General features: G+C 41.0%; 7 protein-coding genes across 14 annotated transcripts; 3 read left to right on the top strand and 4 right to left on the bottom strand.

Annotated features, from left to right (window-relative positions):
* Positions 1-14,047: 14,047 nt before the first annotated feature.
* On the bottom strand, positions 14,048-31,387 carry rab15 (RAB15, member RAS oncogene family). 2 transcript variants are annotated; one of them, XM_075459207.1, is made up of 7 exons: positions 31,304-31,387; positions 18,721-18,781; positions 17,751-17,811; positions 17,204-17,281; positions 16,521-16,610; positions 15,884-15,949; positions 14,048-15,762 (listed from the first exon to the last, which is right to left on the bottom strand). In XM_075459207.1, exons 2-7 carry the CDS (start codon positions 18,765-18,767, stop codon positions 15,601-15,603), a joined length of 504 nt encoding a protein of 167 aa, XP_075315322.1. In that variant the 5' UTR covers positions 18,768-18,781; positions 31,304-31,387; the 3' UTR covers positions 14,048-15,600. The 2 variants fall into 2 exon arrangements, with proteins under 2 accessions (XP_075315322.1, XP_075315321.1); XM_075459206.1 differs by lacking the exon at positions 31,304-31,387 and adding an exon at positions 27,160-27,515.
* Positions 28,609-42,622, top strand: fntb (farnesyltransferase, CAAX box, subunit beta). The gene is made up of 12 exons (XM_075459205.1): positions 28,609-28,835; positions 29,994-30,058; positions 32,607-32,679; positions 33,274-33,365; positions 34,701-34,847; positions 35,714-35,797; positions 37,051-37,137; positions 37,261-37,390; positions 39,955-40,087; positions 40,587-40,698; positions 40,854-40,968; positions 42,147-42,622. Exons 1-12 carry the CDS (start codon positions 28,737-28,739, stop codon positions 42,306-42,308), a joined length of 1,299 nt encoding a protein of 432 aa, XP_075315320.1. The 5' UTR covers positions 28,609-28,736; the 3' UTR covers positions 42,309-42,622.
* Positions 42,623-44,180: 1,558 nt separating this feature from the next.
* max (myc associated factor X) lies at positions 44,181-56,921 on the bottom strand. Of its 7 annotated transcripts, none has more exons than XM_075458441.1 (5): positions 56,750-56,921; positions 56,445-56,471; positions 50,432-50,557; positions 46,583-46,721; positions 44,181-45,794 (listed from the first exon to the last, which is right to left on the bottom strand). In XM_075458441.1, the coding sequence occupies exons 1-5, from the start codon at positions 56,783-56,785 to the stop codon at positions 45,607-45,609; spliced, it is 516 nt and encodes a 171-aa protein (XP_075314556.1). In that variant the 5' UTR covers positions 56,786-56,921; the 3' UTR covers positions 44,181-45,606. The 7 variants fall into 7 exon arrangements, with proteins under 7 accessions (XP_075314556.1, XP_075314557.1, XP_075314558.1 ...); XM_075458442.1 differs by having other exon boundaries at positions 46,583-46,706; XM_075458443.1 differs by having other exon boundaries at positions 50,450-50,557.
* Positions 56,922-60,196: 3,275 nt separating this feature from the next.
* On the top strand, positions 60,197-72,838 carry slc10a1 (solute carrier family 10 member 1). The gene is made up of 10 exons (XM_075459793.1): positions 60,197-60,275; positions 60,590-60,714; positions 60,937-61,131; positions 65,697-65,936; positions 66,033-66,119; positions 67,113-67,225; positions 69,644-69,848; positions 70,136-70,314; positions 70,401-70,600; positions 72,466-72,838. The coding sequence occupies exons 1-10, from the start codon at positions 60,197-60,199 to the stop codon at positions 72,525-72,527; spliced, it is 1,485 nt and encodes a 494-aa protein (XP_075315908.1). The 3' UTR covers positions 72,528-72,838.
* On the bottom strand, positions 72,758-78,698 carry srsf5b (serine and arginine rich splicing factor 5b). Its single transcript, XM_075458790.1, has 8 exons — positions 78,589-78,698; positions 78,267-78,403; positions 77,371-77,441; positions 76,491-76,622; positions 76,186-76,258; positions 74,753-74,826; positions 74,543-74,650; positions 72,758-74,197 (listed from the first exon to the last, which is right to left on the bottom strand). The coding sequence occupies exons 2-8, from the start codon at positions 78,390-78,392 to the stop codon at positions 73,852-73,854; spliced, it is 930 nt and encodes a 309-aa protein (XP_075314905.1). The 5' UTR covers positions 78,393-78,403; positions 78,589-78,698; the 3' UTR covers positions 72,758-73,851.
* Positions 78,699-79,636: 938 nt separating this feature from the next.
* susd6 (sushi domain containing 6) lies at positions 79,637-107,176 on the bottom strand. Its single transcript, XM_075458440.1, has 7 exons — positions 106,928-107,176; positions 99,834-100,010; positions 84,629-84,823; positions 84,049-84,243; positions 83,782-83,920; positions 82,534-83,015; positions 79,637-82,051 (listed from the first exon to the last, which is right to left on the bottom strand). Exons 2-7 carry the CDS (start codon positions 99,967-99,969, stop codon positions 82,026-82,028), a joined length of 1,173 nt encoding a protein of 390 aa, XP_075314555.1. The 5' UTR covers positions 99,970-100,010; positions 106,928-107,176; the 3' UTR covers positions 79,637-82,025.
* Positions 107,177-114,215: 7,039 nt separating this feature from the next.
* On the top strand, positions 114,216-115,871 carry LOC142375532 (acyl-coenzyme A thioesterase 1-like). Its single transcript, XM_075459588.1, has 3 exons — positions 114,216-114,672; positions 114,758-114,960; positions 115,299-115,871. Exons 1-3 carry the CDS (start codon positions 114,216-114,218, stop codon positions 115,869-115,871), a joined length of 1,233 nt encoding a protein of 410 aa, XP_075315703.1.
* Positions 115,872-117,918: the final 2,047 nt, after the last annotated feature.

Raw genomic sequence — 117,918 nt, 5'->3', positions numbered from 1 at the left:
CTGTTGCATCATCTACTGCAGTTTACGTATAGAAAAACAACTTCGCAAGCATCAGATCATTATGGAAAAAATGATTACCCTAACTGGTACATGGCTTCATGATATATTTTTATTACCTTATACCTCCCCTGAAATAGTTTGAATCGGTACAGGAAGTCCAGCAAATTCTCCTTTGGAATTGTTTTGGATTTAAATAAGTTGCTTGGACTATTTGCAGCCATCTGATGATAACCGTGTAGCTTATAGTGGATGTATCTGAGCTTTTTTTTCCCACAGAAAAGTCAGTTAGGGACCTTAAACCTAAATAGCCTCATCGCTGCTTGTGGATTCTGCGTTAGTCTAGTCGCCTGAACAAAATGTTGGTACCATAAGTATCTGTAAACCACAGATAATATATCCAACTTGCCACCTCCTGATGCTTAGGAGCTTGCATTCCTATAGGATACTATGATCCTTTTCTACCCCTAACTGAGAAAGAGGCTAAAAAACACAAGAGATTTGAATAGAGACTTGAATTTGCTCAGCATTATATCATTTTTATACCCAATCAAGTTTAGTTTAAACATCATTTTAAAAAGTAGATGCAGCCACTAAAACAAGCCAATTAAACTTCTTCCCATTGCCTGTCACATTTTTACCTTAAATTCTTTAAGGGCAGCCATATACTCACAAAATGGAATTGCATCCAACTAACTTTCACCACATACTGGCTGACAAGCCTCTAAGCTACTGCAACATAAAGGGATGGCATTACACTGTATCGTCTTGGCAGTGTTGGATAACAATTTCTGAACGTCACAACTTTCTGAGATAATTACAGTACACTACATAATTACATTTTGACCCGACCTCAGAGCTCAGACCCACACAGCAGGATATATCCTTGACTTCTGCACAGCCATGTGACGCAGTCCTGAATGCCAGTCAAACACTTTTACGTTAAGCTCAAAATCCACATCTAGCTGACTGATACACGTGTTTGTTTGACCAGAGTATATTGTCTCTTTTTATATGCACAGCTTTGTTGTCTCCCATGTACCAGTTGTTTTCCAATGACAGTTGGTGTCAAAATTATGTGGCCCAGCCTCCTAAACTTAGAGCCCCTGCATCTCTGAGATACTCTGGTGATTTCTGTTGGCAGCGGCTCCTGACACATTGGTCGCAGTAATATCACATATGTCATTTCCTGGCTCAGCCAGGGAAAGAGTAAATCACATGAAACCAGATGGTGTACGTAAGAGATAAAGTAATTTATTGTTTAGTCACAAAACATGTAAGTATACAATTACTAAGTAAAACTGCAACTGAAACCAGAGCCTGTGGATGTTAACAAATCATAGAAACCAGCAAAACAGAATGGATACAAACTAGTCTAAATCGATTAGACTTAAAACACATTAGTTAATAGAAAACTGCACTTCCTACTTTAATATAAGTACATTAGTTACCATCCCATGTTGCTCACAACAGTTTTTCAACTAAGCCTGGCTCTATTTCAAGCTAATTCCAATGCCTCATATGAATAATACTTATTGAGCAAATATTATGCTCCTAATAAGGTTGTACCAGAAAACAAATATTACTTTCGTGACTTCCAGCCTTACAAGGGTAAGCAGGACAGCTGCAACCAATACACAAAATTTACATCATGGCCATACTAAAAAGTGGTGCCTACCAAAAGTAAGCAATATAGTTACAACACTAAACTTTAATAGCTGAGGTGCCTAAGGGACTGATGGATCAGGTCAAAGAACAGACCAATCAGCGGTAACAGATATGAAGTAAAAGGGATCAGGACTATTTAACCAATCCTGGACAACAAACAGCACTTAGCAAGCCAACCAGCACTCTGCAATTACATCCACAATTTGCATACCAAAACTGACCTGGAGCTGTTTACATACATACATAGAAACATACATACCTACATAGTAACATACTGTACATGCATACATGTATGCATACATACATACATTCATAGAAAAATACACACTTACATGCATAGATATACATACATTAGCCAAACCTTGCCAGGGAACAGCACACTTTAGACAGCAAATCAGCACTCTGCAGTCACCCTCACAATTTCCATATCAAAACAGGCCTGGGGCTGTAACAATATTCCAGCAACAAGCGTCCCACGTTTTTCTGAAGGGATTATGTATCAAAAAGCAACATATTTCTCTTCAGACAGATGGAGGTGTTGGAAGAAAGTTACAGAGCTCATGAAAATGAGAATTGATCTTGAGACCTACTTGAAATGTGTTTTAACATTTTTTTTATTACTATTAATAGTATTATTATTATTATTATTATTATTATTATCATCATTATTAATTTAATGCTTATATTGGCTTTTGGGAATCACCACTGTCTGGTTAAGTTCAGGATGCTGTAATATTTTTTCCCACAACTCTGGGCTCCAGGTTCAAAAAGCAACCACCATAGTTTATTGTGACTTCAGGAATAGTGAAGTGGTTGCAGTCTGTGTTTTTGCTGCTAGATGTCGCTACATTGTACAGTCTCTCCATTGGCACCAGAATGTGGTTTTATAAAGATTTGGTTTTAAGTGACGCGTGATAAATCTAAACTGATTGGAGCTCCACAGTTTATGATTATTTGGTGCCATTAATATTCTTTTTCACTTGGCAGAAGCGGAATTTGCATGATACAATTGGTATTACGCATGTGGATCCTGAGGGCAAAGTTGTTTTACTTAAACCAACAACGACAAAAAAAAGGGTCATTTGCATTTGAAATTTTGAAAGGCTCTCTGTCTCTTAATGCTCTATGAGTTCTATTATTACACCATCTCCACTCACAAAACCATAGAACACAGAAAGGATGTTGAATTTGTATTCAAACTGAATGCTTTTGAAGGGCAAAAGCAAACATCACTTACCGAAAAAAAGTGGTTCAGTGCAATTTATCTTCACTGTTGCCTGGCTGTTCTTTTCATTCAGCTTGTGACAGGACCTATTACTAGCAAGATGTACCTAATAAAGTGGGTGCCAAGTGTATAAACATATGTATATGTATATATACCTATATCTAATTTTATGCTGTCCATCGAATACGTGCACCACACACAAATAACCTGTATTGTAGGTCTCCCAAGCATTAAATTACCCACAATACAGAATTGTTCAAAACTTCCCTCTAATATTCTAGATAAGTAATAATAATTATACTTCAGTACAGCATCTGTATAGATATATAATTCACTCCAGGGCTGATGATCATATTAATATATAATGGTATCATGACAAGATTACTCTTGTAATACGACCACTGTAACATGTCAGCAGATGACATCCTCCCAGGTGTTGAAAGCCTCATCAGACATTATCAGAAACATTATTGGAACTAGAAAAAGCTGTTCCTGCAAAACAGCAGTGAGAATGCTGATAAGTTGAATGGGGATAGCTGACCATGCTAAAAAACTTTCAATTTTAGGAGAAAACCAGTTGCTGAAGTCTTGGTTGAAGGAATTTGAAGTTGAAATGACAATATTGGAATGATTTCCAGCTATTGGAAGAACTACAGAATTGATTAAAGTGCTGACAAAATGCAGAGGTGGCAGCAAAAAAAAAGGTGAAGGGTTAAAAACAACAGAAGGAGAAGAAGATGCAAAAAAAAAAACGCAAACCAAAAAGGGAAAATTTTGCAGAAAATTAGTTGCTGAAGTTTCAAAAGGCCTGAAAGGTATTTTTGAAAGGAGCTGGAGCTAGATGAAGGCAGAAAACTACAGAAAATAGACAATGGGCTGGAATGAAATGGGCTCACATTTTACTTCAAGGTTGAAGTAATGAAGTTGAAGCTCAAATTCTATAAATGTCAGCTCTTTGGTAACATTGGCTGAAAGAGAACCACTTTTCCCACATTTTAAGGTAGAATTTGTTTCTGTAAGTTAAACTGTATGAAAGTTAGAGGAATTTGTTTGTAAATTTAGTTGAATTTCAGAACAAGCAGAAGATGGTCTCTGCTGGCTCCCCATTGATAAAAACCAAGAAGGCAACATGTTCATGTTTTTGAAGCTGTGATATTTCAAAATTGGCTTAATATTTGAAAAAGCTGAACCATTTGGTAATAGCTGGATGTCTTGTGACCCGTTTAAAGTTTGAATGGTGTCTCTAGCTGAAAGTATGCAGTATTCAGATTGAAAAGAGGAAGAACAGTTTGAAGCATTTCCCATTCATTTGAATGGAATGCTTATTCAGCATTCTCACAAGAAAGCGGTTTGCGATAAACTATAGCAAAGACACGTTTAATTAATGAATGCAAAGGGACTGATCATTGACTCGTCCTACACATTCCCTTTGCTAATTCCACCTGCTTGCTTTCCTCACATACACTAATTATTTCATCATTAATATTTAATTAGATAAGAGAAAGAACATCGCCCTAATTAAAGCAGTTCAGCAGGTACTAATGGGAAGAGTGGATGAATATTATGTGCGTCACAGGAATTCATGTCATTCTCCTACATTGGTCTGTGTATACTTGTCCTCAGAGTCTGCCTCAAAGTTCTTCTTTTATATAACTGATCATTTTGTTTGTACTGACAGTAGTTCATATTTCCTTTATTCAGACTGCTTTCCTTTCATTTCCACTTGCGATTTAGGTGCTCATTATTCAAAAATGTCATCTAGGGTTACATAACAATCTAATGACGACAAAGGAAAAGAGATTACCATCATTAAAATCAGTCCTGTAGCTCTATGAATCTTAATGTTCCCCATTCTGTCATGTGGCAGATATTTGTGTGAGCGGTTTGCATTGTGAACTCCCACCCACCCAGGATTAGCTCAAGTAGTCTAATGGGGTTAACCGCAGAATGTAATTCAGTTTAGATTAAAGAAATGAGGAGACACATCACCAACAACCAGTGACAGTGATTTTACACTCTTTGTTACACCGGTAACTAGTTCAGAGTCACACATTATATATTTCGTAGTATAAAATGATCGTATTTAAGAATTCTTAATTAATCTGGAGATGGAATTCTGAAGTTTATAAAGACGAGACACAAACCAAGTCTTAGTTTAATCTATGAGAACAATGTTCTGTTTTAGAGAATAGTAAAGTATACAACAAAGTGCCTCATCATTGTTCACTGTCAAGACATACCCTAAGATTTGTGTTGAATTTTGCATAATAAAGACAGTTTTGACAATCAACATTTTTTTCTACCACTTTTGAAAATTTCAACTCAATACGTAGTCAATGAACTCAATCTAAAGTCCTGCATAAACTCCATCTATCTCATGTAGTTTGACAATAAGAACTGGGGCGCGTTGCTGGTCAAGCCAGAAACTTGGTATGTCCCAATTACATATTAATGGAATGATGCACTACTCTAATTGAATACAGTAAATGCTACAGTGAAGAATTTCACCGTAAAGTAACAGTAAATCAGACACTGTTTTCCTTCATACCCAATATGAGGCACTATAGTTCCTGTCTTGTCTTGTACAGAGTAATTGGTATTCATCACACTTATGGCCCAGTAGGCCAGAAAAAGGTTTGCACACAGACGTGAATTTATCTTTCAAAGCAAGACATGACGTTTTTACCAACCCTAACTACGTAGTTTTTAATGTCTAAGCATTAAAGGAGAAGCTCAAGTTAACAGAAAGGGGAAATGAGAGTTTGAAAAATGACGCAAACAAACAAACCAGGGGCTTTAGGTCAAATGGGAGACAAATTCAGGTTTCCTTTTTGACAATTATGTCTGTGACTTATCATAAGACTGGCTTGGGCTACAATACCTTCACATGCTTTTGTTATCTGGTTACAGAATGCTGTATGTGTCTATATCAAGTTTGTTTTGTTTAGTCTTATCTTATATGTTAAACATTTTTGTCGCGTTTATTTTTGAGTGTATGCTTAGTTTTTTGTGTTTTGTGATATTTTTTAAATTGTTCTTTGTTTTAGTTGTTGTGTTTTGTCCAGTTTTGCAAATTTTTGTTGTATTGTTTTTGTTTGTGTTTTGTATGATTTTTGTTTTGCTTTTGGTCATGTTTTCGCGTTTTTTCCAGTGTTGTTTTTTTTTTTTACCTCAGGGCCACCGTAGCTCCTTGGAGAAAGAGGAAAGCCTCTTAAAGAAGGCTGTTTTTAGGGCTCAGTCTTTGACTCCTATTGTATTACAGCTCGGCCTTTACATCTCCACCTGATGTTACTGTATTTGATTGGGACTCTGCAGCAGCCAGCCATAACATGTCTGAAACATATTAAGATGCTAAGTCAGGCATGAGGCAACCACCTATTGCATACATGATTCTGGTAACACAGAGAGGGAGCAGGGTGGAATTCCTGGCTCTGTTACCCCTGGAAGCAGAGGAATGAAAAGAATGGGCCCCATTCACAAAGTTACACTCAAACTGCTCCTACACTAATAGAGATTGACATGAGGAAAGACGACAAGTTGTTTTCACACTCACTGGCTCTTTTGTGCTCTTTTCTGAGGGGCGTAATGCAGACAGTGTGCTCTGAAAAAAGGCAGAATTTGATGCACTTGTTTTTCATAAGTGTAGACCACTGTGTCTTGATTGGAGTGTGTGAGAAATTAGGGCTTTGTTGCAAATGTCATTGTGAGTAAACTGGTGGAGTTATTTGCCTCGCTGAGGGACAGATTGTTTGTTCGGTTCAAAAGGAGCAAGTTTTTAGAAAAAATGCAGTTTTTTTTCTCAGCTGTGACATTTTTTCAAATAACACGGGACATCTTTAGAAAAAAAGACCCAAATATTCCTCTTAACATTGAGATAAGTCTGATAAAGACTTTGCAGCTCTGAGTATGTACATTCATCTTTGAAATTACTTTAGAATCACTGGTAATGACAGCATATTATTATGTTCCCACAGCTGAAAACATGCTGATGTTGAGCTGGTAATGATTGTCAACATTTTAAAGTGTCAATGTGCAAGATCTTACTAATTAACACTGTGCACAAGTGAGACTGAGGGGGATTTGATAAGCTTTACAAGTACACCATATGAAAAGTTATTGCCATCCTTCCTAAGGGAGCCAAATCCCAGTATATCCTGGAATTTCAGCAGGAAAGCCTTTGTAATCAATAAACAATCAATGTTTAAATGTTATAACTACATATGTTGTGAGCTTATGGCTCAGACATGCTTGGTGTCCATCATTACTCCTGCAATGAGCTACATTTTCACATAAGTTAAAGTCTTTTTTTTTATGTAGTAGGATGCCTATTGCTAAAACTATCATGCCAGATTTCTCTTTGACAATTGTCCCCTTTCAGTTTACTTCTCATTTTTGGCCTAGCGGCCAAGTAACGTGTGGTATTGGTTTTGTTGTTCACTGAATAATGCATAGATGCACCCATGCAGAGCTAAAAGATGTTAACATCTCAGTTTTCCTTTTTCATCACCTAAAGGGACCTAGAACGTCCTGTCTCATTGGGATTTTAGTTAGTATTCTGTATGCTCCGTGCCAATTCCATTAGCAGTCTGAAAAATGTGCTACTTGTGAAGGAGAAACTTTAATATGCAGCATGTATTGTCTGCATGTTCTAAAGACACATGATTAACATCCAAGCTGCCAGTCAAAAAGCCACACGGCACTGATCTTTGCGGTCCCAGCTTCCCTTTGTAGAGTGCAGGAACTTGCAAAGCTCTTTTAAGATTTGCTTGAGGAAGCAACGGCATAGACAAAATTCAGGCTCAAAATGCCTCCCGCTTGGTACTGTATGCACACATACATCTCTTCACAGAGAGAGCTGGAGTGGGTTGACTCACGCTGGTGTGAAAACACAGAGGATAGGTGGGAGGATGACATCATAAAACCCTGCAGAAGAACAAGGGCCTCGGTGTTGGACCCTTTTCAAGCAGGCACACAAGGGCACGCACACACATACGCGCCTATACATATATAAGGACACACAGTCCTCCTCAGCTGCCTCTCAATCACGCCAGCCGCCCACGCCACACGTGCACGCAAAATACACGCACAGAACATTTCCTTACCAGAAATAACACTGATTGTCCTGAGGAGACGTTTTTGATTTCCAGCTTCCCATGGGGGCGACGTGGGCAGAGGCAGGCTGGTGGTTGGCCAGGATGCGGATACGCTCTGATAGGATTTGGGGGCTCATGTTGGAAAAAATAGATATTAGAAAGGAAAAGATACCATTCATCTTAGATGCTCTGAGGTTCCCCCAATCTCTTGCACCTGCATTCAGTATGGTCCCGTTGCCCTGCATGGGCTACCTCCTGCTTTTATGATGCTAGGACGTGCAGAGAGCAGCTGCTATTAATTATCATTCATGTAAGTTCATTAAAATGCAAGAACGCTCCTATTCTTAGTACATCCAACATGATCAAAAGGAAGAAATCAGGATTGAAGCTTGATCTCTGACAAGTTGCTGATGCAGTGATTCACCAAACAGCACACATTTCTCCACACTTCACACAAGCGCTGCGTCTTCCTTGGCAGTGATTAAGAATAGTTTTCCAGGCTGATGAATTCCCACTTGAATAAGGCAAATATGGCTGCTCGTTGTTCAACTCAGTTTGATAGTTCTTATAGAGCTTTAAGTTGACTGACGTGGTCTTTGTGACCACACAGATATTACTCAGCTTTTAATTGATTGTTGTGTTTCAACAAAATTTTAATTGTCATGAGAACCGTAAATCTGAACTTGAAAAATTGAAGCCTGAAACGGTCATTGCTCCACTCACTTCAACACACCAATTTGAACAAGGAGGCTAATTCAAGGCGTCTAGATTCTGCTAATTTCTCTTTGCTGCATCAATAGCTTCTAAAAGGTAAGGCTAATGTGTTAATAGAGCACAGTTCATCCACAATGTGTCACAATTTGAGCTGAACTCAGGTTAGGACCCAAATGAAAACCCAGACAGAGCAACAAGACGAAAACAATTACCCGGCACAGAACAAAGAAAACCTGGAGGATATATACTGAGAGAGGTGATAACAAACAAAAATCAGGGGTGGCAATCAGAAACTGAAACAAAAGTGGAAATGAATGCGTCACAATGCACAAGGGGATAACTCAACAAAAATAAAACAGAAAATAAGGAAACTGATATACAAGATGAAGATAAATAACTGACAGAAAATAACTAGAATACAAAACATAACAAAGAAACTAATAAACCAAAACATAAAAACACGGAGCATTACACAAAGGAAATTGAAATTGCTTCACATCAAGTGTAGAATACATATACTAAAATAAGGGAAATTACTGAAGAGTCCAATTCCTGATGTTTTTTTTTAATTATTATCAGAAATCGAGCAACAAATTCAAGAAATAAAAGGTATAAAGCTTGAACTGAGAAAGTGATTTGATGTCCCAATGGAGCAGCTGAATTTAATATCAAGACAAACTGAGCCAAAACCAAAAGAAACATTATTTGGTGCCCATAAAATAGTTCATATAGCTCTATCACTTGGTAAAACCCAGCCTTTAAGGACTCAGATTATATCTCTTTCCTTTGGAGAGTTCTTTAAACTAAAGAAAATAGGTTAAAAAGTGGAAGAAAACCTAGAATGAACATGTGTGGTGAGAATTATTTTCACTCATCTCTAATTAGTTGAAGGTGGTTTTATCGTTTCCAGTTGTTTACCATCTCAAAGCACTGACAGCATTCTTTTTGGATATCATCTACATTGCAATGATAAAAACTCAATTCAATTTAAGAGCTGTTTCTCACAGCACCTCGTGTGTCATGGTGGTTCCGTCACATTCATAATTACAGATACTTTGTGTGCCCTGTCTCCCAAGTAGGAATTTTCTGCAATAAGTCGATAAATCCAATATATATTCAAATTTTGACTTAAAAGTAACTCCTGAGAAACATATGAGCATTTCTCAAAACACCAGCTGTCAATAAAATGCAATATCGTCCTTAACTTATTCTTGTTCTAATAAAACACGAGTCAGCATAGGATCTGAGCCGTTAGTCTGTCTGTTTCTTCAGTTGAGTGAACACAAAAGTAGTTTTTTTTTAGAAAAGAAATAAAGCAAACCTGGAGGCAGGAAAGCTTGTTTTTTTTTTTCAGAGATTAAATGTTATACAATTTTGATGTATCACTACCCAACCCTACCCCAATTCACAACAAAAAACTTGTCAAAGCAATACACAGAGAAAGTAAACAAGTTCAACTCCAAGTCCAATTAGATATCGTCTAATTAAATCTTATTAAATCCAATCATGATACAGTTTACTTGATAATCCAATAAACTTAAACATGCTTGTAATCAAGAAAGTCAGAGAGGTTTTCTGTGATATGGATACATTGTGAAAGAGGGTAAATGAAGGAGGTTCTGAGGAAAAACAGGTAGCTTTAAATGGCAGTACGCAGCCCCAGCTGGTGCAATAAAATGGAGGACAAAAGGATTCAGTGTAGGATCAGGCCGTACAAGAAACCTTCCACCTACACTGCTACATCTGAATGTGTGATTTAGAGTCTATTTTCGCCTCAGATTTTCTGGCTCACATGAAGCTACGGCTCTATTTGGAATGGAGGGATTGGCAAGGATGCTGGGACACGCAAAGCTGTGTGTGTGTGTGGGGGGGGGGGGGGGGGGGGGTCTGGGTCTGGCCTGGCAGGATGCTACAGTAGTTAATTAAAGCTTCTGGGCAGGTATTTCAGGATTAGGAGTGGGTGTGTTGAAAGGGCCTCTGGTGGCCTTAGCATGAAGTCGTCATCTCATGAGTAAGGCTGGCTGTGAACACTTGATTGTGTTGAGTGTGTCGCTAAATGTGGTCGCCTCTGTGGTATTTGCTTGATGTGCTTCATTTCTTTGTTATGACTGGCACTTTATGGCGCTGATCATCTTTACCAGTGAGACATCTCATTAACATTGTGTTAAGATGTCATTTGGTGGACAATGAATCAGACGCTTATTCAGCTTGAAATAATGGACAAGTGTGGGGTTCTTTTATATATTTTGTTTTGTAGTGATCACAAATTATGTCCCAGGGAATACATCAGTTACACATCTATCCATCCATCCATTTTCTATGTCCACTTAATCCAACTCAGGGTCGCAAGGGGGGCTGGAGCCTATCCTAGCCGTCATTGGGCAAGAGGCAGGGTACAGCCTGGACAGGTCGCCAGTCCATCACAGGGCCACACAGAGACAAAATTTTAGAGTCACTAACCTGACATGCATGTTTTTGGACGGTGGAAGGAAGCTGGAGTACCCGGAGAGAACATGCAAACTCCACACAGAAAGACTCCAGGAACCCTTTTGCTCTGAGGCGACGGTGCTAACCACCACACCCCTGTGCAGCCCATCAGTTGCTCATTACAACAGAATCATTTCATAATCAAGACACATAAATAACAGTCTTGTGGTCCAACAAATGAACCTAAATGCAGTAGTGATTCTTAATTGAAGCCTAGCCTGTAGTCCAGTAGTGATGGGTGGAGTGACAATGCCAAAACTTTTCGTTTGTCTAGTTTTTATTGTCATTTCTGAGAAACTGAACACTGTGCTCAACGTTCACATGACGGTTTGTCTGGAGCCTGGGCCTGCTGACACACTTATAGCCTCTGTCAGTATGGATTTGTGATGTGGCTCCAAAGATTTTCTTACTTTAGTTTCACCACCTTTATTGAATAGAGTTGAGAGTGCAACCTTCGTATGTATACGTCTTTTTTTTAAATTCTGCATAGTGTGACCTTAAAGATTCAATGAGCATTTTCAGCGATGCTTCGAAAGGCAGTCCCTGGTGGCCATCAGGGGCACAGCACCTAAAGGTTACGCATTGGCTTAACTTTTGAGACATTTTTACTTTTTTTTTCTTGAGTAATCCATCTATTATATTTAGTCTTTGGCTGCACAGGACTGTGGTTTTTGCTGTTTTGTTTTATTGTTTTGCCCATTTAGATATTCAGCAATGTAGTCGATGCTTATTTTCTAACATGCTTATCAATAAATCAATGTGACTTGACTGTAATAAAATAAGTAGAAGGCATAAAACGTTGAGGAAGAAGAAACAGTCCGGCAGAGATGCTGCCACTCTGCATTAAAAGGACCTGAAAGTAGACATGGTTCAGATCTAGTTAAGAATTCCTCCAAGGTGACGTGTGATGAGCATGTATGATGGAGATGCTGGACAGCTCTACTGAGACTATACAGGCTCTGTGATCCAGACCCGGAAAATCAGTAGAAAATGAGTAAATGGAGGGATGGAAAGATTAAAAAAAAAAACTTACAAAGGTTTTTTTCAGTTTTCAGACTGCCAGGCAAAGACTTTGCACTGTAGCATCAAAGGTATTAAGCTCAATTTCTTGTGCGATTGAACTCTGCTCTCTGGATTCACATCAGGGATCTTGTCTGTTTGTCTCCTTCCTTATCAATTTCCCACAGATTCATTTATATAATCACTACCCCCAAAACTTCTCTCATTTCCTCTTACATACTTTGACACACACACATGCACGCACCATATGGCTGAATGTCAGACAGCTGCAAAACGTGAAGGAATGCGATGGAGTAGAGAAAATGAGGATGATGATGATAATGATGATGATCGCTCAAAACAGCAACAAAGAGCTCCCTCCCCATGTACATGTATACGTGTGTGTGTGTGTGTACTGTATGTGTGTGCGTGGGTGCTAAGTGTCAGTATGCAAGGCGACTTGTTATTCTGTACGTGTCTTGTGATAGATACTGAGCTGTCACATCTATCAACCAGACAACCGTTCCTCATGCACATTCTTCATCATGGTAAATTCAGCTAAAATGCTTTCATGAGTTCACAACTTTAACAGCTCAGATGAAGTCATGAACAAAAGCTTTGTAGCTTTTTTTCTGCAATTCTTGCTGAGAAAACCCCTCCAATGACTAGTAATTATGATTGCATTTATTTAGTTCATACATTGTATGCACTGTTCATCACAGTGAACTGAATCTGTCAAGTTTTGAGTCCTTGCATAATGTGGGAAGATGACCACCAAAGGGCAACTACATTTCTATGTGGTATCTTGTTGTGTACATTTATAAATGACTAATGAAATCCCCATGATTTATCATTTTTAGTGCCTGAAATGAAAGCAGGCATTGACAAACTGAGGAGCGGAATAAGCTCGATGTGGGGAATCTGTCACCTAGTGGTTAAATTAAGAGATGACACATAAACTTGTTCTGTCTTAGGATCAGAGCTTTGTTGACCAAGCTTCTGTAGATAATTATTATTTATTTTTTTACAGTACTGTGCAAAAGTTCTTTCTATTTTGCTCTTAAGACCCACACTGTCTTGTAATCTTTTAAAGCGGTCTTAAACAATAGTTTTTCAGGCTTTCTGACGGTTTTTCAAAAGTTTTTCTTTGAAAATTGACTGCTTTTTTATTTTTTTACTCATTTTCAGTTCAGTCCTTGAACCTGACCTTTTTCATAAGAATGTGTTATTTTTTCATTTATTCATTAATGTACTTTTTATTTATCTATACACCACCCTATGAATCATTTAAGTAACATGGCCTTAAAAAACTGTACTTAACTCAAGTTATGAACCTGTCTCGTATTCATACATGTAGACAACTTGGCAACAAACCAATTGCTCAGCCCTAGTCAGGACTGTTGGAGGTAAGTGGAGACAGTTCAAGAAGGTTCTGCATGATCATGCAAAATAATCACAGAAAACAAGGAGGCTAAAACACTGCAACGCATCATGTTCACATCTGAACTTCTGAACACGAATATGTGACTGCAGGAATGCAGTTTCTTCAACAGATAGAGCCATGATGTTAAAACAGATACTCAAACTTTCTGTTTGCTTTGTAGTTGAGATCTATTCCTGTTTCCTGCTATTTTTTTTCTCCTGCTAACAGGTGCCAATCTGGATGGGTTAAAAGCGGAGGACAAATTTCGTGTGTATGCATATATGCATGACAATAAATCTGATCTTAATCTTATTCAGTGATATTCAATGCTTATTACCTGAACACAATGTAATAATATTCACATTTTCATTGTCTTAAATCAAGGAGTACCTGAAACTCATATTCACCAAAAAGACACCCTGGAACGGTCATATATCTGCAAGTATTTACTCATAAACATCTGACACTTTTCTCCAAGAATAACATGTTGCATGTAATATATTTCCACAAATACAGTTAAAGTAGTCTACAAGAGGAAAGAAAAAGTTCCTGAAAAACAACACAGATACATTGCGTATCTAGAGCGTACATCATTCAGTACAACATACCGCCATATCACACACTGCACACATTAACACTTGTTTTGAGTAGCATTTAGTAATATGAAGTTGCAAAGAATGTGGCCAAAATTCTTGATAGTCATTCTGTGTAACCTTCCAAGAGGCAACTCTGGTCAAATGCTGTACTTGTGTCACTGTACGGCAATAATTAACTTCACTGAAGTTGCAGTCAAACAATGCAAAAAAGGCTGAATTGCATGCAAAACTCTCATTTGTACCTTAACAAATCTGCGAGAGGAAAGAAGAAATGGCATCTTCACTTGACTCGGCACAAAACAGTGAAAAAATGACAGAATGATCAAAACATTATCTTCACAAAGTAAGTATTTCAGACTATTTAGAGTTTCCACATGGACTTAATATACAGCCCTCTAATGGTGACACAGTAAAATCAATAGAGTATGGGTGTTGATGACTTTATCAATCTATTATGCTTTGGAAAATCTGGTATGTACAATGTAACAAGCAGTTATCAAACCACTGTTAGTGGAGGATATTTTGTCCTAATTAAACCACACATAAAAAAATACCCTCTGTTTTGCTACAGGGAAACTGAATAATTCTTCTCTCAATACCAAACTTATGTGATACTAAGTGTAAGTGTATTTGACTTGTGAAGTCAATGTTTTTTAATATGAAAACAAAGCAAGAAAATAAAGAAATAGCTGCATATATTTAGGATGATTTCATTCCAGTAAAGGTATCCACTGCAAGTGCAATGACGACCAAAAACATGGGCAGAAGAAGAAGAGAACAAAACAGTCTACCGAGGTCAACTTAACACAGGCCACGTCTCCCGTGTGTCCTGTTTTTCCAATGCCTGTAGCACCCTCTTGTGGTAAACTCTTACACTACATCTAAAGCGGTCAAAAAGAAGAGCAAAATGTCACTGGTTTATTGAAGAAAAAATCAATAAAGGCTAAGGTGAAGACCAGATGTAATCAGTCAGATTGCTGATTCGGAAAATAATGCCAAAAATAATGCTGTTAAATGCTTCAAGTCAGAGATGGACAATTCCAAGGCATCCCCTTCCCTCCACTTCATTGACTTCTGTTGTAAAACTGCAAAGAAAAGATTATCAAATCTTCATTTACATCTCTCCTGAAGGCTTTGTGCCAAACATTCTGTCCAGCTGAGGGAAATCTTTACCAAACACTTGGCACTTTGCGGCAAAATGTTCCAACTTTCATTCTTGAAAACTGCACTCAAACCATCCGGCAGTTCTTCAAAAAAACTGAGTGACACAGCTGGTTTCAGAACTGCAGCTAGGTGGCCCTCTTTATTTCAAGCTAAAACAAAATGGGACACATTTTTCCAAGAGTGCGCAAAGTGTGTGGAGATGACAAATGCTCAGTGAGAATTCATGTTGTTTCTTTAACACCAGCAGCCTTCGTGTTGGTCGCTGGCTGCTCTGTCACAGAGTCCCTCCTCTTCCTCCAGAGCAGTGAGATTAAGCTCGTCGTTGAGGGACATCCGGAGTAGATCCAGATCCTTCTTATTGGCTGCCAGCACCTGTTCAGCGAGTCGCGTAAAAGTCTTGCAGGGAAACAGAGCCACGGGAGAAGAACAAGATGAGAGATTCCGTCATTCCCTCCTATTATATCATAACGACTACTTGATTTTGTTACTTGGTCATGACATTTCTCGATCACCTCACCTCTGTTATATTATGGTTGGTGAAGGCACTTGTTTCAAAGAAGTCCATTCCGTACGCCTTGGCCAGCTGGTGGACAAAAAGCATCATTTATCATTTATTATAATCTTTATTTTTGAGATATATAGCATCAGCAGGGTCCTAATTAGTTTGAGCACACTAACAAAAAACCATGTAGCTGTCCTTGTAGAATATTTCAAGATAAACTCGAGTAAATGAAACTAGCCTGACAGTTTGTCAAATGACTAATAATCAGTACGAGCTTTAGCTGAAAATAGAGGTCTAGAATCCACATAAAAGGGTCAGCACTTTCATAGGTGAAGGTTTAGACTTTTCACGTCTTCTTAAATAGTTTTAGAATTAGATAATAAAATCATTTTAAATCACTCTTAGGATACATGATTAATATCACTCTGAAATATTCAAGCGAAATAGCTGTCGAAGACATTTTGTCAACGACTGTGCATCATTAAATGCACTCAAATGTGCATATTTGACTCCTGAAAGAAATGTAGTCCCCACTACAATTTTTTAAAAAGCCCCAGGGATTTGAGCATCACGGTCCTTGTATTTCACATGTATAGTTCATGGACTTTGGTCTGATAGTAAAGTTACAGAATAATGCCAGTGACTGACCCACCTTGACACCTTGCTCAGTGGCCACCTGCCTCTTGTCCACCTCATCTGACTTGTTGCCAACAAGAATCTTCTGGACCTTGTCTGGAGCGTACTGCAGGCGGAAGCCATGTGGACATAACAGAATATTTACAGATAAGGCAGGAGGAGAGCAAACAAAATTTAAAAGATAGGAGGAGCGATTTCAAATGTCAAGAGAAGGCAGAAGAAAAACACAGGAGAAAACGCAGGAGCGACGGCGTTCCGGAAATGAAACCATGATTAAAAGTAAGTGGGAAGCATACCAGGATCAACAGAGAATGTATTCAGGCAGAGCTATAGAGGAAATTAGGTCCATAATCTCTAAATTAATAGAGCAAAATCATCTGGGAAATGACGGGGGAAAGCAGGGCAGATGAGAACCGTACAAAGACTGAGCTGAGTGGAAAAAAATATGTTCTTTCCAATCATTTACGACTACACTTTTATTAGAGCGACAGATATCGGAAAATAAGATGAAATCTGACACAGCACAGCTGTCAAGTCTGCATTTGGTTCACATCACACCATCTGTTGTTTTTCAACCTGAGCTGTCCACACGCCCAGCTCTCTCATTTTGAGTCTTTCTGCAATGTGGAAAGAACGCTTGCTGATTTTCCAAAACGTCTGACTTCGCGAGCTCTTTAATCCCCCGTCTGCGTGACTCACCTCGTCCACATCGCTGGCCCACTTCATGATGTGCTGGAAAGATCGCTCACTCGTGATATCATACACCAGGAAGATTCCCTGAAATGACATGGTCAAAGGGAAAACAATATGATTCCTGTAAGCAAACACACTTCTTGGAACATTTCTCTTTTTTACATTATAAGCCACAGGCTGAATGAGAAATCCACTGAATTCATTTATCGCTCAAAACAGGAACAAGACACTTTCCTTCCAATTCCATTACCAGTTTCTGGTAAATGAACAATTCACTTTGAGCCACTTTAATCTCTTTAGCAGCCCAAAGCAAAGACAGAATCCATAGAAATAAATGTCAAGGTGCTGCTGTAGCTGTGGAAGGCAAGTGAGGAGAAACAGCTCATTTTCACTGTCAGAGGTGACATCAAATCTTTCTACTATATTTTTCTTAAATGCTACGATTAGGCATAAGCTATTCTTGTAGCTGACTATAATCTGATTAGATTTACACAGTAATAATATAATAACATGTGTTGAATCATACATAGAATCATACAGCTGCTAAAGTCACCTGTGCTCGTCTGTAGTACTGCTTGGTGATGGTCTGGTACCTCTCCTGGCCAGCTGTGTCCCTGCACAGACAACAAATGTGCACACACCGTGTTTTGAGATATTTTGTTACAAACATGCGTACAGTGACACATGCATCGCCGTAGCCAAAACGCTGAGGTCATGTAGTCCCACCAATATGACCTCTTCCAAAACTCTACCAGAAAACTAAATTACATTGAATCAATGTGTGTAAAACGTGATATTCCTGAAATAATTAAAACAGCCTCGTTTTAAGCTATTACGGGTGTTTTTTAGTGATTTATTTTCATATGTATTCATTCATTTGTGTATTCATTTATTGTCTTTGGCTTGTTTGGGCATTTGCTGCCTCTAGATGCTTCATCTTGAGAATTGTTACAGCAGTTAACAGAAGAGATTCTTAATAATTATCCTGCTCTGTAATGAAAATCTTTATATCCTTAGTCGAGACTAATTTTATTACAACAAACGTACACACCCAAGTTTGATTCTTTCCACAGTATCAGCTCATGACAAATGTTGTTTTTGTTCATAAATGTCATTAACAGTAGATCCATGAGGCAAAATAAATTCTTGCTTTTTTTTTTTGGTCATATGAAATTCAAACATGTTTAACATGTTTTAAAATGTTCCCTATTTTTTCCTCATTTTGGACAGATGTTCATTCACTTCCTGTTTATAAATAAGCCATCATAAAAATCGCTAAAGCAGAATATCATTAAGTTATTATTATCATTCTTCTTCTTGTAGAACTTAAGTGCCCCTACATTTCAGGAAACATAAATTGGACAGCATTGCCTTAGCATTCAGGATAAAAGCCACCGCCCTGAAAATGACCAGTTACACAAGCATGTGTAATGAATGGTGAAAAATACAACAGTCTGTAAAACAGAATAACAAGATTTGAAGTACAAAGCTTTAGAACATATTGTCTCACTGCAGTTTCTTACCATATCTGTATCCGTACTTTGACACCATCTATTACTAGTGTCTTCATTTTGAAGTCGACTCCTGTAAGAGAGGAGATACGGTGATAAGATACAATATTACATTCATAGAGGAGTTCGGGATTTATAGGATATTGTTCCAGAGAGAACAGCAAGATGCCTTAAACCTCTGAGACTTCAGAGATTAGAGCTCTTTCCACTCAATAGGTGACAAAAGTCAATTAACAGGGCATGTCTCCAACAGACAGTGGACTTATCATTATCAGCGACCACTCTCTAAACATCACAGACCGGTGAGAGCCACACCATCTCTTTATAATGAGCCTGTTAGAAGACCCAATGATCCAGTGAACTGTTTGGTTCAATTCTTTGTATTGATTGCAAAGGAGGTAAAAAAAAAAAGGAGGAAAATGGTCAAAACGAGAGAAAAAAGCAGAAGAGAATCAGAAAATGGTGCAGGGACTGGACCTATTTCAGATAACTGACCGTGGTTCTTTTGCATTTATATAACAAAAACTAAATCCAAATATTGATCACACAGGAAGTTATTGTACTAAACTCTTCCAATGTATGTTGCTGTGAAGTAGGAGAAGGGTTATAATGAGCTTCTAATACCACTAACAAGTGTAAGAAACAGCACGTACAATATGAATATAGTCTCAATAGAATGCGACCAAAATAGCTAATCACTGTTTCTTTTTTTTTTGTCTCTCTTTCTCTCCATTTATCTTCTCAGATGAATGGATTTAAATCAATAAAAACACATCCTCAGGCATCTGGAGACCACTCTAATCCCCGAGAAATCAATTGGCAGTTCATCCCAATTAGGCTGATAGTCAGCACCCCTGCGTCACAGCTGGCATCACGCTCAGAGAAAGAGCTGCCGAGTCCAATCAATTCGTATGACTGCAACATCTGCTGTTTATGGTTTTTTACGGCTGCATTTCTGCAGGGTTCCGTATATTCCTAGAGAATGACATGAGGGAACAGATGACAGATGTACTACAGCTGGCCTGGCTGAGTTTTATAGATGGTATGCCACTGTATTGGTGTAGAAACAGCTGGAGTCAAGCGAGAGCTCCATGGAAGCTGGGGTGCAGCATGCTGCCACGTTAAAGTCTTAATTCAACCTTTGCTTTTAACCACAGAGCACTAAGACCAAGATAAAGGTCAGCATAACTACCAGTGGCTTGCCTTGCCTGCAGCTTGTGGGGAGACTAGTGAAAGATGATGCCTTCTTACATCATAGTGTAGTTTTACTGGTATTAAGCTGTAGTCACAATTGAGTGAAGGAAACTGGGATGACTGAAGTATAAATTGGAGATGTGGTATGATGGATACTCCAGCTCAGTGGCAAAGTGGAGGATTCTAATTGAAAAAAAAAAAAATCAGTGTAACACGGAACAAATTGTTTCTTTTAATTAGAGGTCTGATATCCTTATAATTTGGGTTTTCTGTACTACAGGAGAAATCTAACTTCTGCAAAACCTCTAAATCTAAAACTCAGTTTTTAGAAAGTTCAGGGTAGATCACTGATTCGAGCATATGTTCAAGAGCTGCTGTTTCCTTAAAGGGATAGTTCACCTCTGTGAGCCGAGTTATGGCCTCGTTTTGGCCTCGTTTTGGCGTTGATGTATTGCAAATGTATTACTCTTTTGAACGCATATTGTTTTGAGAAGCAAAACGCTCTATTTTTGTGGCCCCAGCCAACAAGCCGGACTACCTTCGTCAACGCCAAAACGAGGCTGGAACTCGGCTCACAGGACGCAGCGGGGGGTAAGAAAATGTTCATAAATAATATTGCTAGTATGGGATGTCATACAGCTTCAAAAGAGGCGAACTATCCCTTTAAGGCGAGGCAGCTGCTCATTCTTTGAGTACAGTTGAAAAGTCAAAAAGTACACCTCCTCTCATCTTTTCATAAGCTCTTCTCCGTGACCTCGTAAGAAAATGTCATGGGGTTAAGGAAAGATAGGAGAAATTTGGATGGACAACCACGCTGCAATGAGAATCAAATCCCACTAAATTGTGATGCGGGTCTGCAGCACTAAAACAACTGTTTCATAAACATCATACAAAAAGTGCTTTAGATACTTCATCAAGGCTTTATCATATATATCATTTCAGTATAATAAGGTAGAATCACTGCTACTTAGATACTTCTGAATCATTACACCCAGATAGTAATCTTCCTGAGAGACAAACATTATATCACCAGACCCTTTGTTTGAACTGAGGTGTGCCAAAGTAGCCACCCTACAGGCATTATGCAGATGAGTTTTTAGGATGATGTAGTCCAATGAGGGAAGACAAACCTGGAAAATAAACCAGGCATTTCAGGTTATTAAGGAGTAGTTCCCATGTGGAAGAGAATAACTTTCTTTTGTGTGGGCTTTTAACTTTTTCAAAAAAAAAATCTAATTAACATGCTGAAGGAAAAGGAAAACATAAAAAGCATGACCTCTTTCTCCAAGTCTGCACGGATACAAACAGCAATACCTTTGATTGACTTCCTGGAAGTCAGAGTTGATGCAGTCTATTATCTTGGTCCAATTAAGTAAACATTTTTTGTAATTTCAGAAGTGTAAAATCCTGCAGAGCAGGTTGAAAAAAAAGAGCCGTTCTCGAGCTCCCCTCTTCTCTTCAGAGGTAACTGTAACAATGGAGTGCAATTTGCACAATGTGAGAGACAGCAGTTCATTTAACGTGGCAGCGTGTAAAAAGCCATGTAAAAACTAATGGGTACACACCCAAAATTGACTGGACTAATTGACTGTGTTTGACAATGCAAGACGGATTAGGCGGTAATGCGTGTCAGTCTGCTGTAGGTAATGGTGACAGGCTCACGAATGGATGGATGGACAGATGAATGCTTCGGCTTTGACACTAATTCACCGGGGCATGGATCTGTCATCCATGGCCATAATTACCATCAGAGGACACACAACAGCTGTCAACAGCTGGTTTCTTGGTGGCAAACCTTTCTTTTACAGTCACGAAATGTCACCAATTTGAGCCGAACAGCTGAGCTCACACGTGAAACAACACATGTGGTGACTATTGTCAGCATTTCTATTTAGAACAGAATAACTGAACCGAAAGGTTAACAATCAGTTTGGTAAATGTTAGCATATCACACACAGACATATACATCCCGCTGAAGAGCATATTTATCAGCTGTAAATGTACAGTCCTATACAGATCTTAATAATAATAATAGTAGTAATATATACAAAGATTTAAAGAGTCAAGATCTGTTTGCAGGTCTTGTGGAGGCTGCGCAGAGAGTTGTGAATTCCATGTCCTCGGGTGGAAATCAATGCATGTGCTTAGGAACACTTTTGTAAATCATTGTCAATGAACACGACTGATTACTGCATCCATGCAAGGCGAAAAACTCTACCATGCAAAGAGTGATGTATATAAACATGGTCAAGTCACTTTCAATGAAAATTTAAGATGGACTGAGGCTAAAGCAGGGAACTGAACTGAGGTAAGACACGTCATGATTTGAATTACTGTTTTGGAAAGAGAACTTCTTCCTGAACATAATTGCAATCTAACTTGTTATCACTGCACACCATGAAGTACATGCTAGTTTTTTTTTAGATATACTGCTATTATAATTAACAAACAAAAATGAAAGACTGCATTGTCCATTTCACTAAAAGTCCAGGAAAAAGCAAACTCTATGAAAACAACATGTTTTTTTTATTACATCTTTTACAACAGGACAACCATCTGTGGCAGCAGGGATCCATGCCTGCCCCTTCAGAATAACAAGCAGTGGTGAGCTAAGTGGAAATGACCACGGCACCATGAGGACAGTTCCTTATTGAGATATGATATAGAGCCAGGACAGGCTGATATTTCATAAGGGATTTGACAGCCTGGAGCTCCAAAGGAGTCCAGTGACGAGACCGCCGAGGTAACAGAAGATTAAACTCAGGAGTGTGACTGAACATCAATACTAAATCATCTCAACAGCTGCTCTTTGCCTGAGAAATGTGCACGCTAAAGCCCACAGAACCATGACCTGTGAAAATAAAATGGGCCACTTCAACAAGTGAGGGTGTATGATTCATTCAAGTAAGATCTCAGAACTAATCCTGTAGTCTGTATGTTATTTATTGTTAATATTTTTCCTTTATGGTGTTTTAATTTAGGAAAAAATATTATAAACTAAACTTTGGAGTTTGGTATGGAAGACCACACATCTCCTTCATAGAACATCAACCTCTTTCAACTTCTCTAAGCTGTCAGGCTTTAAACATCAGTGGCCCATCTTACAAATGATCTTCTGGCTGAAATGAAGCAAATCCCTTCAATTGGGCTTCAAAAGCTTGCAGAAAGCACTCCCAGGAAAGTCAGGATTACAGATATTTACAGACGTAAGTGCATCTCTTGGATACTGCTGAAACTATGCAACTCTTTATGGAGTGACCCGTCCGATTTAAACGTCTCACATCAAGGACTTGCTGCTCTCATTACAAGTGAAGTGTGTGGTGTCATGTCTCTGAGATCTAAAGAGGAGTGGATGCCTACAAGTCTGACAAGGATTTAAAAAAGAACTCCCAGTTCATTGAACAAAATAAATGAAATTTCCAATAGCTTCCGATTTATGTATGTGGATGGAGAAATCACAGATAGAGTTGATTGACCACAGTAACAGTAGACATGCTTGTGCCATCCCTAAAACATCAGCCCAACTGCAGACTGCATGACTAAAAAAGAAGTCATTAAGAGCCACAGATTTCATCACAAGATAAAAGTCTGTTCAAAATTCGGATGAGATTGCACATGTTTAAGCTGCATGGGAGGTTTGCCAGGTAAAATCTTCCACTCGCCAAAAATAACGTTAGTGTAAAACTATAGTTTGTCAATGAATAGAATGAGGCATTCTGGGGAAATGAATCAGAGTAGTTTGGTCATGGAACAAAAAAAACAAAAACAAACACAACTCCGAAGCATGGTGCTAGAAATGTTATGGTCTGTGCACGTCGTTTCACAGTCTCAGGGGCTGGAAGGTTTGAGTCAATTTCCACAGGATAATGATCCTCAGCATACTTTGAAGTCAATAAAGAATGAATGAAGTCGAGTCCCAGATTTAAATCACACTGAATGTTGAATGATTGATAAACCTAGTTTTATTTGTGATTGTGTCTGAGTGCACCAGCTGTATCCGTAGGCACTGATTCATCCGTCCAAGTCAAGACCTTGAAATTCAAAGACAGTTAAATGTTTGCTTGTCCAAATATGTCAACAAAATCCACTCTACAGACAGCTCGGTGCCCACAGAATAACAGCAAAGCACAATGTTATCTGGGAGCTGCTGGTGGCTGAATTTGAGTGTTTATCTTCATGACTAAACAAGGGGAGGCATCAATCTTTATGTGCTAAAGAGGACACTCATAATATTTATGGGAGGTATAAATTTGAAGGCAATAGGCAAGACATCCTGACAGATTTAGAGATAATTAAGAGCAAAAAGTGAGTGATTAGACCACCAGGGGAACTAATAAATAATGGAGCTACCCATGAGATGAACATGGGAAAGAATTCATATCCTTCCGTGTCTGTGAAGGTTGAGGGATTATTCCCTGATGGTGGCCGACTTTTTTAATCATTGAGGGTCCGTGAAATGCCTCTCAGCACAACGTCTGGACAGCCCCTGCTGTTTGTAACTTTTCTATCCACAATGAATACCTGGACATGAGAGTCTGACTCCTCCAGCTGTGATGGTGAGCACTGCCGCAACAAAAGCTCAAAAAGATCACAACACTCCTCTTTTTTTTCAATACACACAGACAGGCTGAACTTTTCTTGTAAGGGACAAGAGAAAGGGATGCCGAGTTCAGTGTAAGCATCGCACGACAGGGTGGAAGCTTCCTGTCGAGCACCATAGGTCTTTGACTTAAAATAGAAAACTGCCGTCTGTGCAAACTGAGCACATACATTCCCTGGCCCAAAAAGAAGTCGCCACCTACAGAAAAAAGGTCACACACTCGAATATTTCGTTGGACCACCTTTAGCTTTTGATTGCCCACGCAGTAATTGTCCAATAGGAGGCTCTTACCTATTTGCTTAGTTAAATTCAGGTGGCGACTTTTTCTTTGGCCAGGCAGTGTATCATAACTGGATGGAGCAGGTGTAAACACACAGGGGAGGATTCATGAAAAAAGCAAGTATTTTGGCCCTATCACTGAATCTGTGCACGTCCAACTTCTGATTTGACAGAAAAGTCTGAAATCGTGGATGTCTGTGAAATAGCTAAGCTACCGAAGCATAACCAGTCAAAAGCTTTGCTGCAAGAAGTCAACAGACTGAGACAAGATGGTCCAAACTGAATCGACAACACCTAGGAAAAATAATAGTAAACTAAGAAGGATCCATCAATCATCCTTCTCTCCCCATATATCTATTCAGAACTGCAGCCTGTCCAGAGTGTCAAAGTGTCAAGTGAACAGAAACAAGGCTAAACTGAAGAGGGTAACACAACCAACAGTGAGTAAAATTCACAAGCCTAAGAAGCACGATGCAACAAGACAGATAAAGCAATGGACCCCTCATGGAGCAGATGAATGGGACTGTGCTCGATCACTAACAGTTCAAAGATCATCTTCAAGTAATTCTCCAGCACAGTACATGAGGGTTGTTTGTACGGGCAGCTATCAGTGAGCTGATTGGACCTTTTCTGCTTGAGGACGAACTAAAAAACAACTCACAAACAGACTTTGTGGACTGCAGTGGTTGCAGGAAGAAGTCTGCAGCATTCAGGAGGTGCATGAACCTTTATGCAGGACAGAGCCTCGGTGATCACCAAATAATGACTGAGCTCTCTTCCTCACCTGACGTTAATACCTGAGAACTTTGCCCTCTTTGAGAAGCATAAGGTTGCTGTTTCAGAGTAAGTTAATTGTAAAACCATCAAGAAAAATAACTGCTCCATGTATAAAAGGCTTATGGCAGTTATTGGAGGAAGAGTGGCCTTACTATACATTAAATATTTTCAAAAGAAGAAAAATACAATTCAAATGTCTTTCTTTTTCTGTTACTTATTTGTCACCCTCCTCCCAAAAGCCAGAAAAGATTGTTTTGTAATTCAGTTGCTTTGTAATTCTGCACATATGTATGTCCACTGAGAAAGGAAAACCTGCTTGTTTTGTTAACCAATTAGCTGTAAAGTGTTTATATTGACTAAGAGCATTGCATTTGTTCACAAATATAATAAATCTTCAGAAATACAATTCACCTCATAACGGTAAGTGCAGTACACATCAAAACATTCACATACTCCTAATATAAGGTAAATGAACAGCGTACATATGAATAATACTGTTGCAAATACATGTTTCTTGCCTTTTAAAGTATGTGGTTTGTAAACTCAAAGATTACCAGCAGTTTAATAATGAAAAATTATTTCTGTCTTTTAATTGAATTATCTAAAAAAGATTTTCATACTTTTTACCTTCCATCTGCAGCCATGCATTCATTTTGTCTTTCCCGTATTGTCTCAAATAACTGCAAACGATGTCAGCCAGTAGCTGGTACATTGCCTCACAGAAAGCAGCTTAGAGAGGGGGGGGGGGGGGGGGGGTCACTCTGTTACAGACGCATTCACACAGAAAAGATAAGAGACTCCACAGCAGCATGTGGAAAAAGGAAAAAATAAACTGTGCATACTTAATTTCAACACCTCAAAGTGAAGCATGATAATGCGCCTGTCATGCTCTGGTCTCCAGATCCAAACCATGAAGGCAGATACACTGCGAAGCCCTAATTAACCACTGGAACAGGCGCTGGTTGAATTCTGCTGAGTAAATAATCATTTGAAATGGGGTGGAAATCCACAAGTGTAGAAATAGTTCATTAGAGAAGGAGCTGAACACGCTAATGGGAATGCAAAATACCTCACATGTGCTATAATAATCCATCAGAAACCTCAGGTTTAATCTATGATGCTCTCAGTTTGCTTGCACGAACCAACATATGACACCAACAGTCTCCTTTTATAAGATTTCATATTTACAGTGAGGACATCCCCTTACATATGCTGTTATTTTGTTTGGCATTGTGTTGCACAGTCAGAGCAAAGTGCTTATACTTTGTTAACTCCTCTGAATGGCTGCCAAGTGTAGGCTTTCCCCCCTCAAGGCTGCAACCAATATAATCACGTTCATTCGACAGTTAACACGTTTAATCCCATGCTGTTAAATACTCTTGTAAAACCACAGCCTGATAAATTCTTGTTCCAGTCCAATGAGCAGGATTTCCATTAAAAAAAAAATGGAATGGGCACAAAGAGATATGTGCAAAACCCCATCGTCAGAAAATTCTGAAAAAGCGTTTAAATAAATAGGGATGTCGATCATTTATTTGTGAGGGAGAAAAAACCTTTTTAAGGAGAGTAAATCAGTCATGCTGGCATTGCATGAGTCTTACCGATGGTCGAGATGTGAGACGGGTGAAATTCGTTGTCCGTGAATCTGCATAACAAACATGTTTTCCCAACCCCCGAATCTCCGAGGAGCAGGAGTCGGAAGAGCACATCGTACTGCTTAGCCATAGTGTTGCTGCACCGTACGGAGTGGTGAATTAAAACAGCTGGAGTCAGCTAACTCAGTGTCGAAAGGCCAATCCCTCCCCACCTGCACGCCATGTCTGCTCAGAAGGTCCACATGAGGCTGTGGCCGTGCTTTGTTTTTTTTTTTTGTTCACCGGTGCTGGGTCGGTCGGTAACAAAACAGGGATGCTCCAGCTTCCCAGGCAACCTCCAGCTTCCAGTGGGTGCGGTGGACCACTGTCAGCCTGGAGTCAATGAGGGGGGGAAACACGTCCGGTGGTGCTTTCCACAATAAAACCTGCCTTAGAAATATTGGCGTCCCAGATCACGGTGTATTCGTCACGATATTTAGCTTGAAAATATATTTTTGTATTGACAGATGACAGTGGAAGGAAGGTATGCACAAATAAAAACCCATACTCAAGTTCAAAATTGTACACGTGCTCAGGTGTTTAGCACATCTGGCAGCAGCCTCCAGATGTGCATCTGTCCAAACTCCCCTCCTGTTGACAGTAATCCTGCTGAGCAGGTTTGGAAAATGGATGGATGAAGTTTGTTCATTATTTTCTAATTCTGTATCCATTAACAGGTGCTAAACTAAAAGCAAAAAAAAAAAAATAATAAATGTTGTGATGAAGAATCTGCGCTTATTTGCTTACAGTTATTCAGTATAAAATTACCATGGGATCATAATAAATATTGGCATATTAAAGGCTTTACAAATACAAAAAGATGGGGCAACAAGTGGTGCACCAGTCTCTTTTCATTAATGTGATTATTTCTAAAAATTTGTTTTTTTGTGATTTGACTATTTGCACATTTTTTTTAAAGACGCTTCAGCTGCTACGGAACAATATTAACTAAGGCAACTGGTGTTAAAAATCTAATTTTAGAACATTATAGTATTTCATGTTTTCTTCACATGGCATATTTGGCTATTTGGTTTCCAGGTCTGAGCTTCAAGTGTTGTACTCTACTTCACGGGGACTCAAATTGAGCCTTTATTTTGAACGCTAACCCGCATTATTCCCGGTGGTTTTGTGTTCAAGACGCTGACTGGATTCAGATGAACGGTAGAAATAATACATGCGATTGGCTCTTCATTGCTTCCTTCGACGTCTGTACTGAAACACTTATGTTATGATGTAAATATTAGGGAACACCGTAAAACACACACAGTGGTAAACGTTGTAAAGTTAGTGTTAAACACTTTTCCCAGAGGCAGCACATGTACAGTAGGCCTATCTGTACGTTGCCACACTACACGAATGGAGCGGACTGAAATAAATTTGTTCCTTTGAAGTCGCCGTAGTTGATGGTCACGCAACTTCCGCCAATTCCAATCTGAGCAGGAAGCTATTGGAGTCAAGTGAAAAAACTACCAAAACAAAGTAACATTAGTTAAATTAGCGTCTCACTCCCATCGCCTCTGCAGATAGCGGCCCCGCTTATCACCATGGACGGCATGCCGACATCTCTGCGGTGCTTCAGTGAGCACCACGCGGCGGAAATGTTCGTGGATGACGGTGTGGAAACGGTGACTTCAGTGGAGCAGGTGAGCAGATTAGCTTCGTTAGGTAATGTGGCTAATGCTAACGTTCTGGTGTGAACTCGGGATGGAGGCGCGTCTGGAAAACCGTGTCAGAGTTTCTGTTGTGACACACCACATTTAATTTATTCACCCAGTTGATTCAAAGAGTAAAAACTACTTCGCCTTCGTTTCCTCGTATTTTATCCCTTTTCAGTTAGCAAACTGAAGCCTCTACTTAGCTAGCTTTAATCTATAATGAGATTAAGTTTTTTTTAATGAACTTGACGTCGCTCCTTGCCAAGTAGTAAAGCTCTTTAGGCCATGTGTATACTGTCAAATCTCTGTATCTATCAGAGATCCTACAGTGTGCTCTTATTAGTGAGATTAAGTTGACCCAGGGCCATGGATGGAATTTTAGATTCTGTATTTTATGTTTTTTTTTTTTTTTTGTGAGATTAATCTATTATTGTTCCAAAAAAGTGCTCTCCTTGTAATCTTATGCATAGTCTTCAAATTCTCGTTTGATTAATGGCAGATCATCAAATTAAAATAGCATACAGTTGTTTTTTTTTGTCCTCTATATGTCAAACTTGAAATTACACTAAAGAGGGAGCAGGGGCGGTCATAACTTCAGTTTAGACAACTACAGTGTTTCCAACACGGTGTGACATCAGCTTCACATTCTCCATAATTCTAGCAGTTATGGCAAAAAATCAGAATTGAAGCATTTCATTGCGCTTTAAATTCGCTTTTTATTCGGGTGGACTGATTGAATTTTCAACTCAGTCAAATCTGTAGTTCCAGCCATGTGCAAATTGTTTATAATGTTCAAAAACAGTTGGGTGGAAACAATGTACTGTTGCACCTCAGAATTAGCGCCAAGTGCTGTGTTTATTAATGAATCGTGTAAGTGAAGGGGACCTGTTGATTATTTTTGGACTTCAACTTAAATCAAGATGAACTGAAACTTGTCACAGCTAGTCGGCAACAGAAACAGAACTAAGAAATGTCTACACACGTCTTATTGAAACTCACACAGGGAGTTTCAATGGAGTTCGATAGAGTCTGTTCAGTTCAATTTCTATAAATGCATGTTTTTTTTTTTTTTTGTTGCCAAATAAGCAACCTCCACTCTTCATTAAACTATTTGTGATATTCCACTTTGCTTCTTTTTAAATCTAGAAAAAAGTGGAGAGCAGCATTGAAGAAGTCATCACCGTTTACAAGCAAATTCACAGCTTACGACAGTAAGTACCTGTAGTCCCTGTAGCCTTTTATCGATAAGAAATAGAAAAGAAGAGCATTTCGAGAGTTTTGTCTCAAAGTTTTCATTATCAGTGCTTATCTGACATTATTCCCAGTGAACCCGCTACTCCACCTACTGTCCTGGCGGTGAATTGCCAGGCAGCACACGCAAGCGCCGGCAAAGCTAAATGAAGCATAAACGTCTCGAGCCATTAACACAAGCGCAAGACGCAAGCGCAAGGGCAGTTAAAAGAAGTATAACTCAGCCTTAACTCCTGTTTTATCTGCAGCATATGAAAACATAGCCTGTACAGTATACAGTCAATGTAGAGATGATCAGAAGGGAGACGCAGATGTTTCCTTCAACAGCTCTGTGGATCTGTAAATCATTTGTTTTCTTTTTAAAGTCTCATTAGACAGGTCTTTCACAGCCATTACACATGAGTGCGATGCATGGCTGAATTTATCACATCCGCAGCCTCTTTTTGCCTCAGAAGAGGGTTACACCGCTATAAAAACTATCCTGCCTGTTTTCAGAATGCAGAAAGTGGAGCTGCTGTCCTTTTGATTCAGGCATGAGGTCATGCATTCATAGGGATGTCATAATGTTGAAAAGGTCTGTAGCCATTATGAGGCATTTCCAAGAACGTTCCCGCTCACGGGCTCTTTGCTAATAGAGATGGTTGTACCGTGACGTATGACGGCTGTTATCTGAGCGCCGTGTTGATCAGCCCACGTATTTTGCTTTTGCTATCAGTTGTCATCTCATCTCAGTGAGGTGACTCATCTCATTTCTATGCCAACTGTTGGATGTGTTAGTCCTTCGGCACTGCAGCTGGTGTGGAAATGCATTTGGTACTATTAGAAAATAAATGGTATTAGGAAGAAGAGGGCCTTGCGTTTAGTTGATGCCATGATGGTCTATAGCTTGGTTTCACTTTTCATCAGACAGAAGGCAAAGTTAGTGTTCAACATCTGGATCAACATTAAGGGAGTTTTGATGTACTTTCATTTTAGGAAAGGAAGGCTTCCAGCTCTTTTTTTTTTTTTAAATCTGAAATCTCCTGATGAGTTTATACGTAGCTGATGCTGGTATGTAACAGAACAAAACAAATTTCACTTTGGTCATTTGAAATGAGATCGCATTAAATGCCTCCTGCCAGCATCACATATATGCTAGAATTAACACGCCACGTGGGTCAGCACTTGGAATCAATTTGATGCTGAGATAATTGGTTTCATTTTACCTTGTCTGCCCTTAACTAGAAGGGGCGCGATGAATCCGCGTCTGATGTGGTGGGCAGACTGGCTTTTAGCTGCTGAGCGCTGCTCTTGTGTTTCCCTCTGATTGTTGTTGTGTTGCATATTTGCTTCAATGAAAACTCTGATAATGATCTGTGACTAACCCTGTGTGGGAAGACACTCTGGCAGGGTAAGGGGGAGGTAAGACACTGCATGGAAAGGGCAAGCATAGAACAGGATCGGGTGGGTGCAGATGAGAGCGGGAGTGTCGTTAATGCACACTTGTGTGTGCAACAAGCGAGATGCACATGAAAGTTGCACAGTCCTTCCTGTGGTGCACACATAAAAAAACAATCGCGGGATCAGCTTTTGACTCGGGCTCTTATTTTTTTGTATGATCACGTAGTTTGAATTCTACAAGTTGTATTTAGGTCGTTTGACTTCCAACTACAGGGCACAGTTTTGATTTGTTTTAGTTTTTTCTACAATATCGCTGCAGGCTTGGTGTAGATCATCCCCTCATTCTGTGCCACCATCCTGTACATTGATGGGGAGACGTAGGTCGAAGCAGCAGACGCACGGCAAAAAGATCATCTGAAATTTCTTCCACTTGCTTTCATCTCGGACACTGTTGGACACTTGTCTAGTGTTGTCTTTGATGTTGGTCGTCTGTCACCTGGGATGGCTGAGAACGGCGCAGTGTGTACCAGGCTTTAGTTTAGTTTAGGTCTTGTTCTGCTGCATCATGCAGATACTTGATGGCCTCTGGCTGTTTAACGTGCTCCTCGAGCCTTTTATTTTACTCACTTCGGATGAATCGGATGAATGGGGACAAATGCTTTTTGTCTCGCAAGGCCACTTCAGTCAGGAGCTGTTGTTGCCATTGAGTGGGTGTGTTGAGGCTGCCGCATTGTTTCAGGTCCTGGACCAAGGATTTTTGAGTAGGGCATTTGTGTACATTGGTGCATGTGACATGTCCAGGATTGAAGTATTTGTTTTTAAGGAGTACAGTTTGTTGCACTCTGCACAAAAAGGAGTCACTGATTATACTCATGGGGTTCTACAGTACCTGAAAAAAATAATCAATCATACATTTTAGTGGTTAAAATCATTTTATTAGCTTGGTTCCCTCAGATTTTATGCTACCTTAAGGTTCCAGTGCGTGGACCTTGTTTTTAGCTGATTATTTCAAACGTATTACTCTCTTATCATATTGTGTCTGTGTCATAACTTTAAGTTACTCCTATTTAAACTGGCAAAACAAGTTTTGTTTGTAATGAATCTTTTTCTCTTGTGTTTGTTCTTCAGACCAACGTTGTTGCGGGAACAACACTACCAATATCTCAAGAAGGGCCTACGTCACTTATCAGACGCTTATGAGGTACAGTATCCCTTACAGTTAGTAAAGAACACATGAATTATCCTCTTGTGGATTTATATCATCTTAAAGTACGTGTAGTGTGTTCTCGAGATGGCGTAAATTAGCAGGTGCTTTGATGCAAGCGAAGTTCCTACCTGCATTCATTTCGAGGTTATGTGTGTTGCTGAGTGTAAGTATGAGCCGGTGCTGACAAATTACACCATGCAGAAGGAGTAATGCTTCTTTGCTTTTGGGAAAGTCACCTCAGTTTTTCTGTGTGTGTGCTTTACTGCCACCTGTGAGCACCTGTGACTGTCCTCCCCTCCAGCAAAGTAACTCACGGGTTTGAGTTTAACATTGCAGCCGCGTCACAAACGCTTGTCAGAGCAAAGAAACCGAGCCACGGTTTGATTTTTATAAAGGCGAGACCGAAAGCAACGGTGTTATTTAAAACATTAATATGAAGCACGATCATATATTAACCACACCTGAAGAGAATATAAGTGGTGAGATGTGTTTCTGTGCGTCTCTGCCTCTCACTGACCGATCTCACTGCCATGTTTATGGCTGTAATTGTACATCTGATACCCGTTTTATGATGCTGTGTGTTTGTAGTGTCTGGATGCTAGCAGACCGTGGCTTTGCTTCTGGATTCTTCACAGTCTGGAGTTATTAGAGGAGCCTATTCCTGCTGTTGTCGCCTCAGAGTGAGTCTAACACAAACACACACACACACACACACACAGGCTTACAATCTACAACGAGGAACAAAAGCAGCTTAACAAAGCCTGTGCACTGCCAGGGATTTTTCATAATTGATACAGAAAAGCAAATACAACTGCGGTGCTAGATTATTAATAGACAATTAGTGTAGTTGTACAGTGTGCAGCCAGCCCTGCAGGGCCTTAAGAGATACCAGATTTTTTTTATTATTCCAACTAAAAACATCACTTGATTAAATTACTGCCTTTCCAAAGTAACATTTTGCAAACCACGTAGCAAGTATTGATGCCAGACTGCCAGCCCACGCTCTCATTATTACTGTGAGGTGTGCCAGCACCACCGGCTGGCGTGGCCCCTCATCGTCTCACACACACACACACACACACACACACACACACACACACACACACACACACACACACACACACACACAAACACTAACACACTGGTCCCCTTGAAGGATTTCTAACAATGCCACCCTACAACAGATTGCTTGCTCTGTCCCGTGACTGTTCTCAGGTCAGTACTGGCACCGGGCTGCTTGGCCAAAGTTAATGTAGGCTTTCCTTCCAACTCAGTTGGCTCCAGGCATACTTACAGTTTTGTGATTCCTCTCCACGGCAGAGGATGAAAAGAACATTTGGGAGAGGGGGAGCTTTGTGCACCGAGGCTGGGAAGAAAGGAAACTGGCTGAGATGGTTTGTCCTCTGTGACACGTCAGCTAAACTAAAATAACACGATAGTGCTTGTTTTATACTCTGCTGTGTCTCTGCAGCCCAGAGAAGAGAAATGAGAGCTCATGTATGTGTAAGAAAAGATGTCTGTCCATATTTTTAAATGTAATGAAGCCATTTGTTCTGTAACTGGGGTGTAGTCCGGCTTGAAATGGTATTTGATACATTGAGACTGTAATTTGTCCAGTACAGATGCTAAAACCTTTGTAGGATTAGCGGTTAGTGAGAGAGATGAGATGATTACCTAAAGCATAAACCCCAATTAACCATTTTCTAGAGTTTTCTTTGCATTCAAAAGTAGATGAATTTGTATATGTATATATTTTTTTTTCTCAGTGCTTTGTAGAAACTACCAGAATGAGCAGAATCTGAAACTCATACACATCTGTTAGCCTCGTGTAGTCCAGCATACTTCACTTATATCAAATAAAACCAGGGGGTGTAATTTAATTGTATAGTTTGAAGCCAGCAATTTTTCACATTGTTTGGTATTGTTTTTTTCAGCTTAGGTTTAAAAGCCTTCACCTGTTCATTATGCTGCCTGTTTAAAAAGAAGTTTATGACCTCTAAATCTTTTCTCTGCAGCGTGTGTCAGTTTCTGGCCCACTGTCAAAGCCCGACAGGGGGGTTCTCTGGAGGACCGGGGCAGCACGCCCACCTCGCACCCACCTACGCTGCCGTCAACGCCCTCTGCATCATCGGCACAGAAGAGGCCTTCAATGTTATAAACCGGTATATTCCTCACCACACGGCTACATTGCCTCATGTACTACACTTTTACAGACTTACTGGTTCACTTTGTTAGCTGTAGTTTGTTTAGACTGACACATCTGTGGATGTTTCCTTTCTGAAATCAGCCGTGTAAACAGTAAATTACTTCAATTTCCAAAAAAAAAGCACGAAGCAGTTCAGCACGAAGAGGATCGCCTTAGGATGCAGTTTGTTTCAACACCTTTCTTAAAAAGCCAACATTAATCTTTTCAGAAATCTGTGCTGGCATAGCTTTTCTGTTGGATCGGACAACACTGATAACCCAGCAGTTGTACTTATTAGGTCGTCTATTGGTCCAAATTAACCACAGAATATTGGAAACACCCCAAAGACGAGCCATGTGTTTCCAACACATCCATTACACGTCTTTTTTTTTTTTTTAGAAGATAAGAAATGTGATTCTCCTGTCAGCGGTCTTAATGTGTCGCTTTCACCAATGGCTGTATTGATGATCAGTTGTTTCACATTCATGATTCATTCCTTTAAATCCCTTTTAGTACCATTGATTAGGTCTGCAGTGCTTCGCCATAAAAACTGCAACATTCTTGCAGTCTTAAGCAAACACTTCAGTCATATAGTCTTAATGTTATTCAACTATTTCTAATAAAGAGCACTAAGAGATGGTGATTTTTATTTATTAGTCCACTAACATGCTGAAGATACTCATTTTTATTCCTGTTTCATTAGTTTGAAGCAGATTATTTTTTGACTTTGCTTACTGCATTATTGTATTATTGAACTTGGAGTAGTTAACACTGTTCCACATTCTTTTCCCAACGGTTTGCTTCTCCTCCTCCTGTTTCTCCCCCTGTGCTGATCCTCTCCAGGGAGAAGCTGTTAGATTTCCTATGGTCAGTGAAGCAGCCAGATGGCTCCTTTGTGATGCACGTTGGAGGGGAGGTGGATATCAGGTGAGAGTCCAGAATATAAAGCTACCTCCTCCACCTTCTGTTTTCTTTCCTCTTTTATTTATTTGTTTGATTGTTTGCATTTTCTTTTTCCAGGATTAGAATTAGCTTTATATGGACTGTCCGTGTGTTTGCTTCTCTTTCATCCAGCTTTCTCTGGCACTGTTTTACCAAATAAGTTGTGTTTCAGGCGCCGTTCTCTGTTTCAAAGAACCTCAAGAGTCAAACTGGCGTATTCACTTTCAGAGGAGCCAGTTATCTGATCACCAATAATTGAAATTTCCCTGAGCTTTTATTATGAGTTTGTTAAATTAATAAAAGCTCTGAGTGTACTATCGGTGTCAGTGAAAACCACGCTTCTTAAAAATGTCAGCTTCTAATAAGCCAAGAAAAGCAGCCATAGTCATATCTGAGTTGGTCCTGTGGGTTTTAAAAAGGTTTTATTAGCATCAGAAGTAGCAGGAACTGCTCAGAGCTACCATTAATTCCACTATGAATTTGATCATGCTCACTATTTTTCTTCCTTTCAAAAAATTCTCTTAAAGGACAAAAAAATGACAATTCCTTCATTCATCACGCTGTTTTCTGAAATTAAAACATAACCTAATCATCTGTGCTATCGATCTCCATAGTCCCTAAACACGGCTGCATTAACATGAATTTGGCTTCTGTAGATTTATCTGGAGTCAGTGGTGCAGACTCTTATTTGCTGCTGCCAGTACACGCTGCAGACACAAACTGTGTGTCTGTCCTTAACTGAAAAAAGTCCTCAACGAGTCTACAGACCCCAGCTGTTTTTAAGAAATCACTGAACACAGACTTTGTTGTACTGGATAACTGCTGTTTGTTCCCATTTCCATCAGCAGGGACGTGACAGAGCGCACAGAGTAAGAGAGAAGCAGCATTATTTTAGTTTTAAAGAATCAATGTTTTTTTTTTCTTTTAGCTTATTTTATGAGACGACCACTGAGCATGCTCCTGCAGGTTTTAGACACGTGGGCTCTTTAATTCAACTTTAATTGATCAATTCTTGATAAGTTAATAGTTGTGAAAGCTTCACAGTTCAGGAAAACAAAATGTCCCCCGTGATGACTTTATAGCGCCGGTGAATGCCCAACTAAACGATGTTTTTGTTCGGTCTGCCAGCAGTCTGAAAGCACAATGCTTTGGAAGACGAATGTAATCTGAGCAGGCTTCTGGCATGCCCACATCTTTTGTTGTTGATCTGTATCAGCCCATATTTTGTGCTTTCATAGGAGTGCCTACTGTGCAGCTTCTGTAGCATCGCTCACGAACATCATCACTCCTAAACTGTTTGAGGACACGACCAACTGGATCCTCAGGTACGGCTGAAGGAAGCTGCGGCTCAGTAATAAAGCCTTTTTTTGTTGCAGTTTCTCTATAATCTCTATTATCCAGGATGTGGTTTGATTGCATCTTTTAGTTACTGTTTCTCCTGACTGCAGGTGTCAGAACTGGGAGGGCGGTCTGAGTGGAGTTCCAGGTTTGGAGGCCCACGGTGGTTATTCTTTCTGTGGCACGGCCGCCCTCGTCATCCTGGGTAAAGAACATATGCTGGATCTCAAAGCCTTGCTAGTGAGTGAGCCTCCTCCTTCGCTCTTTCATTCCTCAAACTCAATTCCTTCATTCCCTATCAGTCTCAACAGAGCCTTTGTGTGTGAGCATTATCTTGTTTCTTGAACACAGAAGCAGAGAAGAAGAGATTTCATTCCATAAGATAATTGATAACTTCTTCTCCTCGTATACAGTTCATCTAGCTTTGGCTTAAGCCAATACTTTATTGATTCCTGCATTGAAATTCTGAAGTCATTTTTCTCCTTAAAAAGTACGGAATGAGGACAGTAGCAACAGAGCTTCATCATTGGCAAAGATCTCCAGAGTTATGTGCAGGGATTCTGTTGCAGACGTCTTGTGTGCAGTCAGTATGTCGGGATATCAGAACTGTAGCCTATTCATCTAATCTATTCAAATGTTGTGCAGTTAAAATCCAATTTGCATGTACCTGGTCAAAAATCCACTTGTTAACTGGTTTGTAAAATTGTTCACAGTGACAGGAGAGCAGAGCCTCAGCCGTCTGTCCTTTCCTGAAGAGTCTTTAGAGACGCAGCAAAAGGGGAAAGTCGACACCAGGACGCGAGCAATAAAATGTTGTTTGATATCAGTGTAAGACAATAAAAGTCTTGTGTTCAAAGCAAACATTACATCAGAACTTAACACTTCATTTGAAGGGTTGTTCTGCACCAGAGTCATTCGGCAAGTTTTTACACTTTTAATGCAAATGTTAACATCAACCCGGACTACTTAACTCATCATAAACACGAGCTGCAGGAACAGCCTACTTATCAAAGTCCATGTCACATTAAAATGTCACACTCTGACACTAATATGTGTCATGGCATGTTTTGTTTGAGCTATGATGCAGGTCTATGATAGGTAAGGTAATTAATCATTAGTACACTGTCCATAAAGTTTTATAGAATCCCCCACAAGCCTCAGACTTTTGTCTGAAATGAGAAAGAGTTAAGTATTCAGTCCTGCATCAAATGACTCCAGCCGCTGAAGATATTGATTTAACTCTCAGAGAGTCACGCTTGTCAGAGATCGCTCATTACTGCAGCCTGTAGGGTAATGTGCAACATTATTCCATCCTGTTTTTGTAGCCAGGAGGAAAAAGAAGTTGCCAAACACAACTAGTTCTGTGAGTGCATGTGTAGCCTTCAGCGCTTTTAAGGTCAACACGTTGCTGCTGGCACTTGGAAAGGGTTTGAGTCTGTTTTTTAAAAGGGGCACACCTAGCTATAGCTCATTTTAGTATAAAAAGGGTAAAACAGTGTGTTAAAAACATGTCTTATTTCTTTAAACTTTAAAGTTGAACTCATTATATGAAGTTATTATAACAAAGACATGTTATGCAAGACCAACTTTTCAATGATATGTTCACAAATGTACTTTAAGACTCATTAATGGTCACCACATTTGTCATGTACCATGGCTGTATTATGGTCACATTAAGTGTTTCTGTCTATTATTTCTGCTGATCTGGAAGTAACTTCGGAAGCAATGTCCACTAAACCAAACGGCACACCAAGTCTCAGAGTTCCAGTCCAACTTAGTTTCATTTCTGTTCTGCGGTCGCTGTTCAGGTCGTCCTCTATAAGGTGACGTAGGATAAGTCGCTGCATGAGATAGTCCCGGTTTCATCTTGGAGAGGATGAATTAATCATTAACTTTGAGGAAAGATTTCCATTGCTGGCAGCTCACAGGTCTATGCGACTATTTTAAACCCAGAATTATTAAGTCTCTACTCTCGTGAGGAGCATCGACTGGACTCTGCTTGGAATTTGTACAAAACTCTGAAAAGTGAAGGGAATGAACACTTTGGAGGTCTTTAAAGTGTGTTCAAAACTTAAAAATGGGCACTTTGAAGTGAGAACCATAAATTCCTCTCTTTTAATTTACTGCTGCTCGCTGCTTTATCTGACGATGGTGCTGGGGTCGTAGGAGAACCACGTTGTGTATTACCTGCCAGCTAAAGAGGAAGTGAAATGATTTCACGAGCAGCAGCATGTTTGATTCCTTTGAGATCATGTAAAACGTCATCTGATCCGAGTGTATTTGCATGTCAGCTAACTGATTCTTTCATGTTGAACCTATGTGAAAATGAGAAAAGGGGGATTGAGCTTAAAAACTCTCTAACTGTATATCAGGTGTGTGTATCAGGTGTGTGTATGAAGGAGCACACAGTTCTGTAACTCAGCTGGAGTGGACATCCACCTCCTTGAATTATTCAGTTAAACATCCCTGCTTCCTCTTCCTCAGGCAGACTAGACTGTTATTAAACCTAATATCCCATAATTACTCAATCCCAGCCGAGCAGACTGAATGTGTGTCAATTAGCTGTTTCCGTGGCAACTATACAGCAAGTCCCTTTCCATTTCTGAAATATTAAGACCTCCCTCTGCTTTGACTCGGTCTCCGGTCCTCTGTGGACACTGACGGGGTGCTGGTGACGTGTAATTCCCCTCAGACTGACTCTGAGTTCACATTTGGAGTCCCAGGGGGATTCACATGTGTGTAAACAAGCTTTACGTTCACATTTAAATCGCTTTAAACGTGCGTTTGTCACCTTTTCTCCTCAGCGCTGGGTGGTCAGCAGACAGATGCGATTCGAGGGAGGTTTCCAAGGCCGCTGTAACAAACTGGTGGACGGGTGCTACTCTTTCTGGCAAGCTGGACTTTTGCCTCTACTTCACAGAGCCTTATTCAAAGAAGGTGCGTTCTCATTTTGGCTCGAAAAGGTTGTTCACGAACCGCATGAACAAGTAGCTATTAGTAAACCGTTTGAGTTACATTTTGAACTCCAGGATGGGTAGGATTTGAACTATTTTCAATTGCAATAAATTGACCCTCAGACTGGGTTCATTTTGAGTTCCAAAAGAAGTTAACAGTTGCCAATCACCACTGACACGGCTCTGCTTCGATGGGAAGAGGCCTGTGTGTTACATTCACACCCCCTTAATGATGATGATGGATGGATGGATTTTGGCTTTAACCAGTTTTTCATTGACTGGAGGTTTTGATTATTTCATAAAGCCTCTGTTTTTAATCTATTGTCTCCAGATTTAAAAGTTTTCCCTTTTTTTTCGCCCGTTAAAACCGATACGTTACGTGTTGTTTCTTTTTATCAGTTTCGTTTGTCTTTTGTTTGTTCTGTTGCGTATCCGTGGTAGAGTTCTCACAATTTTGGACTTACTGATCTGCGTTTGCGCAGGAGAGTCGGAGCTGAGTCGGCAGTGGTGGATGTTTGAGCAGCAGGCCTTGCAAGAGTACATCCTGCTGTGCTGTCAAAATCCAGGAGGGGGCCTTCTGGATAAGCCTGGCAAGTCAGTACCGCACCATCTGCTCTCACACACACACACACACACGCGCGCGCGCACGTAAAGGCAGCGCACATTTACACACTGCAATCAAATAGGATTCATGTGCTTATGCTCATGAGTATCATTTGTACTTTGCTGTGATGCTTTTGTGTTTCCAGATCGAGAGACTTTTACCACACGTGTTACTGCCTGAGCGGCCTCTCTATAGCACAACACTTTGGAAACACTGACCTCCATCACGAGATGATCCTCGGCAAGGAGGAGAACAGATTGGTGAGCATGCAGCAGCGACGGGGACGGGCGGTGTGAAGAAACTTATTCAGAAGCTGATTAAATATTGTTTGCAATAGATTTTATGACGTTTTATGAGGAAATACGTGACATTTATTTAGATCCACGTTTGCCTTTGTGTATTACTTCCCATTTAAATCCATGGAAAAGTCCCACTCTGACATCAGGGAAACGGCCAGTATCGTTTTGTCCAAAGGTCTCAAAATCTGCCAACCAGCATCTCATAAGCTCACTTAATAGGCTGAAATCTCTGGTTTATTACACTCTGCTGCATGATTAACAGAACAGCTGAGCAGACAGTGGCATGGACTTAAAGTCTTTTTCTTTTAAACTATAACTACATATATGGACAGATTACTGAATGAGCTTTGGGGCCCAGCAGTCAGAGTGCTCCTGGTCTTATTACAGAAATATAATGTATGTCCCAGACACGGAAAGACGACAACAAAGCCAGAAAAAAAACACATAACATCCTAAACAGCCTCAAATGTACATAGAATAGCCAATGAAAAACAATAAAAAAAGATGCTATTTGAACCCAGGGCTAAACACAATGACCAAATACAACCATTACAAAACGTTAAACTACCTCTAAGACCGTCTGAATGAGACGGAAAATTAGACACAAAGCAAAAAAACTACAAAGGTGGGGGCACGAAACAGAACACCGTGCCTCATAATGATCCGGGGTCTTATTAATGCATAGATAATGTTAGATTAACTAAAAGCCTCATGTCTAATTAACTCAATTACAATTTTGCTTTGGGCATATTTGCACCATTTCATTTTTCCAGCTTGTAGTTTCTTTGTTGTTTTGTTTTTTCTTAGTAAGTCAAAGTGAAACGTCCTATTGTTTTAATGCAGTCAGTTAGCTGAAACTGAAAAGAAAAGCAGTGGAAACAAGACAAATGGCACGTGGTGACACACAAAGATATGAGTGGCACTCAGGTTGTCTTACTGGCACTCACAGTTGGTGACAGTAAGTCTGCCCCCATGCATACTGGTGCATTTCAGCCGGTAGATTAAAACTGCAGACAACGTGACAGCAGGAACATATATGTTTATGTGTAAATGTGTGCACACACTGCTCGAATCGCAGTGAAACTACAGTCACACCTACACCGAATCAAATACGTTATCATTCTGTTTTTAACTTTTAGGCTCCAACTCATCCAGTTTACAACATTTGTCCGGAGAAGGTGGCTCAGGCCCTGCAGCACTTCCTGCGGCTGTCGGTTCCGGACGACAGCAGGCAGCCGGGAGCCTCTGCCAGCACCAGCCCATCGCAACCGGCCGCCGCATCAGCCGAGCCTCTGTCCTAGTTTATCCTCGGCGGAGGCGTCGCTGAGCGTGTGAACCGGCCAAATCTGGGAGATTCGACTCAGCCCAGGGAGCCGCAGCCAGGTCTGATGTGGACTACCCGAGAGAGCCAGCGGGATGATGGACCCTCAGAGGACGAGAGGGCTGGGGTTTAGTAGGGTTCGCCTGCATAAAGGTCTCCAGTTTTGCCTGAACAGCTTCAACTTCAGCTGAATTCTTGCTTGCATTGCCTAAGTTTTTCATTCTCTGAAAAGTGTAACTTTGGAAGGTTTCAGTATGATCTCAAACAATAAAACTTGATACAGCATTTTCATAATGGTGTTGGCGTGTTTGTTTGTGGACTTTGGACACATCTGAGTTTGGAGCCTCATTTCTGGGGGTTTTTTTTTCCCTTGAAAATATCCCTGTTGTGCCTCAAAATGGCTTAAATGTAACTCTGATCCTTGCCTAATTTATTTGACTGTGATAAGCGAATATGCAAAGTGTCCCCGCCTCTCTTCTCTGCCACATGTGAAACAAGTCCACACAGGCAGACACTTTCCTCTTGGCTGCATTTTAACAGATAACAACAACATGCTGCTAAAGTTAAAGCCCTGGAGTTGACGCTCTGCAGGTTGGTTTAAAATCTTTGCTTGTGAACCTGCAGCTGGAGCGTTGCCATTCCAAGATGGAAAACTCATTTGCGATGTTGACAACTTGTTTCACTTATTTAACTTTAAAAACACTATGTGAATATATTAAAAGAGACTAAGACAAACCGAGAAAAAAAAAACCTCTAACCTGTTATTTTACACAAACTCAAAAGTGATGAACATGATTATCGGGATTATTTTTTATACTTGAGTGCTTGAAGTCTGGATCCTTCCTCGACAGGCTTTGTCAGGCCCTCACTGCAGCTGTCCTTAGTCGCTGCTCGGTTGTGAGTCTTTGTTCTTTCAGTGACTCAAAAGATGCTCTGTTAGGTTGAGGTCAGCAGGATGACTTCATTCATTTGGCCTCTTATGTTTTCGCAGTACATCTCAATATTCATTTTTTCCCCCTGTGAAGTGGTTTCCTTTCTGTTTTGCAACATTTTAAGCGAATCTGAGCAAAATGTGAAGCTGGTGTGGTTTCTCGGCCTTTTTCAGACTCATTTGTGCAGTCTTGATCTTTTAGATTAGTTTCATGTGGCCTTTTTGTTCAGGCGTGGAACCCGCGGTTTGTATCTCGAGGTATCCCGACAGTATACCGAGGTGGCTTTCTTCACCAGGCAAAGCATTCAGCTCCACATCAGTTGTCTCCTGTTGGCTTTCAGGCTCGTTAGTTCAGATGATTGTACTCAATCATTGGCCACGTTTCTACTCTTCCTCTGCGATTGGCCCGTTTTACCATTTCAACCTCACGACAGGCCCCTTTCATTTGCATTAGCACCATGTTATAATTAACATTTTATCTCCACTTATAAACAGATGGAAAGCCTTACTTTTGAAGATGTCAACTTGTTTTTTTGGTTTTAAACTATTCATTTTACACCAACCTTTTAACGAGAGATTGTAGATCATAATTTATCCCAAAATTAAAATAAATTCAGAATAAATGATCCTTCCCCAATATTGTAAGTGCAACAATACCACGTTTTCCTATGTTGTGACCATAAAACACAATGAATTTGCGTACATTGATAATCCATGGCCATGCATTAATAAATCTAACTATCATTGTCACAAATAAATGTCAGTGTTTTTGGTTGTAGCGATACCTGTAAAGTTATAGCAAATCCAAATGAGGCCCACGTTGGGAACCACTGCTCGGGCCAACTGGGAGCTGGAGGTGGAAACCCAACCATTAAAATGTGCATATTTCCTTTTTGACAGCTCATCAACCACACAGAGTACTTTAAAGGATAAAATAGTTTATTTTATAGTCTCATAGTAAAGGTAGGCCTCAACTTGCAAGACAATTGTTGGCAGTATGTACAACATACTTGTAATTTCCATGGAATGGAATCAGACAAACAAAGACCCACTACACTAATTATATCCTCCTAACTGGAAATAAAATGGAAACAATATACATACACACACGTTTCCTAGATACGCAAAATGCTTCCTGTTTTTTTTCCTTGGGGGAATTCAGCAACATTGATTATTTTACTGTGTAAAGCACAACACATTGACAGGGACTCATCTGGTCTCCTTGTACTGCAAACGCCAGGAGCTACCTTTTAACATTCAATACCTATTTCATACCTTCAAAGAAAACTATACGTGACAAATTGGCATTTTCTCCACGACTCGTGTGATTACTACAAAATGCATAACATACCTTTGAAACCTTGAAAACATCCAATTAATGCTTTGTATAATTAAAAAAATGAGATGCCTAATGTTTTCAGCCACCTAAAGTCATTCACTACTTAGCTAAAGGACAAAATACGATACAAGTTTAGGAATATTCTCCCTCAAAACATCAGTTCCAACAAAAGGAGTTTTCTTTTTCTTTTCTTTTTAATCTTGTGTTAACAAACGTGTCGGGCAGAAAACATCTGCGAGCCAGTGGGCCTGAGGTGGGTATCACTTTAACATTTGCTCAAAGCATCTTCACATTGTTTAGTGGAAAAAAAGTAGGCTACAAATATTTAGATTTTTTTTATTTTAAAAAGGTAAACTTTTTCAGGACGTTTTATCTAGGTGTGTGTGTGTGTGTAAATCCTAAACAGGTTTTTATCAAGAATAACAAAATAAACAAAAAAATATATAATAAAGCAGTGCTTGGAAGAGTACGCCTGGCTTCCCCTTCTGCCCCAAACATTAACCGGGAGAGGAGGGGGTTGGGAGGGGGAGGGGGGCTTTACTGAGGGTACAAAAAAAGCATCAAGTCCTCAAGTAGCCAAGCTGCCTCTTTTTGAGTTTTGGATTGTTGTTGTTGTTGCCGCTAAGAGGGGGGAGGGGGGGGCAAAATGATGGAGCACCAGAAACAAAACAAAGGGGGATGTGAGGCGAGACACCTGAAGCTCTCTTGATAGACTGAAGCGGCCGTCTTCCACTTGTTTGCTTCCTCTCCCCTGCTGATGGAAATCGGCTGGACAGACGATTTTGGCGGCGTTGTGAGGACATTTCAGGGGACGCGAGTCTCAAGTACGAGCACGACCAGAAATAGAGGAGACAGAACGACGAGAGTGGCGAGGGAAGCGGGGGCTGTTGTTGGCATGAAGGAGAGGAAGGGCTGATGAGCCTCGAGAGCTTTGAAGGCCAACTCTTCTGGCCCCCCCCTGCGCCCCGCCACCCCCTGCGTACGCCAGCTTTTCAGCTGCCCGGCTTTCTAACTTGCTTCCACGCGCAGCTTCTTCCTGTTGGGCGGCTCCTCTGTCTCCGACTCGGAGCTGGAGTCCGAGCCCCCGTCGAATGCCGAAACGGCGCTGCCTTTGGGGTTGGTGTACAGGCTGCTGTCGGACGATGAGTAGCTGGCCTGGAGCTGCGCAGAGCCCTTCACTTTTTCCAGAGCACGAACTGCATAAACACAGACACAAAAACAATCATGGAAGGAGGAGGTGAGGCGAAGACGAACAGCGAAGGAACCGAAGAGGGAAAAAAACTGAAGACGTGTTCAAGAAAAAAAAGACCGTCGCAGATAAAGTCAGAAGAAGATGGCAGGAAGTCCCAACTTTTGGCCTGAAACCTTGAGTGAGAATGTCTTTTCACCAAGCCCCACAATTACAGATAATGGTTTCACACTTCTGGTCATTAGGAGGGAGGAAAAGCTGTCAGTGTGAGTATAAAACAGCCTGTTCCAACAGTAAGGCACAAGTCAATCCGACTTTAGTCACAACTGCGCCGTCCATTAAACTGATGTGTTGCAGGTGTAATATTATGGTGTAAAAGAACTTTAGTGGTCCTGCCTGTGTTCAAACAGTCTTCGGAGCGAGTAAAGAGCAAACATTAAATAAAATATGGCTCAATTTGGCTGATTTACAAAAAGCTGAGTTAATTTCCTGGGAAATGGGATTTAATTCTTAATATCTTCTTATTCAACGCTACTTCCAAGCCTTTAAATGCACATGTGTAAAAAGTTTAAAATCACAATGAGCGATTGGTGAGTAAGAGGTCTGTTACTGGTCTGTTATCTTGAATATGAGCGTTCCAGAGCAGGTTATGCAGCACAAGAACACCGTATTAATAAACCTGAAGCCACCTCGCTGAGCCCCAAAGACTCATACAGGCCTCGGGTTACAACAAAAAGAATCAGACGGTGTTCACATGAACTGGAGATGATGAGTCTGAAATCCAGCTGTGGTTACCTTGCTGTTCCAGCAGTGCGTTCTGCCTCTTCAGGTCGTCGATGTCCTGCTGGTGCGTGTGGTTTTTTCGCCTCATATACTGGATGTATTCTGTGGCTTTGTCTAGGATTTGAGCTCGAGACGCCTGTTTGGTAGACTGCTGTTAGTGACACATGCAAAAAGTGAAGCAGTGAAGCATACATACATACACACATCCTCATCACATTTCTAACTCTGAGTCCTGCCTGTCGTTCTGCTGCACACAGCGACTCGCTGCAGGCTGAAGCCGCTGCAGAGACGACCCTGCTCGCCCTCTCTTAGCCTCTAAAATCTTCTCACACTTCAGCTAGACAGGATAGGTCGCCACCCTGACACTTCTCTGTCAATCAGCGTGTGCTCCCTGAATGCCTGCTAGACAACCGGCTGCCAGTCAGCTCGGAGGAAAAACACATTCACTGATGATCATAAGCATCATAGTGCTTCCACAGAGCCAAAGTGGTGGATGAGCATCTAGACGGCTTCCAGTTGTTCTTTCATCGGTTGTAAACCAAAGGAGTTTGACTGTGGTTTAAATCTGACATTTAGAAAAAAAAAAAAACTAAGTGTCATATGGACTTTTTCCAACGTATCTAAACAAGCAAACTTTCTGTCCCTTATGAAACAGTACTTATTAACTCATTTCAGGCACTGAAACACATGACCTGTCATTATTAAACCCACCGGTCTCATGGAAACCGGGAGCAGACCTGCATCGCACCTTTGGAAGCTTTTTAAGAGCAGAGCTGGCTTTGTTTAAATCTCTGATACTGAGGACTTGCTGCTCTCTTTGCTGTTTAATGTGAGGTGTCATCGTGCTAAGAAATAAAGAGCTCACAAAGGCCTTGATGGGAAAGAGAATGTTGTGTGCCAATGATTTTAGTAAGGGATTAAAATTAGGGCTGGGACTTTAGCGCGTTAATTTCGATTAATTAACTACACACATATTAGCGCGTTAAAAAAAATAACGCATTTTAATCGCACACTATAATTATTTATTTATTTTTTTTTTTAAATACAGACGGATGGAAGCGTCGACAAGAGCGTGGTCAGCAACCCCATAGCTACCCCAACTTTGGGGCTAGAGGCAGGTTTACTGCTCACAAAGAACAGAAGTGCAGTGCAACAACGACAACAATATTAAGAAGTAAAGAATCACGTATGTTGCTGCGTGGTAGCCTATCCCCGTTTTTCGTTATTTAGCTGATAAATATACATATGGAAAGGTATAAAACACCAGCTTTACTGGTGAAACGGCTATCCACATTGTTCCTAGATCTACAGTAGCTGTGGTGATGTCATTCTACAGTCAGCCAAATTACAATTACAAATGGATATTTGGTGATTCTAACTGGAATATGGCGATTTTGAGAATGTCCTTCTTCAAATAACACAAATAAGGTAGGAAATCCCAGTTGTTTTTCATATGTTCGCCGAAACACTATCATCAAATAGTCTTCTTGTGACTTGGTTTGTTAGTCGACTCTAGGTGCTTGCAGTCTATCTGGAGCTACTTGCTAAGTAGCCTAGTGTCAGTGCAGTTAGCACCATCTTTTGAAAATAACGGACACACTTTTTACTTTATGTTAGGTTGCCAGCGTGCTTCCTCTGCCATAATGTGATGCGAGTAGATTGGCTTGAGTAGGCAATGTGTCCGCTGTGGCAGCGGACAGACTGGTGTGAGCAACAAGTTTGAACGTAATGTTGTGCCTGTGTGATTTAGCACTGTACGAGGCTACTGTTGGAAGCCCGCCGGGTAGAACTATCTCTTGAAAGTTGTCGCCTACAACTGTTGTGCGTCAGATGAGATGAAATAGAAAGTCCGCACTGTAGCTCATTCACTCCTAGCTCTTTTTTTCCAAGATGAAGTTGATCAAAACTTATTTGAGGAACACAGTGGGCAAAGTAGCCTTTGTGGATTGGCTATTTTATCCTTAGTGAACGGGCTATGAATGAATGAGATGGACAGGTATGCCTGTGTGTGCGTGTGTGGTTGTGAACACGGGCTGGGGCTGTCTTGCCCCTGGACCTTCAGCTGTTCCACCACAACGCACAGTGCGACATCTGTCTGCTTGTGAGCAGTAAGCTCCACTGATAACTTAAAGTTTACACTATGCAAGGCTGCATGCAGACGGTGGAGTAATGGGTCAGTAACGTTGTTGCGTTGATGCGCGGGGGTGTATGTGCTGTTTTGACTAGCAACCCCTCACATTCATGCAGCAACTGCATAGCAACCCCAACGAAAAATCGCTGGCGCCGCCGCTGATCAAGCCTCAAATATCACCTCAACGCTAAACATGTAGAAGCTAGCGTGGAAGCTAACGGGGGCCCAAGGCAGCTTAACATCCCAGATTCTATATACTGTGTTTTCATGCATGCTACATTCAGATTTCAAATAGGGATATGTTCTGTGTTTGTTAAAATATTGTTGAAAATGTTAATTTTCTAAAGGATAAAGTATATGCGATTAATTTCGATTAATTAATTTCAAAGCCTGTAGTTAACGCGATTAAAAATTTTAATCGAGTCACAGCCCTAATTAAAATCATTCAAACCTGAGGCTACATAAGGAACTGCAAATACTAAGGGCTTGAATCAGCTCTTAATGGCTTAGAAAGATGTCATTTATCAATAAAGACAAGTATTGCCTTTTGGATCCATGTGCCCTGCACAGACGAATCAGAAAAGCTTTTTTTAGCCACAGCAACAATCGTCACATTTGGCTCAAACACTTTCAGGAGAAGAACCTCAAACTAAAGCACAGACTTGTGGTTTGGCCTTGCTTTGATTCTACTCCTTTCAGCTGGATGATTACAGTCTGAAACCGGTTGTTCATGTAAGAAAACCTTCGAAAATCGAATGGCAGAAACTTGTAGGAGGAGACTTGTGGACAAGAAGATTTACAGCCACAAGTCCTTCCTGTTTAAGGGAGTAAAAGCTGCTACGAAGGCCTAACGCAGAAGAGTTTCTATTGATATTATTGTTCCAGAAATGATGGAAAAGCCTCATTTTCTTTAATGTTTTGTTCTCGGATCACTTTTCTCTGAAGGCACCACTTGATCAAATGATGGTTTGCCTAAATATATCAAACTATTTGAAGCTAAAGTGTGAAAATTGGCTAAATTCAAATTTGAAACACAAGCAAACATGACTATAAAGGAGTTGCTGCTCTCGCTACTTTATGCTTAATACATTTGAGCTGTTCTCTAACAGGACAGCGGTTAATAACCAGTCATAATACAAATCATTTCTGAGCTCGTAAGCTGTACACCTCTTTGGCCACCAGACGACATCATACGAGCAGTTTAATCCTCGGAGGGAAAATGGAGACTGAGGAACGAGACGCTTTATTATCAGTAGATATCCCTCGTGTCATCTCATTAGGCCCCACCCTTTGCACTCGCTGACATTTCTTAGCTGTTTTTTTGAGGGAAAATAAATTTGCATGGCCAGTTACTGAACCCAGTCCAAATCTTCTCAATGTCACCCATGTCAAAACAGGAAGAGAGCAGCAAAATTTCTTCGTAATAGCTTCCTGACGCTGGTCCAAGTATTTAGACGGCATCACCGCCTTACTGCTGCCAATCTGCACTCTTCCACCATCTGCCCCTTTTCCAGTCTATTCAACTATTTCTCTGCACTGATTAACTAACTAAACACCCCTGAGCGTTTACAAGAAGTTATTCAATAGCAGAAATACTCTCGTTTCTTACTAATTACAATACAATTCACATACATTACACACACAAAACAACAATATTTTTGGCAAAATCAATGCAAACAGTTTGAAAATCTTCAACATTTGAGTGTCATTTGTGTTGCTGTGGGACTTACAGGCTGAGCGTTACCAACCTTTTCTCCCTGCAGAGCGGGTACCGAGTCCCGGAGGCTGTGAAAGCTGTCTTTGATGTGGTCCCTACGTTTGCGCTCCAGTGCATTGTGGTGTGCCCGTTTGTCTGCCTGCAATGAGAGGAGACACAAGGCCTTCAGCCTGCAGCAGAGCAGCGTGGGTAGAGGACAGCGGGTGTCCAGCCATCCCAGCTCACACCTACACAAACCACTCTGCTGCCAAGTCTCCCTCTGCCTTTACAATGAGAACGCCACTGTGCTCCTAATTCAGCCTGGTTACAATTAATCTAACCAAATATACACGGTTAGATGTAAGACGACAGTTCATCTGATTTATCAATAATAAAAAAAACTGTTAATGTTTAATCCACCACTGAATTGAAAGACTGTTCAGAATTTAACAATATCCATTGACAAAAAGGCAATTAACGACTGCTATTCCACAATAAACTAAATGCAAATTTTAAAAAGCGAATTTATAAAGACAAACTCAGGTTCTGAAAGTGTCCAAGAGTCCTGTCGTTAAACTACAAATCATGAGCTGATGTTGAATCCTGCTTGAAGCAGGTTGCTGCCCTACGTCATAGTTTCACATCAACTCTGAAGCGGTTTCTTCAACTTGAAAATCTAAAATTTTAAAAATCCTCAATCTTCTTAATGCTTCAGCAATGTGAAAAACTGTTAGCAAAACATTACATGTTACCAAACCCGTAAGTGACATCTCAAAAATCCTGTTTCCTTCAAAAAAGGATTATTTATGCCTTTTATTCCAATGAATTTGCCAACATCGTTTAACTGTATCACCAAAAATATATACATCAGACCAATCAAAGTGTTAATGGTCGATTAATTATTAAATAAAATTAGCTCTATAGACAACCGAATCCTAAAAGAAACGTGAACTGCCTTTTTATTGTAGGGGGCAGCAGCAGGTATCCTGCTCACAGACCAACTAAACTAAATAAGAGTTCTTAGACAACTATTTAATGATCTAAAGAGTAATGTGACTAATGGCTTTATAAACTCTGCTTCTATGGTCCTTTGACTGGCTCTGCCCTGTCCTGACTCCCCTCTGCTGTGACCCACGCCCATAAGGGCAGATTTGTCGCACAGGAGTGGCTCTCACCGTCACCAACAGGTCAAAGTCATGACGCCACAGTCATACAGACGTGGGGGGAGACAAAAGCCTAAATTAGGACTATAAGTCTAAATGAGACTGAAAGGAATGAAGAAGGACGAAGACATTACAGAAGATTTGATGATTTATGGCTCAAGTGTCAGGGTTTATAAACAAAAGATTTAGATAACGAGCAGAAAGTGCTGGGTTTTTTTTGTTTGGGAACATTTGTCTCCTTCAGTATCCACTGTGCTTTTGCCTCTAAACAGCTTTGTTATACGATTATCACACGACTCTGAAGGACTGTAGCAAACTAAGATCTAATTTGGGCCGACGGGTGAAAAACAACCTGATTAAACAACCTTGTACCTTCAATGAACGGCAACTTGAAACATGACTTAAAACTTTAACACACATTTGCATAATAATTGCACTGTAAAAGCACAAGATGGCTGCCACCGTCACATGACCAAAACCAGGCATCAGGTCAGTTTGCTGCCTGTAGTGCAACCTGTTTTCAGGACAAACTATTAAATGTGATTCACTCCAAATCCATGCTGTCACCCGACAGACATTCAGCTCCACATCTAATCACAGCCTGAACAGCTCATCTGATCGTCCTCCATCACACACCTCCAACAAAACAAAGACATGATTTAAACATCAGCAACGCAACTTAATAATGCCTGTGCCCACGACATCGCCTCAGGCAAGTGGAAAAACAAGTCACATGACCTGCATCACCTGACTCAGTTCATCGCATGATCGCAACAAAAACCAAAGTGTCCACAAGTGAGACAATGCAGGTTAAAACAAGTTTCTCGTTTCCGTGTACAACACGTGACTGAAAGGTGACTCAAGGCAACTAATTTAGGAAAACCGCCAAGCTCAAGCAGAGGATGTAGGAGTTACAAAGTAAATGCCGGAGAAGGAGGAGGGAGCAACTCTGACAGAGAGGCTAAATGTCATTCAAGTGAAACTGAAACTGTCCTAGAAATGCAAACATCCAACCACAATGCCGGTGTCTCGTGATTACTGTGGCCGACACGGTGACTGCAGCTCCTGCAGACTGTTTCATAAGAGCCAAAGATCAACCTGGAGACAAAATCCAGCAGCACCGCAGGTCTCGTGGCATCACACTCTCCACTCCCTACATTAACCCCGCCGTAAACAAACACATGACTGCCATTGATGGTATGTACAATTACAAGTCTGGCTGCCACGTTCACATGGACGATTTCAGTGGAGACAAACATGGGTCCGAAGTAACACATGGTTGGTATACACGCGACTAACTGGAATGACAGAAACTGAGTTTTATTTCACTTAAAATAAGTCGGGTGACACGCAGCACAATCAAAACCACATCTGAGAGCATCAGCTTCTGACAAGATGCTCAATATTCCTCTGAAAGGTCAATAAACGCATGGATCTGGGGCTGTTCCCAGAGCCACCGGACAAGTTTGGACTCAAGCTGCCCTCAGAGCTAAAAGGTTTTTCTTTTCACTAATTAGCCATTTCTGATAGCTAATCCCTGCAAAATGAAGCTTTCCTGAGTTAAATCAGCTCCTAAATTATAATCTAATGATATAACAAAGATTAATTTCTATTCCTTCTGATCTCCAACATTTCATCTTACTTTGTGAGACACTGATCCCCTTATAGGATTTGCAACAGTGATTTATGTAGAAGGTGAACCATCTCCTCTGACACAAAGCACATCTTTCTGAACAACTTTTCTTGTAATAAAACAGTAATTAAAAAAAAAGAACAGGGCCCGTGTCTCAGAAAAAAAGTAATCATTCAGTAATAGTCTTGGTAGTCACTTAGGAACTTGTGCGTTGGCATGATCATTATTTTTGATGGCTATACAGCGATGCCAATAAGTTTCTAAACACACTTATTTACTGTAGCATGTTAACATGCCTGCTACTTTCATTGACTTGCAATCATCTTAACTACAGGAAGCTCAATTTTGCATCTATTCAACATGGATCAGATCTGGAACAATAATAAAGTAACGACTAATTCCTTTTCTGGTTAGTTAAACAAGTTAAAAAGCTACAAATGACAGTATTTTTGAAAGATCAGGTTAGCCATGCTTCATAGTTAATGTGTATTCTCTGGTTTAATTTACTGATAACATTCACTGCAATGAAAATGTCCCAATTCAGCTCACTGAGAGCCAACTATCATTTCACCAACACGCTACTTTGTACAACTGCAACACCAACAAATATTTAGAACCCACATTTCTCAGACTAATGCATGAACCTTTCATTGCATGCTATATTAATCATGTCAGCTCATTAAAAATTGCCATTTTGAAAAGGCTCTGACAGCAAACTGCCTTAACAAATACAACTACATCTACTCGTGCTTATAAAGCTCAACAGACACCACCAAACAGGTGTCAGATTATCCCGAGTGCAGTCATTCTGAATTCGTTAAAAAACTGAAACCTTTTGCTGGCCTCTTAGGACACGCCAGCTGAGCTCCGGCTCCATTATATTCATACCTGACCACGAAACGTTACATAACAGCTCCAGGTGCCGACTGGAAGAGCTAATAGCTGCTGCTTCCTGCTTACTGATGGCTGTCTCAAATTCAGCGCATGAAAGCCTACACTTCTGTTAGGCCTCTGTTAGAGGACATGGAAAACCTTCTTGCACTAATAACGGTGGAAACACCAATAAGGTAGATGCTTCAGCAGCTAAAATTCAGTTTAAAGTAAAGAGTGTGTTCTTCCATTACTGGAAGACGTAGTGAAGAAGAGAATAACTGATTTCATCGCAGATGCGTCTGGATATTTCCTTGATTCTTATTATTATTGTCCAGTTAATAGGAAGAAATCCTAAAAAAAAATCTTCTGAGAGCACAAAGGGACATTTTACAATAACTTGAAACCCTTATTTTCCACTTACAGTACAACTAAATCTCCATATTCAAGGATTATAATCTGAAAATGTACAGTTTTCATACAAATATTCTGTCAATCCAACAATTACAGACCTATATGTATATAAGAAATATAAGAAAACGATTCTTGGCGTTCTTTTTACTGCAGAACCAGACGTTGCCAGCCAGTCTCTTATCTTTCGTTTAAAGCATATCAACAAACAACAGGCCCCCTATATAATCGCTATCTGGGTTTGAATACCTACAGTATTCAATATCTGCCACGTGGTAACCACCATCAGAGCTAAAAGATTTAGTTCTGAACCGGTTTGATCAGGACAATGTTTTGATATACAAATTGCCATTTAATTTATGAAAGCTTGCAGGAGCGGGTCACACCGTCTTCAATCATTACCGTTAAATTCACACAGCTGCGCCCAATTAAAGTTCATCCCGAGAGCCGCTAACACCCACAAAACAAACTCCTGGCTGTTTATGGGCTCGGCTTAGCTACACTTAGCTAAATTAGCACCTAACAAAAGGCGGTTCTGTGGAAGACGCAGCCCCGTCATTTTTGTCGTTTGGGGAAAAAAATACAACAAGTGCACATTTAAGATCAAAGTGACGAACCACCTATAAACACGTGAAAAACGGCAGAGCTGACGAATATGCAGCTGCTGGGGCCATTGTTGAAAGCCCTGATTTGAGTCATCAGAAAACTGAATATCACCAAACATGCCACCGATGTGACATCTTGATAAGCGTGAGCTGAACTTGTCATTTGTTACTGTAAACGCAGGCAGGTTCACTTCACTTTTACTGAGTCACGTGTTTGGCGGCACAACGTTGGTCACCGACTAAAGATTGCCGTTTCCCTCGAAGAATAATCAAGCTATGAATACAAATACTGTGCAGCAACGCTGTCATTTGATAGTGTCTTGGATACGGTCGGCCCCGGGTTTGTGTATATTTCAGGAACAGGTTCCACAATCAAATGAAGTGACACAAAATTAAAGTAAAATATGCAAAAAGCGATACGATTAAGACAGAATATTCTGACCTGAGGTCTGTTGGAAGCCATATAATTTATTTTAAATATTTAATTTTCATTGGACATATGTAGATTCTGAAACATAACCTTAATGTTTCCTAAGGCCTCCTTTGCATACTAATTTTGACAGCGTAAAGCATGCTTTAATGCAGCAAACAAGCCGTGGAGGGTGCACAAATCGCGGCTATGCAATGCAGCTATACGTCATTCATTTAAGGCTGCCAGCCCTTTAGTTGCCTGTAGAGAGAAGATGACTCTAATCACTGGCTGCAATACAGGAAAACATCCCGCTGCACCCCTTCCTGACACGAAGCCGTGTCCGAGATGCAGGCGCGGCTCGTCTACATAACCACCAGCCGCTCTGTGTTTCCTCTGCATCCTCATCACAGATGCAGAACAAAATGCAAGCCGTCTCCTTACTGCGATGACCTACATGTAAAATATGCGAGCCTGATCATAGAGCGGGATCCCCGTGGTGTGAAGTCTACCGCCGGGGGAAAACCTGGAGAACACGCAGTTTTGTACGAACCGGAAAAAATAACAAAAAAGCCTTTGTAGCGGGATAAAGCTTTGGTCTTAATATAGACGTCGTGTCACCGTCTTTCTATGGCCGCGTTTAAACAGGATGGGGACACCCTGCAATGCACTGCTACAGCTTATACCGAGCAACAATCGCCACACTATTAGAGACGCGTGACTAGTTCCGTGCTGGAGAAAATGATGCGAGAACTGTCGTGCGAAAATACCAATTTGAAAAATTAAGCTGATATTATGTGCAGGACCAGTATTCTGAATCATTTAGATTAGAACACCCCCACCCCCCTCCCCAAAGTGCAACCTAACAAATGATAAAAAGGAAAGAAAATTGTGATAAATAAATTGAAAAGTGAAACATTTTCTCGACAGTGGACAAATCCCCCAGCTTTACGCACCACAGAGTGATATCTCGGTGATTCTTCCTGCAAAGAAACAGAACAAAAAGTACAATTGTAGCCATAACTGTTCCGCAACTCTTACTGTTTTGCTGAAGTCACTAAAAATAATTTAGCTGGTCAGCAATGCGTTTATGCGAGATAGGCTAGTGTTTCTCATCAGTTAACTACAAGCTTGACCAAAATACTTAAGAAAGCAGAGCTAGCCAGCTTATTGGTAGCTAGCGCTAGCTGAGCAGCTAGTTCAGCTGTATCGCCAGCGAGAAGAATAACATCCTTAAAAAACGAAAAGTGGCCATACTCACGTCACTATCGACTTCGATGTCATCGTTATCACTCATACTTCGATAAAAGAGTATAGTTTAAAGGGACGGGTGGCTAAAAAAACAACATGAACTTTGGCACTGAGCGGCGCACTAACAGAACGACAGCTAGCAACAGCAGTTCACGTTCTGTTTGGATAGAACCGAGGTGGAATCTACCGTCTCCACGTGACTACACCACACGCACAGCTGTTGCTGCACAGTACGCATGCGCGACATTTCTCGGGCATCTGGGAATCGTAGTTACACGAGGTAGCTTTCTGTTTTTAATCGAAAAATACATCATTTCTCAGATATTTCCACCAAGAGACATATATATAGACACAGTTGGGATGAAATATAGTTAGAAATGTCAACAAGCCGAGGCAGAATATTTTTTAAATAGCAAGCTAAATTCATTATAAACTACAATAACCAAGAGTCATTAGGCTTGCTTGTGACGCCACAGCGTCATTTTCCTGAGGTGCACTATGGGAATAGTAGTTTGAGCCGAATTTCTGTCAGTAGCTAAGACAAGACCACGGCTAAGACACGTGGATTTTAAGAATACTCTGTAGAAACTTGAGAATATTAACGGGGGATTGATCTGGGCTTAGAATAATAAAGATCTTGTCGGCGGTAAAGTTAATGAAGAGTATTTACATTAAATACATTTTAAAAAAACACATTTTAAGAGTACACCGAGAGGTAAAAACATTATTTTTTTCCTCTTCCCCCCACCTGTTTTTATATGTATTTGTTCATCCGGTTGATAGACTGACGTATCAGTCAACATCAGATTTAGTTTTACTTAATAATAAATTTGTATTCTGACTGTAGTGTTTTTCCATGCAAAATATAAAATGTTTCACTGCCTTTTGAATATGAATCTCAAATGTTTTTGTTATCTGCTTTGACACTAAAAAATCATCTTGGGTTAGAAAGCTCAGTGTTTTAATGGGAATTTTTCACAACTGGCGTTTTATTGATGAAATAAATAGTCAATGGAATTACTGCAAAAAGAAACTGGGCTTACCTAGAGTTTTTAACAAACAGCTCAGTTCCTGCAACAATTCTTTTGAGATTGCTTTATATAATGCTGCTGGAATAAATTAAGTGTGGGGGCTGGTCTCAGTACAAATTGCAAATAATCTGCTCTGGTGCTTCCTTTTTTCACAAAACTGTGCTGTAGATAAGGAGCTTACACTGAGGATTATTTTGCACAGCAACAGAGGAAAATAAAACAACAAGCTGCAAGCAGACACATGCTTACTCCAGTAGGTCAAGAGGCCACAACAGCTGCAGGAGACACCCTGCCCCTCATCACTTTCCCTGCAGATGCACGCTTTTCCTTTTTTTTTTTTTTTTTTTTTTTTTTTTACCTGCACTGACCTTCATTCGATCATCTCTTCTCCAACTTTAGAGCCTTTTGATCATCCTCATCTCTGTCCTTCCTCTTTACAGTAGCCTCTGCCAATTTAGCTTCACATCCAATATATCTTTTTAATTACATGGTATGTTAAGTAGCGGAAGGCCAGAAAGGGTCACAGTTTATTTAATACATGGAAACACAATAAGGTCAAGCTTTAATAATGCATCTGCTCCAGAGAAGCTGAAGCTGACAACCAGAACTCATTTATCTATCATTGTGCACGACTAGCCCACTGCATTTAAATTCCCTCAAGGAATGGGTAATGTTACAGAAAAATGTGACAACGTTGGAGTGCTCTCAAAAAACAAGATGTTTTATTCTATGCAGCCACACCCTAAATGGCATTTCCTTATGAGCTGAGCTGAGTTATGAAGTCTTAACTCCACTTCAGATTCAGGCTGAAGGGAGCCCATCACTGGCAGCACTGATTAGCAGTGAGTGGAAGGGAACAGAGCTTGTAAAAAGACAGATATATGAAGCATTGTTTTAATTACAACTAAACTGGCTCATCATGCAGGCAGAGCCTCTCTACCCTCCCCCTATGTCCTTATAGGGGTGGTCTGCTAAACCATTAAAATGCTCTCCTTTTGTCCCCTTACAACTAATGAAGAGCACACTGGAAGGGTCTCAATGTGCAGATTTGTTGTTAGTTAGATCTGTTGTTTTGGATACATGACTTGGAAGGGGGTGCACTGTCAGATACACACCCAGATTAAGGGTAGAGTAGTCATAGTGAAGCCATAAGCCAGTGAAGCGACTTAGAGGATGATCATGCAATTTCCAATGTATCAATTCAAGTGCAAACATTAACAAAAATGTGCAATGTGCATTTAAAAGTGACTCTATGATGATAACATCACAAAATATTCTTCAGTACTACAACCCTAATTCCAAAAAAAAGTTGTGACGCTGTGTAAAATGTACAGGGCCATGTTTACCACCGTGCAGCATCCCTTATGCAACAACAGTCTGAAAAAATCTGGGAATTGAGGAGACCAGTTGCTGCACCTTTGGAAGAGAAATGTAGTCCCATTCATGTCTGATATAGGATTCTGGCAGCTCGACAGCCCTGGTCTTTTTTGTTGTCTTTTTCATCTAATGAGGAGCCAAATGCCCTGTGATGGACTGGCGAGCCGTTGCACGACTCTCACCCCATGGCATCTGGGATAAGCTCCAGCCCCCCTGCGACCCTGAAGTGGATTAGGCAGGAATTAAAAATGGATGGATAGATGATGCAACAAACGTTTTTTAGCAGGTGAAAAGTATGGACTTCAGGCACGCTGGTCCAGCACCTAGATTCTTCCACAATGAAGCCATGCTGTTGCAGTTTAGCATTGTCTTGATGAAATATGCAAGGCCTTTCCCGAAAAAGTTGTTTGGATAGGAGCGTATGTTGCTCTAAAACCTGTGTAAATACCTTTCAGCATGGATAGCTTCAATTCTGAGAGACTCTGCTTCTCTAAGGTACTCTTTTCATACCCAATAATGTCAGTGACCTTTTGCCAATTAATCTTATTGGTGTCAACAGGCACCTCCTTACTAAAGCAATCAGAGAAGAGTATGCTCTTGGGATAGTGATGCTGTTCCCTTCCCTCAAGGGTCCATATACCAAGAAAGACTATGTAATAGTCATTATTATTGTTTGCATGACAGTTTCATTTCATACTAGCATGTTTTGACATGAAGCTGTGTGTATGACACTGACATTTGAATTGTCTGAGATTTCTTATGAGACGAGTATGACCGCATTTATTTTCTTTCATTTCAGGAACACTTCTATGATGCTGCAAGCAGCACAGGATACATTTCTTGGCGTCTGAAAACAGTACGGTTAGGACGAGTAAGGACGATTCGTCGACGATCTGCACCACCACCATATACCTTTAGTGACGTTTCTCCAGGAGGCCCAAATTTCCAAAGGACTGTTAATGTTGAAAGGCAGCTTGATGGGGATGCTTACCAAGAGGCCATGTCTTTGCTCAACCATACCGCAAACAATTCTCAGATTTTTCCAGAAGATGAGAGAGACCTTTCAGCACCGTCAGAAGCTTGTTAATGACCCAAGCAGAAGTGTGGATAGTCTCCACAAAGGGATTGGTAAGTTTGGAATGAGGTGTTCAGAATGGCTTCACATTTGAAAGTATTTCCTGCAGTAGTAATTTAATATTTTCTTTATTAAAGGTGGATCAGGACTTCACTCTCCTATTTGATGACGAGACATCCTCCAGGTTGCTTCAGAAACGGGACGTGTTCTTCAAGCCATATGTCAGTTGAGTCGCTTGGTGCAGTCAACAGAAGGTCCCCAAGGAAGTGATCTTGATGAAGCAACAAGTCAGTTGTATTTGTTTTGCTAGTTTTAAAGCATTTGTTATAAATGCAGTTGTCAGTTAATTGTAACTCTTTGTCTTCAGCCTACGACCCAGAAATGGCCTCCCTGTTGTTGTTGCTACATCTCCTTCCATCACCACCAGGAGGACTGAAGTCTCCAAAAATTAGTGCATGTGATGCAGTTGAGAGACTTGTAGTGTTTCATAAGGTAATTATATTATTAAGATGATTATAATAATTTGTCTTAGCCACATGTGTAAATGAGGGTTGTTAAAAAGTGGATGAAAATTGAAATTAAGTCTTCATAGGCATTCCCATCTTGCACTAGCCAGTGAGAAGATGTTTGAATAATGACTTCTATGATGTTGTTTTCTCTGTGGCTGCACATTATTCTTGTGTCTAATGTTCATTTTCCTTATCTCAAACCTAGTCATGCTGGAGTTTGGAGGAGCATCTCTGCAACCAGCAGGGTCGGCAGCCATACCTCCTTACTGTTGGGCGTCAGAAGAGCAGGATTGACAGCTTCTACATTCCCATGGATAAGCATCCCATGCCAGGCAAACCGCTCCATCAGGAACTTTTCAAAGCACATTTTGTGTTTAATTTGTCTTACGATGCTGCATTGGTGAGTTTTTACACATTCTTGCAGAGAACAGTGTATAACATTGACGTGGGGAAAATGAAGGAGTCACCCAGAGTTTGAGACTTGAGAGCCAGACTGCTTAACCAGCCAGTAGCGCTCACACTGTGAGTAAGAGGCTAAAACAATGCTGACCTGTTTCAAGTGTCAGAAACTGTATCCCAGCAGTCAGCAGTGAGGAAAGGTGTACAATAAAAATGTCTGAGCTCAAATTTTATAAACCGTTTGATATGCAAAGTTCATACAATGTTTCAGATGAAAGTTTGTACATTATACCTTCATTCACAATGTTTTAATTCAACTGTATGAATGACTGCATGGCTGAAAAAGGAAAAATAAATGTTATTTTGAAAATGATTTTGTTTATTGGAATTAATTCTCATAATAAATAAAACATTTTTGTGTGTTAGTTTCATAGCATGACACTTTAGGGAGTATAACGAGCACTACCCGAATAGTACACAATGTAACTCAGCAGTGTTACATGTTTAACTATTTTGAAAGTGTTCATTTAACTCTGGAGAGTGTGGAGCTATATAAACCCTGAAAAAGTGTTATCGACTCTGTGGGAGTTAATTCAATACTCGTCTTTTTGCTGTGTAGTTTCAACTCACATTTTATTCAGCGTCCCAATTTTATAGGAATCAGGCTTGTAAATCAGAATCTCAAATTCGTCTCTGATTACTCTGCATTCAAAGGCTTTGGCCTCTTTTCCACCAATGTGTCACAGTTTTAACTTTTAAAGAACCACTCTAGCAAGCTAATCAAAAAGTAGAAGTGGTTAGCCTGAGGAAAACGTGAGGAAAACTCAAAGGCAGAGTCGGCAATGTGTACTGCTAAACATGTAACTAGTAATCTATCTGCTATTGAACACAAATATGAAAACAATTAGGAGTAGATATCTTAAACATATTTTCGAAACAGCATAATTCAAATATATAATAACCGCTGAACTTTACAAAGCCTTATTTGTTGTTACTCATTTATTATATGTCATACATGCTAAACCACGTGTTAAATCCTATCTGAGCACGCAAGGCCAACAACTCACATTATCATAAAACTTGAGTAGTCCGGTAGACAAGTATATTACAGCTATGAGCTTGTTGACAAACTCCAGCTCAGAATGTGATATGTCAGGACGCTCTCTTGTTAGCTGTGCCTGCCATCGGTGTTGCCAGATTACATTTGCTTTAGTTTGACTATAAAGTTGATCAAAAGGGTCAAATTTGGTGGCGATGGAGTGAGATGGAAATGAGAAGAGACAGAATGCAGTTTGTTGTATCAGGCCATGGTCAGTGGGGGCTACATGGCATTGTGGCGATTAGCACTGTCGCCTCCCAGCTGAAGGTTCCTGGTTTGAGTCTTAGCTGGGGCCTTTCTGTGTGGAGTCCGCATGTTGTCCTCGTGCATGCCTGGGTTCTCTCCGGGTACTCTGGCTTCTTGCCACAGTCCAAAAACATGCATGTTACTTTAGTTGGTTATTCTAAATACTGGTCCTGGGAGTAAGAGTGTATGGTTGTTAGTAGGTTATGTGTCGACCTTGTATTTTGGTTTATTGCGGGTATGCTTTACGGGTGAAGGAGTAAGTTCTGTTACTCCGTCCGGCTCCCCTTTTTAAGTAAAAATACAATCTTGTGCACTGTGTGTTTTGTTGATCACTGGGATTGTCTTTAGTGAACTGTGTTCCAGCTTGGTAACTTTTAGACCCAACAGATATGTTTAATCATCTTACTTTAACTAGAGAAAGCTGTTCCTGCAAAACAGCAGTAAGAATGCTGATAAGCTGAATGGGGATAGCCGACCGAGTTCCAAAAACAAAAAGAAAAAAGTTCAAATTTAGGAGAAAACCATTTGCTGAAGTCTTGATTGAATATGAAGTTGAAATCACAAGAGTGGAATGATTTTAAGCTATTAGAAGAACTGAAGAATTGACTAAAGGGCTGAAAAAATGCAGAAGTCTCATTAGAAAAAGGTGAAGGGTTGAAAACAATAGAAGGAGAAAAGAAGAGAAATGTAAAATTTAGCAGAAAGTTAGTTGCTGAAGTTTCAGCAGGGCTGAAACATATTTTTGAAAGGACTTGGAGCTAGATGAAGGCAGAAAATGAGTGAAGAACAGAAGAAAAATGCAAACAAGGATTGGCAGATGGAAGGTACTTCTAGTACTGAGGCTTCTAGTTCAAAATGTTCTGAAGGCTATGAAAGTCACATTGGTTGAAAGAGGACAAATGTTCCCACGTTTTGATGCTAAAATGATGTCTATGGGTTAAAGACTGTGGACACAGTGACAGGTTAAAAACTTTTTCTGAAGAATCTTTCTGTTTTCTTGCACTCTGTCAGCTGGAGCCTCCATTTTTTTGCATTGTAAGCTCAGAAATCATCAATGATTTCACTAAATTTTTAAACTTTGATAGTTCAAAATTGACAGAATATTTTAAAAAGCTGAACCATTTTGGGCAGCTGGGAAGCATAATTGTATGTCCTCTATTTAAATCCTGTTCTATCAAAGCAGATGGCACGCACGGCACAAAGGGGTTTTTGGTTTTCCAAATTCAGATGTGTGTGTTGGACAGTGTGGGTTTTATTCTAGTTAAAGTTTGATCTGAGAGTTTTCTCTTCTCAGAAGGTGCACAAATCCACAGGGCACTAGATGGCACTTCTGCACAGCCTGTAGCCTCAGTGTGTGGATTGTGATACTTAAAGACCAGATGTTATTGCGGAGAAAAGAGAAGAGTTGAGGAACCCGCTGACTCAACAGGTAAGCCAAGCTGGGACTCTGGCTGCACACATATCTGTAAGGTGTAAACTACGAGCAGTGACAAGTGTTTGTTTCCAGGGAAATCAAATGTTAGTTTTCTGTCTGCTCCATTGTACAAGCTGACCTCTAGGAGTAGGCGTGTAATTCTCACCTTCAGCTTTATGTAGAAGTCGGCTTATCTGCTCAACATTTCCACGAGTCTCTTCCACAGTGGAGTGTTCTGATACCTCTGCTTCTTTTAATAAGTGTAAAATAGACATGTGAAATCTTGTGAAAGTCATTTGTCTGCACACAGTGTTGTGTGCATGCTGGCAGGGAGGATGTGGTTGTCAGCTCTGGAGATGAAGTCTGAAACGTGAAGGAGTGTGTGTGAGGTATGAATGCTTTTCCTCAGTGATGCACAGATTCAGATTTGAGTGGCTTCCTCAAATAATTATGCTGCAACATTTTTGCAGCTTATGTTTGTGTTTTTGAATGAAAATCAGCAAATGCACAAGTAAGAGACGGCTATTCTAGTAAATTGACAATGTCTGGGACTTTAATATTTTGGGAAATACCCATGTGCAATTGAAAATGCCTGATTGAAATGATCTCATTTTGCCACATGCAGCAGGGTTCACACCGTTTCTCGCCGAAATGTCTTGCAATGATTTATGATCACCAATTAAATTGCCCTGACTTGACCATTTTTATAGGCAAGGCAAGGCAAGTTTATTTGTTTAGCACAATTCAACAACAAGGCGATTCAAAGTGCTTTACAGAGACATTAAAACAGTAGAAATAAAAAGCATGATTTAAATTTTAAACAAAAAAGAAAGAGATAAGAACAATAGATAAAATCAGATAAAATCAGTCGTTAAAATATGATTAAGTTTGAAACTCAAGCTTCAGATTCTGAGCTTTTTTCAAATGCAGCTGAAAATAGGTGTGTCTTCAACCTGGACTTAAATACACTGAGTGTTTCAGCTGATCTGAGGCTTTCTGGGAGTTTGTTCCAGACATGTGAAGCATAGAAGCTGAATGCAGCTTCTCCATGTCTGGTTCTGACTCTGGGAACTGATAAAAGACCGGATCCAGATGACCTGAGGGGTCTGATAGGTTCATACTGGGTCAGGAGCTCACTGATGTATTTTGGTCCTAGACCATTCAGAGCTTTATAGACCAGCATCAGAACTTTAAAGTCTATCCTCTGATGGACAGGCAGCCAGTGTATAGACCTCAGAGCTGGACTGATGTGGTCCACTTTTTTGGTCTTAGTGAGGACTCGAGCAGCAGAGTTCTGAATGAGCTGCAGTCGTCTAAGGACTCGTCAAAGAACGTCAAAGGATATGCTTCAAACTTTGACACCTTGCCACTCATGTAATATTAGGTTAAAGGCTTTCAGGGCCATATAATGTGTACTATGAACTGGAGCACAATCACTGATCTGATGAATAATGCTGCTTATCAGCACAACAGCAATCTCTCTGCTCTCTCTACCGGCTGGAAAAAGAGGGAGCAAGAAGACAACCCGTCAGGTGCAGGATTACCTGCACCCTCTGTGCCTGTGATGCTGTTAACACTTAATCTGTTATCCGTGGAAAAAAAGCCCTCTGAAGATTGTGTCTGTTTTTGGCTGCTTTGCTCTCGTCATGCTCTGATAATGTAACTGTATGACAAAGAGCAGCTGAAGTATTACGCATGACTGATACATGAGGAAAAGAGTAAAACTGTGCAGCTTGAACACACACAGCGGCTGTGAGCAGTGTCTTCTGTCTGTACCTTACAAGCTCGTCTCTGTTTGTGTTTCCAGTCACAGCCCTGTCCCTCCAGTTCTGCCCCAACCATGGATCACGCAGCAGAAATGTTCTCCGAAGCAGATTTGCTGCAAAACGATGGCTTCGCCATCAACGTGACAGCTGCAAACACCAGCTCCCTTTCAACATTTCATCTGTCACCGGTGATGGACAAAACTGTCAACATACTTTTGATTGTCGTCCTCTTCATCACAATGGTTTCACTGGGATGCACCATGGAGGTGTCAAAGATCAAGGTAGCAGCACACTGTCCCAACAAATCCAGCTGTTTAAAGCGATCCATAGATATGAGGATACAGATACTTTAGGAGGTTTTTTCTTTTTCTTTCCAGGATCACATTGTGAAACCCAAAGGGGTGGCCATCGCCGTTCTTTCCCAGTATGGCGTCATGCCTCTCACAGCCTTTTGCTTGGCTAAGGTTGGTACGGCAGCTTCTTTCAGAAGATTACACGAAGGCTTTAAAAAATATGTGAAAGCCATACAAAATGTAAATAAGCAAGTGTATGTTTACCACTGACTGAGGACCTGAGGAGACCATCTCATATTGAAAAAAACTACTGAGCATTTTGTAGGGTTGGCTCCTGAGTGGCGTGCACATTTCAACACAGGTTTCCAGAATGCGTGGCACAAAATTTATTTTTACACACTGGTGAGATGATAAACAGATGACTGAGTGGATGATAATTTCTTTCATCACCGTGAAGGGTGGAGTTACATAACTTCCTGGGTGTGCCTACGAGGTGACAGGTGGTGCTCTGCAAATAGTGGCTGTGGTACTTTCCAGTTAGATGATGGAATACAACCTGTGATGGACCACATGTAGTTTTTAGAAATCGTTCCCAATTTGCCTAATATAGAATTTCAACTAAACAGTTCACCCTTCTTTTTATGGTTATTGTTTCACAGTCCATCAACTTTTACGGGTGACAGGTTTGGACAGCAGGCCTGTTCAGCACTCCTTCACGTCAGAGCCTTGTTGTTGTAATACCTGCGAATCAGCGGTTTGATTTCCTGTTGATAAAATAAATAATGCCTGACAAAGGTGTAACCTGAATTGCAGCATGTGATGTTGCTCCAGTTTGTCTTTTCTTCTTTGCATGAAAGAGTTTTAGGATGCATTTATGTATACAATTAAACACTGTTCACTCACAATGGTTTCAGAAGTTTACCTGCACAGCACAGTGATTCCCACCAGTGTTAGGTTTGTTCAGTCCAGGTTTACAGCCTCGTCACTCACATGCAGACGTATTTATCATTTTTTTAATCATAGTTTCCACAATCACCGTGAGATCTTTTATTACACATTTCTGTATTCTTTACTTCCGTGTGTCATACTGCCTTGGCTGACAGACCAGAACTCTCACCAGTATTACCCGCTGTCAGCAGCTTGTGTCATTGTGTTGTGTTTCAGGGGTTCCAGCTGCCTGAAATCATGGCTGTGGTGATTCTGATTTGTGGTTGCTGTCCCGGAGGAGCCCTGTCCAACATCTTGGCTCTGGCTCTAAAGGGCGACATGAACCTCAGGTACGCACATTAAAACTGAAATGTGCATTGGAACAAAGCCTTTTGTGAGCTCAGTAGCAGATTAGGAAAACTTTACAGAGTCATTTTGCTTTGTAAGGACATAAAATCACATTGTTGGTGTACTTTTTTATAACAACCTTGGAGTATACCCATGACATTCTTCAGAGGCCTGACAAAAAAAAAGCAGAGATAACGATCAAAAATGATCCTTTGCTTTGCTTCCTTATCAGGGTGAACACGTCTTTGTGGTTATGAAAGCTGAGATTAATCACATGTTTGATCTGTGTTGATGGAAATATATGAACCAAAATCACAGTACGGACATTCATTTCGACCTTATGATGAAAGACACGTGGACAGATTTAGGTTGAAGTGCTGAAGTGAGAGATGTGCGTCTGGGATGTCTGGTGCCAACTCAACTGTGCACAGAAAACTGCTTTTGGAAAGAAGAAAAAATAACATCTTGTTTTTGCTTCATAATTCATGGTCCTTAATGGACGCAAAGCACAGACCGTCGACCTTGAGTTCAACGACCTCAATCATACGTCCAGACCCTTGTTTACACATATTAATAACCAGGCAATCACAGTACTCCTGTGACACCAATCATTAGAGTTGAATGACCGGCAAGACATCGCCAGCTTGGTCATAAAGCTGGGATTTTATCATAATAAGTTGATACTAAGCCACTTTACTATCAATAGCTAGGTCTTTCACCCCATTACTTATGTCCTCTACAAAGGAGTAGGTGTGTACATTATGCTGTTGAGGACATTCCAGCTCTATCTGATGTCTGTAGAGCTTATCTGACCTGGGTCTGTGAGGCTGCTTGAAACATCAATACAACAATCTCGAGTTCAAAGGCAGTTAGTTGTGAGACAGCCCATGTTTTCTGTAAAAAGATTTGTGATATGATTTTTCTTGATAATTGTCCAGGCAATTAAGAATATGTCACATTGTGCAATTTCCACGACATCAAAGTGTGGGAAGGAGTTGTGTATTGAGTTGATGGAGGACATAAATTAGAAGACAGGTCAGTTGGCTGGTTCTTGTTAGATCTGCTACTGACAGGCACTAATGGCGGCCCCTGGAGGCTTCATCGTTCATTACATCTCACAACATGAACGTTACAGACTGTCCTGTTTCAGTGTTAGGAGAAAATCTTGCCCCTCACTATTAGTCATTATTACCATTATTTAAAAACAATAATGTTTCAGCCTTCCTGGGCCCTCGCCACAGCGTTGTGAGCACAGGTGTGAGACAATTACAATCACATGGGTGTGCCTTTCAGTAATTGGCAATCACACTCTCAGATGTGAGTTCAACCTTCTTAAAACAGAACTTCAAAATACCAACATAATCACACGTCCCAAATTACAACTCTGTGGATTTACAGCATCATTTACAGAACTAAACGTCCGATGAACAGATCAGTCGGCCTTCTATCTTTCATAAGTCACCCGAAACTGTGCAGTCATGTGAAATGCAACTCTTATATGTATCCCGCTTTAACATTTAGTCATTTACAGTTTTAATGAACGTGACGCTTCACAAACAGAAGCTAATCCACAAACTTGTCGCTGGATTTGGCACAATAATTTGGCATTCATGGCACCCATTTGAGAGAATGTCTGTGTACTTTTTTCCTCTCATCTTAAACTAGCATGTGCTAAAATAAGAGGTGGCTCTTTTAAATGTGTAGATATTGCTGGATCTGATGATAAGATCTCTTAAAGAACTAGGGGTATACAAATGAGAGAACTCAGCAAAATGCATCTCAACATATCAAATATTCAACTTCTGGTTTGGAGATCACATTATTTTTTGGGCATTCTCTTGATAAGCAAAAAATCTCTGTCAGTTTCCACTACATTTTGATGCTAAATCATCCAAAGCTTCTTCTTCTCTGGTTATGTCTTTCTTTAAATGTTCATGTTTGAAGTGGGCTGAGCACACCTGAAGTTGTTTGCCAATCACTGAGAGTTCTAAGAGTACCTGTGCATTCTAATGAAGCTGGTATGAATAATAACTGGTCACGCTGAGCAACAACATTTTCTACTAGATTTGAATCTGTAATGATATTTTCCCACACACCTGCCCGTGAAACTTTTGCATGTGCAAAAATCTTCCTTAAAAAAGCCTGTTACAGTTCAAAATTAAAAAAAAAAAATTATAAATAAAAAGTTAAATGCATTTGGAGTCACGGACTTCTGTACATTTCAGCAAACGCTGACGTATTATGGAGGCTGTGCAGATCATAAACTCCCTAAAAACCAGGAATGGTCTCATAGTTTTCACAGTATTCAGACCAGTGGGCTGCTTAAGTGTTTGACAGGCAGCCGAAATAACTCTAATAGCTGTGGACAAAAGTCCAGTCAAGTCCAGTTGTAAGAAACCCTCTGCTGTTTGTTCCCTCAGCATTGTGATGACGTCGTGCTCCACGCTGCTGGCTCTGGGCATGATGCCTCTGCTACTCTACCTCTACTGTCAGGGTTTCCCAAACCTGCAGAACGCCGTGCCTTATGTTGACATCATTATTTCCCTCGTCATGATCCTCTTGCCCTGTGGTGCCGGCATCCTCCTCAACTACTACCGGCCTCAGTTCTCCAAGATCATTACAAAGGTCGGTGCATGCTCGGGGGGGGGGGGGTCACAGGTGTGGATATCACACTGAAATGCAGAATGGAATCTTGATTGACCAGCTGGTACAATCTTTTACAGTTTTTAGACAACACTGGAGCTCTATCTTACAGATAAATCAAGCCTTAACAGTTGTTAGGGTCAGTTTTATGGGATTTGTTGTTTATATGAAAAATACTGAATATGAACAAACTTATTTTAATTGAAAAATATAGTTGCAGAGAAAAGGAATCCAAAAAGTCCTGAATCCTCCTGTGTTGCTCTTCTCAGGCAGGCATCACTATAATGATGATATCCGTTGTGGTGATTGGCATCATTGCCAGCGTGGACGTTGGAGGCTCCATCCTGACGGTGTTGTCTCCTCCGCTCATGGCCATCGCCGCCCTCATGCCCTTCATCGGCTACAGCTTTGGCTACATCATCTCCTCGCTCTTCGGGCTCAACCAGTCGTAAGTCTCCGCCACTGTGGCGGGAAGCACCGAATCCCGAGCCTTTCGGTAAATATCCCCCGACTCATGTGCAACTACCCCTTCAGGGAGCGGAGGACTGTTGCCATGGAAACAGGCTGTCAGAACATCCAGCTGTGCTCAACCGTACTGAAGATAGCCTTTCCCCCAGCGGTGATCGGGCCTCTGTTTCTGTTCCCGCTGGTCTACGCGTCCTTTCAGCTGATGGAGGCGATGGCGCTCATCCTGCTGTTCAGGTGTTACCAAAGGTTGACAAGAAAAGAGAAAGGTGAGACTCACTTTCTAGCTGCAGGCATTAGACTTCATTTCATCTTCACAATGAAGAATTAACTGCCCCAGTGTCAGCATGTTAAAGGATTTGTTTGATTATTATTTCTGTTATGGTCTCTTAAAATCACTAAATCCTAATATCTACGTGATCTGAGTACCCAGTTTTATCAGAAATGTATAGCTTTGACAGTGAGAATTACCAACTCTTGGAATCCACTGACACTTGCAGACAAAATGAGTGCCTGCTATAAAAAAAAAAAGCTAACTAAAGCTGTATTACAACCAACGGTCCAGGGCCTTTTTCCCCAGGAGCTAAAAGATAACTTCAACCCTCTGTCTGTTGAATTTCCACTAAAGTTTGGGGTAAATTAGGCAAATGAAGTCTACTGAAGTGTGCCGCTCCGCCCTGTCAAAGCTCGCCGGAGAGTCAGCACTGCCATGCTGAGCCACAGTGAAACCTGGAAGTGCTATTCAACTGTTCCGACTCAAAATCGCTCCACGTTACACACTTTTATGGGGTTTTAAGTGTTTTTATTTGTGCCTCAGAACCCAGAGTAACCACTGTAAAATGATCAGAGGTTAACGTATCAAATCTTTTCTATTATTACAGCTTGCAGCCTGTGGCGTCTAAATGCTGCAGAGGCAACAGTCTGAACTATATTTCAGATCCAGCTGAAAACAAAGAAGTGCGCTTCAGCTCTATGAACTGTCTGTTATACACTCAGGTGTTTTCATTTTTTGTTTTACAGCATAACAGCTGTGATAAGATCAGAGATGAACGTTTTATTCCTCTGATTTCACTGTTTTCGAGTCACAACTGGAGCAATCTCATTCTGGAGATCCCCCAAATTTATGTTGGTTTAGATTTTGTGTTCACAAACTAAAACAACTATTCCAGAGGTATAGTTTGAAGTTAATAGATTTGATGAGCTTTTGTCGACATTAAACCTGAGATGACTGAGACAGGAAGGTTGAAAAAAAAAATGCTGGGAATACTCAACCAATCAGAATGTTCATGATAATCTTAAAACCTCCGCATCACGGCCTTTAGCCCCTGCGGTCAAAATGAAGGAGGCTAAGAAAAGGACCACCTGAAAGTCCCTGGTTCCTGCAGTGGAAATACAGGTATTTAAAACCAATTAGTATCGATACATGATAAAAGACCAGCGTGTGGGGTTTGAAGCATTAGGGGCAGCCATTATCAGCAAAATGCTGATTTGAACAGCAACAAGAGGAGGGAACCATTGCAGCAAAATGGAAAAATAAGCACAAGTGGAGCCAATAACATCTGGCTTCCCATCTGAGTGAGCCAACATGAACCAGTTTCCCCCCCAAAAAAAAATCCTAATTAAGCATACCGGTGATTTTGTTGCTTTAATAGTGTCAAAATGTCTGTATTAGCATGTTTATTAGCTGGTTCTGTTCTGGGGACGGCTGTGGAACCTCTGGAGACAATAATGCAAAGAAGGATTTTGCATAAAATCAAGAGAATTATGGACAACCCTGAACATCCTCTCCATGAGACTGTTATCAGAAAACAGAGTCTCTTCAGTCAAAGGCTTCTTCAGTTTGGATGCAAAACGGACCGCTACAGGAAATCTTTCCTGCCCACAGCCATCAGCATCTATAATAACTCTTTGATTTAATTGAGCTACATCAACATTTAATTTCCCTCTGGGATAAATAAAGTATTTTTGAATTTGAATTAAATTGAATGTGAAAACTATACTCAGATAAATGACCTTTAAAGAGACTGCAAAAGAGCAAATTACTATAAGAGGAATGAATTTTAAATACTGGTCCCAAGTCCAGTGTTTGAACATGTTCTCAAGATGCTGATCTGCATTTGTATCCAACCTGCAGGGCCTTACCAGCCAGTAACTGTGAAAGACGAGCTGAAAGAGCTCTCTGAAGGGGCCGTGTGATGGATGAACATCAAATATGATCCTGGATCTTACTGGATTACCCTTCAATACCCCTCCAGGCATATTTCAAAGCGGCACACACCATGAAGAAGAGAAAAAAAACCTACTTGGGCAACTCGAAAGTAAAGATGTGCAATGGCATGACCGCCATTTTGTGCCAGATGACTCGAGGCTGAATGTTATTGTAAAAATATTCCACAGTAAAGCACGAATCCAGACAGAAGCAGAGGTTTAATTAAAATGCCTTTATTGGTTAAGTCTACCGTTTTCATACACCATACAAACATCTATCATTTTTCACTGAAAATAAAATCCTCATGTACAAAAATGTGTTCTTCCAAACCCTCGTCTACATATTCATTTGAACCACAGTAACATCACAGTACCAACACGTATTCTTGGAATTGCATTTAAAGGCTTTTGAACAGAAAACTGCAAACTGTACACAATCCTACATAAACAAGAAAATAAAAACAATACAAAGCGGAAATAAACTGCATTCTGCGAGCAACACCATTGCAGAATAGAGGAAATTTAGGTGTCCATTTTCTATACTGGAGTTCTGCCTCTTAACATTGAATTTTTGTTGCAGATACGGTCTGACGCGTGAAACTAAGAAACCACACTGTTGTTTGGTGGAAAAAAAGGGAACTGTACACAAGTGATCTTGATACAGAAGCTGCCAATGCCGGTTAAATCGGTGGTCTGTTTGAGCTTTTAGCACAAATAAAATGCACTCTATAAGATGTAAAACAGAAGGACATGCAAGCATCTTAAGTCAGATCATACACACGCGCACACACACACACACAAGCTGTGTATAACAGGTTAGAAAAAAGGTCAAAGGGCTTGGAGAACATGAGGGACCAGGACAGAAAATGTCCCAGTGACAAGCAAAAGTATCACAAAAAGCTAAAGACAGTGGTCATACGACTCATCAAGAGCATCCTTGCACTGCTGGAAAATGCAGAATACCCGTCCAAAGTGTGGACGTCAATCAAATGCCCAATAATTTGGGCGTTTTGTGAGCATGAGTTCAGATCCGTTGATTAATAAGGACAATACTTTACATGTGTAGTTATCGGAGCGGTGTTTTTATTCAAATGCTCCCTTACGAAAATATCTGGCTAAACATCACCGTTCGATGTTGATGATGCGTCTGTGTGAATATGAAAAACTTTAAGACCGTTACAAGAAAATTCCAGAGGAAACCAAACTTTACTCAAAAGAAAACTCAGCTCAACTTTCAGAGGAGGCCACAGGAGCTCCAGCGTGCACACTCCTCCAAGCTGCTTCTACCTTAGACTACCAATAACTTAACCGTTTAGCGCTGGCTGTCAGTAGAAGGAGATCTAGAGCGGGAGCGGGAGCGGGAGCGGGAACGAGAACGAGAACGGGAGACGGAACCTCTCTGGGCGGGTGGAGGGGAGGACGGGGTGACGGACTTGCTCGTCTTGGAGGAGCGCTTGTTGGGATCCTTGGATTTCGGGCTCATGGAGGAGGTGCCACCTGCAGGGGAGCCGCTGCGGGAGCGGGAACGGGAGCGGGAGCGGTGGTGGGCCTTGGCAGGGCTGCGGGAGCGTCTGGGAGAGCGGGACTGAGAGCGACCCCGGGACCGGGAGCGGGACCGCGAGCGAGATGAGCTCTCAGAGCGGGAACGACTTCTCGACCTGTTAAAAGTAAAAAAAAAAAAAAAAAAAAAAAAAAAGTAATAATTATTTGATTAAGCCATCATGGTTTTAGGGATATATGCAAAGTTACAAAATCAAAAGCAATGTGACCAATCAGAAGACGACCGCCAGTAAAGAGGGTTTAAAGGGTTAAAGGCCGTCTATGCTTTAAATGTGTTAACACATTTGAAATGATAGAAATAAAAACTTTACTACTGCATTGATTTTGTATCCACTAATTCAGATGAAAGTAGGTTGATTTTGGAGGAATAAACAGCACAATGTGAACGTTGGCATTTAGAACACTGGTGTAATTTGTTCTGAAGCCTCCTGCAGGAAACGCACCTCTTTTTGGCTGCTTCAATGAGTTTGATTTTCCTGCCATTGATTTCCTTTCCAGACAGTTTCTCAAGAGCATTTTTCAGATCGCTGTAAGAGGCAAACTCAACCACCCTGCAAAAAGTTGAAAAACAAAACAAAACGTTTTAGTTTGTCTTTCCAGCGTCAATTTCCATCACACACACGCCTTGTTAACCAGGTAACAAACGGTCTTACCCTTCATTGAGCTTGGGACGATGTGCATCTGCGAATGTCACCTCCCCAGCTTGTCTCATGAAATCTTTCAGGTCCTACATATGCAAACTTCAGTCAGTTTTTGGAGGCTCACAATAGAGACACAGGCTGAGACATAAAGAGGACTGAATTACCCAAAGGAAGAGATGGTTAGATTCTCAGAACTACACAGTCTACTGCAGATAAAGAGGATGAGTCCAAGAAACTCAAAGTTAACCAGCTGCTGCTTTAAAAAAAAAAAGTAGCAAAAAAAAAAAAAAATAAATAAATAAAAAGTATCAAAAAAAAAATAAGGAAAAATAATTACAGATCCTTAGAAAAAAGGTACAATGTGTGTAAATTTAAAAAAAATAAATAAAACATTTTTATAAAAACTTTGAGGTTCTACTACTGAACAAGCACGTTCTTGCAACAGCTCTGAGATTCTTGGACGCACCGCTCGTTACAACTACAGAGAGATGAACACCATCTGCAGGAACTGAACAGCAGTGGCGCCACCTGGGCAGCATTTGGCAGTAAGAGCCCCCATCTTCCCTGGGAAGGAGGGCACAGGGCTCGGCGCCGGGGCCGTCCCTGCCTCGGCACCCCACCTCAGTAAAGAGAGTGAACAGGGTGGAAGAGAGGAAACTACTACCTGAGAGCGAAACCCTTTGGGGCGGGCCGCAGGCTCTCCGAGCCCACCATAACCAGGGTAACAGCAGATAATATCCATGGGCACCTGGGAGGAATTCACACTCTCTCGCGATGTGCGGGAACACCACAGGGGGAAGGGAGGGGGGATATCAATCGATCGAAGCCCCTCAAATTAACGAACCATCGATCAATACGCCACCACCATCACCATCGACTCTCGCTCTTTCCTCTGCTTTCTCTCTGCCAACTCTGTTTCCTCTCTCTCGCTCTCAACCACACATCAGGCGTTGCGAGCGAGCGAAGGGCCGCCAGCGCCTCTAGTGTGGAGCGAGCGCTCACATGACCAGCAGGCATCAACTAGGAGTAGGACAGACTGGCTGACACCACAGGCTCAACCCAGACAGAAGGACCCAGAAGGGGTTAACTCCACCATAAGCGAGCTCTTCCATATGACACAACAGTCAGGCTGGCAAATAAAGGGGTGGAGAATTGGTTACAATTTGAAAACAGGAACAAATTTAAGTGTTTTTGCTTTTTGAGTCATTACTGAACTGCATTAAATGCGGTTTAATAAGAGCTTATGCTTTTGAAAGAAAAATGTGGGCTTAATTCATAGATTATAAACACATGTTATTCAACTAAGTCTGATATTTATTTAATTTCATAGACAGTCTTTATTTTAGATTTTTAGCAGCAATTCAATTGTATGTGTATATTGTTGGAGGCAGACAAAAGAAGGTGACATAATCTGTGAAGTTGTAGCTTTTAAAGCAAATACAAACCTGCCAGCTGACACGAGACGACAAGTTCTCCACTATCAGGCGGTTCTCTGTGCGCATGGGAGGAGGATTTCGACTGAAACGAAAGAGGATGAAAACATTCACTTAGGGGGAAGATAACATTTTTGGGCAGACACAAAAACTATTGCGAACTCAACAAGCTTTTATTTTCAAATAATCAAAATTGTGCAGTGAACACAAGACTTAAGTTACATCTTAAGCAAACAGATTAAATTTTCCAGCTCGCAGACCACATAAAAAGGATCAGACATCTGTGAAGACCATTATAAGCAAGGCAGGATATTTACCTCCGACTGTTCTGGGAGCCCCTGCCATAACGATCAGAGAAACGTCCTCCTCCTCCACCGCCGCCACCACCACCTCCACCACCCCGGCCCCGACCACCTCGCAGACGCACACGAGCGTGCTCAATGGTCACCCTGGTGTTAGAGGAAAGTTTTCTTCAGAAAGGACACTGGTGAGAGGTGCTTTCAGACCGCAGGAATCTTTCCATAGCTGCTAAAAAAGGCTTCTCTTCTTTATTTGTGTCCGCACCACAAGAATTGTGCCCAATTTAAAAATTGTGGAAACTTTTTCAGCTTCCAGTTAAGAAAAGGAGCTTTCTATGAAAAAAAGAACAGAAGAACGAGGCCAGAATTACAATGTGATTTTCACTGGTCTACCAATCACTGGCCGGCCATCGCCTCAGCAGTGCAAATGCAACCAGAGGAAAAGAAAAAAATGTATATCCTTGAGGGCATGTTCTTCAGGGAGCTCCAAAGTCCCCATAATCCTATGAATGCATCTTTTCAAAGTTTTTATTGTTATATGCACAGTGGAAACACATTTCCCTGTGCAATGAAAAGCTTACTTTGCTGTCTGTAAGAATGCCAGTCCATTTAGAGTGTGTATATATATATATATAGAATAGTGCAAAAATAAACACAAACAGGGTATTGGTAGTGCAATTTAGTAGCCGTTATGGAATCTGATGGCAGTGGAGGAAAAAAAAAAAGTTCTTGAGCCTGGTGGTCCTGCATTTCGTACTTCTGAAGTGATGTGGTAGTTCTATGTTCTTGCAATGTGGACACAGGGAGAGGAAACATTTCCGCGAGTCTGAAAGCATCCTGTACAAATAGCCAGGACGTGAGTGAATTTAACAAACAACTAATTCACTACCAATCCTACCTTTCATTGCAAAGCTCCTTGCCATCGAGCTCATACACGGCATCTTCGGCATCTCTGGGATCATCGAACTCCTGCAGCAAACCAAACATACAACAACCTTCATTTAGCATATCCCTTGAGGTTTCTGTGAGATAAAATTTTAAGTGTTGGGTCTCAAACAACATGTCATCCACACTCCTTCATCTTGCTCTGGGAAACTGATATTTTACAGTTTGTAATTACCCTTTAGACAAAGTGTTTAAAGCTCTCTTTGCACCCAAGGTACATCAAATGTAACACTATTTCAAAATGGTGGATGGTGCATGCTCAGGCCTTTGAAGACGAGACTTTTGGGAGCCTCCTTTATTTCTATTTTTACACTAAGCCATTCAATATGGAAAAGCAAATAACACCAAGTCATTTTCCAGTATCTTTAAACAATGCCAGGACAAGATTTCCTTATCAAAAAGCATGACCACGTTACTGTGTGCCCATTCTTTATTACTTCCGGGGCTTTTAGCCAAACAACTATTTCAATCGAAGTTAACAGGATACATTTGAGCTCGGTTTATAAATACGTTTTAAGATTTATTATTAATTTAACCCTGTTAATAAGCAACACAATGGTGTGTGCGAATATGTGATTGTAAGCAGGACTTGCATCATCTAAACCTTTCAAGCGGCACTTTTTGTTCAAATCATTCAATAATTTTGGACGTTGAGATCATAATAGTCGTTTTGGTGCATGGGTGTGGCAGAAAACAAGAGGCAGAACGAACACAGAGGCTTTAAGTATACACAGTAGTATTATCCTGAAATGATTAATGATGTTCTGCTGATCTGAGATCGTGCCACAGTCTCAGCAGACTGCAGTTTGGCTAAATTATCCCGACCCATTTTCCGCTGCAGTGACTCACCACGAAGCCGAAGCCCCTCTTCAGGTCAATGTCTCTAATGCGGCCGTATCCTTTGAAAAACCTCTCCACATCCTTCTCCCTGGCCGATGGGCTCAGCCGGCCGATGAAAATTCGACATCCACTCATGTTGAAAATCACTTTTGATCAACGACAAACAGGAGATTTACGTTAGTCAAGTGAGGCCTAGCCAGCGATTTCAAGAAAACCAGTTTTTCAAGCGAATTTAACCTAATAATACCTGAAAACAATGAATAACGTTACTTCTAACCATGTCGATTTTGCATAATGACACTAACATAAGATTTAATCGCTGCACACATACCTTAGTAAGCTCGTAAAAGGAATTGTCTTGCCCAACTGTCGAGAACAACCTCAAACACCAGAATAAAACAAAATGGTGCCTCTGCTCACTAAGGGCGGGGTCTCAAATAGCAACTCACGTGACCCATTAGGAAACCCGAGACTGCAGAACGCGAATAAAGCCGAAGTGCCACGAGAGGTTTTTCCGAATGTGACGCCACCAACTCTTCGAGGTTTTCATTGCTGTAGTTTTTAATGCTGACCACTAGGTGTCACTCAGACACAACAATACAAATATTTGATCACATTTTGCACAATCCTTATTCCTAAACGAGGCAAAATGAAGACATAATATATATGTATATATATATATATATATATATATATATATATATAAATATATACACACACACACACACACACACACACACACACACACACACACACACACACACACAAATGATAAACTATTAAATCAAAAGATGGACCAAGAACAATATATATTTTTTTAGACAATGCTAGCATATGTGATAAATATATCAGAACAAGCCACTGGAGTTTAATGTAGGCTAATGCAACAATACTCAGGAAAAAGAAATCAGTCATAAAATCATAAACAAATAAAAAATTATATGGATAATAAACCGACGACCTTTCCCATGTACGTTCACTTTAGATAGGTTAATGTTTGACTTGGCAGTGGATGTAGCACCAGACCAAAGTTGTCAAACATAGTAAAAGGCACTACAATGTGACTAACACAAACCTTAAAGGTAACTTATTAAATATTGCATTGATTACTTGATACCAAGTTCCAGGAATTGTGCTCGTGCATTCATTCAAACTGGACTGAAGCAGGATATCCATGTGAAAAACAACATTCAGGTCACCCAAGATCTTGTCCAAAGGAAAATGATTCATATTCTTCTGAAACCAACAAGTGGATACACATGGCCTTGTTTGGCACATGCTGGAAACAAGTTGACATGAAACTGAGAGATCTGTATTTTCTGAGCATCAGAGTAGCATTGAGAGCGAGTGAGTCAGATTTAAACAAATGACACAACATCTTCCACATTTAAAAGAAAGCTTTAATTAGAAAGTTATATACACACTGTAAAATTAAATTAAACTTTATACAAATATTAAATTACTATCTTCACACCCACTGCCATGTACAGAGGAGAAAAAAAACAAAGCTTAAAGCGTTGAAATTAAGAATCAAGATGTGTACTTTTTAACCTGTTATTTTCAGGGAATCAACACCGTACAACAGTGCTTCTCGTGTTTTCTTTCTTTCAATTCTGTTTCAATGTAATGCCTTGTTGCAAAAGAGAGGCCAAGAAAAACTGAAATGTTGGCGCTTATAACTTCACCATCATCATCATCATCATCATAATCATCATCACAGTAGCCGGAGAAGCTGGGGGAAAACCAAAGAATGGACATTCGTTTAGTCGTGCCCATAACAAAAATAAAACTCATTGATAAATATAAAGACAGTTTTATGCATAGAATAGAAAAGAATAGAGTAAGGCCATCAGGAAAACAACATGTTGCAATGCTGTAAAGCAACTAATTTGGAGGCTTACGATTATACATAAAAAAAAAGTACAAGTCTAAGGCAACATTTTGTTTGCATTAATAATGTAGCCGTTGACAATGACGAATGCCAAATAAAACTGAAAACAACCAAAAAAAAAAAATAGACATTGTTGTTGGACATGTGTTTTCAGTTGTTTTTTTTTTCCTTTTCTTTTCTTTTTTTAACCAGTTAAGCTTGAAACGTATTTCTCAGGATGTGTCCAAGTCATGCTGTTTCCACGGTGACCAGCTCAACTACCAAAGCTTTTCAAGAGGCAATGAAAACAACGATGACTCCTAAAAGATTCACACGATTCTCTCTTTAATTTGCACTTGGCATTGGAGGGGTGACTGAGTATAAGTGAAGGGGGGGGGGGTGTGCCGCCATATAAGAAAGCGTTTCTTATTTTACTGCAACCAGTTGCAGTTTGTGTCCGCAATGCACAACAGTGGAGTCTTGAGCGTGAAAATGGGCGTGAGACAGTTCCTTTAAGTAGACTTGTGTTTTACAGCCATTCAGCAATAACAAGTATTCTAGCTCGAGAGTGGATGAATAATACACATATTGTGTAGTGAAGTTGATGCTTGAAGTGACGCTGGTTTGTTTATGAGACTAATGCTGGGAAAGATATTTTCATATGATGAACGATAGGGATGTTGGGAAGCCCACCTCTGATCAGAAATGGCTGTATCAAGGCCTACCACATGAGGACGTGTCCTCTCCTGCCTGGCTAGAATACAAAAAATGCACACACACACACACACACACACACACACACCCACATGCACACAGATTCAGCAACTCAAAGCAAACAGAGCCACACACAAACAATAAATACGATGGGAAGAAAATTATTCAGAAATAAGTTGAGTTGTGTGCCCAATCACCATTTTTTCAACATAAGATGTCTTCAGCTCCCAGAAAACATTACCTGATTTCTCTCTATCCATTTAAAAGCTGAGACGTGTAGCGGTCATGAAGCCAAAACAACAACTAATCTAACTCATGTGGCAGAGGGAGCGCCTTCTGTGCAGTACTGTTTGCAGGTGGCAGCAGAAAAGAAACAGGTAGGTCTTTTTAGGACTGTGATATGGTGCACGGTGAAACTCCGCACCCTGCTTTTTAGCTTTTGTGAAGTAGCCGTCACTCCTGCTAATCCATTTGCGAGACACCGACAGAATGCACAGAGAGCTGGAGAGCGACAGAGGAGGCTTCATGCTTCGTTCAGTCGGCCACCGTGCAGTGACAGCTATAACCAAAAAACAACATGCAGCATTCGCAAAGAGGGCCGCGAAAACTCAGACGTGACTCACAACTTTTCAAGTACAACGGGAAGACGATTCTGATTCTGAGCGCCGCAGCATCAGGAGCCAAAATACATCATGTTCTCTTTTTGGTACCCACAGTAATCCTGTAAAGAATCAATGTGTCTTTAGTCTTCACACAGAGGAAGCCTAATATAGATAACTATACTGGGGTAGAGGCAAGTGCATGGTAATCATAGCCTATAGTGCACAACCTTGACTCAGTATGTCTGATTTATTCATATTCACAGGATCTACAGGATCTACAGGATTTACGTTGAGCTGGCACCACTTTGTTTGTCTGGCTTGTCTTCGGTTTGATCCAGTCGCTGGGTCCTGTGGGGCTCCATCATTGCTTATGTTGCAGTATTGGTATTGGTTGTTGGCTTTGCTCTGCACGGGCAATGGCAGAAAGGTCGCAATGGGGAATGGGCATTGTTCTAGTCTTTTATCTGCTGGCTGCTTGGGGGAGAGGGAGAGTCAGGGGAAGCGGGTTAACAGCCACAGTCAGTTCCAGCCAGCAGCGAGAGATAGGGAAAGAGGAGCCGCTGCTGATGCTGATAGCAGGCTTCATGCTTCCTTCAGCAAGGGAATATCTGCAGAGGGACAGAAGAGTCAACATGAGAAGAGAGCAGTGGCTGTGGGGTGAGCTTTGGTGCAGCTCTTGTTACAATTCACAATTGATTTGATGTGTTTTATATATTCATTTGTTTGAGTTTTTGGTTTTGTCAATTTCAGATTTTGTTCATATTATTTACTGTGCATGTGCTGTTCGTGGAAGACAAGCTTCTCAATGGCTATTTGTAAAGTTTACCACTCCATCTATGGTTAGGCCTTATTATACAAACCTTATCCAATGCAGAGAGGCGGAGTATTTCAGACTGTTATTGTGCCTTTACTGAGTCTAAACTATAGAATTGATTACGCCGGCCAATGAAATAACTTTTGTCTTCACTAGTTCTTGGTAATCCAGGGAAAAGATGTCCTTGAATGACTCGGTAAGTCTTGTTTTTAGATGAAGTGTGATAAAAACTACATAAAATATCCATCATGAGTAACTGAGCCTGCTTCCACTTACCATCAGAAAACTCATCCGTGGAGGTGACAGAAAGCAGACTGTGCTGGTCGCTGCTCTCAGAGTCTCTACGGAGAGGTAGGGGGCCTGCACACGCACCCCCAGGGTGCTCTCTAGCCCATGACGATGAAGAGGAACAGGAGGAGGAAGAGGGCGCCTGATGAACCAGCACCGTTTCTGCATGCCGGCGGGAGGAGAAGGATGATGAAGAGGAGGAGGTGGATGGGAGACAGAAGTCTAAGTCTCTGTGGTGGCGGGTTCTGCTGGAGCCCTGGCCTCCTGTGGCTCCCTGAGGAAGCCCCTCAGAGAGCACGATTGGGACTCGAGACTCTGGAGGAGCTGCAGGCGGTGGGGGAGAGGGAGGAGGACCGGAAGCGCTGCAGGGTCCACTGCTTCCGTATACAGCCTCTTCATACGAGGGCAGCGTGACCTGGACGCCCTCCACCATGATGGAGCAGGACTGGCCTGAGACTGCCTGTTCCCTCCTGATGGACAGAGGGACGAAGACAAGTGTGAATAAATACCCTGACACAAAGACAAGTGTGGATCACAAAAATAAGGTTCTGGTTATCAGACTGACGATCTTGTGAGTAATGTGACGCAGCAGAACCTCTGAATGGCGGTGATTAGAGTTGACTTTACAGTTCCTTTTATAGCAGGCTGCAGGCAGCCCTTCGGCCCATTACACAATCAACAAGAGTGCCAAAGATCATTAGATCAAATCATCCTGCCCCTGTCACAGAGAAACAGCAGAGGCCGTCATTGAATGTGTTACGACTAAACGTCTCTATACCTTCACTTTCGTTTCTCGGGTAATCAAGAAATGACAACTTGCAGAGCAAGTCAGAAGTGAACAACATTACACAACCAGGAGTCATCAATACGTCTGAGCAACAGGTTTTCCAACAGAGAAAGCAACTTGTATTGTTGTGGCACAGTGGGAGGTAAACCTTTCCAGTTTTCACGGTTTTCAGCTAATTAAATACAGGGACGTTAAGAAAGAAAGGAATATAAAACGACCACATGGACCAGGAGAGCTAAATTAAGAAAGGATGAATACAGAACACAAAAGGAAAGGTGTGTTTTAATTTGGTTATCCAGGGAAGTGGGGCACCTTCCCTAGAAACTTAACAAAGAAGTCGCTCATTTCACTTGACAAATGAATCAACTGAGTCTGGAGTAGGGATTTGCATGAGGGCACTTTGGTGTGTCGTTGGTACACCAGAGTACGGTTACATGTAAGTATCTTACCTGCTGTGATGGAAGGACTTGAGTTTTGGCTGTACAAGAACAAACACCACCACTAAAAGCAGGATGAGGGCCACGGGGCAAGCTGTGTACATCACAATAGACAGAGCTGGTATAACTATCGGAGAGATTGGCTCCTTGTCTGTGGGACACAGAAAAGACAGAGAGGAAGTCAAAATGTGGTTCACACATTCTATAATTCTGTCACGTGGGTGTGTGTGTGTGTGCTCACAAATATACGATACACAGAGTTTAGCAGACACAACAGACCTTGTGTGAGTCTGCAGCTGATCTGCATGGGACGGTCCCATTCGCCATTCTCGCAAGTGAGGAACTTGTAGTCTCCTTTTAGAGCGTAACCTTCGTCACAGAAGTACTCAATGACGGTCTTATGGATTAGATGGTGGCAGGGAGACGGGTGACAGCGGTAGCCTCCGTTCTCTGGTTCAGTGGGTGGAGGACAGACTGGAAGGAGACAGGAAATATGACACTTTATAGTTGTCAACATGCACAGAAAATGTGTTTGGCACGATTTCTAGCTGTGGGGAGATTTCAGTGCTCAAATTACCAGAAATGACCCAGCATGCACTGGGAGCTGTCAAGGACAAACCTCTCTGTTGCTGTCATTATAGAGTGCAGAACAGTAGTGTTTTGAGATTTCAGTTTTAGTGCACTTGTGTTTTATGTGCTCAAGCTAAACCTCAGAAGTCCATAAAATTGACCGGAAAAACTATTTTCTAGTTCACCCATGAGGTGTCGTGAGTGTTGAACAAATAAGGTTAGCATGCCAGCACAATCAGTCAAAAATACCTCATTATTATAAAAACAAGAATAAACTAAATGTGCTCACCGTTGATTTTGAGGCAGCTTGGAGGCTGATGGGACCAGGCTCCAGAACTGGTACAAACAATGGTGGCGGGTCCATCTGCTGTGTATCCGGGATCACAGCCATATGTTAGCAGGGAGCCAGGGGGGAAGGAGCCCCGGTTGGATTCGGTCTGGTTCAGCAGGTCTCCGTGCTGCACGCCGGGTGGACGTGCACAACCTACAGACACAGAAACAAGAGAAGGGGATTATTATTGGCTGGCTGCTTAAAAGGTCTTAATAATGGAGGGTCATTTCTGAACATTTTTGGAACACAAACAGGATCCGAGACCTTTTTCCAATCCCTTATGTAACCGACTCCCAGCTGCAGGCCAGCAGCCACTTTCTGATCCTGATCCATATTTTAATAATGTGAGATAAAAAAGTAACCATAAGCTATGTAATTTAGCTTATCAGAGTCCAGCCTGCCTCCAGAAAGGATGTGTATCTTAATTTTCAATTTATGCAGGGATTTCCATGTACCAGCCTTCTGGGGAAACAAAAACTCTGCCTTTAGTGACCTCGCACTGAGTATTTACAACAGTTAAAATGTATGCTTTATCTCCAGTGATTGTTCAATTTAGATTAATGTAGTGTGACTTGTATATCTTCCTGTTTCTTTACGTTGACACAAACTTTTTCCTGGTTTCCTCTGCAGGCAGCCGTTTGCCACTGGGTCAAAGAACCTTTCACAGGCAAACAGCTGATGATTAAAGCTCAGTGGTATTGTAACTTGAAACTTGGCTGCTTCTTACACCAGCTACAGGGAAACACTGTATCAACATGACAAGTTAGGTGGAGGAAGCCATTCTGCAAGAGCACAGAAAATACCTCGAGTGCCTACAGTGGATTAAAATGTCAGAGGAAGCTTCATATGGATCTAATTTCTCTCGATTATCTCCTGCTCATTAAACCGTCTTCCTCCCACGCTAGTATTGGTTCCATCTCTCTGGCGGTGAGACGAGATCGTTCGCAAGGCTCATTTACTTTGCGCTAATGACAGACTTCAAGCTCTAAACCAGCCAATAAACAGTGGATGAGGCAGAAGACCTCAACTCAATTGTGCTTTGATCCACCTTCCCATGCTCCATCTATGACTGTGCGGGGTCCCTCCAGCTACTTGTGGTCTGTGTGAGACTAAATTATCTTATTTGTGCTCTTATTTGTGCTGCGCTCCAACAGCTCCAAACAATGCCTCCACACACTCTAATGTTAGCATACACAGACATTCGGAGCTGCAATCTGGAGGCAGCAGAAAATCTGACACAACATCGCAGCACCTGTGTAAACTGAGACATGACAGCAGGAGAAAGACTTTCCTCTGAGTGAGACCAAGTTCAGTGGAAATCAGACACAAACTAATTTTAGAAACTCTGATGTGGCTCATCTGTGAGGTGGAAATGTAAGAATTAGGGCTCGACTTTAATTATATAAATTTTCATTACCTTATGTGTTTCGTTCATCAAATAGAATTATACAATGCTTGGTGGTCTTTTAAAATGTTTGTATATAAGCTGTGTCTATTTTCTACAGTAATAAGTAAATTAACACACTAATCAACACTAATGACCACATGGCTCATTATTCAATCCTTGGTGCGAGTATTTATACAATTATATTAGCTGTGCTGCCGTTGCAGTGCTTTATCGCTCGCCTGAAACAAACAAACAAACAAAGCAACAATGCAAACAGCCACTTCGTCTTGCCTCTGTGTGTGTTAAGAGATTGAAAAGAGACTATTTCCACAGCAGTGCTTCGAACATCCTCTAATCTCTGGGGAGAAACGTCGCTCTAAGCTGGCAGCACAAGATTAAACGCAAACACTCAAATGTGCAAGCACCTACTCTCACACACACGGAAACACACACAGATGCACACAGAACAGAGTCTACACCCATTAACAAAGACACGCCCAGGGCTAAGACGTTCGACACCAGTGGGTGTGTTACTGAGCTGTGCCGGGGAAGATTGGGTGTGTGCGCTGAAAGTGGAAAAAAACATGCAGTTACCAGGGTTGTTGTAGGCGCATTACAGAACCACAGATGTCATTCTGCTTGATACGATCCTCTGAAATGTGATACTTCTAAATCACAAGATATTTGCCACACAGATGTTACACAATTGCAACTAAATATTACCGTCATCATTCACTGACCTGATGATAAATATATCAATCATTTGGTGGATAAAATGTCAAAAAGGTCCAAAATAAGTTTTCCAAAAGCTTATATAATTCAGTCAGATTACCTGGTGTGCCCTATGAATAATCAAAACCCTGATACACTACAAAATGACCTACAAAATGAGGCCAAGGTTTGTTTGACATGATAAAGCAATACCAAGGTTTATGTCTTAAAGTGGTACTCACACCAACAGCATCTGCACAACCACATTTTAGGAATGCCATTTGACACCACGACTTAAGCAATTGTTCACTGGAAAGCTCCTAAAGGGTCTCAGAGGAGGGGGTGGTGGTAATGGAGGTGGTAAAGGTAATGAATTGATGACCCCCGGCCGGGAGGCAGCAGGGGACAAAAAGGCCTTAGGGGGTAGTTTAGGGTGGAAGCCTTTAGCCATTGTTTTGATCTTTTGTGTTGAGCAGCAAGGTAGTCCATCGAGCTGTAGAAGACAGATGAGGGTTAATGATACTCATCATTTTTTCTTTTAAACAGCTCTCTTATCTGCAGGACAATTTCAAAGAGAAAGGGTTGGGAATATTAATGCATGCTTATCAATTAACTTAAAGACGGAAGAAAAGCTCTAAAGCTGCAGAACGCATACCTCATACATTACACTAGAGCATGCTAGTATCTTATAACCAAACCAAAGGCTTCCTCCACATTCACTCTAAAGTCCATGGTAATAAGATCAGATTACTTACTATATGTAAATGTACTGCTTAATAAAAATCAAGGGAGAGGGTGGAACTGAAGAGACCAGCAAATAATCTACAGTCGATAGAGTATCTAGTAAAAACTGTCTGTTTTCAAGAGTGAAAATATTATCCCACATAAAAACAAATGAGGTTTTCCTACAAATCCATAACTGAAGTAAAATAAACGACACATCCGCCTGCAATACCACCAGGGTCAGTTTATCAGGGGTTGGAGCAAACCCTGAAGTAAAAAAAAAAAAAAACAGTCTATAAGTGATAAAGAGATGAACACAGATTGTGTACTTGAATAAAAACTTGTGTTCTCGCTGTAGCACTCATTGAGCAAGAAGGGCCTTTTCAGGTTCCCGTATATGAAAATGGGATTGAAGTTTTTGTTTGTGGTTCTGAACTTTTGGTTGGACACTTAAAGGGTTCAGGGAAGTTAAACTTAAATATTTTGTTGACAACACAATTTCGCTATGTTAAGAATGAATCTTGAGTTTCAGTGATGAATGAAATAATCATTAGGCCCCACATTATACGACACTGTACATTGTTTAATAATAGAAACCAGCAACAAAGACTCCAAATATAGATCAGACGGATAGAAAACACACACACACACACACTTTCCGTCCTCACAATATCTCTTGGGATTGGAGCTGAAATCCACGTCTTCTTGCAGAAAAGATCAGAAATGTTTAAAAAGAAAAAAGTGGCTGTAAAATTTGTGGGTATTTGTGATAAATCCACTCTCTCATGGGAATAAAGACAAAGACTAAGCTTAGGCAACTTTGAAAAAAACAAAACACACAGATGAAAAATGTTTTTGTAAAAGGGAGTGAGCTGACAAAGTGGTGAGGAGACCAACTGATAGGCAGACAAGACAGAAATATACTGCCTGACTAAAAGTGACCAACTGAATTTAACTAAGCAAATTAGGGATTGCTTCAGTTGGTCAGGTGTAGTAGGTTCGGCAACACTATGTGTCCATAAAATGAGGTCAGCTGAGTACCTGAACATATTGCTTTTTTCCCCTGTTGGCATGGTCATATTCCAAGATGACACTGCCAGAATTAGTAGGGCTCAAAGTGAGACTTCACTTTCACACATGGATTGGCCACCACTGCAGTGTCCAGACTAAAACCCCACAGGGAATCTTTGAGAGGTGCTGCAGAAGGCTCAACACGCGCTCTACTCTCATCAATACCGTCATCAATACAAGATCGGGCCGAAAACATTCATGCAACTCTGGCCGGAAATCAATGTCGTGTCTGGTGGTCCAAGAAAACATTAGCTCCAATGTATTCATTTGCTTTGGGCAGACAGTGTATACTGTTAGAAAAATTTACATATCTAATAAAAAGGAAGAAAAAGGAAGGAAGAGGAGGAGGGGAAGAGGAAAGAAAACTAAAGGGAGTGATGAGCACAACGGCTCTGAATGCAGGAGACATGCTGTGGCAAGTTCCCTTAACCATGAGCTCTGAATTTGAAGATGTTCAGTACTGCCACAACAAGGAGATGAGGCAATAGTCGACTAATACAAGCTACACTGCGGCCGGGCAAACGGAGAGACACTGTTAAAGGAAAGAACAAATACTGCCCCAGTGTCCAGAGATGGTGCAGTGGTTAGTGTACAACTTTGATGTTCCTCGCTAGTCCATCTCCCAGCCTAGAATGAATGTTGGCTTTGAAAAACGCACGTGAAAATCTAAATTATGAAAGAACTACGCAATGTCTGATTGGATTTTGGGACAACACGTTTTGTACTTATGAGGAAGGGAATGAGTCACAGTTAAACACAAGCTGTTCTCCCACTGGTATGACGTTACGAATTAGCTCAAGAGAACAGGTTTGGGAGAAATGTTGAAAAATAATAATGACTAAAACAGAGCCTCAAGACACAAGGGAAGGGAAAAAAATCTCAACAAATTAAAAAAAAAAAACCTAGGCGATGCTCTATAGATTTCTGATTAAAGATGCAGACAGATATCAAATGTTTTACTCCAATAGCTTTTAAGCTCTGGCATTTGCAATACCGAGTTAAACAAAATATTAAAAGGTTAAACTATTATAGATCTTTTGGGTGCACAATTGTAAGGTGATCAAAGAGCTTAGTTGGTGAAAGACTTGAAAAACGCTTAATGTAGAAGGAAGACCAGGCAAGGACAGAGCACCCATAAGGCTGATTGCTAATCCCAACATTCAATGCCTTAAGGCTGCGCCCGAGGAGACTCGGACCACAGGGGGTGTTAAAATCCCCTGACTTGCTTTTAGGTGCTGAACTGCCTGTGAATATCTCCCCATTGCCATCTGTTACCATTGGCACTCCTCTGCTTGGAGCTGGGGGGGGGTGTGGGTGGGAGAAAGACAGTTTTTTTTTCAGCTATCTTTGCCCAAACAAATTAAATTTCTAATTATCCTCCATTACAAGCTGGAAACACTCTAAAGCGAATCAGATACTGATTACTTCAACAGCAAGGCGTTTGGTTTCTTCATACAACAATAGGCCATAAAAGAGGGTGTGTTTTCCAGTGTGTGTGTGTGTGTGTGTGTGTGTGTGTGTGTGTGTGTGTGTGTGTGTGTGTCGAGAGCAGGGGAATTTGTGTGCATGAGTTTATACTATGGGGGGCTGTGCAATGGATTAAGCTCAAAACCAAGGGGAAGATAATGCTCTCTTTGGCCTGGTAAATATTTTTTCCTCCCTTCGTTGGCCTCTCTCCAAGTCCTACGTTGTTGTTGCTGTTGTTTTTGATGATGTTGCTGTCATTTTTAGGACAGGGGGGTGTTTTTGTTTTTTGTTCTTTCCCCGTCTCTCCGTTTAATCCGCGGGATTTTTATCTTTTTTTAAATCAAGCTGTTATTGGAGTGCTGCACAATGCAGCACAGCCCACAGCGGGGTCAGGTTAAATAGTGTTGAAAAGAATAAAAGTAAGCACCACTCATTTTGGCCATTAAAAGATATGGTCTATACTAAATTTTCAAAAAGGATTTAAACTAGGGAGGATGTTGCTACATTCATCTTTAGTCGGAAACCATAAAAAACATCTTTTAAAGTAATAGCCTGTTCCCGCAGCACAATAATAATAGCATGTGACTCTGCAGCAAACCTAGAGCAGCCAAACAGACTGCTTCCATTGTACGTACATACTTTGTGATAATCTAGATTTTTTAATGGGGCAAATTATCAACTGAAGTTTAGAAAATAATCAAACGTTAAAGGATAACAAGAGTGACTATCCTGCACTTGCAACATAAGCCACTTATTGGGTGTGACTGATACAAGGAGTGTCATGTTCTACCCAGAACAAGTAAGAAGTCGTCATGGTGCTACCCTGACAAACACACACAGTCCAACTCACTGCTTCTTTCATATGAGCTGTGAGTTGAGCAAGGGGAAAAGAAAAGCTGTGGTGGGAAGAGAAAAATGAAAACAGCTACATTACAGTATTACAGTAGTGCAAAATAAAAGCAGCATAAAGCTGAAACATCAGAAAACAAAGTGCTGCTCTGTCTCTTGAGCTTCTGGGGTGAGGTGGAGGGACCTGACAAAGAAAGGGGGGAGGAGGATGGAGAAAAAGAAGACAATGTGAGGGAGCTGTCGCCATGTTCATACAAAAGCCTCTGTTATCACAGATGGAGGCGGACGGTTTCCAATCAGTGTTACAGAATATAAACCTGAGCACCAAACACCGCCGAGGATGCTTCTTTAAAATTAGGCTAACTGATGTTTGTTGGCGTCCAAGGCAAAAGTGTCCCGTGAAACAAAGACGCAAAGCACATACACCCAAAGAGATGGAGGTTTTTAAACAGGTAGGAAACATCCTCCCGCTCCCCATCCATTCCTCCCCTGCTGTTCCAATGCATTTAGCATTTAGCCACGTGTGCTGCCACTGCACCCCATTGTTCATGCTCATTGAGGGATGAGGCACAGTGGCAGATTTAAGCAGCGTGCCTCTGAAAAGGACAACAGACAACTTTGCATTTGAAGGGTTAAATATGTATGAGAGGCCAAAGGGAGTGAGGGCAGGTGGGAGTACCACCATTGTGTGACCCCAACATGCAAACATGCACACGCTCACTGCTCGTGTGTAACAGATGGGAAGATGTTCGAGGAGGCGAACAGTGAGCTCCCCCTTCTCTCTTCTGTTGCCGTCTCTGCTGAGGACAGCTGGGAGGCAGACATTCCTTCTTCTCAGCTTTCAGAGGAAGACAAAAGAGTGAGTGGGACCCCTCCTACACACACGTGCATGTGTTCAGACACTCACACAACCCCCTCACCAAAAAAAACCTGTCATTAAAACTGTGGGCTGATCATATTTCAGCGGCCTGGGCCTGCTAGCCTGATGAGGTATGAGGGCTGAGCCTGGGACATTTATTGAAGGTGAAAGTCAGGGAGATAATCCTAACCCTGCTTACCAGAGCTGGCACTGATGTGTTAGTAGTCTGTACCAAAGCCACTGGTGAGGGCAGTACAAGAGCTGCAGTGGTAAGGAAATGTTTTACGTCTGCAGCTTGCTGTTTCTGTCTGCCAAACTTATCTTTACTGTTCTGCTCGAGTTGTTTCACGAACAAGTTCAGTGCAAAAGCCCAGCACACACTGTACTTCAGACATAACACTGGCTCGGGGGAAAGTACTTTAAACGGAACAGTTGTTTTAACTAAACTCAAAGACTCAAAAGCCAACAATAGCTTCACGCTTCTGTCATATTCAAGCTTTAAGATATAGTTTCATGGAACTGTATCACGGTCAATAAGACGAGTGGACAGAAATAGTTCCCCACAGTCTGGACTGCAACTCCTTTTAAACAATGCAGTCACTGTTAAAACCCTGTGTCCGTCATCACTGTAATAAAGTCCAACTGGACTCTGATAGAGCAACTGCTCAAGCAAGTCACCAAGAGGGTGAACAAATGACATCAAGCCTCTCTGTGTATAACCTCTTAACACATGCAGCCTGCTCTGCTGAGAGAAGAGTTATGCTGCTTGTTGTCGGTGTATTTGTGAGAGCGCTGTATCACTCTCCAGACGAGAAAAAGAGAAGAAAAGCTAGGATTGGACTACCTCTATGTCAGAGACAACAAAACATTCCCAGTCTCATGAATCTGTTCGCTCAAATGGTAAATCCCAAAGGTTTTGCCAAGAGAAGTTTCGGTTTAAAATGATGAACTTTTCACTTCAAAAGTAACGAAGCACGTTTACATGACATTACAAAAGAAATTCTGCAACAATCCGACCACAACCGGACTTCAAAATTGTAAAATTAAATAAATAAATAAATAAAAATCGATTATCCAGATGATGTGGTTGCAGTTGATTTCACTCCTGCATGCAAACACTCTGCGGGCCTCAAACGGGCTCAGACACTTTAATAAAATGGCCAAGTCGAGCTGTAATTATAGTTCGACTCAACTTTATACGTAAATGTGCCGGCACTACTGATTTAAATCCATGTATTTTTAAGTTTATTAAAATTAAATGTAACATTTTCATCAAGAAAAAAAGGAAAGTCAAGAGAACATTTCCGTAGGCGAATTCCACGGCCGGATAAAAAAAAACAAAAAAAAAAAAACACTCAATGTTGAGAATTTCAATGTTAGCAATAGATTTATTGAAAGAGAGAACTTCCATTCATTGTCTTAGTTGAGATTGCAAGAGACTAATTATTAAAGCCTTAAGCCAGTTAACAACACACACGTTTTAAAGGTAAACGTATAGCTTTAACCTACACATGCAAACTCACATTGTCAAATTCAAAAATGCATCAGAAACTTCTTGCATAAAGAGATTTAGTCAATAAACAAATGCTTCATCAAATACAGGCTCAAATATCGTTTCAGTCATTTAGCAATTAAAGATAAACAACACTTTGTGTTTGTAGCTATTGAAATGCCAGAGGTTAATCACATTTCTCTCAATATCTTTTGCAACTTACCACTCCAGTCCTGGATCAGGCAACCTGATAGTTTCAAAATGACTCACAGATAGCCTAAACAATGACTGCTATGGTTTGGCTGCCATTTTTCTTACAGAGAGATGTTTACAGATGATGTAATAGGACAGAGGGCATCACAGAGGAGCAAAACCAACTGCCCACTAAATATCTCAACACTCAACCTCATGGGCTGCTTACAGTTTGAAGGAGAGGACGAGACAGAAGAAAGCAAAATTCAGGGGAAAATGAGAAGCAGACAGGAAAAACTGAATGTCTATTGGAACATCCAGTTGGTACAAATGAGACAACGGCTTGTATTCAGAGAAATGACTGAATTCCAGCTGCATCAAGTGGGAGTTGTAGAAGAGGCCTCGCTTAAAGGGAGGAAATAAGCTCGGGCCTATGATCTGTGGGGATGTCATGTAGTTATCATGACTCGTGATGTTACAACCTCATATCCTTATTTACAATCTCTATTTAACAGGTACTGAAGAGGAACAGGCAAAAAATAAGATGGCAGCCATTTCAGTTGAAATGCGGTCTATTAAAGAGTAACAGCTGTACACAACCTCCATCCTGCACAGCAAGCAGCACAAATGAGGCGGGACAGCACACGTGAAGCCCAGCCCTACCCTTCAGCTGAGTATCTGCAAGCCTGTCACAACAGCTTTGTTTCACTGTACATTTCTCGTACCAAAGATTGACTGAGTGAGTGTCTATTGTGCATTATGAAGAAGTTACTTGGGAAATATAAGTGGCACAATTTTTGGTGAAGGGCTTTGACGCAGCTGAAGTTGTAGCAAAGTTAAAAGCTGAATCAACAGGAAGGACGTTTGTGGGAAGCAGCAGACTGTTGCACAATTTCCACCGTCTCCACAGCAGGGCATGCTGAGGCCTGAATGCCGATCCACTCTGCACTGCAGTATGTGATAACTGCAGTACGTGGTAACTAATCTCACTTGATATTTTGGCTTAGTCACGATACTCTCCAGTGTTACACCGACTAAATAACATTATGTCTGTAGCTGATAATGCAAAATGAGCATTTACTGTTGCTGTTTCATATGAAAAACCATCCAACAGCAAAACACTGGAAGGCTTTACTACAAATCAGCAAAAGCAAGGGCGTATCTGTCTGCGAGGTCCATGAAGAATTAAGCAACAAAGTCAGATATAGATGTTTTCCAAATAATTGGCAATTAAGATCTCATGCCGTACCAGCATCATGAGCTCGGATCATGGCAACTTATGGTCTGACACAGCTTGGATGTTTCAATCGTTGGCAAGTTCAGCATGTGTGTAGGATGCTCTGTGCCTTATGTGTAAACCATGGGCTTGTTTGAACAGGAAGCTGCCGTTGACTAACGGTGTGACGAAAAAACAGCCCACAATGTTTCAGTGGGCCTGAAACCACACGTCAAAGAGGAGGTGAGATGGAAGAGGAAAACTAAGGGGAAAAAAGAAAAAAGCAAAGAGATAAACATGCATATCTACTTTGGCAAGACTTTGAGGAGACAGATTGACTGTGCAAATAAAAAAAAATAAAATAAATGCATGCACACAGAGAAAAAACTGATAGAGATGCTCAAAAACCAAAGGTTCCAGAAAAAGAGTGTAAACGAGTGAAGGAACAAAGCTGAAAGAAAAGCAACAGAAGACATGAGAGGCTGGGGGATATATTTAGCAGCTCATTAGTCAGAGATGTCCTCTACTCAGCGGGCTGGTCCCTCAGATGAGGCCCTTTGGAAATCATTATGACTGCCTGCTGCTTCAGACAACCACACGCACTTCACTGGAAAACAATTTACAAACTGCCTCTCCTCTCCACAGCCTTAATGTTGCTTCAAAATGATCCGCAATTTTAGAGCATAGGCTCCGGACCGAAGCCTTGAACAACACAAAGTGAAAGGTTTTTTTAATAAAAAACAACTGCACGACACTACATCCACCAAAGACTATCCATTAGAAACTAAGATACAAAAGCACTTTCATGTATCAATGCATTTTGTATGCTACAAGATTCCACTTCCTGATTTGACACTCATTAAACTGTACTATACAACACCCATCATAAGAGAAGGAAAAAAGAAGTACAGTCTCAAAAACAGTCACTTAAATGGTAAAGATTTCCAGGAGCAACAAATAATTGAAACCATATTATATGATAAGCCCAGTGTAGCAGCTCCAAATAATTGTTGATCATCTGTGATCTTTGGTGTGGTCTGGTCAACACTTTAAAGTAAATGAAATGCTCTTGCGTCACATGTCCTCACTGCAGCATCTGTTTTTCTTTGTCTGGTGGGCTGCCGTAAGTTTCCCCTTGGGGCTTGATTGGTTGGGAGAGCTTTTAAATGACACAGTGTGAGGGCAGAGATTGATGGTTCAAGTGATAAACACACAGGTAATGAAAGAGAAAGGCTGATGGATTCGACCGTACGGCTCCTAATGGGCTCCAGTCTCACCTGGCTAATGGCTCGGGCCTTCAAGAGGGAGAAAGAGAAAAAGAAGGACAGGGACATCATGGAAAAGGGGCTTCACCTTGTTCAATACACTCCGTCAAAGACACACACTCAACACAGTGAGTTAGCAAATCTAATTGCTGACTGGTGATCCAGTGGAGCTGCAGCTTCTGTGATTTGGGCGTTAGCCTCCAACACCCTCTAAATGCACTCTTTGTTCTCACATCTCAGACTTCAGCCAGAAGTCAATGAGTTGCTTTACTCCTGCCTGCCTGCAAACCGCCTTGCTAATAGGACTTCAGGGAACTGTTCTGGAGAGTTAACAGCACAGGAATCGGTGTCCCCCTCTCCATTAGGTTGCACTGTTCTGTTAAATCAGGCTATCGAGCAAACTTTCTACAAAGGCTGGAAACCAAGGCAGACTAGCTTTCTTTTCATGGCCGTATGGCCCCCACTTTGTTGGTAAGCTGTTTGAAAATGCCAGAAGCAGGCCATGGCTCATTCACATATTCTGCTCTGTGGTCAGATCAGTGACGCTGTGCTAGCCACTAGCGTCTGCTCCATTATGCTGGAGAAAGAAGAGTTGTCAAGTTTCGCTCCTTGAGATCAGCTTTCAAGAAGAAGAAAAAAAAGAAAACCTCACATCCTTGGGATGGTCCTAAAAGATTCGTCTGCGCCCTTGTAGAGGCAAAGACAAATGTGTCAACTTGAGCCATGAATGGACAGCAATTACTGATGAAAACAGACATAGATTACAGAGGAAATTAGAAAGACAGCCCTCTACTCCCTGTGTGCTCCCCTCCCCTTAGCTATTTTCTTTATCCTAGGACCACTTTTTTCCGCCCATTTCCCGTTCTCACGCATGAACATACATTAACACCACCACCACACAGAGAACCCAGCGGGCTTGTTTATGGGGGATTTCTATTGCTTGCTGGCCCTTTAAACATCCAGCTTTAACTCAACTCCAGGAGACAATGGGTTCAAGAGGACAACATTTGTCTGTTTAACTGGACACAAAAAGACAGGCTGCCTCCTTAGATGCAGCAATGTTAAAGCAGAAAACACACTGTGTGATCACGTGAATACACCCTTTGGTGCTGCGAGTTCCCATCTTTACTCTTCCAGTTCTGACTCACTGTCTCGGCCCACTTCCTTTGAAACAAACCACAAAGGCTTACTGTTAGGAATTGACACCATATTAGGAACTGAGCTCAGAGAGTTGTCAGATGGGCTCAGGAAAAACATGAAACAAGCGACATTTGCACAAAGCTCTTAAACTTACGCAGTTTGATGTCATTTGTCTTTTTGGGACCCAAAACCTGAGGTGCTACTTTGCAGCTGTATGTTTTGCTGTCACTCTTCTTAAATGAACAGGATGTTTTGTTTCGAAAGCAGCTACATCTAAAATCTCAATACAATAAACACAAATATAATCATGGGCAGTAATCACAAGCACAAATCTGAGAGGTCCATTTACACTAACTCTACAGATATCCTGCTGGTAATCTCTTTACAATGAACAGCTGAACAGCAGATAAAAAGATGTGACTTGGACTGAGATTGGATCTAAAAATATCTTGGCTCCAAGGTTTTGTAACTACTTCCTAACAGAGCGCATTAGCAGTTGTCTTGACCTTTCCAGAAAGAACATGAACCTGACAAAACCCGAGTCTTCAGTGGTTTTTTTTTAGTTAAAACCGCAAAGTTTTACTGTCCATCACCCTGCCTCTTGATTTATTTTTCCAACACAAAAAGCCAACATCTCCTCAAAGAGGAATATCCACAAAAGACCAAAACTGACATAAATCACCGCAGACCAGAATTCATTTGATGCTGCTTTTGTTCTTTATTCCAGTCTCTGATTTTTTGCTTTTGATCTCATATGCAAATGGAGTACAGTATATTTCTTAGTATCCATTTCAATTCATACAGCCCACTGCCATTTATACGTGTCTGGAATAGGCCTATCAGTGGTGATGAAATTTCATATTCATGAAATTTCCAAAGCAATCTCCCTCCCTGGAACATGTCGAGGGATTTACCTCTGTAAACGCTGTGTGCAGAGCAAGGAGAGGCCAGAGATTGGAACAACTGATGATCACTTTAAAGCTTTGCCTCCATGGTAATATATCTGATTATAGATTCAATTTCATAGTTTCAGGCCGTAAATGTTGAAATATCAATTTAGTCTTTTCAACACCCTAGCTGCTGTTATTCTGTCTATTGTATTTACATATATCAATTGATGTCACCATCGCTGTCCTTGACTATATTCTCTTTTTATCCTAAATCACAACACAATTAACAGTTTCCTCATGAATAATCATTAGTTTTATCTTGCCTTACGATCAGGACTGTTATTAAAGTGTCATGGATCTAAATGTTTCATCAGTTGATGGGAGTTTCTTATGATCTTCGATTAAAGACCTATGACTGTAGATTCATACTATAGTGCTTGAATTGAAAGTGCTTTACTCTTATCTTTTAAAAGTTAGAGTAACTGCCTAGAGACCTGCCTGTAAGCAATTAAACAGAGTCAATATGTGGATGGATTATATTCATGATTAAATACATGAGAGCTAATGTTAAGTCCTGTATACTATTTTGCAGAGTAAGACCTCTTGAACTGTGGGTGAGCATTACGCACTGTAAAGGAGTACTTGAGCCAGGAATACGACATCTAAAAATAACCGTAGGATTGTTATCGGTTAGCTGACAGCATCACCTAGAATTTGACATTACATCACTGAAACTAGCTAATTAGAGAATAAAATAAAATATACACTTTTATGCTCTTCAGTATGGAGTACACCGAGCACGTGGGCCGGGGATTTGAGGACATTTTTCGATAGCAAAAGGCCGTGTACGTGCAAGTGTGTTGAAAGCAGAACGTGAGCACGATACCAGGCCCTCTGGCCTCCACATGAATCATGGCTGTTACGTAAGACTGAGAGAGATGATACACTTGGGATCAGCTGCTCCCTCCTCCCTTGATCATCAGCTCATCTCTCTCTTTACATTCTGTCTGCTGCCGTTTCCTCATACTCAAACATCCAATAACATGAAGATATAAAGAGAGACAATCAATTAATGCCCATCAACATCCCAGTGCCTTGAACCAACTCTCACACACATCTAATTACACCCACAAACACAGTTTGCTTGCCGTCTGTGGCAAGGACATCTGGCACATTTCACAAGCTGGCTACACGTGGAAAGTGCATGAGTGTGTGTGGATAGTGTCTGTTAGGAGGTAGTGTGTGTTTGCATAATGATGGGGGATGGGACTGGATCACTGAAGGACTGAAGTGAAAGGAAATCCCGGGTAAGTGAAGGGGTTCAACAAGTCCAGTTATCAACATTGTACTCCTATAAGTCCTGCAGTGATAGATACATATCTGCACTGTTTACTTCAAGTTCCATGTGTGAATCAGACAACAACTGTACAACCTAATGTTTTGCAATTGAAGATAGAAATCTAAGAATTAAGGCTAAAATACAAAACCTGATCCGAGGACCTTTGTGTGGTAAAAATCTAAGTTGTTTAGCTGTGCTAAAAGCTCTCAATGGTTGCTAAATGTCAGGCTTGATTAAAACCATATGACAGCAATGTGACCGCTGACAATATCATCTCCATGTTTCACTCAATAGCAGAGGGAAACCGTTGTGACTCATCAGGACAGTGAATGGATTCACAGAGAGCGTGAGATTGAGCTCTAAGCTGTGGCTCTGAGGCAGAGCAACCCGATCAACCCAAGGGTAAAGGAAACCAATTTATTCTAACTGACCTACGAGGGAGAATATAACCTCGATCAATTCACAAGAGATGGTGGTTTGTTCAGTGGGAATCACATGGGAACACGGACAAAGAGAAAGAAAGAAAAAAGTGCGTGTGTGTATTTATGTGTCCGTGACTTACCTGATGCGTGACCATGAGGGAGCAGGATGAGGAGGAGGAGAAGCGTGGAGGCAGCCAGCCTGTGGGCTAAAGAGGAGGAGGCAGAGGAAGAGGAGGACAGGGCTCTCGTCGGAAACGCTACCATTCCATCGCTCATCTTTTCCTCCGACAACCAGGGAGAGTCAACTACGGCTTAACCTGTCCAGGCCACATAGAGAGGAAGGGACAGGGAGGGGGAGGGAGAGCGCAGATTACTATCAACATTCAGCGAGGATTACGTAACCAGAAGCAACACCGAGAGACAGGAGGGACTATAGAGAGACAGCTATATAGACTGGTTGACAAACATGGTGTCGCAGAGAGGACCATCTGTGCACTTCATTAGTTTTCAGTTGATTTGGTAATACCATAACTGAATAACTATAAGTTCTCTTTACTGTGTTGTGAACATCCACCAGCGACACCACTGATCAAAGTGTTCTTCTCATCTTGGCTGTGGCAGAAGACCCATCTGCATAAACCTGTCATTACACTGTGGTGTGGATGTAACAAAGAAACAAATCTCTGCGGCTGATGAGGTGGCATCTTTAGGGGGAAGAGATGCTAAAATCAGTAGTCAGCTCAAAATCTATAACAACTGCAACTTTTTGCAGAAATAGAGTTATGTTGGGAAAAGGAAAAAGCTGCATTTTATGTAGCTTTATCATAATAAGTTCATGAATCAGAATGCTCTGTGCCAGTACAGCACCCAGCAGCAGTAAATCTTAGATTTTTTACTAATAACTGTTCATTATTTCCAAATGTAATTGAACATATTTGCTGCACAGTTTTCTCAACTGTAACTTTTAAAGAGCTTGGATACAGAGAGTACAGTGCTTAGCTCTGTTGTGATTCCACTTCAGCATACATTATGCTGTAGGCCGTGTCTGCAGTTGAGTTTGATGGCTGAATTATGCAAATATAACCGCATCAGACCACCACACCACGTCAAGTATAGCCCCTATAAAAAGATTCACCTTTGAACATGTTATTTTAAGGATATTTTTCTTTCTTTTGTAAGCACATATAAATGAAAAACGTCCAAATATAATGAAAATGTGAAATGTCAGTTTGTCACCACCACGGCTGAATAGAAAAATCCCGGACCAAGATCTGGTCAATCTCAGATGGACCATGCTTCTAAATCTATATGCAAAATTGTTTGTAATTGTTCTAGTAAAAATTCTGCTAACAAGCAAACAAACAAACAAACAAACCAGTTGTACCAACCACCTTACACCCGAGCAAAGGTAAATAAGTACCTGGTTATCAGAGGAACTTGATGGCAGCAGAGAAAAGCACACAATTGTGAGAAAAGGTTAGCATAGGACAAAAAAAAAAAAACATAAAAACTCTGCCAAATATTTCCCAACTTAACTAACTTCCTAAAAGCATTTGCTGGTTGATTGGGGGATATAATGAGTGATTCACTATCATTACAGAAATGAGATTCAGGTGCACACAGCACTTGTATTGCTGCGTCGGAAAGACTGGTATGAAGAAGCAGTGGCTGTGTTTTCAAGGGAACTTGCAGACTGGAAGGAAAAATATACTCAAGAGAAGGTAATGGGCCCATTACAGGTCTAAAAGGCTGCAGAGCTAATGTCCACAATAATGGCTTCGCTAAAATGAAGCCTCTTCCCATCTGGGGAAAAAAAAAAAGAGAGATAACATCTGGCTTCTAAGTGCAATGGGAAAGAGTTAATTAGCAGTCAGTCCCTCATTAAATGGCCGCACTTTTGACGGGTATTTATCAGATCCGGGTCCAATCGGCATTAACAGGAAGCAAACATCCAGGTGCAAACACTTATTTTTGTTGAGGGTGCTACTCTCAGGACAGCAAGAGATAGGGACAGCTAACTCTTTCTTTCCAAACCTTGTGCTTACTGACCATTATACCTCATATGGAAACTCTGGAAATGACAGCAACAACTCAGTCAAAACCAGTCATCACTCTAAGTCCTGCTGTGTGGGGCAGACTCTCACTCAGTGGGGTTACATGGCACTGAAAGGATCGGATTATTGGCTAAATTACAATGAGACTGAGTTATTAAGTTCATGTATACACCCTAATCGGACAAGAAATTGGATCGGATCGTATTACTCGTGATCGGATTAAGACCCCGAGATAACTCGGTTGAAAGTCAAATTAAACGTGCTTGTAGACGGTGAAGCACGTGGTGAATTAGATTTTGCGTTATGCGCATGCTCGAGATTTTTTCCCGGGGTCGTGAACCGGAAGTTAAAGGAGACGATATAACTGTTGTCGTTGCCGCTGTCGGAAAGAAACAAACAACGCGATGGAGAATGCGCCATTGTGCATCGCGTTTGTGCAACAAGCAGCTCATCACAAACGAAATGTAGAGGGACGTAGCTTCATCTTGCTCTTCGTTCGCCATTTTCTCGAATACCTGAGTTTGTTGTTGTTGTTGGTGGTGAAGCGGTCAACTGGAAGTGGCTCTATTAGCAACAGTTGAAATGGGTACAGCGCCACCTATCGTATCGGAGTATGACGTGCTTTGTGCCTATGATACGATTCATTCACCGCCATATATCCAAGGATAATTACCCTTTCTCAAATAAGGAGCAACTCAGTTATTGTAATTTAGCCAATAATCCGATCCTTTCAGTGCCATGTAACCCCACTGACAGTCCACTCAAATGAATAAACTATGTTAATTATGTCACATCATATGGTCTGACGCAGCCCGAAGGGTTCAGTGTAATGTCATCTCTTCATGCTGTCATGCTTTATAGGCATGTCCCCTGAGAGAAAATGGTAGTTCTGTAAGTGCACTGTAGCCTTCAGAGAAATCTCGGTAAACTTTTTAATATCTGCAAAAAATAAATAAATAAAGGCCAAACACTCTGATTTTGAAGCAGAAAACAGTATTGGAAAGGTAAAAATCTAACTGCAATTCTGCTGCATGACCATTACAAACCATGGTGATGCAGGTGACTGTTAAAACACTAGAATATGTGGTTGGCTGATCACATAAAACACTTTCTGTACTGCAGCTTTAAGTGTGTTGGGATTTAACTTCAGCACCTTTTATGCCGTTTGCATTTACAATACAAGTTGCATGCGCCTGTGCCTATACATTTGACTGCCCTGTACTGGGCTACATTTGAAAATGAGCAAAGCATCGACACAGGCAGAATTTTTCCAACGCACACAAGCAGCAACCCCCCATTGCACAAAGCCTTTCTGATGTCCCAAAGAGCAGGATGAAGAGGCATACCTGCATGCAGAGCAAAGCAGTGGGAAAGAGTGACGCAAGTCAGCTTTGGCAGGACAGTCTGGGAACTGTATTCAGCCAAAGGGCAGCTAGTCAAAAGCACACGCAGAGGACTTGTGCCATTCATTTGATCCATAGATGCTTTCTCGTTTGCACTTGCTGGGTTCAGCGCACAGAGGCTCACAGGGTCCGGTTTATAAGAGACCCTTCGTTATCTCAGATGCAGAAACAACAAGGATAAATAAAAGCCAAAGGCAGGACATAAAAAAATGTTCTTACTGGAGGGTAAATAACCAGGTTGGATAGCATATAATATAGGACTGCCCTCCTCAAAGAGCTGAGGACAAAGTATTGAACAGCAAGTTCATCTGCAAAGTGAAAACTTAAGCAGAATTAGCTTAATTGCTTTCTTGCAAGAGTCTGAGAGGGGAGAAAATCATTACCTAGTCTGTGCAAAATTATCTGACAAAATACAGCATCCAATTAGCTACAACTAGATTTTTCAAAGCTTGAAAAGCTTTTTTCTGATCCTTAAATGCACTGACATTGTGTTCTTGCATCTCACTAATTAATAATATAGCAGACAGTTTGAGTGTGAAAGCAAGGATACGCTTCAAGCTTTGTTGTAAACCCAACCTGCAAATGTGCGAGTTTCCTGTCAGGCGCTGACAACGACATAAAAAGTCTGTGGTACTACTTTAAAATATCTAGATTCCTGGAGTGTCATTTTGTATCAAACCACATAAACAAACACTTCCTGCGTGCAGCTTTTATAGCCTTTTTCAAAACCCAAATCCCAACTTTGGGTCCTCACAAACAAACAGCAAATATTTAAACATCTTTGCTTCTCTGTCTTTCTAAATGGTTGACACTGAAGTCAGTATTATAGTATTATAATTTGATTTGATTTCTGTCTGTTATTTATATTCATATTGGTATAACTTGTACAGCACTTTGGTGGACTGAGGTTGTATTAATGTGTAGTACAAAACAAACTAAATCCAGCAATGAGGAAATAACTACAACATAAACCAGTTCCTTTTGACCAACAGAACTGACGAACAACACATATAAACTTAAGACAAATTCCGTGTTTCATACTAAATAAAGCTGCATGAGGCTTGAGCTTATTTGAAATAATTATGAAGAAAAAGGAAGTTTGATGACTAGGCTTATAATAAATACATTTCATTCAAACACCGTAATCTGTGGACATCAAATTCAAATGAATCACTTCCCTGTGCTCCTAAGCAAATACAGAACCACCGGCATGAACTGGCATGACTTGCCATGCAACCATCCAACGAAACTGGTGTCGCCAGTTTCAGCTTACCACCATCTTTAAGAGGCAGGACAGTATACTGTACAAAACTTCAGAGATCCACCTCACTGTGAGAAAAAACACGAGTAAAAAAAACTATCTATAAAATCCAAAATTGACACGTTAAGCTGCTGTGTGGCAATTTGAACCTCTTTTCCTTTTCGTCACTGATTATGTTCGTCACTAAATGTTAGTAACAACTTAAAAATCAAATGGTTAAAGACAGCTTTGCCGATTACCACAACTCTCGGTCAAACTTTGCATTTAAGAAGAAGTTTTATAAGCATAAACACTTTGTGTCTTTAGTCCTCCATTTGAGGAAAAACTATGCAGCTCCCCACTTCAGACTTCAGTGAGACGAGCAGCCAGCCAGCAGGCTGCTACTGCAGTTTTTCAGCTGCCTGAGGCTCCTGGAATGCAAAGGGAGCGAAGCAGAGCAGCAGTGCAGGCATGTGTCCGGGAACAGAGAGCACTCAGTGTGCCAAAGAAACAGCCGAGAGGAGATTTCCACCCAATAGGCCCCAGTGCTACTGCTGGTGGTAGAGCCTGCAAGGGCCTGTGGAGGGAGCCCATAGAGGGGACTCCGCATGGCAGCAAGGAGAAAGGACCCTTTGTTAACAAGTATTATGTACTGTTAAGCCCTACAGCTCCTCAGCGTCTCTCTGTAGTGCTGCGAGCAGAGAGACAAACGCAGAAAGATGGAGGACAGAGGAGAGAAGAGAGTAAGATGAGAAGTGAGATGAAACAAGAGAATAAAAGAGACGGAAGCATATCTTACACCGGTTGGAATATCACAGAAAAATGGTCCGGATATGTACCAATATTTATCTTTACTTTATATTTTATCATTATTATCTATCATTTTACCAAGCTTCATGATACAGGGCTCACTAGTTTTCCTGACATATAGACTGGCAATGATCACATATCTCCCCATCAACTCTCAGTCTGGCGGGTGTATAAGAGATACACTGTCATGCTATGTTAGCAGTGATGAAAGGAGAATCTGAGAATGGGTTCTGCAGCCAAATGCAGTGTTGTTCTCCCTTTTATTCACAATGTGTTTTTCTAGCGATACTAGAAAACAGGAATAGGCTCTCATTGTTGGACCGAGTTAAAGAAAAAAACTCTTATTACCACCAGAAATCTCCTAGCCTGGGTTTCTATAGAGCATTGAGCAATAATCAAGTGCGATAAACACAGTTTAATTGTGAACACTTCCTAGTGCAACAAAGAAGCCAATACACAGGAAAATGTTCACTGACAGCAGGTTTTATGCTTGAGAGAACAGTTCATTTAGAGGACTATCTTTGTTTTGGCAGATTAAATCATTTAATGGCATAATAGCAAAGTACCATAAACAATTTAATGAAAAAAAATTCCTAAAAGAGACAAGCCCACATACCACATATGGGTTAAGTTTGTTATGTTACAATATAATCAGCTCCAAAGCAACAAAGTGACAGTGTTCAATGGTATGATTAAATATATCAGACACAGCACACTAAACTATTTGTGGCAGGAGGAACACAGGATACTTCCCTGACTTTGTTATCCAGTGTAAACAGCTCACATCTGGACTTCCCAACCTTCTGCAACCTCAACTGTCACATCTTACCCTGCCCTGCTAACAGGAAACGAGTCAAACTTTTACTGGAACAAAAGCCAAGGGGTGGAGAATAACAATATTGTGGAAGTCTTACACGAGAGACCCTCGTAACTAAATAACAAATCCCCGCAACTGTATCAAACACCATCAACGGGGTCCCTGGTCGTCCTAAAGCGGAGTCACACGCTTCGACACGTGCAAGTGTACTGTGAGCTATTTAAACAAAGAGTGCGGTGGGCTGCCACCACACACACACACACACACACACACACACACACACACACACACACGCACACACACACACACACACACACACACACACAGCCGGTTAAAAACAAAGACACAGAAAACAAAGACAAACCATACCCGTTCAAATAAAGTAATACAGCCACACACAAAAGTAGTTGGCGCATTGCTCGACTAAGTCACCCAACATAAAATCGGCACACCTTGTACTTCCTTGTACCTTTTATCGTTCATGTGACCAAGTGTAACTATACAGTAACGTTACAGCTGTTACAGAGGAGACGAACTAGCTACTGGGAACACATTTTATTTTGTTGTATCTCCAAGAATTTAGCCAAGATGACATATCCCCACTTACTTAAACTTGTTTTCAAACGAGAGGGGTTAAGATAAAATAAAAAATGAACACAGTACAGTATTTATCCTAACGTTTACGTTTATCGTAGATCACGGCTAGCTTAGTTTCTAACAAACCTTTAGTTGAGAAACAAACTAGAGAAAACATCCCACATGCCAGGACGGGCAGTATTTAAGAACACCCAGTTGTCAGTTTTGTTGTGTAATCAACAAATACAGACGATCGAAGAAAGGAAGAGACACAGTGAGAGTTCTCATAGTGGCCTATGTATGCTTAGCTTGCGGAAAACCCGACAAGACTTACCAACGTAAAGGTTAACAGCAGCGAGCCCTCCTCTGCCCGGTTCACATTCGCGGCATTAACGATTGTGTACGTGGCGACACCCAAACTAAAATGTGGGAAAACACTGTCAAAATAGGATATTTGTCGTCGTGTAGCACCGTCTGCCCGCTCCGTCACTCTTCACCCTCGACACGCCAGCTCTTTATTTTAGGTGAGCGGAAACACTCGCTGTGAGAACTCTTCAGGGCTGCCTCGCTCTCGCGCGGTCTCCATGGCTACCCCTGTAAAAGGGCGGAGCTAAATGTTGACAACCACAAAAAGGCTCGACTTTGAAATACGGGATGTAGCCACGACACAAAAGAATTGAATTAAAACAGATGAACAAAAAGGAAACTAAAGCAAATATCGTGTTTGCAATAATTTATGTGATGTCCGCCATAATTAAACAAAAGGTATATACAAACAAAGATATTGCATCAAAATGTTCAGTTCATAAAAACAGGATAATAGACTGGATTTATTAATATATTTTTTATGTGAGTGTTTTGTGGTTCACTTAGCTATGATATACGGCCTGTCATATACCCAGTATGGGTAAATGCCTGCAAACCTTTGATTGCTTCTCTATAGTTTTGATACTTTTCATCATGTCTACTTTCCTGGGGGACGGTGTAAGGGGAATAATCCTTTATGCTCTATTAGTCTATCCCTAAAAATCAGTTATAATTGTAGTTTTTAAACATATAAAAACATTGTTAATGAGCCTAACTTTACCAAACTAAAATACATGGCTGCCAGCACCTAGCTTACATCTATACCCTTGGAATGATTTCCACTTTAATCAAGGAAAAAAATCATATTTGGTGCCTCTGCAGTGGCCTTCCATTAGCTCTTCTTATTTATTTATCTATTTGTTCATTTATTTATTTCTTATAGCTGTTGCTGCTGGAGAAAGCATATCATCACAGTGTATATAGGCATTACACCTCACCTGGATTAGCAGCAGTTAATGACACGTGATCTAAATATGAGTAGATCCATCAAAAAAATTGTTATGGTACAAAATGCAATATTGCTCCTAGTTTACTCAAAAATGTTGTGGATGTAAGAGATATAGTGATGATTGAGCGAAAATTCTACTTAAGAGCTCATCAATCATTCAATGTTTCTCTAGCTTCAGAAGACACTTCACAAAACATGATATCAACACTGTTCACGACATAGGAATGTTGCTCTGTAAAAAGCTAATTTATCTGAGTCGAAGAAACAAATAACATATCTATGCCTGTTATCAAATATTTTTTTTAGAGAGAGAAATGGTGGCTTAGAAGATATCATTTAATCTATATAACACAGGTTTTACACACGTTTTTGTAAAAATGCAAATGGTTGAATCCCAAATCTCAGTTTCCCAAAAGACAAGACTAATTGGAAAAAAATACAGCATTTTATTTAATTACATAGTGTAAATAGCAACAAGTTTGCTGCCTCTGCATCTCTCCACTGCTTACCATCACATTTTTCAATTTGCCTCTCACCCCTATTCAGATCCTTGTTCTGTCTTTAGTTCCAGACTTTTCCTATGAATAATTAATTTCTCTTCTCCTCTCCGTTCCTCATCATAGCAGAGATTTAAATCCCAGCAATAGACAGCCAACACATAATAGGATTAAACTCCAGCTTAACACCCTGACATGTCATGTCCAGTAAAGAACTTCAGAGAAGACTACTACAAGTCCCCCGGGGGATAAATAAGATGCGGCAGCCCTGTGTCCTCCAAAATTGCCCATTAAAATGAAAATGTATGCAGTATGTTGGTCCAACAGCTGCTGTAATCAGATCATGTGCTCTGTGGGGAAATGCATGTCTAGAAAATGAGTTTTTCTGTCATGGACTGTTATTGTCTTGCTGAGTTCACAACGATAAAACCGGGGGGGATCCTCCAAATGCAATAGGTTACAGTAGATGAAAATCATGTATAACAATTTTACAGGAAGATTCAGAATAACTTCTCACTCTGTGCTAATGTTGACATCTAGTGGCTGTTTTTTCCTTCCTACCAACATGAAGACTTTTCTAAGTTGGTCATATTTGTAGTAAAATAAGATAATAACAATAATATTATTATTCATATTTAATACAATATATAAGATAATTCTAGCTGGCAAACTTGAGAGCCTCCAAAAACATGGACGGTTACATTAACCCGTAAGAAGGGGGCAAGCTATATATATATATTAGTCCTGGTTAGACTATTAAACGTTTTTTTTCCTTTATTTAAACTTTAATAAACTTTTTTAAGATTAGTATACTGTAGCGTTGCTGCACCTATGTTCAGTTATGAATGTGTTAATGCTGAGAATATTCTGTAGTTCATGTCTGTGTGGGTTATTTTGAATGCTTTTAGGGCTGAGGTGGGGGTGTAAGTGGATGAGAAAGGCAAGGTGGCAGGACAAGAGTGTTTGAGTGACAGGAGCACTGTGTGTGAGGGTGTGTGTGCAGAGCGGGAGACCGGTGGAGGACGATGGAGTGTGGCCACGCATCAGAGCATGTAGCCTGCTTAAAGCAGACGGCCCAGAGGCTCGCGGCCGAGGCCGGCTTCAGCACTAGGGTGAGCGCGAAAAGTTCAGTCGAAAGTGGCGCGGGCCTGGATGTAAACAACAATGCCGGTGCCCCCGTTTAACCAGCTCCACGTGAAGACTCCGAAATACTCCGGTAAGATGGACTGGGAGGCCTTCCATGCCCAGATTGATCTGTTGGCACAGGCAGCAGGCTGGCCAAAGAACATTAAAGTGCTGTAGTTGGCCATGTATCTCACTGATGAAGCCTTATCATGCCTGCTGCTGACAATGCTGACGGCATGTCTAGGCATCCTTGTGCTCGTGATGGCTGCCGATACCGTGAAAAGAGGGAGGTCCGGGACACGACAGGGATGAGCCAGCCTGCCGAGTGACACAAGTCCTCAGCCCGCCTGAATGGAGAGTTCAGCTGGAACAAGATGATGACCTGCTGCAGTGGCTGGAATCAGGGCAAAAACATAGGTGGGAGGAGGTCGCTGGGTGCTTACCTACCACCAAAGGACTGTTTGAAAAATTTGGGGCCCTCTGAGTCAAGGATGGAGTGCTCCAGAGAGCCTGGAAGGAGCCAGATGGGGGAAGAGAGGTGGCAGGTTGTGGTCCCCAGGGCACTAAGGGACTCGGTACTAAAGGCCTGATATGAAACTACTGGAGCAGGCCACTTTAGAGTTTCAAAAACCCTTCGTCGGCTCCAACAGGGGTTCTACTGGGGCAACTCAGGAGAGATGTTGAGGACTTTTGCCGCCGCTGAGACCTCTGTGGAGCTCACAAAGATCCCCTGGGTCAGTCTCACGCACAACTCCAGCAACTGGCGGTGGGGACACCGATGGAGAGACAAGCGGTGGACATCATGGGCCCATTTCCTCGCACAGAAAAGGGCAACTGTTATGTTCTGGTCACTATGGTTTATTTTTTACTAAATGGCCAGAGGCATATGCCATACCAGATCAGGAAGTAGAGACGTTTGCAGATGCTCTGGTGGGAGGCATGTTTTCCAGGTTTGGGATGGCAGAAGTCCTACACAGGAAACAGGGCAGAAATTTTGGATCACAAGTGTTCGCTGCCATGTGTGAACGCCTGGGGATCCAAAAGACTTGGATTACACTGTTACACCCAAATAATTTCACCTTATGGGATGGTGATGGCTTTTGGCAAACCCCAAGACACACCAGCGGTCCCACTGGGACCGGAATATGCAAGGAGACTCCAGGACCGAATGGAGTCTGCTCATGCTTTTGTCCGTGACCAGCTGCTGAAAGCGGGGATGAGACAGAAAAGGAACTATGACACTAGTCCATGCCACTAGCACTAGTGACTAGTGCTAGTGGCATGGACTTTGAGGCCGGCGACCTAGTGTGGGAGCACAGTCCAAAGCTGGAGGAAGGGCCGGTGCCCTAAACTGGACTGCCACTGTGTGGGGCCTTGTGAAGTACTGGAAAAGCTGGGTGAGGTGGTATATAGGGTTAAATTGCAGGTTGCCCTCCAAAGGGATAGGTTGGCCCCATACAGGGGTGATGCACGGCCGCATCAATGACTGGGGCCCTTAATGCCTTTCTCAGGAAACATGGAGACTACACCCCCAGCCTTAATTCCCCTCATTCTTTCCCATCCCTGGACTCACCCCCACAATGCATCCACAACAGTGGTCCCCCCCTTTCTTTGTAAAATGGTTGCATCCAACTGTTTCCTTCCTGCTGCTGCTCTCTCTGTAAGTAGCTTTGGGTTGACACGATTTCTTTAAGGCTATGATGGTGTGCTTTTGAAGGAAACACTATGTTGTCTATGATAAAGGCTTATACAGTGCGACTTAAATGAATGTCCATGTAAGTGGTTGGTCGTCCAAAACAAACACATTAAACGAAACATATTCCATGAAAAACTCAAGCAGTACATCGTGTACAGTTGCCTCCTGTTCTTGTCCAAAGATGCTTGTTTGTTTCTTTTTCAGTTATTCTTTTTAATCTTGATAACAGCGTGTTGTTGACCCTTCACCCAGTTGTCAGTGTGAGGTCAGTGGGTGATACGACGCTGAAGGCTTCCGATTCACAGCTTCTGATAAGCGAATTAAAGTGATGGGCATAAAGGGCTATTTCACTGCATTTTTTTTTGCATTTTGATCACCTTAGACCAGGTCCTGTAAGGAAACTACAAATCTGGTTGATTGATAGAATTATTCTAAAGTGGCTGTAGATTCATTAATACCTTGTTTGGGATTTGTGAGACCTTTTTCCGTTTTTTTTTTTTAAATGCAGGACAGAGCCATTTTACAGCATTTTTTGCATTTTGATCACCCTAGACTAGGTCCTGTATGGAAACTACAATAGTTAGACTCTTCAAATCTGGACCCAATTTAGGGTGATGTGAATCGGAAGCGAACTTCAGCGTCGTATAACCCACTGACCTCACACTCACAACTGGGTGAAGGGTCAACAACACAGTTCGCTGTTATCAAGATTAAAAAGAATTCTTGAAAAAGAAACAATTAACTTTGGACGAGAACAGGAGACAAAAGTACACGATGTACTGACTCCTTATCTCATGAGTTTGTATGAATAAAGTAAGCTTGAAATGGCCCTTTATGCATCCTTTTAAAAGCTGGAAGCTGGGACTCGGAAGCCTGCTTCAGCATCGTGTGGAGCACCTTGCGTAGTAAGGAACACCGGGGCATCGTTGTCACATTTCTCCCCAAGGAGCCACGAGGAGCCATTTAAAAAGTGAGATAACGAGATTCTATTCACGAGTAACATACTGCGTATTATATGTAGAATGAAGGCCTTAAGGCTGCCCATGCTACTATCTTTTACTGTGCCAGCTGGTTGAAAGGTATATAGAATAGAAATAGTGTCAGGATCTGGGTTTTTGGTTATGTTTTTGTACTTAGTTATTGGTATTTTTATTCAGTGCTCTTGGTTTTTTCTTTATTTAGATTCAGTCGTTGTTTCACCTTAGTTCTGTTTATCAGTATTCAGTTATGTTTTATTAGTCCTTGTTCATTCTTTGTGTTAGTCGCCGGATCCTCGTCCTATACTTCCCTCGTCAGTCCTGTCTACAAGTATTTCAGTCTGTTTTGTTATTTTCTTAGTTTTCTTAGTTTTACGTTCAGTTTAGTTTTTCCATATTCCAGCCTTTGCTGCGCTTTTGTTTATATTCTTGAAAATAATTCTGTTAACTTAATTTTGGTTCTCGTCCGTGTCTGCACCTGAGTCCTCCCTTAACACAACCATGACAGTAGGATCTGGCGATGAGTGGTGGAACAAGAAAGAGATATATGCTGGGGAGGTGATTACTGGAGCAGGAACTGGTGGCTGATTAGTAATGGGCTGCAGGTGAGAGTGAATGAGAGCAGAGAGATGGCAGAACACAGGGGGCGAGGGAGAGCACACTAACTGAACAAGGACTAATAAAACATAACTGAATACTGATAAACAGAACTAAGGTGAAACAACGAAAAAATCAAGAGCACTGAATAAAAATACCAATAACTAAGTACAAAAACATAACCAAAAACCCAGATCCTGACAAATAGAATAGAATAGAAAAATACTTTATTCATCCCCCAATGGGGGAAATTCAAATTATTCAAGTAGCTCAAAAAATTATTAATATTTACATTGATTGTATATTAACAACAACAATAATAATACCAATTTTAATCAAAATACTACTACTAACTAATAATAATAATAATAATAAATGACTAAATAAATAAAAAAAAAACAATCAATCAATTTGAAAAGAACTCAGCAGTCACTGTTTAAAAACCTTATGGCTGTGGGAGCAAAGGACCTCCTGAACCTCTCAGTCCTGCAGCCTCTCACTGCAGCTGCTCCTCTGTCCTGCCAGGATGCTGTGGAGAGGAGGTTTATTGTTCTCCAAAACAGAATACAATTTGCTCCTCATCCGTTGCTCCACCACAGCACCGAGAGGGTCCAGCCTTCAGCCTACAACAGAACCAGCCCTTTTCACCAGTTTGTCCAGGCGCCTACAGTTTTTGTCTGTAGTGCAACTCCCCCAGCAGACAGCAGCATAGAACAGTGCACTCTCAATGATGGTGTGCTAAAACATGCACATCATATCACTGCAGACATTGAAGGACCTGAGCCGTCTCAGGAACAAGAGACTGCTCTGGCCCCTCCTGTACGCTGCTTCTATGTTGGCAGACCACTCCAGTTTATTATATATTTATGTGTACTGATCAAGTACACATAAATATTATGTGTACTTAGACTTATCTGTCTAGTCTCTTGTCCTTATACGTCCATTATCTGTCCGTATCTCTTCTGTGTTGTGCAGAGATAGAATGCTTGTTTTGCACCTGTTTTAAATGGAGTTTAACTAATGTATAACACTACACTCTCAGCAAGATTAGGCCTCCTCTTGTAGTAACACAAAACTGTCCCTGCTTCCACTTTGTTACACTATTGCTCATTTAAAGTGTGCGTTGTTTCTTAAGAAATAGGAGTGGTGATTCAATTTAAAACAGGCTTTGTGGCATTTGAGATTTTCTTCTGATACTCTGCTATTGGCTCAGAAATCAGTGTTTGGTTACACTTTAAAGACCCAAAGCAAAGACACAGTGAGATTATTTTGATAGTGTTTTGTGAACATTTAGATAGTACAGAGGCACACAGAGGTCTCCTTTTGTGTGTGGGGGGTATGTCATTAACTGTTGATTACCTCGACAGATACCGGAGCTGTGTCAGCAGGACTGAAATAAAGCCAGAGAAACGGAAATGGCATACTCACAGGTGCGCTTGAAAATTCTCCCCAGCGTGTGTAGTCTCTTTGATAAACTGGTGCAAATAAAAGTAGAAGGACTTGCTCCTCACAAACCAGTGAAGCTGACTTCCAAACTGACAGATGACAGAGGGATCATTTTCAAAGCTTCTGCCCTGTATAAAGCTGATGAAACTGGCCAGGTGGATGTCTGCAGTGTACCTTCTTTTGGAGGAAGTTACACCGGCGTTGAGCCCATGGGTTTGTTTTGGGCCATGGCACCAGAAACTCCACACAGTAAACTCCTGAAGAAAAATGTACTCAGCCCAACACTGGTGGAGCTGGAAGCCTTGAGTGAGGAGACTGGCGAGCTCTTAGCATCTGAAACCTGTGAGAGAGGATACCTGGCCGAGGGGGTAAAGAGAATACCTCTGCAAGAGGGCAAACTACGAGGAGTCCTCTTCATACCAGCAGGTTAGCTGAGTAGTGGAACTAAACTTGACAGAAATGGTAAATATTGAACTTAATGTCAATAATCTTTTTCTTTTCTTCCTGTTAGGAGAAGGTCCTTTTCCAGGAATTCTGGATTTGTACATTTTAGGTGGAGGCCTTAATGAACCTAGAGCCAGCCTCTTGGCAAATAAAGGTTTTGTGGTTCTCGCACTGGCTTTTTATGCATACAAGGATTTACCAAAAAATCCTAAACACTTGGATTTGGAGTACTTTGAAGAGGCTGTAACATATTTCAGGAGAAGGCCAGAGGTTAGTGTGGAAGTTTAAAGCAGCATTGATAACCATATTTTCTCTGCTGTTTTACTCGTTATGAATACAGTGTCCAAGCATGTGCATGATTGTTTTGAATGTGTCAGTGTTGCCATCTACTGGTTAGTTTCCTATGTCACATCCATGGATTGATGAAAGAAAGAGTTTTAAAGTCCTTTTTCAAATGTACATATTAAAAGGTAATGCAGTAAAAATTGAAATATAGATTTTTGATGTAGAATAAATTATTTTATTAAAAGTTTCATCTATCTATCTATCTATCTATCTATCTATCTATCTATCTATCTATCTATCTATCTATCTATCTATCTATCTAGGTGAAAGGTCCTGGGATTGGGATCATATCTCTCTCTCTTAGTGGTGGTCTGGCTTTGGCGATGTCTTCTTTTTTACCTGGGATCACAGCAACTGTCTGTATTAATGGCTGCAATGCAATTTCTATTTTCCCTCTACACTACAAAGACATGATAATGCCGCCACTTCCAGTTATCAGAAAGAAAGCTACAGTCACAGAATCTGGGATCTTAGATTTAACAAACTGCACTCCAGACCCCACCCTTGAGGAGTACAGGGCGTCTTTGATTCCAATTGAGAATTCCAGCTGCCACTTCCTCTTTGTCGCTTCTGAAGCCGATCTTAACTGGAACAGCGTCTTGTATGCCGAGCAAGCTGCTGCAAGGCTTAGAGATCACGGCAAAGAATCATTTCAGCTGGTTACCTATCCAAAAGCTGGACACTTTATGGAAGTGCCTTTCATGCCTTTTTGCGAGTCTGGGTTTCATGCTGCAGTGATGACGGAAACGGTGTTTGGTGGGGAGCCAAAAGCCCAGTCTGAGGCTCAGCTGGACCTGTGGGAACGAGTCCAGCGCTTCTTCAAGATCCACTTGTGAAATGAGAGCCCTCGTTAGCTGGCAGTGCTGTATTAAGCCTATCCAGGATCCCTGAGTGGTTGTTCCTTGCTGTGCTTATTATTTCCTGTAGCTGCTTATAAATATTAATGTGAGAGATATATATACTTATTCTGTGTGAGCATTCTAACGTCCGTGCTTTTTTTGGTTTGTTTGTTTTTACTGCTATAGGCTAGAAGCAAAATCAGCACTCTTCCATTTCAAGGGGCCCCAAGACACAACCCGTTCATATTTTCCTGTATCATATTGCAAAGATAAGCCAACCCTCTGACTTATGAGTGGAGCTAAGCAGGAAATAGTTGCCATCAGCTATCTGATTAAGTACACTTTTCAAACTATTTTTACTGAGGACTTTGTGGATGTTTGGTGAACAAATCGTCAACACAACCAGCTTCAGACTAAGACCATTTCTTAATGAGCAACATATTGTATGGCTGGAAACAACCGTACAAAAATCCCTTATAATTTTGGCTAACTAAGGCTCTTTGAATAGCTCTTGCAAATGCAGTATTTCACTCCCAGTATTAGAAATAGTGTTTTAATTTTGGTTGTGTAAAGGCTCAGTGATAATTCAGTTTTTTTTTTTTTAATTTCAAAGACTTTTTAGATATATATTGTGATTTAAAAAGTATGCCATGAATGAATGATAATAAAGTCATATTTCATATGCTATGAAAATAGCAAAATAAAGTCAAAGTCAAGTCAAATCAATGTATTTGATGAAGCATTTGTTTATTGACTAAATCTCTTTATGCAAGAAGTTTCTGATGCATTTTTGAATTTGACAATGTGAGTTTGCATGTGTAGGTTAAAGTCAAAATCAAACCAAATCAAATTTGTTTGTATAGCACATTTCATGTACAAAACAATTCAAATTGCTTTACATAAAATAAAAGCATTGCAGCAGGGAGTCTAAGAAGCATTAAAAACACATAAAAGAATATAAAGAGAAAAAAATAAAACAATTAAAATGAATTTAAAAACAAGCAACAGTCCAGATAAATTAAAAGATATCGTGCAGATTTCATGCATAGACACATGAGAAAATAAATGTTTTTAACCTGGATTTAAAAATGTCTACATTTGGTGAAAGTTTAATCTCCACTGGCAGTTTGTTCCACTTGTTTGCAGCATAACAGCTAAATGCTGCTTCTCCATGTTTAGTCTGGACTCTGGACTGGACCAGCTGACCTGAGTCCTTGGATCTAAGAGCTCTGCTGGCTTTATATTCTCTGAACATATCACAGATTTATTTTGGGCCCAAACCGTTCTGGGATTTGTAAACCATCAGCAGGCTTTTAAAATCTATTCTGTGACTGACTGGAAGCCAGTGTAAAGATTTTAAAACTGGTGTGATGTGTTCAGATCTCTTAGTCCGGGTTAAAACTCTAGCAGCAGCGTTCTGGATGAGCTGCAGATGTTTAATGCTCTTTTTGGGAAGTTGAAAGAGCATTACAGTGATGGAGTCTACTGGAGATGAATGCATGGATGAGTTTCTCCTGGTCTTTTTGGGAGAGGAAACCTTTAATTCTGTTGATGTTTCTGAGATGGTAAAAAGCTGCCTTGGTGACAGCTTTGATGTGGCTGCTGAAAGTCAGATCTGAGTCTATCAACAGTGATTGTAAGGGCCCGAGTCTCAAAATATTTACCAACGCTGACCCTCCTCTCTTTGCTAAAACAGAATGATCTCAGTTTTGTCTTCATTTAATTGTAGAAAATTATCTCTCATCCAGGTGTTTACTTCCTCCAGACACTGACACAGTACGTCTGCTGGGCTGCAGTCGCCCGGTGACAGAGACACATAAAGTTGTGTATCGTCTGCATAACTGTGATAATTGATGTTAAAATTCTGCAATATCTGACCCAAAAGGAGCATTTACAAGTTAAACAGAAGAGGTCCAAGAATTGACCCCTGGGGGACATCAAGTTCAACACGGCTCACAATTTTACAACAGCACTGTACAGTAGTGAGTTTCATTAACACCTTAAGGTTGACTACATTTAAATGATTGAGTGTGCAAATTTTGCA

This window comes from Odontesthes bonariensis, chromosome 24, assembly GCF_027942865.1.
Source record: "Odontesthes bonariensis isolate fOdoBon6 chromosome 24, fOdoBon6.hap1, whole genome shotgun sequence".
Taxonomy (NCBI): Eukaryota; Metazoa; Chordata; class Actinopteri; order Atheriniformes; family Atherinopsidae; genus Odontesthes; species Odontesthes bonariensis.
The sequence above is the reverse complement of the archived record's forward strand: the minus strand, read 5'-3'. Positions and strand labels throughout refer to the sequence as shown.

What these genes read in the sequence shown, in the direction of transcription:
- srsf5b (XM_075458790.1), bottom strand. Translation starts at nt 78,392, where the DNA reads ATGAGTGGATGTCGAATTTTCATCGGCCGGCTGAGCCCATCGGCCAGG. An exon ending in AGAGGGGCTTCGGCTTCGTG is followed by an intron (nt 77,442 to 78,266) that starts GTGAGTCACTGC and finishes GGTTTGCTGCAG; the next exon opens with GAGTTCGATGATCCCAGAGA. An exon ending in AAGGAGCTTTGCAATGAAAG is followed by an intron (nt 76,623 to 77,370) that starts GTAGGATTGGTA and finishes CTCTAACACCAG; the next exon opens with GGTGACCATTGAGCACGCTC.
- rab15 (XM_075459206.1), bottom strand. Translation starts at nt 27,283, where the DNA reads ATGGCTAAGCAGTACGATGTGCTCTTCCGACTCCTGCTCCTCGGAGAT. An exon ending in GTCTCACATCTCGACCATCG is followed by an intron (nt 18,782 to 27,159) that starts GTAAGACTCATG and finishes CCTCTCTTACAG; the next exon opens with GAGTCGACTTCAAAATGAAG. An exon ending in CCACTGAGCAAGGTGTCAAG is followed by an intron (nt 15,950 to 16,520) that starts GTGGGTCAGTCA and finishes TTTGTCCACCAG; the next exon opens with CTGGCCAAGGCGTACGGAAT.
- fntb (XM_075459205.1), top strand. Translation starts at nt 28,737, where the DNA reads ATGGACGGCATGCCGACATCTCTGCGGTGCTTCAGTGAGCACCACGCG. An exon ending in TGGATCTCAAAGCCTTGCTA is followed by an intron (nt 37,391 to 39,954) that starts GTGAGTGAGCCT and finishes TTTTCTCCTCAG; the next exon opens with CGCTGGGTGGTCAGCAGACA. An exon ending in CAGAGCCTTATTCAAAGAAG is followed by an intron (nt 40,088 to 40,586) that starts GTGCGTTCTCAT and finishes GCGTTTGCGCAG; the next exon opens with GAGAGTCGGAGCTGAGTCGG.
- max (XM_075458441.1), bottom strand. Translation starts at nt 56,785, where the DNA reads ATGAGTGATAACGATGACATCGAAGTCGATAGTGAC. An exon ending in ACATCGAAGTCGATAGTGAC is followed by an intron (nt 56,472 to 56,749) that starts GTGAGTATGGCC and finishes GTTTCTTTGCAG; the next exon opens with GAAGAATCACCGAGATATCA. An exon ending in CACCGAGATATCACTCTGTG is followed by an intron (nt 50,558 to 56,444) that starts GTGCGTAAAGCT and finishes CTCTCATTGCAG; the next exon opens with GCAGACAAACGGGCACACCA.
- LOC142375532 (XM_075459588.1), top strand. Translation starts at nt 114,216, where the DNA reads ATGGCATACTCACAGGTGCGCTTGAAAATTCTCCCCAGCGTGTGTAGT. An exon ending in AGTCCTCTTCATACCAGCAG is followed by an intron (nt 114,673 to 114,757) that starts GTTAGCTGAGTA and finishes TCTTCCTGTTAG; the next exon opens with GAGAAGGTCCTTTTCCAGGA. An exon ending in ATTTCAGGAGAAGGCCAGAG is followed by an intron (nt 114,961 to 115,298) that starts GTTAGTGTGGAA and finishes CTATCTATCTAG; the next exon opens with GTGAAAGGTCCTGGGATTGG.
- susd6 (XM_075458440.1), bottom strand. Translation starts at nt 99,969, where the DNA reads ATGAGCGATGGAATGGTAGCGTTTCCGACGAGAGCCCTGTCCTCCTCT. An exon ending in AAGTCCTTCCATCACAGCAG is followed by an intron (nt 83,016 to 83,781) that starts GTAAGATACTTA and finishes TCTGTCCATCAG; the next exon opens with GAGGGAACAGGCAGTCTCAG. An exon ending in CACGGATGAGTTTTCTGATG is followed by an intron (nt 82,052 to 82,533) that starts GTAAGTGGAAGC and finishes GTCCCTCTGCAG; the next exon opens with ATATTCCCTTGCTGAAGGAA.
- slc10a1 (XM_075459793.1), top strand. Translation starts at nt 60,197, where the DNA reads ATGAGAGAGACCTTTCAGCACCGTCAGAAGCTTGTTAATGACCCAAGC. An exon ending in TGTCTTACGATGCTGCATTG is followed by an intron (nt 61,132 to 65,696) that starts GTGAGTTTTTAC and finishes TTGTGTTTCCAG; the next exon opens with TCACAGCCCTGTCCCTCCAG. An exon ending in CTCTTCGGGCTCAACCAGTC is followed by an intron (nt 70,315 to 70,400) that starts GTAAGTCTCCGC and finishes CTACCCCTTCAG; the next exon opens with GGAGCGGAGGACTGTTGCCA.